At 40.6% G+C, this 144,179-nt stretch overlaps 1 protein-coding gene across 7 annotated transcripts; it reads left to right on the top strand.

Annotated features, from left to right (window-relative positions):
• The first annotated feature begins 52,031 nt into the window (after window positions 1-52,031).
• On the top strand, window positions 52,032-114,761 carry MDM1 (Mdm1 nuclear protein). 7 transcript variants are annotated; one of them, XM_050748592.1, is made up of 17 exons: window positions 52,032-52,687; window positions 75,172-75,325; window positions 75,656-76,330; window positions 77,572-77,686; window positions 82,112-82,479; window positions 83,555-83,689; window positions 85,889-86,056; window positions 87,493-87,596; window positions 87,675-87,774; window positions 92,540-92,569; window positions 92,900-93,075; window positions 93,897-94,223; window positions 95,109-95,221; window positions 95,316-95,425; window positions 106,158-106,410; window positions 112,127-112,186; window positions 113,962-114,761. In XM_050748592.1, exons 3-17 carry the CDS (start codon window positions 76,325-76,327, stop codon window positions 114,072-114,074), a joined length of 2,178 nt encoding a protein of 725 aa, XP_050604549.1. In that variant the 5' UTR covers window positions 52,032-52,687; window positions 75,172-75,325; window positions 75,656-76,324; the 3' UTR covers window positions 114,075-114,761. The 7 variants fall into 7 exon arrangements, with proteins under 7 accessions (XP_050604549.1, XP_050604555.1, XP_050604548.1 ...); XM_050748591.1 differs by lacking the exons at window positions 52,032-52,687; window positions 75,172-75,325; window positions 75,656-76,330 and adding an exon at window positions 76,417-76,567; XM_050748596.1 differs by lacking the exons at window positions 52,032-52,687; window positions 75,172-75,325; window positions 75,656-76,330; window positions 83,555-83,689 and adding an exon at window positions 76,417-76,567.
• Window positions 114,762-144,179: the final 29,418 nt, after the last annotated feature.

Genomic DNA, 144,179 nt, shown 5'->3' with positions numbered 1-144,179 from the left:
TTCGCTCAGATGCTGACCAGCTGAGGCTGAAGGTTGGGGGGGCTTTCAGTAACTGCCGTGGATCAGGCTGAAAAATGCAGAAGAAACCAGCATCTTCTCCAAAGCTGCCTTAGCGAATTTTCTTGGTTGATTTTAGAGAATTGCTGCCTACCTGTCTTCTTAGACCTTCAAAAAGGAGTATCATTCCTCCCTCCTTTTGTCACAGTCCCTGGGGTCTTGAGATACACTGCCAAGACTGATGTTTGGCCTTCTGAAATACCCTCCCTCCTTCCTTGTGTGAAGAAATTTGTTTGCCTACTTGTGGCAGAAGCAATTTCATTCCTGTTGTGAAATGCCCCTTACTTGCAGTGTGATTTCTCCTCTTATTCATTTACTCTTTTTCTTTATTTTCTCTTCCCATCCAGTTAGTAACCCACCCACAGGTATATTCTTCTTCAGCCCATTGCCATTCATTGAATGACTACCTAGGAAGGACTTTTATAATTGAATTGTATGGAGGAAGTAGGTGCAGGAAGAATGAAAGCTGATGTGTCAACAACATTCTCTGGGGATTTTCAGAACATTATTTTCCTTTCTGACTTAGCTGGGAAGCCAAAGGGCAGGAAACTGGGCTTCCTTTGCACTCTGTTACTGCTGGAAGTCATGGTTAGTGATTTTAATGTATTCAGTGGGCTGAGTTCTGTGACAATATCATTACCAAGGAGTAATTAAGGGTGGGATCAAACAGGAGAGGAAACCTTCAAAAGTAAAGTTTTCCCCAGTTCACGCTGCCTCTTGCCATCTAGGAAAGTTTGGCTTATTTTCTGAGCATCTCCCAATTTAGTGAGATGCTTCACAGAGTGAATAAAAGGAATGCTTTTCTGCAATGCAAAACCCATCATAAAAAGTCACTAGACAATTATAAAAAAGGAAAATATTTGGAACTCATTTAATAGACAAGGGCTAATTTTCTTTATAAGTAAAGAACTCCTAAAAATCCATAAGAAAAAGACCAATAGCCCAATAAAAAATGTGCAAAAAGTCCATAGAAAATGGAGCACGAATGTTGTTTAAACATATACAGACATCCATTTTTCATGTATTAGATTGGCAATGATAAAAAAATTAACAACACACTGTATTGGCAAGAATGTGAAGAGACAGGTGCTCTCATATACGACTGGTGGGAAAATAAATTGGTACCATCTTATAGAGGGTTATTTGGAAATATCCTTCAAAATTATGAACATCTATATGCTTTGACTTATTAAAGCCAGTGCTAGGAATTTATCCTATAGGTTTAGTCACATACATAGAGAATGAGGTGTTCACAAGATTGCACATTGCAGTTTTGTTTGTAATAGTGGAAGACTGAAAACAATCTAGATACCTCAATAAGTGATTATTTAAATAAAATATGCATATTCATATAATGAAATATGATATAGCCATAAAAAGGAGGGTACTGTTAATAAAGGAGAATACTATCTTTATGTGTATACCTTGAAAGATCTCCAAGATATTTTAAGTGAAAAAAATTAAGGTGTAGAAAATTGCTCAATAAAAGAGTGGAGAAAAAATACTTACACAAGACATGCCTGTATTTGCTTCTTATGCATAAAATATGTCCAGGAGGATATCCAAGAAACTGATAATATTTTGTACCTTGGTGAGAGGAAATGGGTGCCTGGGGCATAGGGTGGTGGAGAGAGTTTTTCCTTTTTAACTTTTGTTCATTTTGGAAATGTACTGCTAATTCAAATTAGTAAATAAAAATTGTTTAAGAGAAATGTTGGACACATTCCATCTGAAATGACCTAAATTCACCCAATCTGCACTATGTCCTTAATTTTCCATTTCAGCCTCTTTTATTATTGATGTTAGTGGCTTTCCATCTTCATCTTTACATTTTCTCTCTTCCTCCAGGTGCCACGCGTTTTCTCTCTGCTTCTGTCCTCAGTTTGCCACTTGATTTCCCCTGCAGTTGTCAAGTAACAGCCTTTTTAGCTGGAAATTACTACATAGACCTCTTTCTGTGTGCCAGACCGGGGTAATCATCTCAATCCTTTCTTCAACACCTCCTCCCCTACAGAGTAGAAAATAAAGTCATGGTTGGGAGTTAAGCCGGAAGCTGGCTATCCTTGCAGGGAAGCAGGCAACTGCCAGAGTAGTTAGTAACTTATGGCATATATGTTGCTAATGGTGGATGAGGTATTTCAAGAGCTGGAATTGGGAAGAAGGATAAATACACACATGGAGGAGCAATAGAAGTCTACCCTATGGAGCGTATGGTAGTGAGTACTGAAGTTGAGTCTCAGATCCTTGCTCTGCCACTTACTGGTTAAGGCAAGTTTTCTGAGGTTAACTTCTCTCCTCTGTAAAATGGGTTCTATAATGTTTAATGTGGCTAAGACTGCCGGGCTGGCAGTTAACCCGAATCCATTCTTGTTTTCTTTTGTGGTAACAGATACAGTAGGCACATGGCTACTAACATATTTCCAAGTCTCCCTTGCTGTTAGACATGGTCAAGGAACTAATTCCCTGCCAGTGGAATATGAGCAAAGTGTGTGTCATATTCAGCTCTGGGACGTAAGACTCCTCCATGTTCTTTCCCCTTCCTACAAGGTGGAACCCGGAACAACTCAACCTTGACTATGGAGACAAGAGCAAGATCATAGGGGTTGCAGAGTAATGATTTGGGAGGAACCTGGTTCTCTAAATGAACATATGAAGCAGAGCTGCCTGTCCACCTGGAACACCTGCCCACTGTTACATGAGAGAGAAATGAACTTAGATTTTTAAACCATTCCATCATTGTTGGGTTTCCTTCTTATGGCAGAATAGCTTTACCCTAATCAATAGAGTTAAGTGTTTTTATGTTGCAAGTAATGGAATACTCAACTCAGACTAGGTAAATTAGTAAGTGGTTTTACTTGGCTCCCATATAAGAGAAAATTTTTAAAGGACGGAAAATTTTAACGTTTTTGATTCGGTATTCAGTGATATCATCAAAATTTGATTTTCTCCTGTCCCTTTGCTCTTTTGTGAAGTCAACTTCACTCTGACGCTGGTTGCCCTTATGAGCAAAAGCTCTCTTGAGAAGGAATTTGGAGAAAAGACTCCATCCCTGTGAACAGTTTCCCAACTGAGATCACAGCCGTTTGTGTGTATTCCAGTGAACAGTGTTCAGGTTTTATAGCAAAATTTCTTGTCTGGGATCCCACTCAGGCCTGTTTATGCAAATAAAGGATTCAAACTTGCGTGGTTCTGATTAGTCAACACTGTTGATTTCTGATTGGTTGATACAGCTGAGCCCTGATTGGCTGAGGCAGGTGAACTCTGATTGGTTGGTTCAGGTCAGAGCTGAAAGTCCCCAGGTTAAAAAGGTGTGGGTTTTCAGGGAACTCAGAGGACTTGTGTGACCTTTAGTCAGTAAATAGCCTCTTGGCTCCATTTTAAATTTGGGACCAGTTAGCCACTCAGGAATCATCCGAAAGGCTGGGTCTTTCAGGTTCACATTTGTTCACATCCTGAAGGTGGCAAAAGGGCTATGGCAATTCCAGGCTTCATGTCAGCTCCTTCCAGAAGGAGAGAGAGGAGAGAGGAAAAGTTTGCACAAGTGAGCGTCTTTCTTACGCCCCCAGAAAACTTCTTATTGGCTCGAATTTGGTGACATCTCTTCCCTGAACTGTGACCAGGCTTATACTCATCAGCTTAAGCCCTAGCCACTTGCCCTGTCCCTAGCAGCAGGGGTAGGCCAGCTTTACTAGAACATGCGGGCTATGTGGAGGAGGCGGCGGTAAAAATTGGAATGCGTGGTAGGGAAGTATCACATATCCACTACAGGAATGTATTTATTGTTTTAAGGATTAAATGGAGTGAGATAGCATATAAAGGGCCGAGCACAGGGCTTGGCACAGAGGGGGTGGGTACTAATTGTTAATTTACTCTTCCTTCCTCCATCTAGTTAGCTGTGCAGCAAAGTGGTATGGGGTTAAGGAAGATTCCCTGTTTAGGTTTCTCAAGGCTGTGTATTTGCAGGACCAGTGAAACAGGACTGTGATGTGCACAGAGAAATCTCCTCTCAGTTTCAAGATTCCTGTCACCCATGGTAGTTATTGGCAGGAATCGCCCAGGGAGAGCACCACCACCTCATACTCAGTTCCCAAGAGAATGAATACAAGACTTGGCTCCACCCTTCCGGAAGCTCCTTTCCACAATCCTAGATGATTACTGGGCCATCAACTTTTTTTTTTTTTAATTGTTTGTTTGTTTTTGAGACTGAGTCTCACTCTGTCACTCAGGCTGGAGTGCAGTGGTGTGATCTTGGCTCACTGCAACCCCTGCCTCCTGGGTTCAAGCAATTCTCATTCCTCAGCCTTCCGAATATCTGGGATTACAGGCGCCCGCCACCATGCCTGGCTAATTTTTGTATTTTTGGTAGAGATGGGATTTCACCATGTTGCCCAGGCTGGTCTCAAACTCCTGACCTCGAGTGATCTGCCTGCCCTGGCCTCCCAAAGTGCTGGGATTATAGGTGTGCGCCTCTGTGCCCGGCCAACTTTGAAAGACGCAGGTTTGAGATTCCAGAAGGGGCTGCCTACCCAGCATCTTGTGTTATCAGTGCTTCTTCAGGTGGGATGGTGATTGAGAGACGTGTCTGGGCCAAGTTAATAGCTTCTCCTCCATTCACTTGGTTAGAGGCTGTATCATGTAATAAAAAGGTTTTGGACATGAGTCTGAAACTTCATTTTACCATCCCTATCTGTGTGATTTTGTGTCATTTAATTCTTTTTGCTTTAGGTTCCTCATCTGTAAAATAGGGCCTTGACTCTTGCTCTACCAGCCATTTAGGGTTGTTGTGAGGCTCAAAGAAATGTATCTGAGAGGACTTTGTAAATAGAAAATGCATTTTAAATAAAAAGAGTTGGCTAACATAATAATGGAAATACCTTTCTAGGATCTAAATTTCTCCATACTAAGGGTCACCTGGGGCTTGTGAACAAAACTAGTTGAGGGAGAACAGGCCAAGTGGGATATTTGTGTTCATACTGACAGCAGATAGGGCTAGGTTTAATGAACAATTATGTATTGGTTACCTAGGTGTGTTTGTTACTGGTGTTTTACATGTTAGCTGCTAATTTAATCTTATTACTAACTCGATAAAGTAAATATTATCATACCAGTTTTATAGATGAGGAAACTGAGCCTGAGAGTGGTTAAGTGCCTGTGCCAGTATCACACATTTAGGAAGTGGCAGGTCTGGATTTTAAAGTTAAGTCTGTTTAGCCACCAAGGCAAATGAGGCCATCAACTGATTCAGGCAGGAAAAACGTGACCACCCACGATGCTGTATCCAGGTGGACTAGCTTATAAGACAAGGAGACATTCATCCAGGGGCTTGTAATCACTCTTTCACTTGCCTATTCATCCATGTAATCCACAAACATTGACTGAGCACCTCTCATGTAAGAGGAACTGTGCTAGATTTGTAATAAAACAATGAAGAAAATAGAGTTCCCAAGGGTTCAAGAAACATCACTGCAGCAGAGTAGCTTGTCAGACATTCTATTTATCCTTAGTTCAATCCTGTCAGGAAAATTGCTCCTATTGCTTGGCCAGTATTAAAGTTTTAAACATTATTGTTCTGTAGAAATGATCTGCTTACACTGTTTCCTGCCAAAGAATGGCTTAAGTCCATAATAACTGAAGGTCGTACACCCGATGATTTCTTTTCAGAGGCTGCTGCACAATGGTTTTGAAATGGTAATAATTGCCTATTGCTCTCTGGATTATCTTATTGTCTGGCAATGGTTATGAAGACAGTGGAGTTTTAAGAGGCCATTCAGTAAGAGTGACAGAAGGAACTATTTTTTTATTTTTCTCTGAATGACTCTCAAAGTGAGCATTGAATTCAGAGCGCATAAAGGTTTGAAAGAACCTCTGTAATAAATTCAAAGTTCTTAAAGCTGAAGGGAGACTGAGTTATAAAATAATATAGAAACCTAAAGGTGTGGCTCATACATAAAGTGTTGTTGAAGGATCGTGAGTGAGATGGAGATGGGCTGGGTGAGTCTCACGATTAAAATAGCTGCCGAAAGGATGCTTTGCATCTTGATTTAAAGGTGCTATGATCCTCTCCTTTGCGAAGTGTTGTGCAAATAAGCATCCCAGTCTGAAAAAATTCTACAATTGTATATGTCCATTCCAATGCTACTTGATGACAGTTTCTTTTGAGGATAAAAAGCATACTTTGTTAAGCACCTACTAAGGACTGGACACATGAAGTATTTTGCTCATGTAACACTCACCACAACCTTGTGAGCTAAGTTGTGTTTTCACCATTTTGCAAAGCTCTTTCCCGTACTCAGATTTGTTGATTCATTCAACAAATATTTTTGAAGGGGCTACTATGTGCCAGGCAAGCTTTACATGCTGGGATATAGAGCAGTGAACACAGCTACACATATCCCTGCCTCCATGAGCTTTTGTTTTAGTGGGTGGAGATTGAACTAAACAAACAAACAAACAAACAAACATAATATTCAAGGCTTTGGAGATCAGTACTATGGAGCAAGTAATGGAGTAAGCGGGAAGAAATACTAGAGTGGCAGAGGTAGGATTTTGTGAATTTATATAGGATAGTCAATGTATTAGTTATCTATTGCTGAGCAGCAAATTACTCCAAAACTTAGCGGCTTAAAACAACAAACATTTATTATCTCACAGCTTCTGTGGATCAGAAACCCAAGTACGGCTTAGCTGGTGTCTCTGCTTCAAGGTCTCTCAAGAGGATGCATTCAGTGTGCCAGCTGGAACAGTTGGCAGGATTCAATTCATTGCAGTTTGTTGGACTGAGAGAACTCAGTTCCTTGTTGGCTACTGGCTGGAAGCCTCCCTCAGTCCCTTGTCATGTGGGCCTCTCTTTATGGCAGTTCACAGTATGGCATTTGGCCTCCCTCAGAGTGAGCAAGCAAGCAAGAGAATGAAAGTGTGTGTCCAAGACGGAAGCCACAGTCTTTTTTGTAACTGAATCTCAGAAGTGACACTCTATCATGGCTGCTTAATTCTGTTTGTTAGAAGCAAGTCACTAAAGCTAGTGCATACTCAAGAGGTGGGAATTACACAGGGTGTTGAGTACCAGGAGGTGGGAGTCATTGGGGGCCGTCTTGGAAGCTGTACTACCACAGTCAGTAAGACTTCTCTGGCTGGGCGCGGTGGCTCACGCCTGTAATCCCAGCACTTTGGGAGGCTAAGGCAGGTGGATCATGATGTCAGGAGTTCAAGACAAGCCTGGCCAAGATGGTGAAACCCCGTCTCTACTAAAAATACAAAAATTAGCCAGGTATGGTGGCAGGTGTCTGTAATCCCAGCTACTTGGGAGGCTGAGGCAGAGAATTGCTTGAACCTGGGAGGTGGAGGTTGTAGTGAGCCAGGATCGCGCCACTGCACTCCAGTCTGGGCAACAGAGTGAGACTCCATCTCAAAAAAAAAAAAAAAAAAAAAAAAAAAGATTTCTCTAAGGAGAGAACATTTGAACAGAATTCTAAAGTAAGTGAGAGAGCAGGTGCTACCTCTGTGACCTCATCTTACACTGGTCTTTCCTCAGCCTTTGCACTGGTTGTTTCCTCTGCCTTTCAGCTAGTGGAAAGGCTGAGGAAGGGCTAGTACAAAATGAGGTCAAGGAGGTAGCCCTAGATTTATGTGGGTTATATTGTGGAATTCGGATTTTACTTTTAGTAAGATGGGAAGGCTTTGGAAGGTTTTCAGCAGAGGAATGACATGAGTTGACTTGTGTTTTAAGAAAATCACTGTGGTTGCTGTGTGAATAGTTTCGGGGAGTGGGCATTAGCAGAAACAATGAAAGAAGTTAGGAGGCTATTGTAGTAATACACTTGAATGATAATTATGGCTTAGACCATAGATAGTAGTGGAGGTGTGGGAGAGGTGGTTGGATTTTGCATATATTTTCTAGTAGAGCTGACAGGATTTGCTGATGGTTTAGATATGGAGTGTAAAGAAAGTGAGAAGTTAATGAGGACTCCAAGGTTTTTGGACTTAGCAACTGGAAGAATAGAATTGCCCTTGATGAAGCTGGAAAATACTGATGGAGGAGCAGATTTTGAGAGAGGAAGTATAAATAAGAGATTTTGTGCATGTTAATGTATGCTTATTAGACTTCCAACTAAAGATGTTGAGTTGGCAATTGGCTATTTTAGTTTGGAGCTTGAGAGAGTGCAGCGGACTATAAATATTAATTTGGGAATTCCCAACATTCACAGGATATTTAAAACCAATGGACTAGATGAAGCTACGGCAGAAGTGAGGATAGATTGAGAAGTGGAAAAGCCTGTGGATTGAAAACCAGGGGAACTTCAAGGTGTGGAAATGAGGAAAATAAAGTCAACAAAGAAAACTGACAAGTCACTAGAAAGAGAGAGGGAGAACCAAGAGAAATTAGTGCCTTGGAAGCCCAGCAGTGAAAGTGCTTCATGAGGGAGAGAGTGATCAACTTCGTCAAATACTGCCAATAAGTCAGACAAGATGAGGACTGATGATTAACAATAGATCTGGGAACATGGAGGTCATTGGTGGCTTTGATGAGTGCTGTTTCAGTGGAGTGGGAGCATGAAAGGGGAGCAAGTGGAGAAGATGAGAACTGAGGTTTTATTAGAAATTGATGTCTTTTCAAAAACTGGTTTACTGAACACATGCATTGCAACAAGCTCCCCTGTAGTGTTTATTAGAAATATTGATTTTGGGGGCTCCACTTCAGAATCTCTGGAAATGGCAGCTGTAATCCTCATTTTTAGCAAGTCTCACAGGTGATTTTCAGGCACATCAAAATTGGAGAACCAATATCCTGCCCCATGCACTTAATCTTGCATCTATTAAAGCCACTGTTTGACTTAAGATACTGTAAGGATGTTCCATTTGTGTAACCCAAATGAGCATTTGGTGGATAATAGTTTGTCCTGGATGCATTTCTACATTTTCCTTCAGTCTTTTTTTGTTGTTCTTGTTTTTTTTTGAGATGCAGTCTCACTCTGTCACTCAGGCTGGAGTGCAGTGGCACAATCTTGGCTCACTGCAACCTCCCCCTCTGGGTTCAAGCGATTCTCCTGCCTCAGCCTCCCTAGTAGCTGGTTCAAGCGATTCTCTTGCCCAGTCTCCCATTAAGTTACAGGCGTGCACCACCACGCCAGGCTACCTTTAGTCTTTTTATTCCCTGAAGTTTTAAAGAAAACCAGACAAAGATATTCTACAACCCCAAAGAGTAGCAGTAAGTAAACAAATCTCTCTTCTGTAATGGCTCCTAGGAACCTCTCACATTTTGGAAATTTCAGAATCAGCATGTTAGCTTCCTGAGAATGCTGGAAATAGACAAAATTCATGCAGATTCAGGAGGAATTCAATATTTTCTTGGTCACTGAAGTGCTTAATTTACTTAGCTTGTCCACCTGGAAAGACAGAGGCATTATTCCAGTTGGGTCTACTGGGAAGGATGGGGGTCACCTGGGCTTTCTTTTTCTTTAGAGCAAGGGTTGCACCATTCAGCAGTATCTGTGGATTGTTTTTTATCTGGCCTGAGATTTTTGCCCTAGGAACAGATATGTTTCAAAGAGAACAATGCGGTGTGGGAGGAATAGAGGTGGTAAAAATTTAAACTTAAGTTTTCCATTGTGTACTACGCAGAAGAAGGGCCTCATAGGTTTTAGGAAAGGTTGTTCCTTCTCTCCTCAATCCTCTTTTCTTTTTTATGGCCCCTTTCCAAGGCCTAGAGACTTGTATTTTAATCCCCTTAGTCCTTTCTCATAGCTTGCAAACTTCAGGACCTGGATGCCAGTGGAGGTTCTCTGCTCAGGCATTCTGGTCCCAGAAGAGAGTGGGAGGATCTAATCCCATTAATGGAAGCTCTATTTTCAATCCTCCCTTTAGTGAGAGCTGCTACTGATTTCCTCCCTAGTTTACTCAAGAAGCAAGAGACCACTGACAATGTCTTTCTTAGAGGTAGACCAACGTGGCTAACAAAGGTGTATAGAAATTGTATTCCAGTTACTCTTATATGTATTTATGTTATCCATTGTGGCCAAAGCAATTTAAAATATAACAGAGACTAATGAAAAACATGACAATGATGCATGTACATTTAACTGTGGGGCCCGGCATGGTGGCTTACGCCTGTAATCCCAGAACTCTGAGAGGCTGAGAACAGGTGGATCACTTGAGGTCAGGAGTTCGAGACCAGCCTGGGTAGCATGGTAAAGCCCTGTCTCTACAAAAATATGAAAATTAGTCAGGTGTGGTGGTGTGTGCCTGTAGTCTCAGCTACTCAGGCGACTGAGGTGGGGTTTGAGGCTGCAGTGAGCCATGATTGCTCCACTGCACAGAATGACATCTTGTCTCAAGAAAGCAAGGAAGGAAGGAAGGAAGGAAGGAAGGAAGGAAGGAAGGAAGGAAGGAAAGAAGGAAGGGAAGAAACTAGATTTACCCAAGAATGGCTCCATGAGAAAAGAAAGTTATCTGCTGTTCAGAACCCCTACCTTCATCACCTTCTGTATGAGACCTGGTAGCCCTGGCACGCAGGCAATTAATGGTAACATCTGGAGTGGGAGTCACATGTGAACACATGGGCATCCTTCATTCTTCCCTTTGGGAAGATCTCCATGAAGACCTGTGATCTCTGAGATTGATCTTTTTAGTTTATGACATCCCAACTGATGGTGTTAGTAGATAGTTTGCAATGTTAACTGCATTTTTTTCTTTACATATTTGAACCAAATGCCTCTTTAACTCACAGTGAAAATCTGTGCAAAACAATGCACAAGTTAGCATCTTTGGGGTGCTTAAAAATAACAGACAAACAAGACTGGAACTTTAGTTCTAGCTAATGAAAAAACTTTAAAGTCTGGAGTAATTTCTTTTCCTAATAATCACTCAGTATGTTTATAGCAAATGGCGCCAAGTTTCTTTCAAGAATATATGTGGTTTAAAAATTACAAAGTCTAACATTTTCTTTCTTTTAGTGAATAGATTTGTCAAACATTTCCCAAATGTACTTTTTTTCTCTTAAGAGATGCAGCAGTGACACTGAACAAACAATAATTCTTGCATAATTAATACGTAGCAGGTGGACCTAGCAATTTCAGTTTGGAATCCCCACTCCTTAATCCTTAACTGCATTGCCCTGTCATACTCCTACCACATCTCCTATGATGCCCGAGAACCTCTCCTGACTCTTGTAAAAAGCACAATGGACACAATTTAATTTGCCTTTGAGGGCAGCTCTTAAATTTACTGCAAAAGTAAAGACAGGCACTCTCAGATAAATATATGTGTGTGCATATGTGCAAACACACATATTCATTTTCCTCAAACCTCATTCTCAAAGCTCTTTATTACCCCTTTAGTTCAATACACCTTCCCTAACATTCTGCATCCCCATCTAACACCTGCTTGTTAATTTCATTCAATTTTCAGCTAGTCTTTTAGCAAGCGAAGGCAACCCACTCAAATGATATAAAAGGACTTTTCCTTTTTCTTTAATTCTCGGATCCTTTTACTAACACTAATCACATGCCTACCATATGCTTTCCAAGATACTGGTTTCCATCCTTTTGTTAACTTGTCTTGTGTATCACCCAAGGTCGAGTTTCCTTTGTTGAGTACAGACAATACCACAGGGTAGGGGTGGGATGATATGAAATGAGTATCTGAAAGCACAGCTTCCTGCTTCCTGGGAAGTGTTGCTTCACTTGTGCACAGGGGATGGTGTGAGAGAGGCCGGAGTGTCAGAAAGGTCCCCCTGCTCTTTTCAGGTGTGGCATGACTGCCTTTCCCACTAAGTTACATCCCTGATGGAAGAGCTACCTAGAGTTGTCTTAATTTAACTTCTTTTATTGTTCTTTTTCTTTTTCTTTTTCTTTCTTTCTTTTTTTTTTTTTTTTTTTTTTTAGACAGGGTCTCACTCTGTCACCCAGGCTGAAGTGCAGGGGCGTAATCTTGACTCAGTGCAGCCTTGTCCTCCCGGGCTCAATTGATCCTCCCACCTCAGCCTCTCAGCTAGCTGGCACTACAGGTATAAGCCACCATGTCTGGCTAATTTTTTATATTTTTTGTAGTAACAGGGTTTCACCATGTTGCCCAGGCTGGTCTTGAGCTCCTGGGCTCAAGTGATCCACCCACCTCGGCCTCCCAAAGTGTTGGGATTACAGGCATGAGCCACTGAACCCTGCCCAATTGTCCTTCTTAAGCATTTTTCTATCTCATTCCAATAGCTGTTTAATTTTTAAGTTACAGATAAAAGATCTGGTTTTGCTTGCCAGTAACTACTGTAAAGCTTTGGGCAACTTACATAACTGCTCTAACCCTCAATTTTCTCATCTGTTAAAAAAGAGAATTAGATTAAATAAATTCTAATGTTCCTTTCAGCATGATGTTCTCTTAGTCAAGAGGTAAAACGGCTCAAGAGAAAGATCTGTGCTGCCGCAGATCTCGTCTGTGTTCAGCAGTACAATAAGAGGAATGCCCCCTTAACACGTTACCACTTATTGAGCACCTACTATATGCTGGGTACTCTGTCAGATGTTTATACACATGGTGTTTCATTGAATTTCCATGGCAACCCCAGGAGTTAGACTTTATTATTATTATTATTACTAATCTGTTCTACAGATGAAGGTGCTAAGACTCAGAAAGATAAGTAGGTCTTTCCAGATCATAAAGTAATTGACATAGCTGGACTTTGACCACCAAGCATATGTTCTTAACCATGCTGCTACCCTACTTCCCACTTTACTTGCTTTTTTTCATTGCCTGACAATTTACAAATGCCTGTTCATGGCTGCCATCTCGGAATCAGATGGTCTGGGATCCGGTCTTGGCTCTATTGCTTACTGACACTTTGGCCAACTTGTGTAACCTCTTCAAACCTCAATTTTCTCCTCCGAAAAGAAGACAATACCTACCTGCTATGGTCTGAATATTTATGTCTTCCCCAAATTCATATGTTGAAATCCTCACTTCCAAGGTGACCGTATTGGGGATGAGGCTTTAGGAGCTGATTAGGTCATGAATGTGGAGCTCTCATGAATGGGAATAGTGACTTTGTAAAAAAGGCCTGAGAGAGACCCTTCACTCTTTCTGCCATGTGAGGTTAGAGTGAGAAGATAGCTGTGTATGAGGAAGTGGGCCTTCACCAGACACTGCCTCTGCCAGCACCTTGATCTCAGACTCCCAACCTGCAGCACTGTCAGAAATAAGTTTCTGTTATTTATAAGTCACCTAGTCTATGGTGTTTTGTTATCATAGCCTTAACAGACTGAGATACTACCTCATAGCGCTGTGGTAAAATGAAAATATGTAAGATGTGTGGCAGTAGTTGCCTGGTTCCATATTGTTGCTATGTGGCCATCATTTAAGCACCACCTGCAGGCTCAGCCCCAGCTCAGGCTCCAGGATCCGTCCTTCCTCCATGGGAGAAGCTTTAAATACCTCTTGTTTATGCTGAGAGGGATTCAGCATCAACCACGGTTCCTCCCGGTCCTGATGCCTCAGATATAGTAAGTGAGCCTCTAGCCTGAATGCAGCATGGTAGAGTTAAGATGGACCCTGGGACCATACTGCCTGTGTTTTAATCTTAGCTCTGTATTACTGATGACTTGGGCAAGCTACTTTACCTTTCTGTGACTTGAATTTCTCATCTGTAAAATGGAGAAGAATAAAAGTAGCTATTTCAGAGGGTTGTTGTGTAGATACATTAAAAATAGAAATACATATAACAGCATATGGGAAATATTTGTTATTTTTATTTTTACAGAACTTACCTGATATATACACGTATATGTAAGTGACATCATACATGGTTATATCATTAATGCTTTTTAGGTCCCTGCATGGTTGCCTCAGGTTCTTGAATCACTTGCCCAGTCTCTGAGGTTGCAGGCCTCATTGCAATCATGCACTTGGGCAGGGCTCCTGCCACTGAACTCCTCTTCTGAGGTGGAGCCTTGCAGTCTGCCGAGAACTTCCTTGATGCTGACTCCCTTCCCGCATCTCTGAATATTGCTTCTCCAAAACCGTGTTCTGGAGTTGTATGTGGTTCCTTGGTGCAGACCACTTGTTACCCATCAGCCATATTCCCTGGAGCCTGCATCTGCTCCCTCCTGCATCCTTCCCCATTGCTTGTGCTTTGGACCTGCTTGCCCGGTCCTGAGCTGGTACAGTGTGTGTGTTTAGAAGTTACCACCTCAGCTTGACACAACCTTATCAAACAACTTTGTGAAACAGTTTACACATAAAATGGTTATGAATCTCAGTACACATCAGGTAAACGAGAGACATCACATTTCTCTACTTTTTTGGGGTAGTAGCGATATAATTCACATATCATACAATTTATCTATTTATAAAATTCATTTTTTGGTATATTTGCAGAGTTGTGCAATCGACACGCTTATCAATTTTGGAATGTTTTCACCTGTGCCTGCAAATCCTCTATTCTTTAGTTGTCACCCCTCATTTCCCCTAGCCCTAGGCAACCACTAATCTATTTTCTGTCTATAGATTTGCCTATTCTGGATGTTTCCTATAAATGGAAACATACACTATGTGGTTTTTTGTGACTGACTTCTTTGATTTAGCATAATGTTTTTAAGGTTCATCCATGTTATGGCATGACTTACATACTTCCTTCCTTTTTATTGCTGAAAAGTATTTATTCTTCTCTACTTTTGGCTCAATAATCAATTATTACTTTTGGCCCCTGTTCCATAGGTCGGTGAGAAATTCAACTTCAGTCATTCTTGTGCTTCCCATTTGGGGCTGTGTCAAGATTCCAGGCTTTAAAGCAGAGCCGAGATCTCAGAGGCCCAGGAGGGCATCAGACATATGAGCACGTAGGTTACTGCTGAGATGTCACTGTCTCTCCCTATGTGGTCTTTAAGAGTCTCCCCTCTCCTGCATTTATGCTAGCCTCTGGAATATGAGAACTGTTGTGGTTGGGAAAACCTGGGCTAATGTTCTGCCTCTTGGTGCACCAATGGCCAGTCTCTCTGAGGTCCTGCTGTGTCCTTGGGGCCCTGCTAGGGAGTAAGGCAAAATACAGGGTACCTTAAAATCTGACTCCTCCTCTAAGTCAGAGAGACTTTCATTTTAGATGGGGGTTATTCTTCCCCCAGAACTATTTAAATTTTCTTCCATGCCCTCAGGTTTTTAAAAATAAAAATCAAACATTCCAACCTTGAACTTTCCCCCAGGCAAAAGCAGCACAGATGTCAAAGAGGAAAAACAGAAGGGAAAAACATAAGTAAACTTTAAAAAGTTATCTTGTGTTAGAGTTCTTTTCTGGTTGTTCAAATCTCTGTACCAGCATAGGCTCATAATGTATTTGAGCATTTTATCCCACTACATCTTTTCATATTTCCAGTCAAGTCACTGTAGCTCTTTCCTGTACTACCAGCCCACCTGCCACTGTTCTCTGACAGCTTTTTAACTCCTGCAAGCCACTGGTTGCTGTGATGGCAACACCACAACCTGGACGCTGTTGCTTGAATTTTTACTTTAATTGCATAATGGAACTCTCTCTCTTGTGGTAGAATGAAAATATTAAATATCTCATCTATGCTGTCAGAAATGTAGGATTTGCATTTCTGTTACACATTTCTATCATACATTTTTTATTTCTATTACATATTTCTGTTATAACTATCTATTGTACTAGGTTTTGTTCTCAAGATTCCTTTATGCTCTTAAAAATAATTAAGGATCTCAAAAAACTTTTGTTTATTTGGATTATATCTGTGGATATTAACTATGTTATAAACATTTTTCTTTCTTTTTTTTTTTGAGACGGAGTCTCGCTCTGCTACTCCGGCTGGAGTACAGTGGCATGATCTTGGCTCACTGCAATCCCCGCCTCCCGGGTTCAAGCGATTCTCCTGCCTCAGTCTCCTGAGTAGCTGGGATTGCAGGTGCCCGCCACCACACCTGGCTAATTTTTGTATTTTTAGTAGAGACAGGGTTTCACCATGTTGGTCAGACTGGTCTCAAACTCCTGACCTCGTGGTCTGCCCATGTCAGCCTCCCAAAGTGCTGGGATTACAAGCGTGAGCCACTGCGCCCAGCCAAACGTGCTATAAACATTTTAAAAACAATTATTTATTCATAACAATAATAAACTCATTGCATGTAATATAAATAACATATTTTTAATAAAGAATGTATTTATTTTTCCAAGCAAGAGAAACTTAGTGATTAGCATAGCATTGTTTCACATTTTTATGTTTTTTGCTTTTTAATGTCTGACAATAGAAGATGGCTGGATTCTTATATTGGCTTTTGCATTCGATGTGGTATGTTACGTTGTTTTCATTGAAGAATATTAAGAAAAACCTGGCATCACAGAGTGATGTAGTTGGAAAACAGAGGAGTATTTTAATAGCCTTTTGGATAATTGTATCTTCTATCCTAAACCTCAGCTAGAGGTAGTTTCTTAAAGGTTATTGGGCAATAAATATTGCCACATATTTCCTTTGGAGTGACAGGCTCACTTTGTACAGTTTCAAGGAAAGGTTTGGCAAATACCTAAATCTGAATACGTTGGTCTTTCATGTGAAATGTTGTTTCATGAGGAGAGTGGTTAGTTCAACTTGCAACTCAAGGAATATTTTATGGTAGAGACAACCATGCTACTTCAGCATTCAGCAGAAGTGCTTTCTGTGTACTTGATAGTTTGTCACACAGAATATTACAAAGACATGTACTGAAATGTTGAAATTCAATGAGGTTAACAATTTTTAATGCTTCATCAAGGACGTTCTTAAGTAAACTGGCTTCCTTCTTTGTTTGTCTGTTCCCCACTCCCACCTCTTTTATTGTGAGTGTGTGGTGTGAATAATGTGATGACTGTTAGGTGCTGTTTGGTGCCACTGCTTTGACTTGTACTAAGATGCTGGCAGTTTGACCCAGGATTACTTTTGTACCATCATTGTAAATGTCCACACAGTGAAAAAGGCAAATCATTTTTATAGTATTATTACGAAAATAGTTTTGATTTCACAGATGCCCTGAAAGGGTCTCCAGGACTTTGCAGACCACACTTTGGGAAGGTGAAAAGCAGGGGTGATGAAAGGCTCCAACGGAAGAAAGTCTTCCTTTCTTTCTGACTTGTTGCTGCCTAGGACCTTGTATTCTGTATGTGCCCAGGTCTATCCGAGCACCTGAGATCACAAGGTCCTAGGCTTGTAGTGGGATGGCCACGACGCAACACGACCGTGTCTTTGGGAGCCCTAGGCACTGAGCCTTTTTACTTGCTCTGCTTGCCCAGTGTAGTAGCACTGGGAGGGGTAGTGGCATGAGATGATGTCTTTTCCCCTTTCCTTCCAACTGTAAGAATTTAGTAATGAAAATACTGGCACGACTCCATAAAATCTTCAAACTGCTGAATAAACCATCTAGAAATAGAACTGACCAGAAATGTACACCCTTCTCCTTGTGGTTTGAAAGCATGTGTCCCTTAAAGGGGCTGTATTGATTACCTTCAACATTTTTCCTACACAGTTTAATTTCACTGGATTGTAACTGAAGAGTTTGGGGAAAGTTCCTGGCCTTCTATGTTGTACAGAGGAATAGCCTGAAAGACAGCCTTTCTGAGCATCACCACATATAAACGGATCTGGAAGCTTTGAACTGTGAGTCTGTTGGGCTCCCTTCCAAGCTCACGATGGTTTGTTTTATGTAAAAACATGATACAAGTTACTTGGCAACTTGTATCAAGGGTCTAATCCTTTATTATGCCACCATAACTGGGTTAAAGAGTATATGTGGTAAGCAAAAATACTTACCTGTGATAGAAGATAAGCATAGGATTAAGTACATTTTGTGATTTCTGAATTAAATATGCTAAAAAAAGCTTTTATTTAAATCCAAAATTCTGTTTTGCTCTTGGAGATTTTAGACAAGAAAATTATATGTTTCCAGAATCATACATGTTGGCAGATCTCTAAGCATCCATGGCTGTGTGTTTTGTTTTTTTTTTAAAGAAAAATTCATCTATTTATTAAGAACAATATTTATCAAGGGCCTAATTTGTGCCAATATTCTTCTAGATATGGGGATGGAGCGGTGAATAAGATATACACAGTCCCTGTACTCATGAAGCTTTTAATCTAGAAGGAGGAGAAAAAAAGTAACAAGTAAATAAGCAAGATAATTTTAGACAGATGAGCATATGAAGGAAATAACATAGGGTGTTGAGATCATGAAACACAGGTGAGATGGGGTGGTCAGAGAAGGTCTCTCTAGGGAGGTGACATTGGAGCCGAAACCTGAATGATGAGGAAGAGTCAGGTGGAAAAGCAATTGAAGCAGAGTGAACAGCAAGTACAGAGGCCCTGAGGTGAGACTACATTTGGTGGCTTTGAGGAATGAAATGAAAGTAGTATGGCTTGAGTGCAGTGAGCAAAAGAGAAAATGGTGCAAGATGAGATCAGACCACATATAACTTTGTAAGCCATAGTTAGTGTGTTAGTCTTTTTGGGCTGCTATAACAAAAATAATATAGACCAGGTGGTTTAAACAACAACAATTTATTTTTAAAAAATTTCTATTATTATTTTTTGAGACAGTCTTACTCTGTCACCCAGGCTAGAGTACAGTGCTGTGAACACAGTTCATTGCAGCCTCTACCTTTTAGGCTCAAGCAGTCCTCCTGTCTCAGCCTCCTGTGAGGCTGGGACCACAGGCTCATGTCACCATGCCTGGCTAAGTTTTTGACTTTTGTAGAGACAGACTCTCACTTTGTTGCCCAGGCTTGTCTTGAACTCCTAGGCTCAAGTGATCCTCCTGCCTTGGCCTCCCAAAATTTTGGGATTACAGGCATGAGCCACTTCACCCAGCAAAAAATTTATTTCTCATAGTTCTAGAGCCTGGGAAGTCCAAGAGCAAGGTGGCAGCTGATTTGGTTCCTGGTGAGGACTTTCTTCGTGGTTTGCAGATAGATGACTTCTTTTTCCTGTACCTTAACATGGTGGAGAGAGAGAAAAAGAGAGAGGAAGCAAGCACTCTTATGTCTCTTCTTAGAAGGGCATTAATCCCATCATGAGGGCTAGACTCTCATGATACCCTCATGACCTATTTACCTCCCAAAGTCCCCAATTTCATATGCCATCACAATGGAGTTTTGATATATAATTTTGGGGGGACACATTCAGCCCATTGCAGCTAGGCACTTGGATTTTATTATGAGTAAAATAGGAAGCAATTGGAAGGTTTTAAAATTGAGAGTGACATGACCTAATAGGTATTTTCGAATGACTGCTCTGAATGCTATGTGGAGGATGATTGCAGGGGGTCAAGACTGCAGCAGAGTGGGCAGTTGAGAGGCTATGATGATGGATTGGATGGGTAGGTGGTGGAAGTAAAAAGAAGAAGATAGGTTTGAATATATAGTTTAGAGGTAAAGACAGAAAGGAGGCATCAAGGACATACCCAAATTTATATTTTCTTGAGCTTCTGAATGAATGGTGATGGTAGAAATTGACATGTTTATGATTGGGAAAGAAATAGGTCTGTGAGATGGTTGGGGAGGTGGTCATCAGGTGCTCTCTGAAGATGAAAATCAAAATGTTTATTTTGTATGTTATGTCATGTGTGGTTGTGTTCAGCTGCAGAGGAACCAAAATCCTGACAAACCATATCTCAAACAAACAAGCTCTTTGATTAATCAATTAATCTATTGTCCACACAAAAAGCGTGTCAAAGATTGGCAGACCCAGCTAGTATGGTAGCTCCCAAATGCCACTGAGATCATGGGCACATTCTCTTTTCTCCTTGAGCATCCTTATCATGTCTTTCACTCTCACCTTTACAAGAGAGGGACTGAGCTTTAGGCATAGGGTCTGCATGTAAGACAGGAGAAGAGGAAAGCTGAAAGAAGTTGGGGTGGTGCCTATGTCAGGAAAGCAAAAGCTTTTTCAGAAATCCATCCCCCAGACCTCCATTTTATGTACCAAAACTATATCATGTGTCCAATTCTAGCTGCAAGGGAGGCTGAGCTTTTTAGCTGGTCACAGTGGCTCACTGAACAAAACTGGAGGCATTTTTATAAGAAGTAAAGGGTGAAAGTGTACTGTGAAGGTAGGCAACCAGTAATGCCACCAGGGACACATTAAGTTTAAGGTCTCTGGTAAGCATTCACATGGAAAAGTCAAGTAAGGTTGAAATTATAAGCCTCAAGTTGAAAGTTCAACTTTCAAAGTTGAAAGAAAGAGCAGAGCTGATACCAGTTCAAAGGGAGAGCAGAGCTGATAACAGTCTGGAAATCATTAGCATGTAGATTATATTTAAAGCAAAAAGGGCAGATGAGATCAATTAGTGACCGATTAGAGTTGAAAACTTGTCAATTTTGTATTTATTACTGTGACTTGCTTTAATTAATTTTATTAATTCAACAAAATTTTAATGTATACCTTCCATGTGTTTTAAATTGCTTTGAACCCTCAGGGCAGAAAGATGAAGATGTATCTTTTGCTTTTAAGAAGCTTAGAGATAGAAAAGAAGACAAAAATTAGTTTTGTTAACTGATTCACTACAATATATATTAAAAATTAACCTATTTAAGTATATTTGTGACATTTGGATAATGGTAGTAGCTCTACTGAAGATTTACTTTTTAAGTGAGAATTTAAGTAATTTATCTTGAGTAACGCAAGATTCACCTGTCTACATATGTACATTTGCATATTTTAATTTGGGAATGCATTAAGAAAAGCCTGAGTGTTTTAATGATTAAATAATAATCTTATTATTAGTAAATTTGCTGCTAAAATGAACACAATGCATTATGGAACCTTAATCTAAAACTTTTGACTTCTAAGGAAGAGAAAGGAACTACTTGTCAGATGACCTTGTTTAGATTTGGACTGAAGAATGGTTTAGCGACTCATTGCTACCTATAATTCCACTTGGAAGACTCATGGGTCTCTCAAACTAATCATGTTTCAAACTGAGTTTTTTACCTTACCCATCCCTCATTCTTTTCCCAACATCATGCTTTTCTGTATTACTTTTGAAGTAAGTGACATTACTATTTTGACTCAAGCCAGAACTCTAAGTATTATTCTAGACAGTTCTGTCTCCTTCACTCCACTGTTACCAGTAAAACTTACAGATTTTACCTCCTGAATATTTTTTGAATTTGCTCTGTCTTCTCTGTCCTGGCTCACCATTATTTCACATCTTCTCTCCAAGTGTGCTCCTTTAAACTCCATCTCTGTAGCTAGAGCAATTTTATGAGGCTAAACTGCTCAATTCATTACTCTTGTTAAAATCTGGCAAAATATCTTTCAGCATTCTGTAAAAATGGTGTCCTGAAGTACAATCTATTTAAAAAATATTGAGCTAAATTGAGACAAAGAGGTTCCTTTATTGTAAGACTTCTCAGAGCCTTCAACATGCTAACGCATGCACTGTGAATTACTAAAGGGGTGAAATTTAGGATGTTTCCAAACAGAAGTCACAGTGAAGCTATTATGTTGAGGAATACCAAGGAAGGTTTCATGAAATGCCTCTGCGAACACTAGAAATTTCTATAAACTGTCTTAGGAAATTTGGTCTATAAGGAGGAAATTCAGTCACCTCAACATGACCTATGAAACTTCTTGTGACCTAGTCCTTATCTTCCTCATGAGCCTCAATCTTTTATTCCTCCCCATCTTGAAACCACAACCAGTTCCTGTACACAACATGCTCCTAATGATTTTGTTTAAGCTCTTTCCCCTGAAATACCTTTTTTTTTTTTTTTTTGAGATGGAGTCTCACTCTGTCACCCAGGCTGGAGTGCAATGGCACTCGGCTCACTACAACCTTCCCCTCCCAGGTTCAAGCAATTCTGCCTCAGCCTCCTGAGTAGCTGGGATTACAGGTGTGGGCCATCACGCCTAGCTAATTTTTGTATTTTTAGTAGAGATGGGGTTTCACCATGTTGGCCAGGCTGGTCCTGAACTCCTGACCTCAAGTGATCCATCCTCCTCAGCCTCCCAAATTGCTGAGATTACAGGTGTGAGCCACCACGCCTAGCCAAAATAACTCTCTTTATCTGGTTAACTCTACTCACCTTTTGACTTTCAGCTCGAAGACCTTCCTTGGATTCCACATTGAGCTAAGTGCCTCTTTTCTGAAGTCCACTTACCATCTCACAAAAAATGGGCATAATCTGTGTGTGTGTGTCTTTTCACCCTAGATTACCGGGGGATAAAGACTGTGAGAGTATGCTGCAATGATGATGGTGGTGATTATAGCTAGTTATTGCACATACTAGATGCCAGGCAACCATATATGAATTATCTTATTTGAAAGTCACAAACTCCCACGAAGTAGGTATTATTAGTATCCTTATTTTGCAGATAAAGCAGCCAGAGCTTAGAAAGGCTGAAGAACTTGCCCAAGGCTATCCAGCTACTGAGAGATAAACTGTGGTGTGAATTTACAGAGCTTGACTCCTGAGGCTCCACCTGTGCCAAAATTCCAGCATGACACTTGGGAATGCGCACTTAGTAGATGCTTGTTGATCTAAACTCAGTGTGTGTGTGTGTGTGTGTGTGTGTGTGTGTTTCCTGTCACATCCAAAACTACTAGCACCAAGGAAGTTGGGCATGGTGTAGGAAAGAGAAACCTTTGCTGTTAAATCTCATTTCCAGCAAAACTGTCAATGGAAAGGTGGCATGGAAGGGACAACTAGCTCATGTACCAAATTACTCTCAGCTTCCTTGTTGTCTTAGACATATGTTCTGGGAGTGGCCAACCCTTGTTTTACATCTGTGTTAGTCTTTGCAGAATAAAAAGCAAATTAGTGTTTAATGGGGACTATTAATCTTGTCACCTAATTGAGTAGATCTAATAAATCTTGTCATTCAAAACCCAGTGGAAATTTCCAGTTGGAAATGAGTATGGGGAATATCCAATCTCAAAAATATTTTCATACACAAAGATTATATATAAGTTTGTGAAAGATGTTGAATGCTCAATGAAATTTAATGAGTATGAATTGAACACTTATCCTGGGCCTAGAACTGTTGGCAGTTGCTTTTGAGAGTTACAGAATACATTTATGATAATTACTGCACTTACAAATTTTGCTATGTGGTTTGGGAGTATCTGAAGTGTCTTATAGTAGGTCTCCAAACAGGTAATAATAAAAAGTTCAAATACATTATTTTGTTACACTCCACGAGGATCAAACTTCATCATGACATGATTATAATTTGAAATATGAGTAAGAAATATGTAGGGTCATGATCTCTATAAGCCCATTCTTTGCTTCTTAATTAAATTTTGCAGCTGATAGAAACATTGAAAGCAGAGCACTAGCTTATAAATAATTCAGAAAAGGATTGGTAACTCCCATAGTATATGTTTTATGAGTTTTGTTTAAGAAGAGTCTATTTCGTGTTAGGTAAAGTTAGCCATTGTTTAGAATAAAGACCTGCATTACTTTCTATTCTAAATTAAACTGATAAAGGGAGTGCTTGCAAATAAATGCCTTGGTGCTTTTTTTTTTCTGTTTAATAGGAGCAGCATCACTTTGGATCAATTATTTAATTTCCTTATGTCAGAGTTCTTTCAATTTAAAGAAAAATATTTGCTTTCCTCATTTCTTTTTGTCTGAGGATGAACCAGACATTGGAAGTTGTAGCCTGGGATTGTACTGGAGTTCTCACTGTGGTTGCATTCTTTCTTCACATTCAGCATCCTCCCTTAAGCACACATTTTTCATGCACATCTATTAAATTACCTGGGAGAGAGTTCTAGACATTATCAGTCAGTAAATCCGGTTGTCTCATTTTTCATTTTAGCTATTGTTGGGGTCATATGCCAAGGCTTGTATGAAGGGTCTAGAAAAATATCTGCTGCAATGTGATTTCTTTTATCCTTGTATGAGACCATAGCATGAGACAGTAGACTGGCGAATTGGCAGGGCGGGGAGTGTGTTCTTACAGCGAGCAAAGAAAAGAGTTTTGATTCTTCTTTAGCTAAATGTTGTAAAACTTTAAAGCTTACATTTGAATAATCGTTGCAGATGGGTTAGATAAAATCCATCAACTCACAATGTTTTTCCTGTTTCCATTCACTAGTGAGTAACAGAAGCTTAAAAGAAGGAATGTTCTCTAAAATAAGATATAGAATGTGGGTTAGGTTTACAAGTTAAGAGTTCCTCTTTGCCCTGCCCCCAAATTATTTTTAGGCCCCAGGCCTCTGAAGCCAAGGTAATCTGCAGGCAGCTTTCTCATTTTATCACAAGTCAGTGGTCTCTCCCCTTCCTTGTCCCTCCTATCTTGTCGGCAAATGGCTCTGTGGGAAACCAATTCTGCTTCCTGTTTAAACTGTAGAAACAATTCACTTAATTCAGTATCTAGCTTTTGATTCTATTTGCAAAAAAAGAGTTGTAAATAGTTCCATTCATTAGTCAATACTTTTTTTTTGGTGTGTTAAGCATATTTGGGTCATTTTATAGTTAACCTTGGCTGAGGGAGAAAAGTTCTTTGAAGCTCTTACTTACTTGTGACTTTTTGGGTGTGATATGGAGGATTTGCAGGGCAGAAGCATGGCTTGACTGACCCAATGCCCATTTCTGGCTCTCTTCATCCTCTCCGACCTCTATAATAGAGAAAGGGGAAACTGAATATTCACTGCTGTAACCTCCCCTGAAGCAAGGGTGGCCTTGTAACAGTTCTGGCCAATGTGGCATAAGCAGAATTCTGGTGAGGTGGGTTTTGGGAACGGCTTTTGATTTCCTAATAAAAGAGGCCAGAACCGCAGGCACTATTCCTTCCACCCCTCTTATCTTGAACATGGCTACAATGTCTGGATCTATAGCAGTCAGCTTGCAACTTTGAGACAATATGCCAATTTAAAAATGGCAGAGCAGAATTATAGATGAACAGATGAAGCCTTGGTTTTTATTAGATCATGGAGCCCCATATTATACAGGACTGCTTCCCTTTAAACATCATACATGAAAAATAAATCCCTTTGTGGTACGTTAATACAAGGCCACAAATTCTTTGACACTCCTCCCAGCAAAGTCTAATTCACCCTCCCTTGAATATAGGCCAGCCTTACCGACTTGATTCCAACCAATAGAATCAGTAGATGTGACACTGCATGACTCTCCATGCTAGGTTCACAAGGTAATGCGGTTGCTGCCTTTTTCTTCTTCTCTCTGACATGTGCCTTGGGAGCATTGAGCTGACATGTTAGAAGTCAGTCTACACTGAAGCTGCCATGCTGAAGAACTCATGTGTGAGAACACATAGAAATCGAGATGCCTGAGGAGCCCCAGCTGTACCAGACTCCAGCTCTCTGAGTCTTCTCAGCAAGAACTGTCAAACATGAGAGTGAAGCAGCCTTCAGATGACTCTGGCCCCAGTCTTCAGGTGCCCTAGTTGGTGCCAAGTGGAGCAGACAAGCTGCCACCCACCAAGCCCTTCCCAAATTGCAGACTAGGAGCAGAATAAATGTTATTTTAAGCCACTAAATTTTGGTTTGTTATATATTGTAGCAATAGAAAACCAGAACCCCTTTTGCCACTGTTAGTTGGATATTCTGTTACTTGCGGCCAAAAGCATCCCTATCTGAAATACTTAGTAGTAGAGAAGATTAAAATAAATCACTAAAACGATTCTTTTGAGTTGCTATATGCATTGATTATCCAATCTACTCCTCTCTTATTCTGTTTGTGGCAATCCATTTCACTGTAGTACTAATATCATAACTTCCCATTGAAGTCAGTACTGCTTTAGTTATATAAAGGTTTTATTTACAAAAGGGCTGGACTAGTAGAAACATGGAAAAAGAGAGACTTCAATTCAGGGCACCATACTGCTGTTTTCCTGCTCTTTTGGCATTTTGATTATAATAAAGACAATATTAGTAACTTTTTCACTAGCAGGTACAACTTGAGAGTTCCTAACTTTATAAAACTCTCATCAGTGTTTGAAGCTGCTTTCTTAATAAAATGCTCCTAGCATTTGACAGCTTTATTTTTTTATTGACATTTGAAGCTTTTAAAATAGATGAGTATTGAATATCATGTTTAATAGGTCAGATTCTTTGAAGAAAATTTCCATTAGTTAGTTCCCATTTTCTAAAGAATTGATGGTCACTCAATATTGTTGGAATTCTTAAAAAAGGTTTTAATCATAAATTTATTTTTAAGTCTGGCATATGGAAACTAGCAAGGTTGTTCTAGATTAATATTCATATCCTTACATGGGAGCTACACTATAAATTAAAAATCTTTTATTCCCAAGTAAAATAATACTATTTTTAGTGATGGAGATTCCTAAGCAGCTTTGCAATATTGTTTGGGCAGTCTTCTTATCCTATTGCACTGAAACTTTAAACCTGAAAGAACAGAACTGCAACTCCTGAAAGCTAGTTGCACAAAAGCCAACTTCAATTTTGTGTCTTTGTTTACTCAATGTCCACATCCTTAAACTTTTGGCAAATTTGCAGCTGGGTGGAGCAGCAAAAATGTCGTTGTGCTGATGATATGGGGAGGGATGGGTGTGGAGGCTAGATTGGGGCACCAGAGGGGTCTTTGCAAAGGAAAGTTACGTAAGTGATATCATATGCAGAAGCAGCCTCTGGGTTGAAAAATAACTGCACAGGGAGTGTCAGCCTTTCTTGGATTTCACTCCCTGATTTACTATCCTTAAGGGTCAGACCTATATTCCTGGGTGGGCTGGAGAGTCTAAGTGCAGTGAGTTCCTAATAGCAACCCTGCGCAATAGCTTAAAAAGTCTGGCAATGTTTTTTTGTTTTTTAAATTTTGTCTCAAGGCAGCAAGGTGCTGTATGCAAAAGCTGAACGAACATCTCAATGAGAAGCCAAAACAGGACAGATGTTTCATGCTGCGCCTCAAATCTGGTTGCTTCCAGCATGATTTCCTTAAACAAACAGGAAACACAGAAAAACGGAGAAGACAACTGGTTTTCCATGGCAGCTCCAAAGCAGATTAAAACAAGCACTAATTTCTCATCCTGTCCTTCTTCCGCCTAGCCATTTTTTTAGGAAACTAAATTATTAATTCATTAGATAATGCCTTGTATTCATGCCACCTGGTATTTTTATTTTTGTAACCTGTGAAAAGTAAATTCTCATTGTGTGTCTATCCTGTGTCAGAGATTCCTTGGGGGCCCATGTCATAATTTACTTGGTACCGAATCCCATCTAGCACCTGAGGGAAATTATATATACGCAGTCCTATAGACCGAGGGAATGGTGGGAGTAGGGATGAAATGTAACAAAACTGAGACAACTGCAAGTACATATGAGATCTGCCACCTGCCTAGGGTGACCCTGAACTCTGAGCACCCTAATATGTTAAGTATCACTTGAGATCTTCACATCATTAGGGAGAAGCAGGTATTTCTGTTCTTTGGCCATCGTGTGCTCCACATCTTACTTGATGGCATTCTTTGGATTAGGACCCTTGGTGTCAGTCCTAAGCTCCTCGGACACCCTCTCTTAGCTAATGCCTTTCTGTGGGTTTCTCAGATGCCTGCAGCATCCTGCTTGCCCCCAAGCTCATTAGCAGATACAGCCTATTAATTCCTTTCTAATGCCACTGCCTGTTCCTGAAGTCCTACACAGCTCCAGAAAACAGAAAACCTTCACCCATATAAACGATTGCCTTTAGAAGCATCACCTTCTCAAGCTGCAGCTAACTCCTTCCAGAAGCTTGAGTTTTCTCATTCACAGAGGCAGTATTTCCCAAAGGATCAGAATTATGTAGCATGCCTGTTAAAATACAAATTCCCACTGAATCAGACTGTCTCAGGGTGGGATTGGGAGTTGGCATATGTAACAAGCTCCTTATGCAGGCAGTTACAGCTTCCATTTCAGGATAGAGAGCTAGTTAATTTCATCCTTGTACACATCAAGTTTAGCGTTTCCTCTTAAGAATGAGAATACTTTTCCCCCCTCACAGCTTGGAGACCTTAGGAAAAGGCTGTCAATTTCAACTACCACCCAACCCTTCAACCTGCAGCAGCCTTAAGAAAATTGAGGCTTTGTGGGTAAAAACTGAGTCTAAAACCTGCACCAATCTTTCACCTTTGGCCTTGGCCAGACTTCCATGCTTACCTTTGAGGAGCTGCCTGCAAAGTTATCCATACTCTCCTGTACTCTCATGTTTTCATTGTTTTGCCTCCTCACCCCTGCCTTACCACACTTCATGTTCACCCCCATTTCTTCTACCCTCTGGACTTTTACTCCATGGTAGACTCCCTCAGCCCCCAGACCTCAGCTGAAATCTGGGTCTCACTGGGATGATCTTTGCCTTTCAGTCTTCCCACATGCCGGTTGCCCTTTTCTCCACTTGCATTCGGAACCATAGAGCTGTGGGTGACAGACGAGGGATAGAGTTAGAAAGGGGTTGGCCAACTTTTCCCGTAAAGAACCAGAGAGTAAATATCTTTGTGGGCCACACAGTCCATCATAACTACTCAAGTCTTCTGTTGCAGCACAAAAGAAACCATAGACAGTATGTGAATAAATGAATTTGTTTCAATAAAATTTCATTTATGGACGTTGAAATGTGAATTTCACATAATTTCCACACGTTACAAAATAGTATTCCTTTTCTGAAAAATTATCAACCATCGAAATGGTAAAAACCACTCTTAGCTTCAGGGCAATACAAAAACGGAGTGGGGGGGCGGGGCGGAGGGAGTGCGACTGGAGTGGCCCGTGCGCTGTGGTCTGCTGATTCCTGATAGAAACCAGTGCTTCTCAGACTTCAATGTGCTTACATGTCACTAAGGATCTTGCTAAAATGCAGACTCAGATTAAGTACATCTGGGATGGAACCTGAGATCCTGCATTTCTAACAAGCTCCCAAGTGGTGTTAGTGCGCCTGGTGAGCGCACAGCACTTTGAGTAATAAGGCACTACAGTCAGTCAGGTGTAGAAGCTTCTCTTTTATATAATAAAGGCATTAAAAATAGCTTAATGACATAGGAAAATGTCCTGACTGTAATGTGTGTTAGATGGAAAGTGAGACAGTCGAGAGCACAGGCTTTCAAGCCAAACATACTCCCACTTACCAACTATATGCATCTGGACACATTTCTTAACCTTTCTCAGTTTCTGTTCATTCAACCGTAAAACAAAGAAAAATTGTCTCTGCCTCGGGTGGTTGTTTGGATTCTAACAAGACAATGCTTGTAAAACACTCAGCACCTAGCAAGGCCTCAATCTCGCCCTTCTTATTTTTAAATTTAAAAAGCAAGACATGAATCTGTACATAACAAACTAATAGGAATGTTAATTTTGAGTGTCTCAGGGGATTTCCTTGCCATCTTTTTTAGAAAACATTTGCAAGAGTCATGCCCATTCATTCATTCATTCATTCAAGAAACATTTGTTGAGTTCCTACTTCTGCCAGGCAATGTGTTTTGCTGGATCTGCCAAGACGAGCGAAACGTAAGCTCACATAAGTTGGGGGGCTGGGAACAAAAAACAATCTCAGCATAGAGGAAGAGCTGTATGGGAGTGCGCAGTGTGCTAGGGAACATAGAGGAAAGAGTGTTCACTCTGCTGGGAGGAGAGGCCAGAGGGATTCCACACAGGAGGCCACTGTTAAGTTGCACTTCAAAGGATACATATGGACTGCCTAATGGGGGAGGAAGGAAGAGAGTACGCAAAGGCAGTGGGGAGTCCAGAGAACCTAGACCATAGGAGTGTGTGGGAGTGACCAAGAAGGCCCTGGCTAATTGGAACAGGTGTAGGCCTTTATGCAGCAGAGATTTGAACTGGCTGGGTATCAGTTCTGGAAAGGCCATTATCCCTTTTGGAAAACATCCTGACAATTACAATAATATGTGCTAGCAGGGACTTCAGAAAGGACAGTGCCAGAAAATCCCTCACCACTTTTGTGGGAGCTGTCTTCATAAGTAGTTCTCTGGGACCGTACTTGACTTGGTAATTGCCTACCAAGTGTCTGTTACAGGAGGGAGGCTTTGCATAGGGCTGCAGGGATGCTGCAATGAGGTCTGCCATCTGCCACAGGAGAGGTTAATCACTACACCACAGGGTGAAGGGAGCCAAAAACGTCTCCTGGAGCTTTATAAGAAGGAGAAAAAGATGAAGGGGTATGTGTCTGAAAGTGAGAGCTCCAGATGGGCTTCATGGAGCAGGCAGCATTTGAGTTGGCCTTAGAGATGGCCCATTCTGTCTCTGGGCATTCTCTCCAGGATCTCCAGCTTGATGGCGGATTCAAGTCTATTTGTGTAAATCGCTAACTTCAATCAAGGGCATGGGAACTAACAGTAGGTTCCTGAACTGACCTTCTAGTGCTGAGAAAGGGACAGAAGGTGTCATCTGAGAGGGTCCTTAACCTGTCTCTCCAGGGGAAACCTTGCTATCAACGAAAACTTGGATTATAACTTACAGAATTAAAATTTAGAAATGGTTCCTGGCAATCTCTCTTCTGTCTTCCATTCCTGGTTCTCTGAGGCCTTCTGTCCTCTATAGTAGTTCTAAGACAGAGGGTTATGTGTGAGACAGAGTAGACCCAGCAGCATGGGGAGGAGGTACCTATTTGGGTTGGTCCATTTGCATTCTGATTCACCGTGTCCTGAGTGGCTTAATACTGTTTCCAGCCTGCTCTCTTCTCTGTAAATTCCTCCTTTCTCAGTGGTACGAGATGGATTTTTCTGCCCTCATAGTCTCCTAAACCTTGCCTGATCTTTTTAAAACAGATTTTTCTCCATCTTGTTTGCCCTTAATTGAGATTTAGCCATGCCCAGACCTGTCTGGTGACCCCAGAGGGCCCAAGCTGAGTGGCTCTGCCCCAGGGGAGATTTGTGCCTGGGTCTTGGAGCTGAGAATGTGGGGAAGGCACCATGAGGCTGCTCCCCAGACCAGCCTGTGGACTAGGTTTGTGCTCAGTAGAGAGGGGTCTGCAGGCGGAAGCAGAGGTGCTGATTTTTACGAGGAACTCCCTGAGACAAAGATTCATAAGCAACATTGCTCAGGGTAAACCCAGACATTGTTAGTTGCTTCTAGAGCTAGTGCTTACAGAGTCCTAACACTTGACCTGAACTGGCTCAGCTCGGTCTTTCCACAGTGTTAGGGGAAAGGGATACTTTCTCCACGGAAGACAGTTTTTCTGTCCCCAGAGTTGTAGTTTGGGGGATTTCTTAAACTGCTTCCTAGGCAAGAAAACAGAATGCCTATGAAGGGCTGGGCTGAGAAGCTGCTCCAAATCGCTATTTCTGTAGCCGGGTTGCCAGAACATAAATAAGAAGCTTGTTTGTGAACACACGAGATGCCTTTGGATGCTCCCAAATATAAGCATGTGAGAAAAGATTGCAAAGGTCTCCATTTATATGGTTGGCAGAACACATTACTAAAATGTGTGTCGTTTAGTGTAAGCTCATTTGTACTCACTGGCTGGCCAGATCAGGCGAAGTTTGAGTTACATTTGTAACTGTACTTAGGTACATACGAAATCGATACTGAAAGCCCTATTCTAGTAACAGTGTTACCCAACCCAGTCAATCCAGTCACAAACACCATGGCACGCATAGGTCTCTGTTTACAGGTGCCACATTTAGTGTGGCTATGAGTCATCAAACCTCTAATTACTTCTTAAAGTTTCCTAAACCACTCTTGTCAGTAAATAGCAGTATGGCATGCGGCTCTACCTCTGCAAATGAGGGCGGGAGTATAGTTAGCTGAATTTTTATTCATAGATGGTCTATCTTATTTCCTAGAATGTGTAACTGGGACTTTGTCATTTTGTTTACTTCTGTATCTGCAGTGCCTAGAACAGTGCCTGGTACACAGTGGGTGCTTAATATTTGTGAATAGATAAATGAATGAATGAACGCTTGGATTTTATGTATGAGTTGGAGGCCATCTCTCTTCTCTCTTCCCGCTCAGTTGCTGTTACATCTGCCAACTTCTGCTTTTACTTGAGTCCCTGGCGTATGGAAAATTACACCCTCTCAGTGTAGACTGTGGGCAGAACTCGGGACATTATGGGTCAGCATGTGGGTGTGAGTTCTTGTACAAACACAGAGGCCCCTGGCTTAGCAAGTCCCAAAGGCTCTGAGCGACTTTCAGGCAGAACACTATCACGCTCATCTTCCTTAAACCATGCTATTTTTTTCCCATTATGAAAATAACACATGCTCATTAAACAAAGTTTGGAAACGCTAGAAAATATGAACGTAGAAAAATTACCCACAGTCCCTTTACCCAAACACAAATCCACCCTTCTCTTTCTCCCGGTTTATCAGATAGCTTTTAAACCTGCACCATTCTCTTCAGTCTTGCATCCAAGCCAGTCACAGCGCCAGCAAGAGATCTTTCTAAAACACAGATCTGAAAACACTTCAAAGGCTTCCTGTTGCCTTTAGTGTCCAAACTGCTCCACAGGATTGGCTCTGCTTGTGTCTTCAGCTTCCGAGCCCTCTGAGCCTCTATCATATTACACTTGTGCCAAATGGAATTTCCTTCAATTCTTCAAACAAGCTGCACCTTCTCAGGTTCACTCTGCTTGGAACCCTCTCCACCTTTCTTGGCTCTATTCTTTTAGTCTGTTTGCTTGTCCGTGTTTATCTGTTTTTTCTCGTACATTTTCTCTTTGATTCAGCATTTAGATAGCATTTCCCCTAAAAAATTTTCCTGACTGTCCTTCCCCTTTTCTCTACCAAATCTGAGTATGGAGGTCCTCTTGTGTGTTTTAAAAACCCATACATTTCTCTCGTCATGTAGCTATCTCATCATGCAGTATTTTAGTGCTGCTTTGTAAGGGCAGTTTTCTAACCTCAGTGCTTAGCCCAGCCCCTGGCTCGTGGCACACAGCTCAATAAACAGTAGTCAAAGAGAATTTAGATTGACCATTAGTTACATTTTTAAAATATTTTATTAAAATTTGTTTTTAATTGACAAAAATGACATATTTTTATGGTGTGCTAGAAACATTTCCTCTTAATCTTTGCTTTAATCACATTGTGGTTTTTGTTTTTGTTTTGAGACAGAGTCTCACTCTGTCGCCCAGGCTGGAGTGCAGTAGTGTGATCCCAGCTCACTGCAACCTCTGCCTCCGGGGATAAACGATTCTCCTGCCTCACCCTCCTGAGCAGCTGCGATTACAGGCGCATGCCACCACGCCTGGCTAATTTTTGTACTTTTAGTACAGACCGGGTTTCGCCGTGTTGGCCTGGCTGGTCTCAGAATCCCTGACCTCAGGCGATCCACCCGCCTCAGCCTCCCAAAGTGCCGGAATTACAGGCATGAGCCACCGCGCCCAGTCTACAATGTGTGTGTTTTCTATTTTACATAGATATAATTGTGCAAATTTAATGTTATAGATCATATTGTATCCAGAATTCGTGGGTTCTTGGTCTCGCTGACTTACAAGAATGAAGCCGCGGACCCTCGCGATGAGTGTTACAGTTCTTAAAGATGGAGTGTCAGAGTGCGTTCCTTCAGACCTTCAGATGTGTCTGAAGCTTCTTCCTTCTGGTGGGTTTGTGGTCTTGCTGTCAGGAGTGAAGCTGCAGACCTTAGCGGTGAGCGTTACAGTTCTAAAACGCAGCACACCTGGAGTTGCTCATTCTTCCCAGTGGGTTCGTGGTCTAGATGGCTTCAGCAGTGAAGGGGCAGACTTTCCAGATGAGTGTCACACCTTTTAAAGACAGCATGGACCCAAAGAGCGAGCAGCAGCAAGATTTATTATCTTAATGAGCGAAAGATTAAGGCCGCCACAGCAGCTAAGCGAACCCCACCAAGACTATCTATGGCTAGTTTAGGTAGGCTGCATTTATTCCCTTATCTGGCCCCACCCACATCATGCTGATTGGTTCATTTTACAGAGAGCTGATTGGTCCACTTTACAGACACCATTTTGACAGGGTGCTGATTGGTGCATTTACAATCCTCTAGCTAGACAGAAAAGTTCTCCAAGTCCCCACTAGGTTAGCTAGATACAGAGTACCAATTGGTGTATTTACAAACCTTGAGCTAGACACAGAGTACTGATTGGTGTATTTACAAACCCTGAGCTAGACACAGAGTGCTGATTGGTGTGTTTATGATCCCTTAGCTAGACATAAAAGTTCCCCAAGTCCCTACCAGATTCAGGAGCCCAGCTGGTCTCACCCAGTGGATCCTGCACCAGCGCTGCAGGTGGAGCTGCCCACCAGTCTGGAGCTGTGCCTGCACCCCTCAGCCCTTGGGCGGTCCATAGGACTGGGCCTCACGGAGCAAGGGGCAGCACCCCTCAGGGAGGCTTGGGCCCACGGAAGCCCACGGCAGAGGGGAGGGCTTGGGCATGGCGGGCTGCAGGTCCTGAGCCCTGCCCCACCAAGGGGCAGCTGAGGCCCCACGAGAATTTGAGCACAGCGCGGGCAGTCATAGGGGACCCGGCGCAACCTCGCAGTTGCTGGCCCGAGTGTTAAGCCCCTCACTGCCCTGGGCCGGTGACCCCGACTGGCCGCTCCCAGTGTGGGGCACAGGAAGCCTGCGCCCAATCCTGTTGGAACTCGCTCGCTGACCGGGTTCCTGCCCAGGCCTCTCCCTCCATACCTCCCAGCAAGCAGAGGGAGGTGGCTCCGGCCTTGGCCATCCCAGAGAGGGGCTCCCACAGTGCCCTGGTGGGTTGAAGGGCTCCTCAAGCGCTGCCAGAATGGACTCTGAGGCCGAGGAAGCGCGGGCAGTGAGGGCTGCTAGCACGTTGCCACCTCTCAATATCATGTAAAAATACTAATCTTAATTCTTTTTACTTAACATTGTGTGAAGTATTTTCACTTTTAGCCAATCTTCATATACTTTTTAATAACTGCATACTATTCCATCAAGTAGATATACTCTCGCTTACTAATCTTCTATTGTTGGACGTTTAGATGTTTTAGGTGGTTTAGCTTCTTGCAAATTATGAATAATTTTGCTATAAGTATCTGGATATCTTTGGGCATAAAGGTTTTTCATGTTTTGAAGGTTCCCCTTAGAATACCTAAAGTAAAATTTCAGAGTCACTCAGCAGTTGGAGTTCCTAATGCTTGGTGCCTAACTGCCTTCTCAAAGTGTTATCAATTTCTATTGGCACCAGCAATTTATGAAATACTCATTTCACTTACCCTCACCAAGGCTACTTCCTTCTCATCCACTAAAATCTGAAGAACTTGGACCTTCCAGAGGCAGCAGCACTGAGTACCCAGGCCAACACTTGCCCCTGTTCTCACTCCCTTCTAAGGACAGTATTTCAGCTCCAGTTTGTGGAGGGCAAACTTTCCTGGTTCTCACCCACTCAGGCTGTGCAACCTTGGATAGCATACTTAATCAGAGCATGTTTTCTCCTTTTAGAAGAATGAGACAACTCTTCGGTTGCTGTTTATTCTATTTCAAACTCTTTAAATGGACCTAGGGCATCCTCCGCTTGCATTTCCTACCCTTTCATCAACACACATGCACACGTGCACACATACGTATACACACGTGCGTGCTTCTGCACACACCACCCTCTGAAGACCATCTTCCCTCTCACCTCGTCTTTTTCTTGGCTCTCTGATTTCTTTGCTTTTCCCTGTAGTTCTCAGCCTCTCCCTCCCCACCCCATCTCCCTTTTTCCCTCCCTCCCTCAATTCCTTCCTACCTGCCTTCCTCCATTCATCCAACAAATTTATCAAGGACCTACTAGTCCAGCCATAAGTGCTGGGAAACATGGAAAAGAAGGCAGCAGCAGTTTCCACCTGCGTGGACTTTACATACTAGTGGGGATGACAGGTCAAAAACAACAACAAACAAACCCATACAATAGAAAGTTACACATTGTGATGGACATTAGGAAGGAAATAGATGAAGGCTAAGAGAGAAAACCTCAGGAAAGATCTTTTGATAAGGGAGTAGTACCCCCCTCCCTCACCCTTGCTTACCCCCTTCACTCCTTGCTGGGCTTTCATCTCCACAACACTTACCACCAGCTGACAATAAACTTTCCTGGTGTATTTGTTTATTGCCAGTCTCTTCCAGCTTGAATGTAAGCTCCACGAGGGCAGGGCTTTGCTGTTCACTGCTGTGCCTGGCCACTGCGAGCCTCCATAACATGTATGTGGAACTGGGGCTGTTCATGAGGATAGGTGGTGTCGGAGGTACAGGCGGAGGGAACGTAGTGTTCAGAGGCTCTGAGAAAGGGAAAAGAGGTGGAAAGGAGCCCAGAGGGGCTGAGTCGGGTGAACAAGGGGGCAGCAGCACCAGGAGAGGTTTGCCAGTCCTTGCAGGCCATGGTCATGGGTTTGGATTTCACTCTTAGGGCAGTGGGAAGCCCATGATAGTTTTGCTGCGATGGGACACTGAGATACGCCTCCCTGCCCTGGCAGAGTATGACTAAAATATTTGTGAGTGGGAGTGGAGCTGGGAGTGGGGAACCCACATGGTGAGTTCTTGTGCATGGTTTTGTCTTAACCCTATGACCAAATACTCCCTGCTGGGCGTGGGGGACTGGACTCCTTCCAAGCCTGTTGTTTTGGGACCCTGTGATTATCAGGCAGCAAACATATGACTACACTCCCCGAGTTATCATGTTTCCTTGTGTTTTGACATCCAGCCTAGTGGCTGACCAGATGGGAAACCTTGCTCCTGAAACAGGCAGGCTCCGGAGCTGCCATTTTTAGGATGACAGTAGATCTGAATGACATCTGGTGGTTTACAGGAATATCTTGTCACTGACCATTTCAAGTGCAAACAACTTCTTTCTCACCCACCTGCTTGCTGCCTGCTTCCCTTTCTTTGCCTTCCTTTCCCACTGGGGAATGCCAGCCATTTGATCTGCATTTGTCAGCTCAGTTAAGCCACATCATTGTCTGCCCAGAGGGACCTATTTCCCTTTGCTCAGTCCGGGCCCTTGAGCAAACCTGGGAATTCATGGGATCAGTGGAGCCAGGAGGTTTGTGAGTAGCACAGAGTAACACAGAAAAGTGCAAATGGGAAGCTGGACAACTCAGGAGACTGTAACATGAGGTATGTGAGAGATACCATTTCTCTTCTTCCTGGAAGGGGGATGAAGGTGTCTTTTTTTGGTTTTGTTTTGTTTTGATTGTGAGCAAATGGCCCAGCAGAGATCCAATTGTTATAACTGAATTAAATTTACAACAAACTTAGTGTGGCACATTTTGAATAGAGCACCTAATTATTATTGGGTTGCATGGCAATAAGTAACACCCTATAAACCATTTATTGATACAGTATAGCTTTCATTCAACCAAACCACACTTTGTTTCTCTCATCTCCATTTGCCTCTCCAGCATCTATAATTGGCATTCCTGGTATTCCCTGACGGTGCTGGATTAATATCATATGGGCAACTAGTACTTGGTAGCAATTACTATCCTGAAGAAGAAATTAGAATCCACTCACGTCATTAACAAGTGGGAAGACCAGCACGATGTTCCAGTCCTGGGATTCAGACTTCAGCCCATCATTCATTCAGCAGTGGTATGCGCTATGGTGTAATCACTGTCACCCCGCACATCCAAAGGTCTTAGGCTGTCCTTTGCCAAGAGTGGAGTGGCTGGGGGCGGGGTAAAGACATTCTTGCAGCAAAGTTCACTGGATCCTGGGGGCTGTGGTCTTAAGGCAGATGGGGGCGGGATAAGGTTAAAGGAGTGGGGCTGGCAGCAGGATCCAGGGACTCTACATTTCCTTTACCCCCACTCCACCCCTGCATCAAAAATATGTAGAAAGAGCAGGGAGGGCATGGTGGCTCACACCTGCAATGCCAGCACTTTGGGAGGCGGAGGTGGGCAGATCACCTGAGGTTGGGAGTTTGAGACCAGCCTGACCAACATGGAGAAACCCCGTCTCTACTAAAAATACAAAATTAGCTGGGCATGGTGGCACATGCCTGTAATCCCAGCTACTTGGGAGACTGAGGGAGGAGAATCACTTGAACCTGGGAGGCAGGAGTTGCGGTGAGCCGAGATCGTGCCATTGCACTCCAGCCTGGGCAACAACAGGGAAACTCTGTCTCAAAAATAAATAAATAAATAAAATAGAAAATATGTAGAATGAGTTTGGATCAGGATTAGTCTTACTGTAATATCAGAAAAATTCACTGGTCAAACGATGGCTCTCTCACTTGCATATTCACCAAAGAGACAGAGTGTTTTATTACAAAAAAGGCATAAAGGTGAGAAAATAAGATAAACGATCCAACCTTTGGGGATATCTGAAGAGGGGAGGCAGAGAATGCCTTAGGAGGGTGGGGAGCAGGTGGAGCAATCAATGAGAGGGTGAGGTGTATGTGTGAGGAGAAGGAAGTCAAAGCGGGGACTGAAGAGAAGACAGACTTCTCCAATTGCTGATGTTGCCACATGGTCCTGTATGTTACAGAAAGAGGAATCTTCATGACAGTCTTTTCTGTTTGAGAGCACCACACCCTATTCCTTTGGGAATATGAGTTTTCTCCACTTATTTCCTGCCCTAGGAGTTTCATGAATTGGCTTGCCAAGGACAGGGTCAAACTATCTCTGACAGCAATTAGAATTGCTTAGTGGCCTACAGAGTAAGCGGCTTACTTCAGACAGATGGGACAGCAGTGGAAATTTGAATTCTGCTTCGTGGTGATCACGTGGATACTTCATTTTTCTTGGTCATTGAACCTATGTACAACCGCAGAGAAGGGAACAGCAAAGTGTGAAAAGATGCTAAAGCCAATTGAGCAATCTGTTCTTTGCAGGCTTGGGAGTCCTTAAAAAAAAAAAAAAAGCTACTTCAGAATAGGTCAAATGGACGGGTGGCAGGCAGTTCATGGTTGCTATGGTGACCAACAAACATGTTTGGCTTCTAGAGGCCCTGCCCCTGAAGAGGATGATGGCTTTTGTTATGAAATTTGTGAATGTCCCTTCATCTGTTTCTTCACTATTTATTTTCAAAGTTGTCAATAGTAACGAACTCTGCATCACTTGTGGCCCATCTCTGTCCAGGTTTGGTGCAATCCTTGGCCCCAACATTTATCTCTGCTGCGATGTGAGGTTCTGACCTCTCTCAGAGCCTGCAGAGGTTTATGGGAACCACAGAAAAGCACTGGGGAGTGTGGCCATGAGGAAACCAGGCCTCTGCTGTGTGACTTTAACTGTTGTGGCCCTCAATTGTATTAAAAGGGGGGTAAAAATATCTGCTCTTATTAGGAAAAATGACTAACGCATGCTGGGCTTAATACCTAGGTGATAGGTTGATAGATGCAGTAAACCACCATTGTACACGTTTACCTATGCAACACACCTGCACATCCTGCACATGTACCCCAGATCTTAAGTAAAAATAAAAATTAAAAAATACCTGCTCTTCCTACCTTCTGAGGTTTTGTGAAGGTATATGAGATTTTAGATGTAAAAGTAATTTGAAAATATTGAGTGCATTATATTCATTTGTAAAGGAGCATAATAATTTAAGTCCACAATCCTGGGATACAATGCTTATTACAGATGGTAAATATGTAAGTGTCAACCCTAATTGAATGATAGTGGCTGCCTCTGTGTTGAGAAGGATGTGAGGCTGCATCCAGGCTCAGCTGGCAATGGTGCCAGTCATTTAGTGATGTCTGCTATGTGTATACGAGGCAGAAGTGGCATCACAAGTGCCATGTATTTGCTGCCTTGGTTTAGGACATTCTTCCCTGCTTCTTGCTGCTGCCTTTGGAGGTTGGGAACTCATTACTACTCTGTAACTTGCCTGGTGTTGGTTTGTCAGGGCTGATTCATGGGAGTAAACTCCTACCCTTTCAGCCTGAAACCTGTAATTTTGTTTTTTCAAATCAACATTTTGATTTCTTACTGGTAAAAGTGAAATGTGTTTATTGTTAGAAATTTGACAAATAGTAGAGAAGCAGACAGAATAAAATAAGAACAGCCCATAATCTCATCATTCCTGGATAACTTTTAACATTTTGTTTATAGGTTTCATGCCTTCTGATGTAATTTATTTTATAAAAGGATCATTAGTTGCTTTATGGAGAACAGATTGTAGGCGGGCAGTGTGAATTCAGGGAGACTAACGGGGTGGCTCTCATAGAAGTCTAGGGGAGAGATGCTGGTGGCAGAGGAGTGGGCAGTGCTGATGAGGAGAGGGGCTGGATTTGGTGCATATTTTGAACATAGAGACAAAAGGACTTGCTACTAATGGGTTGGAACGTAAGGTATGAGAGAAGAAGGAAGGCATCAAGCATATGATGCCCTGGTTTCTAGTCCCATCTCTGGTGAAAGGATGATCCATTTACTGAGATGGGAAACAATGAGATGGAAGCAGGTGTGTGTGTGTGTGAGGGGAAGGAGACAGTAATGGAAATCAAGAGTTCCATTTTGGATATAAGAAGGCCAAGTAAGAATTTCACACCTAAGCAAGGATTTCTAGTCGGGAGCTTAGGGGAAGAGGATGGGCAGGGAGATTTTATCTGGCAGATTATCGGCATAGAGAGAATGTAGAGGAGATGGTCTCAGGAGTGGCATGTAGATGGCCAGGAGGTCTGAGGACGGAGACTGAGCCCTCCAATATGGATTGGTTGGGAAGAGGAGAAGGATGCAACATGGGAGAACAAAGGAGCAGCCAGTAGACTAGAAGAAAACTAGGAAAGAATGCAGTGATTGGAAGCCAAGGGCAGAGGTTAGTTCAAGAGAAAGGAAGTGCTCCTTCTCTCTTTGTACACAGAAACACTCACATGCATATATACATATGCACACACATATTTTTACATGAGACTATGTCCATTTTTGTATAAGTGTAGGGCTTTTCATTTATTATGGTGACTTTTTTATGCCCTTAAAAGCCTTCCAAAAGATTATTTTGAATGGCTTTAGTCTATACTTGTAGATGTAACCTTAGAAGGAACAACCTTGTATATACATTTTACGTTTCTTTAGATTAAATTCTTGAAGTGGAATTACTGTGAATATGAAAACCTTTAAGGCTTTTGGTATCTGTTGTCAAAGTGCCTTTCAGAGAGGTTGTACCAATGTTGTACACTCTGCCAGCAGTCAACTGAAACCAAGCATTTGGCAAGCACTATTAGCATTAAAACTATATATATGTGTGTGTGTATATATATATACGTAATTTTTAAATATATATAAAGAGAAAACTAGATAACATCGCACACACACACACACACATATGTATGGATATATATGTGTCTATATATGCCTGTGTATGTATATGTGTATGTGCAATGCTATCTAGTTTTCTCCACTTGCATGACTTGATTACTGGAGGTTGAACAAGTTTCAACATAAGGCTGCTTGTGTGCGGTCTGAGTGGTGAACAAGTTGATCTGGCACCTACACCCCCTTAAGTATGAAAAAAATGAGTGTAAACATCCCCCAAGTCAGTCATTCAGGGCATGAGGGCTGCGGAGGAGGAGGAAAGCTGGTTCTGAGCTAGTTTCTCAGTGGGGGTGGAGTAGATCTTTGTCAGCAGTGAAGGAGCCGGTGTGGTTCCCACAGCTTGCAGTGCCTCCTCCCTTCCCGGCCCGACTTCCTGTGGGCCCAGCCTGGGAGAGAGCGTGGTCACCAAGAGGCAAGAAGCAGCCCTTCTCAGCTGCACCAGCCCCGATGTGATAGGTGGTGAAGTCTGTGTTGCCCTGTGAACCGCAGCCCACATTGCCCAACTCGGCAACAAACACGAGCCATGGGGCCCAGGCCGACTGCCCCACATACAGTGTCCTTTGCTGCCTGGGTGGAGCCTTTTCGGTCTGAGAGGCCGGGCCTCTGCAGAGAGACCTTCGGAATCCTCCCTACGGCCTGGCGGGGCCTCTGTCCAGCTGAAGCGGAAAGACCCTGTGTGCTGTGAAACTGCAGCAGGGCAGCATCCTTCTGTTGCTCTGGGGCGTGGCAAAGGGCGATTGCACCACCTTGTTAGGCTGTGGGTGTGGAAATCGACAACACTGAGGCGATAGAAATCTTAAAAGAATGTGTGGGACATAAAGATAGGCCAAAAATGAGGATTGTGGCAATCTTGTGTGTAATATTTCTCATTTCATCACTGTACCAACTGCAATGGAACTCAAAAGAAAAAAGAAAGCACCACAACCCTTTGCTTTCTGGGTAGCACAGACACCTGTAATATTTTCTATGGTCGCCACGGAGGAATTCCTGAGAGACTGCAATTAGCACAGGCCCAGAGTCGTCAAGTCCAAAGGAAAGGATTCTGTGAGAAGTTAAAACTGCAAGATGAAAAATGTTCAATAGAGATGGCGCTGATATTGTTTCTTCAGATGTTTTTCTTTTTGTATTTATAAAATATTTCCATTGTAAAGCATTCAATTAATGAAGAATGGTGTAAAGTAAAAGCTAGTCTTCTCTCACTCCCTCAAACCTCACTCCCACTTGCTAACAGTTTGGTGTGTGTTTTCCAGTGCTTTTATTATGCAATTATGAACATTTATATAAGAGTATAGTACATAACCCATGTATAGTCTGTTTATCATGCTGCTAGCATACAGTTAGTGTTCAATAATATATGCCCACACATATAATTTAAAAACTGAAAATGAGATTATGCTATGCAAATTCTGCAACTTGTTTTAAGTTTTATTTAAATGCAATTTCTCTTTGTCTTGTTGGCAGGTAGTTTAGTTTCATAAAGACAAAAAAATCAAAAACTTTTTCCAGCCAAGGACTACCAGGTAGATGAATTCATTCGACTATTATTTGTTGCATGCCAATGATGCATCAGGTTTTGCTCAAGGAGCTGGGAATGAATGAAATAACAATCCTCACCCTCATGGAACTGACATTTTGGTGGAGGGAGGCAGGCAATAAACATGTTTAATAAGTGGATTGTCAGATGTTGATAGCAGAGCAGATAGCAGAGCATGTTGGGGATGGTTAGGGAAGGTCTCCCTGAAAAAGTGACACTTGAGCCAACGTCTGGAGACGGAAGGGGTAATGTCACATGGCTATCTGAGGAAGGGTGTGTCAGGGAAAATGAACAGAATGTACAAGAGCCCTGAGGACGGAGGTGCCTTCCTCAGAAACAGTAAACAGGCAATGTGGCTGGGTAATGGTGAGAGAAGGGAGGACAGATGGAGTGATTGGAAGGGACCGGTGGGGCCTTGTAGGCCATTTGGAGGTCCTGGGCTTTTAGTCTGAGGGGGATAGCCTGTTCCTGGGGGCATGGAGCAGAGCAGCCTCATGATGTGATGCATGTTTTCACATGAGCACCCCAGCTGCTGTGGAGAGTAGACTCTCTCAGGCAAGGGCAGAGGTAGGGATGCCAACTGGGCGGCCATGGTGGTGATGAAGCAGAGGAGTGATGGTGAACGTTGGGCTGGGGCGTTGGCAGTACAGGTGGGGACGCTGTTGGATTCTGGGTACACTCACAAGGTAGAGACAATAGGATTTGCTGATGGAACAGATGTGGGATATGAGACAAAGTGCAAAGTCAAAGATGACTATCAGGACCTAGCAATGCATGGAATGTTCCTAATGAGAGCTTTATTCATTAGTCAATGCAAGAAATAAACAACATGAGAGTATGGATGACAAGAGACATCAGAACATGGAGATCTGGAGGGCCATTCTAGACCCTCTTTTCCTCTATTTTTGCCTCCACAGTATCATGTGCTATGCCACATGTGTGTCTCCTCCATACCGGCACCTCTCAGTCCTCACCCTGGGAAACCCCCAATGGCAGAGGAGAACAAACTATGAATCTCAGCTGTCTGGGCCAGAGCTCATGGGGCCCATTACAAGCATGGCATTACATTAATACCTTGTACTAACAAAATCCATGTTAATGCTGGATTCTGCTCCAGAATATCTACATGTTCATTTTGATATATTCATTACCGATAATTAAGTAAAATTGTTGGTCTTGTATGATGGGCCCTTGACATACAGCAAGAATCCCTGGGGAGATACAAGGCTTGGAGATGTTTGGCCCATGCTTTTCCTATTGTATGTGCAGGAATACTGCCTCCCAAGAAGAGCCCACTTATTCGTGGGTTGCCTGGTCCCTGACGCACCTCTGCACTTCCAGGACCATGCTGTATACCTGCACTGAGATGAGCAGGCAACCGGATCAGTCACAATACCGAATGAATTTCTCAGCAGCTTGGGCTCTTCCATCTCTACACTGTAGTACAGGCGCTTTCTTACACATTGAAATAGATTTTTCTTCCTTCCTTTTACCTTAGAACATTCTACTCATCCTTGGGTTTTTAAACCCGTTAAAGCTTTTCTCAAATTTCATATCCTGTTCATGATGCCTTATGTTAACACTCAAAGTGATAACTTGTTTCAATTAATCCTTAGAGCACTTACTTTCTTTGAGGACCATCATATATATTGGGAAGACAAAGCTTGAGTCAGAAGAGCAGCGCCTTGGAATCAGACTACTTTGGTTTAAATGCAGGCTCTGCCATGACCATCTGTGTGATTTTAGGCAACTTTCTTCACCTCGAAGCCTATAAAATGGAGTTCAAAGTGGAACTGGAAGGATGATTAAGTGAAATGGACACGTGAAGCACCTAGCACAGTGCACAGCCATTTGATAAATATTGTCTCTTCCCCCTTAACCTCATAATTTGGTACTTTTAAGTATTCTACTTGTATGGTTCCATCTTTTGAATTTTTATGTGTTTTAGTTCTCTAACTAGACAATAAACTCTTAGAGTTTGGAAACCACATTTTATATTTCTTGACATCCCTGAAACATCCATCACAGTTCCTTGAATGTGGGAGATGATTAATAAATGTTTGCTGATTGATTTATGGATTTTTTTTGACAAGTTTAAAGCTGAAGGACATACTACTGTCTGGAGTTGAGAACATAGCAATGAGCCTCAAAGAAGAAAATGAGCCTCAGTGTTCATGGAGGAAGGTCATTGCTTAGCACCTTGGGGAGACATGCAGGTGATGGATGAGGAGGATGCCGGATGGCTATGCTGAGTTGGCTGTAGACTCTGCTCACCAGCTTTGGAAGTGTTACCCAGACAGATGACAATATCCTGATAACCCCTCCATGACCAAATTCTTTAGCAAAGCATTTCAACAGGCCATCACCGTGGCATGTGGACTGACGGGTTGCACAGCTGTTATTATGTGCTTACAAGGGAAATTAGGAGTAATTAATGGACTGGGATCAATTAACAGTATTATATTGAAGCGAATGATTTAATTTTCTTTCTAAGTGAAGAGGTAAGCACAAAGATTTCACATCATTAAAACAGATGTGAATCAGCATAGCAGGTTTGAAGAAACTACATTTTTTTGCTGTATATAAAAGTTTAATTTTTAAACTTCTGTTTATTTTTGAAAAGGTAATGCACGCATAAGGTGACTTGAACAGTTCAAAGTAGTATTAAATGATTACTCCCCAGAGACAATCACTATTGCTAGTGTCTTGAGTGTTCTTCCAGAGGTGCCATATGTATTTGTGTGCGTGTGTATGTGTGTGTGTTCCTTAGCTGGAAGTAGTTTCGAGAATCCAGGAACTTCCTGTTGGTCTGCTATATCTGTTTGGTTCATTCATATATCTCTGATTGTTACCCCACAAGCCAGCCTATACAGCCCAAAATTTATGGTCAATAATTATATATTGATTGAGTAGATCTATTTTAGTCAGTGACTGATTTAATCTGTTTTAGCAGTTTTAAAAAAATGATTGGCATTTGCTTGATACATCTTTATTGTGAATTAACAAGACATGTAATTTGACATGTCTAGATAATAGAGCATCTTAATGAATTCTAATGTATTGGTACAATAATTTAAAACTACTGGTGCAGAAGCTGCCTCTCTGAATATTCTTCACTAACTGGAGGGAGCTCTTTGGAAAATATGTGCCATCTGAGTTTAAATAAGAATGAGTTAAGAAGCAAAAAAAGAAGTTTAAAAAACATGTCAGAACACACATGCAAATTGGTGCAGTTATTGAATGTTGCTAGTTGGGAGGTTATATATTTTAAAAATTGCCTCCTTGAGTTTACAAGCCACGTATTACTGTGGCTGCTGCCACTTCTACTGTTATTGCTGTTGCCACTACTAACATTATTATTTATTTGGCATCTGCCCCAGTACCATGTAAGTATTTTATATGCATTATGTCCTTTAATCTCGTAGCAACATTATCAGGTAGGTATTATTATCATCTTCATTTTATAGATGAGAGAACTGAGGCAAATAATGATTTCATAACTTGCTTATGTTCACAGAGCTAATAAAATGGTGGAAGAGGGATTGTGGCCCAGTGTGATACTGGAGCACATACTTCTGAGTCATGCTTCATTTTTGACCAAAAATGGAATATTCTTATTGATCATCCTTTCTATTTGCCAAATTTAGCTCCAAATGACTTTTCAAAAATTTTATATTTTTTATTAAGATGGGGTCCCACGACATTGCCTAGGCTGGTGTTGAACTTCTGACTTCAAGCAATCCTTCCACTTCAGCCTCCCAAAGTGCTGGGATTACAGGTGTGAGCCACTGTGCCAGGCCATCAAATGACCTTTTTTTTTTTTTTTTTTTTTTTTTTGTGGAGATAGGGTCTTACTACGTCGCCAAGGCTGATCTTGAACTCCTGGTTTCAAGCAATCTCCTGCCTCTACCTCCCATAGTGTTGGGATTATAGGTGTGAGCCACTACCCAGCCAACTTTTGACTCTTTCGACAAATGAAATCCACTTTCAAAAAGAATGCTGTTTTGTTAGCAATGGCTTTTCAAAAGATATGTGTCAGTTGCTAAAATCAATTTTAAAAGAGGAGTTCCCAAAATGGTTTACATTATTAAAATGGGTGAATACTTTGAAAGGGATAATAACTCATTTGTGTGTCTATACATGTGTGTTTGCTTAAAAAAATCTGCCCTTCTATTTATTGTCACATCTCATATATTTAATTTATTTAAATATAGGAGAATACAGGAATTTCCTGTTAGAGTTACATAGTTGGAAAATACCAAATTGTCTGTATTTCTTCACATTTCATTACTAGGCATCCAGATAGTCCTAGGCAAATCTATGACTTATGCAAAATGTGTCTTGCCACATCCCTTTCTTTCAGCACTTCCCTTTAATTATTTCTCCATCTACACTCTCCTCATTCAGAAATACCAAGAGCTTGGTGACCCTCTGCAGCCATATGCAGAGTCCTCAAGTTTAAGGTCCTACCCCATCCTATCCTTTCTGGGTACTCCTTTCATGTTCTCTAAAATCATTCCTCTCTTTAGCCATTCAACTAAAATTTTGTTCTTGTAGAATAACGAATAACATGTAACGTTCAGGGGAAAAGACAGCAGAGAAAACTAATCCACATTAAGGTGTAAATGACTAACAGCTCTAGCATGATATAGAGATCCTGACAGTAGCACTGATATTTAGAAAGAGAAGATTATCAGGTCAAAAGGAGTATATTCTTTCTGGCCTGGGTCCCATTCTTGTCCTTTCTCGACCATAATAGATCCTGTGTGGGGAATATTTTGTCCTACTTCAGCTCATGCAAATCTTGTATCTATGGTTGGACATTATTCTTTGATGACATCAGAGACCTACTTCTGCTTTTGGAATATGATAGGGGGCACTTGTTTATTTTGGTTGGGAAAGGAGGAGATTGTTATAGGCACTGATGGGGGAATGGGGGCCATGTTTCCCAAGGGGATTCCAGGATGTGTCCATGAGAAACACATTTAATATATTATTTGGGAAAGAAGTGTTTATTATTGTTACAGTGGTTTTGCTTGATGATTTTTGTTTTTAACAGTGAGAAACTGAAAAATATTCTATGATCATCTCGTTGCCTCTAACAGTGCTTTTGACTTACAGGGTGTGTGTGATTCCCTGAGATAGCAACTTTTCTGCCAGTTTCAAAGTTTAATAGTATTTGGGGCATGCCACCTAGTGGCGATAGCTTTTGGTTTATTGCTCATTGGAAGAGAATAAATCAAAACCCTAGTAAATCAGTCTCCTAGACTTGAAAGCCACATGGGAGGCCATCTAGGTCATCCGTTAGCTTTTGCGTAAGCAGGCAAGTAAATCACCCTTTCTGTGGATCTGAGACAGAAAAAGCAGGGCATCTAAAGCCTCCTGGGCTCAGAATTCCTCCGGCTCCCAGTTCCCCAGTGAACTTTGAATGTTTGTGGCCTGCATGGCTGAGACGAGGCCCTGTATCTCTGTAGGCATTTTGGCAATCTCAGCAACAAATGCTTGAAAGACAAGGCTCCTCTGACTCTGAGCCCTGACTTACCGCGTCCTCGCTCTGACCTCTTTTCTCCCTCTCCCCTCCTCCACTCTTAGCTTCTCCTTACTCTCTCCACACTCCCCGCTGCTTTTATTGCCTTCCTTCCATTGTCATGCTTGATGGACCCACCATACATACTTTTTTTTTTTTTTGCCATAGCGTCTTTTAAAATTTCTATTTTAATTTTCTGTCCCTAAATAGAAAAGGATTCATGCTTAGTACAGAAAAGTTTGGTAAAAACCCTTTTTGTGTCTATGTGTGTGTGTGTATGTGTTGAATGTTGTTTAAAAAACAAAAATACTTATGGCTAGCCAATTTTCCCAGCACCATTTATTAAATAGGGAATCCTTTCCCCATTTCTTGTTTCTCTCAGGTTTGTCAAAGATCAGATGGCTGTAGATGTGTGGTATTATTTCTGAGGACTCTGTTCTGTTCCATTGGTCTATATCTCTGTTTTGGTACCAGTACCATGCTGTTTTGGTTACTGTAGCCTTGTAGTATAGTTTGAAGTCAGGTAGCGTGATGCCTCCAGCTTTGTTCTTTTGACTTAGGATTGCCTTGGAGATGCGGGCTCTTTTTTGGTTCCATATGAACTTTAAAGCAGTTTTTTCCAATTCTGTGAAGAAACTCATTGGTAGCTTGATGGGGATGGCATTGAATCTATAAATTACCTTGGGCAGTATGGCCATTTTCACGATATTGATTCTTCCTATCCATGAGCATGGTATGTTCTTCCATTTGTTTGTGTCCTCTTTGATTTCACTGAGCAGTGGTTTGTAGTTCTCGTTGAAGAGGTCCTTTACATCCCTTGTAAGTTGGATTCCTAGGTATTTTATTCTCTTTGAAGCAATTGTGAATGGAAGTTCATTCCTGATTTGGCTCTCTGTTTGTCTGTTACTGGTGTATAAGAATGCTTGTGATTTTTGCACATTAATTTTGTATCCTGAGACTTTGCTGAAGTTGCTTATCAGCTTAAGGAGATTTTGGGCTGAGACAATGGGGTTTTCTAAATATAAAATCATGTCATCTGCAAACAGGGACAATTTGACTTCTTCTTTTCCTAACTGAATACCCTTGATTTCTTTCTCTTGCCTAATTGCCCTAGCCAGAACTTCCAACACTATGTTGAATAGGAGTGGTGAGAGAGGACATCCCTGTCTTGTGCCAGTTTTCAAAGGGAATTTTTCCAGTTTTTGCCCATTCAGTATGATATTGGCTGTGGGTTTGTCATAAATAGCTCTTATTATTTTGAGGTACGTTCCATCAATACCGAATTTATTGAGCGTTTCCTTACTCCTTATATGAAAATTAATTCAAGATGGATTAGAGACTTAAATGTTAGACCTAATACCATAAAAATCCTAGAGGAAAACCTAGGTAGTACCATTCAGGACATAGGCATGGGCAAAGACTTCATGTCTAAAACACCAAAAGCAACGGCAGCAAAAGCCAAAATTGACAAATGGGATCTAATTAAACTAAAGAGCTTCTGCACAGCGAAAGAAACTACCATCAGAGTGAACAGGCAACCTACAGAATGGGAGAAAATTTTTGCAATCTACTCATCTGACAAAGGACTAATATCCAGAAACTACAAAGAACTCAAACAAATTTACAAGAAAAAAACAAACAACCCCATCAAAAAGTGGGCAAAGGATATGAACAGACATTTCTCAAAAGAAGACATTCATACAGCCAACAGACACATGAAAAAATGCTCATCATCACTGGCCATCAGAGAAATGCAAATCAAAACCACAATGAGATACCATCTCACACCAGTTAGAATGGCGATCATTAAAAAGTCAGGAAACAACAGGTGCTGGAGAGGATGTGGAGAAATAGGAACACTTTTACACTGTTGGTGGGATTGTAAACTAGTTCAACCATTATGGAAAACAGTATGGCGATTCCTCAAGGATCTAGAACTAGATGTACCATATGACCCAGCCATCCTATTACTGGGTATATACCCAAAGGATTATAAATTATGCTGCTATAAAGACACATGCACACATATGTTTATTGCAGCACTGTTCACAATAGCAAAGACTTGGAATCAACCCAAATGTCCATCAGTGACAGATTGGATTAAGAAAATGTGGCACATATACACCATGGAATACTATGCAGCCATCAAAAAGGATGAGTTTGTGTCCTTTGTAGGGACATGGATGCAGCTGGAAACCATCATTCTTAGCAAACTATCACAAGAACAGAAAACCAAACACCGCATGTTCTCACTCATAGGTGGGAACTGAACAATGAGATCACTTGGACTCAGGAAGGGGAACATCACACACCGGGGCCTATCATGGGGAGGGGGGAAGGGGGAGGGATTGCATTGGGAGTTATACCTGATGTAAATGACGAGTTGATGGGTGCAGCACACCAACATGGCACAAGTATACATATGTAACAAACCTGCACGTTATGCACATGTACCCTACAACTTAAAGTATAATAATAATAAATAAATTAAAAAAAATAAAATAAAATACTATTCACTTAGAAATAGATCATGAGCATTTTCCCCATGTTAATAATGTTGTACTCTAGGATTTTAGTAACTGCATCACAGGATATACCAGAATTTACTTAATTACTATTAAATTCTAGGAAAGAGAGAATGATAGGAAATATTTTTAATTCACGGTCACGTTCAGTTCACACTTTATTGAACATCGATTGTGTGTTATGCTACTGTATAAGCCATTTTTATATTCATAAGTACTTTTAACTTTCATAAGATCTCTATAAAGGCCGGGAGCAGTGGCTCACACCTGTAATCCCAGCACTTTGGGAGGCTGAGGCGGGCAGATCACCTGAGGTTGGGAGTTCAAGACCAGCCTAACCAACATGGAAAAACCCCCGTCTCTACTAAAAATACAAAATTAACTGGGTGTGTTGGCACATGCCTGTAATCCCAGCTACTCGAGAGGCTGAGGCAGGAGAATCGCTTGAACCTGGGAGGCAGAGGTTGTGGTGAGCTGAGACTGCGCCATTGCACTCCAGCCTGGGCAACGAGTGAAACTTGTCTCAAAAAAAAAAAAAAAAAAAAAAAAAATTTCTATGAGGTAGGCATTTTGATGTCATTTTACAGAGGAAACTTGAGGATCCGAGAAGCAGTTTACCCATTTGAAAGGAGGAAACACAATAAAATTTTGATTTCTGGATTTACAGTCCCTCAGCCACTTCCCGAGGTCCCAATAGATACTGAATATGAACATAGCTTTTCTGAGCATTGTTGCTCTTTGTCTTCAAGATGGGAACAGAGAGAGACCCCTGAAAGGAGATTAGTATTAAAAGGCTTTAGAGTCAAGGTGGGGATTGCAAAATAGGGTATGAGAAAGAGGAAGGAGAGCTACCTAGATAGGAACTGCGTTTTCATAGCCTCAGGAATAACTCTTGCTAAATGCTCTATATACATTATCCAATTTTATGCTCACAACACTGGGAAATATATACAAATATATTTTTACTTTATAGATGGAGAAAATTAAGATCAGAGAAGTAGTTGGTCTAAGGCCACTTTGCTGGCAGGTGGCAGAGGCAGGATTAGAACCCACCTTGTCTGATTCTAAAACTTCTTCAACTGTAATATGAATTTCCTCTCCAGGTTAAATGAGTGTCCTAATCATTCTAAGAATGAGTAGTAATAAGAATTTTATAGTGATATAGTCATCGGTCCCACCCCTGGTTTTCAGGGTGTGTTTGAAGGGGGGTTATGGAGCAGATGAATGAAGTAGGGGGAAGGGAGGGGGAAGAAGAGTAAAGTGAAACAAAGCCCCCCCAAAAATTTAAAAAGCCTGAAAGAATGCCAGTTGCAATGAAAGCAAGCCATGAGGAAGACAGACAGGCAGTCTTTGATGCAAAACATTTGGATAACAATGCTCAGCTGTTGAAAAGGTTGAAATTTCTGCTTTCTCATATTTTATAAGTAAAGAAGAAATCTAAGAACACTTGTTAGAAAGTTTTTTCTCCAGTGGTCGGTCCAATGTACATTTCCCAAAAATGGTTACCTCCAAAAACTCATCATATTACTTAGCCTAAGCGCCAGTGAAATAGTCTTTATATCAATTATCCCACAAGTTTATAGTGCAGGGTGAGAGATTAGCAGAAAATATACTTTTTCAGACCTTGTGGCCATTTCAATTGCTTCTGATTTTTTGATGTCTAAAATAGGTAATACTCCCTACCTAATTCATAGGTGTTGTGAAAATTAATGAATAAATACTAAGAGCTTTGGGAGGGATTTAAAAGGGAGATGTTATTGTATGCTATTATTATATCCTTGTTTCTATTCTGAAGTCATAATGCTCTGATAGTGACACTGTCATCATCACCATGGAAACCCATGATATATGTCACCTTTTTCTCTGGGGCCTTTCTCCATCCTCCAGGCAGTTCCTGATGCCGCCACAAAAATGCTTAGCCCCCATTTCTGATCATCTTTAAGTTCCCTCACTGGTTTGTAAATGCTTTTACTGCTAAGTATATGCCTTTACTACTAAGCTTTTCCTTGAATATGTCCCCGTCCCTTCACCTACATCTTTCTTCTCTTTTATTATCCTGTACTCATTCCTGTGATTCTGGACACATAGCTTTCCATTCATTTGTTCTCTTCTACCTTGCTCTTCCTTTCCTCCTGTGTGTGGGAATAATCTTTGTTGATTCAACAAGTTGTTCTTTATCCCTATTGATGTCTACATGGAGAAGCCAAGGCAACTCAATGTTATCAACTTTATTACTGAAGTTTCAACGTCTGTGTAGTGTTTTGCTTCAATTATTAAGAAGTTGGCTTGGCACAGTGGCTCCCACCTATAATCCCAATACTTTGGGAGGCCTCGGCAGGAGGACCACTTGAGCCCGGGAGCTCAAGACCAGCCTGGGCAACATAGCAACACCCTGTCTCACCAAAAAAAAAAAAAAAAAAATCAGCTGGGCAGGGTAGTACATGCCTGTAGTCCTAGCTACTTGAGAGGCTCAAGCGGGAAGGTCACTTGAGCACAGGATTTTGAGGATACAGTGAGCTATGATTGTCACTGTGCTCCAGCCTGGGTGACAGAGGAAGACTGTCAAAGAAGGAAAGAAAGAAAGACATTGAGAGAGAAAGAAAAGAAAGAAAGAAAGGAAGGAAGGAAGGAAGAAAGAGAGAGAGAGAAAAAGAAAGAGAAAAAGAAAAGCAAGCAAGCAAGAAGGCACCATAAGTAGATTGCTCTAATCCCTGAGCATGAGTGAAATCAAATCAGTAACACTAGTTACCCATCTATGGGGCATCAGGTGGATATTATACCAGGTTGTTTCTAGTAGTTAGCAGTTTGTAAATGAATTCGATCAGATTTTTAAAACTCTGAGGGTCTTCATTCTTTTGAGAGATATTTGGCACATAAAGACAATACATCTTTATTACAACACTTAATCTGAAGAAATGAAGCATATTAATTCTCTAATGAATATTTTTAATATATTCTCCATGTTACCAAGTAGTGTTCAGTTATCAAAAGAACATAATGAGATCTGATGCTGTGTAAAAGAAAGCAGTACTATCTTGCCTAGAAGGGAACATTCAGGCATTTGCTTACAGCTGTCAGTGGTCATTTCTGCAGTGTTGAATTGTCTCTTCCTTTTCCTCCTCTACTTTTGAGTCACTTAAAATGAAAAATGGGAAAAATAGCATGCTCTGATTTAATGGTTTCCCCATCCTTCAAATACTCTCCTTTTAAACATTTTCTCTGACATTAGTTTCTCTTTCCTAGCAGGAGTCTAAGTGTTTAAGCTCCTGACATATTCCCGCCAAGTGGCTGTGAGTGTGAGAAGCACCGCAGTACTGTGGGAGTGACTGGCTAAGCCTCTTGGATAGGGAGAAAGAACTAGGAGCGTGGCTGTGAAGTGGGTACCCTGGGGACAAGTATCCCTGTCTTTAGAATCTGTGTACCTAGCGTGGCTCTAACTCCAGTTCAGGGCCCAGTTAAAGTGGGGCTGGATATCTCACGAAGTCCTGGATGGCCGCCAGTTCAGAGGGCCCAGTATTCAAGGTGCCACCTTTACTTAGCTCCTGATCTGGGCTGGATGTGAAGGCCCCTGAGCTGACTTCTGACTCTGGCTCACCTCCCGATGCTTATATGCCCCTCCCTGCCCTTGCCAAATGATCTCCCTCTCACTGTGGGTTCTCACACCAAATACAAACCTGAAGGTGAAATAAGTCATTGCTGTGCTCTGCTGAACCCCAGCCTATGCAGGAGGCAGATGACTGATGCCAGGCCGGCTAAAGCCTCGCTTCATTCTTGTGATTTTTCGGGCCCAAAGGAACTTGAATGAGTTGAATCTAAAGTTAAAACTAAACCAGAGGACAGTAAGCCATTTGCTCGGTGGCCTCTATAGCAATCACCCTTATAGTCTAAGGGACAGGGGAATGACAGTGGCCCCCATGGCTCCCAGTGGCTTGTGGTCCTTCGGCATTTCCTACATTTCCCTTCCACCTTCCTCACTGGAATGACACTTGCAACCCTCCAAGCCAGGCACTATATAAAGTGCTGTACATACAGTACTTCACTGCATACATAATAATAGTAATACTATTATTATTGTGTTATTATTACTATTGCATTTTTGCAGATGATGAAACAAAGGTCCTATAAGCATTTCGTAGCTCTGGTGCTGAGCTCAGGACTTAATGTATATGAAGGGCTCAATAGTATTTATTAAACTGGAATTTGACCAGTTCTAAGCAGTTAGTCTTATCATGATAACAACTCTGGACCTGGAGACAAGGCAAGTGCCTTTTTTTTTTTTTTTTTTTTGAGACGAAGTCTCGCTCTATTTCCCAGACTGGAGTGCAGTGGTGTGATCTCAGCTCACTGCAACTTCCACCTCCCAGGTTCAAGCAATTCTCCTGTCTCAGCCTCCTAAGTAGCTAGGACTACTCTGCAGGTGCACACCACCACACCTGGCTAATTTTTGTAATTTTTTTTTTTTTTTTGAGATGAAGTCTTGCTCTGTCACCCAGGCTAGAGTGCAGTGGCATGATCTTGGCTCACTGCAACTTTCACCTCCTGGATTCAAGCGGTTCTTCTGCCTCAGCCTCCCAAGCAGCTGGGACTACAGGTGTGCACCACCATGCCCAGCTAATTTTTGTATTTTTAGTAGAGATGGGGTTTCACCATACTGGCCAGGCTGGTCTCAAACTCTTGACCTCAGGTGATCCACCTGCCTCAGCCTCCCAAAGTGCTGGGATTACAGTCATGAGCCACCGTGCCCGGTCGGCAAGTGTCTTCTTTAAGACTATGGAGATATTGACTTATCATCATTAGTCTCTAGGATTTCTGTGGGGGCTACTGTTTTGTCTTTGATTCCACAATTGGGCCAGTCTTCCTGGTTGACTATACAGCTGCTTGACTATAACACGGTTAAAAAAATTCCTTGTGATTACTTGATTATGCTCAGATTCATTAGATTCTGTTTCAGGAGAATATGTTGACATAAATTTGCCAACATGTTGATAGGTATAACTTGTAAAGAGGGCTGTCTGGTCCAATATTGGCTTAAAGCAGGGAAGAGGGTTTCGTTACTGCAGAGCTTCCTTGCACCTTTAATATGTTAATATGCATTGGTGATCTCTTAAAGGGGGAATAAATACTTCATCAATTCTAAGTAGCGCTTCCCTCTGTATTTTATTATCTCTGAAGTAGGATGCTTCTGACAATCAGTGGTATCTTATAGCAGTTGTTGGTGAGGCAGCAGTTGTGCTGTGGTGGTCGTTGCCTGGGTACATGCGATGTTGGCCATAGCTATTTCCGTTGTCACATCAACTGAGTTAGGTATATTCCTAGCACAGCATAGAATGATGTTTCCTTGCTTTTGAAAGTATGTTCATAAAGATCACACCATGAATTGGTATTGAAATGAAAAGTTACTGTATATGTCAAAAGATACGGAAACAGAGCAGTCGGGTGTATACAAGATGTTAAAGCAGCAGAAGCTCATCATTGCAGGTTAACTACATGTCTTAGTCTACTTGAGCTGCCATAACAAAATGCCACAGACCAAGTAGCTTACAAGCAACAGAAATTTATTTCTCAAAGTTCTGGAGGCTAGAACATCCAGGGTGAAGGCACTGGCAGATTCAGAGTCTGGTAAGGGCACACACTTTCTGGTTCATGAATGGTGCTTTCTCACCATGTCCTCTCATAGTGGAAGCGGCAATGAGATTCTCTCAGGCCTTTTTGTTGTTGTTATTAAAGTGACAGCAAGTTTATTAGGAAAGTAAAGAAGCAAAAGAATGGCTACTCTAAAGGCAGAGTAGCCACATGGGCTGCTTGTAGTTATTTCTTGATTATATGCTAAACAAAGGGTGGGTTATCATGAGTTTTCTAGGAAGAGGGTGGGCAATTCCTTGAACTGAGGTTTTCTGTTCCTCCCCTTTTTAGGCCATACAGGGTAACTTCCTGACATTGCCATGGCATTTGTAAACTCTCATGGCACTGGAGGAATGTCTCTCGGCTTGCTAATGCATTATAATTAGCATATAATGAGCAGTGAGGATGACTAGAGGTCACTTCCATCCCTATCTTGGTTTCAGTGGGTTTTGGCCAGCTTCTTTTCCTCATCCTGTTTTATCAGCAGGGTCTTTGTGACCTGTATCTTGTGCCAACCTCCTGTCTCATCCTGTGACTAAGAATGTCTAACCTCCTGGGAATGGTGCCCAGTAGGTCTCATCCTTGTTTTAGCCAGCTCCTGTTCAAGATGGAGTTGCTCTGGTTCAAATGCCTCTGACGTATTTTCCCTCCCTTTTTACAAGGGGACCCTTAACCCTAACAGTCACAGAGGGATGAAGAGTCATCTTCTGTAACTTCTTCAGGTTGAATAGGGGCTGAATAGGGGCTGAATATTACTGTCTCAGGCATGTTTTTAAGGGCACTAATCCCATTCATAAGGGCCCTGTCCTCAGGACCTAATCACCTCCCAAAGGCCCCACCTCCTATTACCTTCACCTTAAGGGTTAGGATTTCAATGTACGAATTTTAGGAGGACACAAGCATTCAGCCCACAGCACTACAGTTCCTTATATTCTTGCAAAGCAATAACCAAGTGCTTGATAGAACTTAAGAAAGGAACATACCCAGTAGCTGGGGCTGTATTTTGTTACCGCGGTCAGTGCACAAGGAGTGGCTACCACTCACCAAGGCCACAATGCAACTGAAACCAGGAAAATCGCCAAATTCCTGGGGAAAGCATTATGTCCTAGTTTAACTGGCATTGCTTTTTCTTTCCTAGCAGTATGTAATCAATAACTTTGTAGATTTGATGACATATGTTAGTGTGAAGCATTTTCAATCTTACTTGACCACAGGCTCTTGTTTCCCTAGAAATATCTCTTGGAACTACTGTTCTGTAGAATAGAAATATGATAATATTTAATACTTACAGTTAGCCAGTCACTATTTACATTTTTTTTCACCTGTATTAACTAAATTAATTCTCACTACCATCTCGAAATAGGCACGATTGGCTGGGCGCAGTGGCTCACGCCTGTAATCCCAGCACTTTGGGAGGCTGAGGCAGGTGGATCACCTGAGGTCGGGAGTTCGAAACCAGCCTGACCAACATGGAGAAACCCCATCTCTACTAAAAATACAAAAAAAAAAAAAAAAAATTATCCAGGCATGGTGGCACATGCCTGTGATCTCAGCTACTCAGGAGACTGAGGCAGGAGAATTGCTTGAACCCGGGAGGCAGGGGTTGTGGTGAGCCGATATCGTGCCATTGCACTCCAGCCTGGGCAACAAGACGGAGCGAAACTCCATCTCAAAAAGACAAAAACAAAAACAAAAAACAACCAAACAAAAAGAAATAGGCACTATTATTTTCCCCATGTTGCAGATGAGGAAACTGAAGCACATGGAGATTAAGTAACTTGCCTAAACTCACACAGCTAGTGTAGTAGAGCGAGGATTCAAACCCAGGCAGATTGTGCGTTCTTTAGCACTAAGGCCCATAGTTCGGAAAACGCTATTCTGGCCACAGACTAGGGAGGAGAATGCTGCAAATCCGACTCGTAGTTAAAAAAATGAATAAGTGGCACAACCACCACTGCTTCTTAAAATAGCAGGAATCTACAGGGAAATATAAAGATTTCCTTGCTCTTTGTTTATATTGCGAATGCATTATTACCTTTTGTATATGCCTTGTTCACTCCCTCCAGGTTGTGAACACTCTCAGTGCGACACTGAAGTAGTACAAGTTTAACCTGAAGAAAATACCAGAATAAGTCCGATAAATATCAGCGCCAATGTAGGCCAGATCTGAATGCCCTGAAACGATCCGTTACCTTACAGGTTGCTGCTGCAGTGAAAGGGAAGCTGTTGCTTTTTTTTCCCCCCACAAAGTTGGTGGGGGGTGGGGGGGGGACTTACAGAAACTAGACTACTTTGTGCCACTCTTCCCATCTTTCGACTTGCTACTCTTTGTGAGATAAATTTCAATGAACCAGATGGACTTGCTGAAAGAAGTACCAATCTTCTATTATCTCAGTCCCTAGGGAAGAGGCAGGTGACAGAAGGAGTTAGGCAGAAAAATAAACCAGAGAACAAAAGATGGTGTCATTGCTTGGAGCTGTGGTGATGTTCAGGTGCCAGGGGCTCAAGTTTCTCAGGCAGCTGAGATGGGAGGATGATTTTGCTTACTCCATCTTAAGAGGTTTCAAACTCTGCAACATGGTTTCTCCACATGCGGGTTGCTTCTGATTTGTTTGGTCTCCCTGAGATATGTCTGGCCGTGTACAAGCTGCTCGTGAACACAACACTAGTACCTAACGGTAATTTAAGGAAATTATACTCTTCCGGAGACAAAATGCTGTTCAGTTGCTATGTATCTGTGCCAACTGGGTAAGAAAGGAAGATGATTCCCAGCCCTGTCAACTGGGACTGGTGAAAGGCTTCATTACACGTTGGTTCCAGGCTGTTTTTTGGGGGCAAATGCTTTGGCATTTGTGGATTCCAGAAGGATTGTAATGATTAGACATGGACCAAGGCTTAACTTGGATGTTAACTTTCTTTTTTTATTTAAATTTTAAAACCTGCACCAAGCTGAATTGGGTATTAACTTTTAGGAGAGAGAACACACAGGTGTTAGATCAGTTGTATAGGGTCTTTCATGTTCTTCAACCAAGGTGGATAAAAGATATGGATTTAACCTTAATACATGAATTGTAACCCCAAATGAATCGATGGCGATGGCTATCTTCATGGCAGCTGGCTAAATGGCAGCTATTGAAATAAAAACAAAAGCAAAATGACAATTCCAGGGCCGAGAGACAGTTAACAAATGGAAAATTCCAGTGTGTTAAAATAAGTCATCCTTGTATACAATAGCCACTCCACACATATATTATGGTACAAGCCAAGTGGTAATACAATTCTGACAAGGTTCATTACACTCAGTTTATAAATTAAGCTTCTAGGCTTAAGCCTCAGAGACACTCTTTGTTCTGGGAAGCTGCAAACTATGAGGCACTTGATAAGAAACTGCTAGAAAGAATCCAGCTGTTAGCCATTATCATGTTTCTTTTGAGCCTACTGTACATGGTATGCATAGGTACAGAGAGAGTATTTGAGGAGATTAAAAACCATGGTTACATTAACGCACACCTATCTCAGGGGAACTGCACTGACTTTTCTCTCACAATGTAGGGATGCTTCCTGCAGTTTCTCTGCTTAATCTGGCAGGCTGCCTTTGGAATCTGTAGTGCCTTGAGTCACTTTCAGCGGGGTTGGAGGATAGAAGCCACTAAAGCATAATAGATGCTAGGGCAAGACAGCTAATAATCCATTTAAATGTCAGTCAAGAATGTGTGTGACAGCTGAAACATCCTCTCCCACAAATATTTTGCTGGAGGTAGAATGACATGTAGGTAACTACCATTTCAGAGTCCTGTTAATTATCTTTGATACAGTTAAATCTGAAGTCTTTCACCCATATGGAAATCATCTGAGCTTAGGAAAAATATATGTTTGAATACCAATGAGGTGGCATAAAACATTCGTTATATAACAAGGTTTCTTAATTCCTTTTCATTTTAAAAGTGCCTACTATTGTAGGCAAACATAACCATTTTAATAACTTTTTAGTCAGATTTGCAAAATCTCCATGTGGCAATCAGAGCAGAAGAGCTGGCCTCTCGCCGGGCAGAGTTTTCTGAGGTAACAGGCCACTGGTTTTCTCTTCTCAAACCAAAAGCCAAGAGGTACAATTTCCTAATTAGGTCACAGGAAAATGACTGATTAGTCCAACTCTGCGACTTGCCACCTCAGTCTGGAGATGGGCTGTAGTCTTTCCTTCACACATGGGAGGTGACGAGTGTTGGGGCAAGAACCCAGCGTTTGGGGCTGTCGCCTTTAGTGTTAGGGTGTTGGCTGCTCAGCCAGACATCAAGGGATCACCCAGCCCCTTCGCACTCCCTTCTGAGGAGGGACAGCACCTGAAGCTCAGGTAGGTAAAGACTAGCTGCTGTTTGGGGGGATATTTGACTGATCTTCAAACAGACGCAAGCTAATATAGCACTACATTGTTTGTGAACAGCCAGAACTGTTCCTTTGTAACAAGGCAAAGAAAGTGTGGCTTTCAGAGCACACCACATAACACTTGACCCCTTTCGGGATAGGGCAGTTGGGTAGTTGCCAGTTTACGGGGATACTTATTTCATAACGGACTGATGGTTGGGCCTGAGTGAGCTCTCAAAGCAATCCTATTGACCCCACCTAAAAATGGGGGACAGGGGAAACAGTATTTTTTAGATTTCTTCTGTGATTCATTTAGAATCAGGTAAATAAAAACTGACAAACTGCATCATAAAAAATGTAACTCCTGGCTGGGCATGGTGGCTTACCCCTGTAATCCCAGCACTTTGGGAGGCTGAGGTGGGCAGATGGCTTGAGGCCAGGAGTTCAAGACCAGCCTGGCCAACATAGCGAAAACCCATCTCTACTAAACACACAAAATTAGCTAGGCATGGTGGTGGGCACCTATAATCCCAGCTGCTTGGGCATCTGAGGCATGAGAATCATGGACCTGGGAGGTGGAGGTTGCAGTGAACTGAGATCACGCCACTGCACTCCAGCCTGGGCAGCAGAGTGAGACTATCTCAAAAAGATTAAAAAAAAAAACAGTGACTCCTACTTATTCGTTCCCTTCACAACTCAGAAGTACAGAAATTTTGTATTACTGAAGTGAGGGTGAGGTTTTGGATTTCACTTCCTTGGGTCTTCAGTGTATTTTTTACAGTATAATCTTCTTAGATTGTATTTTTGCATTCTTCATGTATTTCCACATGTGAAGATTACTCTGAGTCAGTGATCAATCATGATCAATCATGGGCAAGTTACTTAGCCTCTCTGTGCCTCAGTTTTCTCAGTTGTAAAATGAGGATAATAATATTTCTACTATTTCTAATATAGAATTATTGCAAGGATTAAACAAATTAATATATGTAAAGCTCCTTGGCATATAGTATAGTGTGTATTATAGTAGTATTTTTATATTTTATCAATTTATGAGTCTTTTCTATGGATTCATGGCTTTTCCAGGTGTGGAGTAGGGAAGGGTGGGGCAGGGACACTGAACTTTAGAAAATGGATTTTATAATCTAATACACACAAAAAATGACTTACATTTTGAAACCACATGGAATAATATGCCACAATGTGTCATCAGGGTCAAATGTTGGTTTCAGGTGCTGTAGTAATAGTAAGAATGAGGTCAAGTGGGTTTGTGCACCTCAGGGAGGAAGCTGAGATTGAGCCGGACTGAAGAACAAGTAGATTGAGATTGGTAGAGAAGAGCGAGGAGGGAAATTTAGGCGAGAACAAAATGCAAGAAGCAGAGACCAGAAAGAATGTGACGTGGTCTTGGTGCAGTAGGGAGACAGGGCAGGCAAAGTGGAAGGAAATAAGGTTGTACGGAGTGGAGCCATATTGTGGAAGTTCTAGAAAGTGCTCTCTAGCTAAAGGATTCTGCACTTGATGGGAATGGAAACTGGGAATACTGAACATTTCTGAGTGAAGAAAAGAACAATATTTGGGATCTAAAGAAGATTTCCATTATTGGGGCTGCAGAGCTGAGTCCATGGAGACTTACGAAGAGGCTGTAGCCCTGGCTGCCTTGGCATGAGGAGCTGAGGCTGGACTGAGGCATAGTAGAGGGCAGAAGAGGAAAGCAAAAGGTTTAAGTGACATATCAAAGGAAAAATTTCTAAGAAAATTAGCAAGACCTGGCCGGGTACGGTGGCTCACGCCTGTAATCCCAGCGCTTTGAGTGGCTGCGGCGGGTGGATCATGAAATCAGGAGTTCGAAACCAGCCTGGCCAATGTGGTGAAACCCTGTCTCTACTAAAGATACAAAAAATTAGCCGGGTGTGGTGGTGTGCACCTGTAATCCCAGCTACTTGGGAGGCTGAAGCAGGAGAATTGTGCCATTGCAGCAGCCTGGGTGACAGGGTGAGACTCCATCTCAAAAAAAAAAAAAAAAAAAGGAAAGAAAATTAGCAAGATCTGTCTGTCAACTGACTGAATAAAGAAATTGAAGTAAAAGGCAAGTCAGAGATTATTACAAATGTTCTATTATGTGGATCTGAGAAATAGAGACGCCATGGAAAAACAGGAGGACAGTTGATTAAAGGGGGAGAGAAACAAATGAGGAGGGTGGTGTTGTATAAATTGAGTTGGTTGGTGAAAGTGTGATGTCCAATATGATAACTAACCTTTATTATTTACTATGTGCCAGGCACTAGGTGTTTTACACATGTAAACTTATTTTATCCTTTATTTTATCCTCAAGGAAACTGTTTGAGACAGACATTCTTATTATCCCCATTTTATGAAGGATGAGAAGTTAAAGATGACCCCAAGTTTATACAGTTAAATTGGGATTTAAACCCAAGCCATCTGAATCCAGTGCTTATTCTAGACCACCACTTTGCTTAACTACCTCTCAGGAAGTCCAAGCTCTGACAGGAAGTCAAGACTGAACATTATGGTTGAGAGTCATCAGTGCAGAGGTGCTCACTGCAGTTATGGGGATGGATGAGTTTTCTGAGGGAGGAAGCATGCAGATAGGACAGCAGGTGACCAAGGATGAATCCCAGGGGAGGCCTACAATGAGAAGTCAACACAGGGAAGGGTGCAGAGCCGCACCGAGGGTGAAGGAGACTGGAGAACAGCCCAAAGGCTTGGCCTTTAAAGGACTGGTTTGGTGATGGGTTTGAAGATGGAAGTCAGGGTTAAGAAGTGAAAGCTCAGGCTGGGTGCAGTGGCTCATGCCTATAATCCCAGCACTTTGGGAGGCTGAGGGGGGCAGATCACTTGAGGTCAGGAGTTCAAGACCAGCCTGGCCACATAGAGAAACTCTATCTTCACTAAAAATAAAAAAAATTAGCCGGGTGTGGTGGCACGTGCCTGTAATCCCAGCTACCTGGGAGGCTGAGGTGGAAGAATTGCTTGACCCTAGGAGGCAGAGGTTGCCATGAGCTGAGATAGCACCACTGCACTCCAGCCTGTGCAACAGAGTGAGACTCTGTCTCAATATTTAAAAAAAAAAAAAGTGAAAACTCTATCCATGATTGGAGGGGAAAGTGACAAAGTTTAGTTAGGGAAATGAAGAAGAAAGAACAGAATGGCCAAATGAAGGGTTTGCTTGTTTTCCCTCTACCTCCCCTGCAACACACACAAAATAAGAGGAACCTATGCCCCAAGAATATAGAGGAAAGAGGGAGGATGTAATGTGGAAAAGGAAGGGTGCACATGTGAAAGAAAAAATCCTGCAGGCACCGTAAAAGGAGAGAATCAACAGCTTTTACTCTAGCTGTGAGAAAAGGAATTCTGCATTGTCAAGATTGGAAATGAGCCTTAAAATCAGGTCACTCATGTGGCCCTTGAGATAGATACACTATATTGAGGAGGATAAACTTGAATATGTAATTTCTCTGCCAATTTATTTATTTAGCAAAGAAATCCATGTGGCATCTCCACTTGTCATTTTGGCATCTTAAAATTAATAAATCCAAAATAACCCTTAAGTTCTCACCTTGCAACTGGTTCCTCTGTTTCCCTCTCCATCCTCCTAGTTGTTTAGGTTAAAAACTTTGGCTTCATCCTTAACTTTTCTCTTTCTCTCACACATAACGTTTAATTAATCAGCAAGCCATGTCTATTCTGCTTTAAGATCTATCAATAATAGGATCCCTTCTTCATTGATACTACCTTACTCTTAGCCACTGGTAATATTTGCCTGGACTGGGAGGGTCTTCCTGCTCCCATCCTTGTCTTGTTGCCATCTATTTTCTTCACAGATGCAAGGGTAAGTTTTATAACAATGTAAATTGTATCATGACACTATGATGTTCAGAACTCTGCAATGAATTTCCATGTCTCGGAATAAAATCGAAAGTTCTAGCCACTGCCTCCAAGGTCATCACCTACCATTACCCCCAGAGCTTCCTCTGCTACAGCCATATTAGCTTTCTTGTTTTTGTCTCAGGGTTTTTGCATATGCTTTTCCTTATGCAAGAGCATATGGAACAGATTCATTCATTCAACAAATGTTTGTTGAGTACCAACTAAGCTCCAGGTAGTTGGGATACATCAGTAAACAAAGTGGACAAAGAACCTTGCCCTTGCTGTGCTTACATTCCTAGCATATCTGCATCTCTCACCCCCTCTGCTCAAATGTCACTTATCAGAGAGATCTTTAACCATACGATCTCAAACAGTGATCCCTCCCCCACACCCCCTCATCACATACTCCTTTATGCAGGTTTATTTTACTTAATAATTCCTATCATCTGACACATGATATAATTCTTTCTTTCTTTCTTACTTGTCTCCCTCCAGTAGAATGCAAGCTCCATAGCAGAGACTTTCCTGTTTCAGTGTCTGCCGTAGTTCCAGAACTGCACCTAGCACTTAAAAGGTGCATTCACATATTTACAGAATGAATTAATGCATGTGCAGGGTGAGCACTTTTAATTTGGAAACTTATGTCTTCAATTCTGGGAAGATTTCTTGCATTGTTTCTTTGGTAATTTCCTTCTCTACTTTTTTTTTTTTTTTTTTTTTCTGGTTTTCTCTTTCTTCAAACAGAGGTGTTATGATATCATTTTCTGGGTCTTCCTGATAACTGTTGACTTTTATTGTCTTTTATGTGATTGTTTTCTTTTTGTTCTAGTTTCCAAGAGATTTCCTCAGCTTTATTTTCTAACTCTTATACACCATTTAAAAATTCTCCTATAATGTTTTTAGTTTCTAAGAATCCTTTTATGTTCTCTCATTGTTTCTATTACATTGGTATGATCATTTTATTTACAAGTTGGACTGAATAGGGGAAATACTTTATTATTTCCCATTGCTCCCTGCTAAATCCCGTTCCCGGATGCAATCTCGTCTAGGTTCCAAACTTCTTCAGTTACTCCTAGTTAGGAAATAAAAAATCTTTTGGTTACTTTTAGTCAGAAGAACAGCCTCCTTTTCGTGATTTTTAAAGTTCTCATACAGCATAAAACTCTGATCTGGTTCCCCTTTCCCTTCTTCCTGTCTTTCTACCTTCCCAACTATGTGTCTGGTTAGGACTTGGATATCTGTGTTCAAAGAGATGCGTACTTGACATTTCTACTTCTCGGCTTCTCCTTCTACTACTCTCTGCTTTCTAGATGCTATTTCTGACATTTTCAGAGCTGGGCTCACAAGGAGAGAGGATTAATGAAAAAAGGCCTTTTGTGGCTTGTGCAGTTTGTAATCCAATGATTTCCTCTGAGGTGGCAGGTGCACAATTGCTGACTCTTTCCCTTGAGGGATGTTTTTGGAGGCCTACCCAGTGAGGACCTCTGACTGCAGCTCCCTTTTTGTGGGCAGGGCTGCACTTCAGGGACCACACTGATCTCACTCTCAGCACCTGGACTTCTGGCAATCCACAGTTGGGTCACATTTCCCCTCCAGGGAATACTGTTAGGCGGGATTGAACATGACTCCAGGTTGGTCCTCTCTATCTGTCCAGCTTGGCCCATGAGAGCTCATACATTCTTGCCCCTTATGCATATTGTTCCTAATGCACCCTCCTTTCTTCATTCTGCTGTTAAACCAACTCCAGCTGCAAACTTTCCCCATTGCATTTCCCACAATTCGATAATAGCCACTCTATCTCACAAAGTGAGAGGAGCACATGGGAAGTTCTCCAAATGTTCCCCTTAAAGCTGTTTACATTCAATTTGAAGTTAAAGAACACATGCCCTTTCCTCCCTCCAAACATACGTTCAAGGAAGCATTGTGTAGGGCACAGTACTTGGAAAAGACTGGAGAATTGAGGACTGTAGATATTAATTTTTCTTCAACCAGAGGAGGAAAAAGGACTTTCTAGTAAGGCAGCTCTGAAAGCTGCCTAACAGTTCACCTGCTACTGAGGGCAGCAGAAATGTCCCAGCTTGGGCCCCAAAGTAGGAATGCATCCCTGACACGTTGCTGTAATCCCAAGATCTATATCTTTTATTCACAATGTTTTAGAATAGTCAAAATATATGCCTCTGGTAGTCACAGAGACAGGACATAATATTAGAAGAAATATTGTGACAATTAATAGTACTCATGTAGATTTTGAAGGACTGTTAGAGAAGAGTTGTTAAGGTAGGATCATGAGCATCAGACCAACCTGGGTTTGACTTTTAGCTCTGTCACTGATTAGCATGTGACCTCAGGCAAGTTATTAAATATCTCATAATTTTATCTGCCAAAAAATATTAACCGTAACACCTACATCCTACATAGTAGACTTGTCTGTATGCTGGACAGCCTGTTGGTCACTCCACACCATCAGCGCCATGCTTGTCTAAGGCTGGGAACTACCTTTCCCAGAATCTCCTTTCTTATGTAATTCCAGGTTGGAGTTAGTGAATGAGACTTTGAGTTTGCGACTTGTGCAAGACTCGGTAGGCAGAAGTGAGGGGAGACCACTGTTCTCAGGGTAAATCTTGCTGAGGTTTATCAGACAGGGTCACAAGATGTGGGAGTCCACAGCCCTTTCTATGAGCTCTCACTCTGTAGTGATGGCAGGATTCTCAATCTTCACCCATGAGCTCTCTACCCATACTCCAGGCTTTAGGCTGAAGTCATCAGCAACTTTTTTTTCCAGTCTTTGGGCCGTCACTGTCTAGACTTTAACTACTTTACCTTCTCTCACATCTGGGCAAGCTTGCATTTCTATATGAAGCCGCTTATTTCTGTACAACCTGTAGTGGCTCTGATTTCCTGACTGAAATGTTATGGTACAGCATGGACAATCTAAAGACATGTAGCAAGGACTTAACCAATTGTAGTCAATACTAATAATAATCAGAACAAGTATTGTTTAGAATAATTTGAGACTAAGAGATGATTGCAGTTAAACTATGTGAGTCCCATTGTTTAGGAACAGCAAAGATGAGGAAGGATACAAAAGGAAATATTCTTCATAGCCTAATGACAAGAACTGCTCCCATGTCTGTAACACTTTTCAATTCACAAAATGTTTGCACATTGTCTGTCCCTATAGTTGCAGCGTTTAGCTTTCCAATCAATGAATTGATCACCTACTTTATGACATGTATGGTTGTTACTGTGCTGCATGGTAATTAGGCATAAGTGGTAGTAGCCGGTTTATAAATGACTGCAATTGGAATTAATTTTAGGGAGCCAATTTTTTTTCTTTTGGTTCACAAATGTGGACAATTTTCCTTCATATCATGTTTTGTAGTTTCATAGATAAAAATACAAGTCTGCACAGCTCCTCAGATCCAGTTCCTTTTTTCTAGCTCTCTTCTAGGGCTGGGGTTTCTCTGCTCCTCTCTGTACCCAATTCCCATCCTTCCTTTGGCTATGGACATCATAAGCAGAATGTCCTGTTTGCTCCTGGATCTGGCTTTCCTCGTTGTTTGAATGGCACCAATGCTACCAGAATGTCTAGAAACACAAGGCTGTGGATGATCTGCCCCCGGAGCAAAACATAACCACTTTGCCACAAAGCAAGGAAGGGGCGACCAGCCTAGGGAAGGGAAAGGAGGAGATGCAGATCCAGTGTTTTGTCTCGGAGAGTTTTGAACCAGAAGTTGGCTGGAAAGCTTATGAAAAAGATAAAGGATTCTTTTTAGGATCCTGGCAATAGGAGGAGTCAGTTCTTTGCTAAGGCAGGAATTGGACAGGATGAGGCAATGTTCCATCTGGGACTCTACACTGTGGCAAAAGGAACTCATGCTGACAGGTACTCTCCTTCACTCCTGAAGGTCTGAAGACTAAGGGTCTAACAGCTGCATTGAAACTAGCTCCCAATAGGACCAGAGTTTTTTTGTGTGTGTAAGCCTTCAAGTATGTACTGCTTGTTAGGAATACTGACTGATTAAACAGGAACATGCTTTCAGTGATGCACTGTCCATATTCCACTTCAAAGAAGGATGTGTTGCTGCTCTTACTCAGAGTGCTTTCTGCTGTCAGCTCCTTTAGAGGTTACCTCCACGGCAGATAGCCACTTTTTCCAAGGTTACAGCTTCCTAAGGAGGCTCATTTTGGCCCAAGGCAGGACACCTCTGACAAACCAGTTTAGTTCATGATTTCTCATGGGGCTGGCTGAGGCTGTCAGGCCTGCCTTGCAGCTTGACTTCTCCTTCTACCCAGTTCTACTCCGTTGACCTCCCTTCCACAGGTGTTGATCTCAGGAACCCTCATTAACAGACATTCAGCACGTTAAACTTCATCTCCGAGTCTGCTTTCCAGAGAACCCCGTCTGCAACAGACTGCTCTCCATAACTTCAATATTTGTTAATATTTCTATTTTACAGTTGTCCCCTCTGCCATTCTCTTTGACATCACTGGTTTATACCTGTTTTATTCATTTGCTGTCATTTCATGAAGTTTTAAGAGGAAATTGAGATGAATGCATGTCTGCCTTGGCATTCAGTTACTGTCATTTTATGGAGTTTTAAGAGGGAATTAAGATGTACATATGTGTCTGACCTGGCATTGTATTGGTCAGAGTTAAATTGCAGATAATACAATTTATTCTAGCTATTCAAAACAGAAAGGGTATTTTCAGGGTATTCAGTAGTGAGGAAGACCTATTGCAATACTAGTCTACCAATTCTTCATTCTTCCTTTACAACGTGACTTTGCCACTCCTTCCATGTAGGGGTTGAGTCTATTTCCCTGGCCCTTGAATCTGGGATGGCCTTTTAACCTGCTTTGGCTAACAGAATGTGGTAGAGGTGACGGTATGCTATTTCTAAGCGAAGTCCTCAAGAGGCCTCACATACTTTGAAATCCTTTGGAATCCTGTGTACTTTGGATCCCTTTTGGAATCTTTCCTTTGCCATGAGAACAATCCAGGCTAGCCTGCTAGAAGATGAGAGCCCATGTGGAACCTTGAAGAGTTGTCCTAGCTGAAGCCAACTGAGACCAGCCAGTTTCTAGCTAACCCATCAGCTGGCCACAAATCCACAAGCAGGCTTAGTGGGATTAGCCAAGCTCAACCTACATGAGCGGAACTGGCCAACTGACCCAGAGATTCATAAGCAATAATAAATGGTTATTATTTTAAGTTGCTGCATTTGAGAGTATTTGTTATACAGCATTATTGTGGCAGCCGATGATTGATACAAGTGGCTTAAAGAATCATTACGAGAGCTGAAGAAGCAGACTCTAGGGCCACTCCACAGAACAGACTCACTAAAGGAACCTACAGTCAGGAAGTCGTGAAACCAAGAATCTGCCTGCTAAGTTGAGACGCCTTTGCTACAAGCTCCGACTTCACCTCTGCTATGACCAGGAAGCTGCTGGTAGAGCTGCCAACTCCAGAACCATGCTGCTGTTGCTGCTACTGTCAAAAGCAGAGCAAACCTGTGCTCTGCTTTTTTCCCATCTAACTCTGTTTATGCAAGTGCTTCTGATCAGCAGAATGTAAATTATACCCACACTTCAGTTGCAAAGAGGTCTAAGGTCAAAGGGATTTTTAGTTTTCCAGCTTCTGCAGTAGGAGAAGGAGTTTGGCATGAATTTGGAATGACTCAGTCTCAGCGTCACCACAGCATGATTAACTAAAATATGTATGATTCCTGAAACTTATTCCATAGATGGTGCTCAATGATACTAAAACAATATATTTATTTGTGCAGTATTTTACATTTGGACATATCATGCTACACTGTAAACCATCATTAATTCAATTAATAGAAGTTGAGAGGTTGAAGGATGAATTGAATAACGTGGTACTAAGATTTTATGAACTAATTGCTCCAGCAAAATACATCTTTTTTTGAGATGGAGTCTTACTCTGTTGCCCAGGCTGGAGTGCAGTGGTGCAATTTCAGCTCACTGCAATCTCCACCTTCCGGGTTTAAGGAATTCTCCTGCCTCAGCCTCCTGAATAGCTGGGATTACAGGTGTGCACCACCATGCCTGGATAATTTTTGTATTTTTAATAGAGACAGGATTTCACCATGTTGGCCAGGCTGGTCTCAAACTCCTGACCTCGTGATCTGCCTGCTTTGGCCTCCCAAAGTGCTGGGATTACAGGCGTGAGCCACCGTGCCAGGCCATAAAAATCTTTTAAGGGAATCAACAATTAAAAGCCACAAAGGAGAGGAAACTGACTTTATGTTCTGAAAAATTTGTGGTCTCTTATTGATACTTCAGATACCATTATCAGTAGAAAGACCAGTGATTTCAGAAAGAATAATAAGCAATCTGGGCTTAATCTGCAGTTATTTTATTTATTTATTTATTTGAGATGGAGTCTCGCTCTGTTGCCCAGGCTGGAGTACAGTGGCACAATCTCGGCTCATTGCAACCTCTGCATCCCGGGTTCAAGCAATTCTTTTGCCTCAGCCTCCCTGAAACTCATAGGCATGTGCCACCATGCCCGGCTAATTTTTGTATTTTTAGTACAGACGGGGTTTCACCATATTAGCCAGGCTGGTCTTGAACTCCTGACCTCGTGATCTGCCCACCTTGGCCTCCCAAAGTGCTGGGATTATAGGTGCATATACATTATCTGTGATAAAAGAAATATTTCAAAATTTATTTTTGCATAAAGGTAGAGGTTTACAAGATTCTTAGAAAGGCTGATCTGACCTTAAGACACAGAATCCGATTTGATGAGATGAGAGAATTCATGCTTTCAAATCAGCAGTTAGCAGTTCTAGAAAATATCTGCATCCCTGTGAGGACTTTTCAAAGAGATGGTGATTTAGGACAATGAATAATCAGTGAAGAAAAGGAAAGGGATTTCCCAGAACAGAATCATACAGTGAAGATATTAAAATGAAAGAAGTTTGGTGCCCCAAATGTATTCCCTAGGCCTTGTTCAACTGCAGCACAACATTATTATTATGGTATGTGAGGCTTGCCAGTGGTTTATGCCTTACTGAGAATTACTTTACTCAGCTGCGGCCTTGTATGGTGAGGAGTCCTTTCGACTCACCAAAAAGAGAGAGAAAAAAAAGTCCTGTTGTCAAGAGAACCTGGAGTCCCTCCAAAAGGTGCCCCACTGATTCAAAAGCCAGACACTCCCTTGTCAACAAAGGCATCTCACGGCTAAAAGTCTGGAGGGCAAATTGCACTTGGCTCATTGCTAAGTCTTAATCATAGACCCTATTTATTCGATTCTTACTGACATTAATGTGAAGTATCAGCAATTTTGCTTCTCAGACAGAATCCATGGATTTAATTTTGTCATTTTTTTTAGTTGTGCAATCAGAAATTCATTAATAGGAGGAAAAATCAGTTAATACCTATGGAAAAATGCAAAAGAAAGCCGTTGTCAGCCTGATTGCTTTTTGGCAAAGGCTGAGTTCAAGATTTACCAATGAAAGCCCAATTAAGTGTCACCTGAGAGAATGTTAGCAGAGCTAAAGAGCATTACCAAGCCCAAAGACTGGCATTTCAGTTACCTTGTAAGGTATTTCAGAGAAAATTACATCTATGTAAACACAAGGCTGTGTATCACTACATTGGTAAAACAGTAGTTTCTAAAACAACTTTACTCTGATTTCTGAAGCCACAAGGAAAAAGAAAAGACAACAGAAAGCAAGTAATTTACCTTTTTAGGAAGTGATCTTGAGCAAATGTTAGTTGAATCTTCTCAAGGAACATCTGGCTTGGATTCAGCTACCCAGGGCAGAACAAAATAAGTGAAAGGCCTTTAGATCAGGTGTTTCCCAGGATGGAATTTAAATTCAGCTTCTTTATCCTGCCTGCTCTTTAATCACCTATCTTAGATCAAACTTTCTGGCTCCAGGTTTAAAAGCATCTTTAGAATACCAAGGTGCTCACGTTTAGCCCTTTTCTCACTTTCTCCTTTCTTTTTACTTCCTGTGTTCTTTGTGTATGTATCGGTCCCCCATTAGAAGATTATAATTACATTTGAAGACAGGGGCTATGTCTTATTCATCTTTGTACGTCCCTTCTTCAACCCTCGTCTGATGTGTTTGCTCATATACACTTTTCTTTTGTTAAAGAAAAATAAATATAGTTAGAGGCAAATACAAATTCTCCACTGTTTTAACTGCTACTGAGAAAATGATAGGAGATTATTAATTTGTGAAGCAGTCAACTTCCTTTTTTAATAGAATGAGTAGTAGATGAGGATATTTATATTTCAAGTGCAAATAAAATTTGCCTCAAAGGATTTTGATATGTTTTTGTCTCTAAAAGGAGCAACAGCCTTTTTGTGATGTACATGTCAAGATAAATCTAGAAAGGGCCAATGGAGTTATTTTATTTAAGGAGAATAGCCTCAGTGGTAACTATCAATACCTTAAAGTTTCTATATCTTACCAGTAAACTGAATAAAATGCTCTTTTCTTTATAGCTGCCGCTAATGGAGTTGGACTCATGAGTAAGGGAGAAAGTGCCTGTGAATGACATCATTATACATCATACGACAGTTTTTTTCTTTCTTTTATTCACTTGTCTTTCTTTTATCTCAACTGATGGTATACCATACACAGTCTTCTAAGCCTTGCTTTTTTTCTTTGAGAGTCTTCTATGTTAGTTCATAAAGAGGTGCCTCTTGCTTGTTAGGGGTTGTATGGAAATGTGCAACTTAATAAGCTGTTGCATGTCAGTTCCAGTCTCACCCTTCAGACACTGCAAATCACATGGCCAGCTCCCTGTTCTGTTTGCCAAGAAAGGAGGTTAGGGAAAGACTGGGATGCTCTGTTTTGCTTGCTGTTCCTCCCCGCAGCACCTGAACAGTGATCTTCTATCCCACAGTGGCAGTCTCCAGCTTTTCTCTTTTCCAGATGTTCCCAGAGGCAGTCTCATTTTGTCCCCTCAGAGGCACTCCATCCGTGGGACAGTGGCCCTGTCTCAGTGGTCTGACCAACTCAAGGAGGACTCTCCTACAAACCTCCTCATTCTAGTAACCTCAACATTTTCCTTTTGTTCTCTCAGTCTTACAGTATGAGCTGCTTCCTGGAGTTCCTCTTCTTTCGCCTTTTGGCTTTAAGTTCTCCAATAACTAATGAACCAATAGCTTATATTAAGTTCTCTTTGTTGAAATGCCTAGTGTACGGTCTATTTTCCTAGCTGGACCTAACATATCCATGCAGAATCAGAAGGCCCAAAGGAGCAGAACAGTCTGCGCTACTCTTTGGATTTGGATGAACCGTAATCTGTTTGACTAGTTCTCTCTAAATTGTAACTTTTGTAACCAGAAACAGTACATTAAACAACCTTAAATGAATACTTTTTTCACATATATGTGAGTCTATCTGTAAGATAAATTTAAAGAACAGGGACTCCTGGATCAAATTGCCAAAATGCCCTTCATAGAGGTTGTGCAAATTCAGTCTCTCACAAGCAATAGACAGAAATCTATTCATATGAGAAACAGAGAAATCAACGAAGGGAAGAGTGAGCCAGGTGTCATACCATTGTCCCAGTAAGAGGGCCTTAGCTAGTGGAAAGGAGAAGCACAGCATGAGATCTGTCACTTGAGGAATTACCCTTTGGCTTAGACTCCATGGACTTCATTTTGAGCCCTTTGGCGATGAGAAAGGCTAAAATACAAATGAAAAGAAGGTTCTCTAAGATATAGTGTTACTCACTTCAAAGAGGGTAACGTAAAAAGGAGAGATGCTTTGCCAGAGATTACCACCAATGCCAGGCAATTTGAGGAGTGGCTGTGCCCAGTTGCTATGCCCAGACTCAGTACCAAGCTAAAGTGACTGTGATAGCCAGCAGCAAGAGTGACACCTACAGATGCATGGTTATTGGAACAAGCAGCAGTGCTGCCCAGCATATGCTATGTGGTTGCTGCCAGCACATGTGTAACACCTCCTAGGGACTCCCCAAAAAATGGATGGAACTTTGTAGGGTACTGGGTACTGTTTCCTGTAGTAGCAGACAAGATAAGAGCTGGTAAAACAGGCTACAAAACTCATTTACTAAGGTTGTCACTTTTTTTTTCTTCCATTTCTATATCTTTGCCTCTTAAACTTGGGGAGGCTTTTGTTTAACAACAGTAAAGTAAAATCTTCTTCCTTAAGTCTTTATGATACTTCTCCAGCAAGCCTGGGATGTGACTGAGTTATTTTTACCATCTGCTGTTTGGTTTTCTGTCATTTACTCCCTGTTCAGCAGAGCTCTTCTGCAGTGATCACTGCCCTTGTTTTGCAGACAGGCTACATTCTACACACTTGCTCTTGCTGATTTCACCTTAGCATTTTGTGGTAACAAAGCTGTGTGCACAACCAGAGTTGTGCCTTTCTTACTCTATAAGATGGGCTGCCTTCCTGCAGATGACTTTTGTTTTATGATCCACTGTGTCTTGTTTGTGCCATTCTTAATTTACACGACAGAGATGCTGTCATCACCAATTAACATTAATCAAGGGCCCCCTGGATGCATGGCTGCATTGGGACTAATTTAATATGCTCTTTGTTCCAGATATCAGGTGGCTTCTTCAAATGCATTTTTAAGTATCTCAGTGATGATGAAGAAGAACGGATACATCAATCAGGATTCAGGAAGACAGCTTTTGCAGAAAATGCTTAAAGGGAAGCATCAAGCATTGGTGTTGATATTTGAAAGTTTAAGAGAGGTATACTTTTATTCAGTCAACACATGACAAATGTAAAAGGCACTCATTTGTTGTTCCTGGAACAAGCTTGGCAGCATTCCATTTAGACATCTGCCCTTTCATCGTCCCACTTTTTACTTATTTCAGTCCTTTCAGTCTGAATATTTCCTCCTGAGGCATTTTTCTGCCCTCAGAAATGACTCCCTGCTCCCAGTTCCTGTAGCCTTTATCATACACACCTTTCACTTCGAAATTTAGCACGTCACATTACACCATTATTGAATAAATATATATCCTTCCCAAGTGTATCAGAGAACTATCTGGACAATTTGTTTCTTTCCCAATTCTCAGAATCAGCAGTGTTCTGTCAAGAAATATTTATCGACGATGATGGCAATAGTCGATTAAAATAAGATGAAGTTTCATTTTTAAAAAAAAGTTGAGAGGAGAGACAAGGCTGAAGGTTTGGAAGTTGAGACTCACAAGCATCTTTAATAAACGTTTTCTCATCTAAGCGCTGTATGTACATCATTTAGGGGAGGGTAGAGATTGAGGGAGGAAGAACATCACTGGAGGAAGAGACAGCAGTTTTCGAGTTTCAATAAAGCTTCAAAAATCCTGCCTAAGCTATATTTATTTTTTGGCCTTTCCCCTTTGATGTGACAATAAACTGTAATGCGGCTGTCAGTTGTACGAACCGGTATTCCGCAGAATAGATCTGAACACTTTCCTTTCAGAAAAAGATGCGTTCGGTTCTGTCATAGATTTTAGAATGAAGAACACACTGGGCCAGCGAGGCTGGCGGCCGGCGAATTCCACCAGCAAGTAGACGCATTGCTGCGCTGGAGCCCGCGAACCAGGGACCGGTCCACCCAACCCAGGAAGGCATCCCCGGGGTCCCGCCCAGCCCGGTTCCGGGAGCCTTATTGGCCGGCCTTCCGCCCGCCATCTCTATCAGCCCCCGGGATTTGGCACAAACGGTAGGCGGCTCCCTTTCGGTCACTCATTGGTCAAATCCTAATGGAGGTAAGGCACTCTACGAGTTTCTATTGGTCCCTAGGCTCCAAAATGGGCGGGGAAAAACAGAGCGACAGGGCTCTAGGAGGGAAGCGCGGAGTGCGCCGGCGCGTAGTCGGGGACGCCGTGCCGAGGGTTTGCTAGGGAACAGACTGTTACCGCCCCGCCCCCTCGGAGCTTTTTGTCCCGTTAACTGTCGGAGTGGCGGGGGCTCCGGCGCCGGGCGACATGCCGGTGCGCTTCAAGGTGAGGCTGGGGTCCCCGGGCCGGAAGGTGGCTGGGGGGAGCCACGGCTGGGGAGGTGCGGAGCGTCGAGGTCACGCTGCTTTTCAGCTCTGCAGCCCTCGGCCCGGCAGAAGCTGCCAGCCCCAGGGCCTGCCTGAGGGGCCCCAGAATCTGTCCGCCACTTCTTACCTAGTTCTCTCTCCGCTCACTCACATTTGCAAGTTGCCGTGTGCCGAAGAGTCAGATGATGCGAGACAGATTTACTTAAGGGGACTCGAGAGGAGTGTAGATGGGAGGAGGCCACTTTGCGAAGAGAACTAAAGGCGACTTACGTTTGGGACATCTGTGGGCCATTTAGCTTAGCATTTAACCCCCATTACCTTTAAAACTTTAGTGTATGTGGCTTTTAAAGGCTTGAGAAATGGGTTCTTAGTAAAGATAGGGTATAAAGAAATACACATTTTTCATCGTTGTGCATTCTTAGGGTATGTTAAAAGTTCCAGGTAGCTGGTAGCTGTCAGGGACTAGCACCCTGCAACTTAACAGGTGGCCACAGCGTCCCACACCTCCTGACTCATTTATCTTAAAGGCGTGTATTCAGAATGGAAGGGGAGTTTGCCTTTTGTTGACTTTACCAAATAGCAAAAGGTCCTAGGCATAATACATAATATTGTGTACTCGGTGAAAACCTGGGATAAATCTAGTGGAGTGATCAGAATTTAGATTGTCACTAGTTATCCGACAAGAACTCATGCTTTGGAATCAGATAATCAGTGAAAGGGTAACCTCTGAGCCTGGTATTGCTGGTAGCATCTGCCCCAAGTGGTGTTGAGGCTTAAAGGATGTAACTCGTGTGAACTGCTTAGCACAGGGCTGGGTGAATATTAGCTCTTATTAAGGAGCTCGTCTGTGTTTAATTTTCAGTCTTAAGTCTCTTTGGAGGTTCAGAAATTATTTTTCACTGATGTCTGCTTTAAAACATCATTCATTAATTGCCCTGTACTCAAAGTGTACTTTCTTTACAGGGGCTGAGTGAATACCAGAGGAACTTCCTGTGGAAAAAGTCTTATTTGTCAGAGTCTTGTAATTCCTCCGTGGTGCGAAAGTACCCATGGGCTGGACTTAGATCAGATCAATTAGGTAAGTTGAGCAAGCTAATAGCCATTCTAACCTGGGCTAAGTTTATAACTTGGGCTAAGCCATTATAACTTGGGCTAAGTAAACCTTGGGCTAAGTTTGCCAAATGATATAGTAAAAGTTCAGTTGGCCTGGTTGATTTATTCATTTATTAATCAAATATTTATTGAAGGTTTACTATGAGCCAGGACTATTCCCAGCAGCTAGTGTGGCCAGCCAGGTTTCACTAATGGAGGCCTCCATCACAACTGTTTCAGTACTGACTGAGTGGTAAAGTTAAATATTAAAAGCTAAGAAAAGCCAGTGCCCTTACACAGAGGCTGGGGAGTAACAAAAGCCCATCAAGAGTTTTGCCTAGGCCTTTCCTGGGCCGTAAAGCATGACAAAATAAGGAATTCTTAACAGGATCCATTTAGGATTAAACAAGTTTTAATGGGGGTCTGCAGAAACTCCCCAGGCCTCCACAAACAAATTTATTGGCGGTCTGAAGGAACTCCTCAAACCTCCGTGATTCAGCAGGAGACAAGATAAGGGTAATCAGCCCAGCACCTAGACGCATTTAGATAAAGTAAGTTTACTGATGCTCCAGAAGAAGGTCTTCAGGACTCAGACCTTACTTATAGATTGAAAGAAGTTAATCACTTACATCCTTAGATGAATGCACACTTACACGTAGACGTATAGCTTAGAAGGTATATCAGCTCTGAAAAACTTTGTAATTTGGGGTTGGTCTGGTGATAATTTCCAGGCCTTCTCCCCGTAACTGGTTATAGAAATAAAAACTTTCTTTCTCCCTAGTTCATCTGCATCTCGTTATTGGCAGAGAGAAATATCAGCCCGACCCTCAGTTTGGTCTGGGAACACTAGGGATATAGCCCTGAACCAAAGTACCTTAACTGTGGAGAGAAACAGTAAGCAAGTCACTCAATAAATAAGGGAATTTCAGGTTTTTATGTAAAATTGTAGGGAAGTGTGATAGATAACATGCAGGAGGGGTAGACTGGAGGGAAAACGCTTTAGATTAGATGGTTGGGAAAGGCTCATTTTGAGGAGGTGATATTTGAGCTGAGACCTGAAAGCTGAGGGGAAAGTGCTGGGGAAGAGTGCTCCCAAGGTCTTGAGAAATGGAAGCTTAGGGAGATTAGGTCGCTGCCCCAGCTTTACAGCTAGTAAGTGGCAGAACCATGATTTGAAATCAAGTCTGTTTTGTGCAAAGCACGCGATTTCAGAGGTCATGTTCTTGTTATCACACATGCCTCCTCCCTGTGTCCCGGGGAAGTCAGGTTCCTGGGCCAGGGTTTCCCAGAGGGTGACAGAACAGAAAGGAGACAGACTGACTTCATTATACCTGCTTGTTTAATTCTTCCTTACTAGTATATTACATCTCTGAGAGTAGGGCTCTGTCTTATCCACCACCTTGTTCCTACGCAGTACCTAATACAGGCCTTGGAACAATCTATTGCTTCTTGAAACTAATTTTTGAATGAATGAATAAGCCGAAATTTGAATCCACAATAGCTGTTGGGCAAATTGAGCTAGTTTCACCAAGTGAGATTTTAGGAAGCCTGTTACATAGGATTGCTGGGAGGGTTTAAATGAGATGTTGCCTATTAAGGGCCTGGTTCATGTACACAGATCAGTGCTTGGTGCCCCACATGTGATGTGTGCGAGCATGGCAGATAAGTCACATAAATGTTAGATGTTTGAAGCCAGGAAAAGACTTATGGGTAGGGTACCAAGCCTGGGAAGTTAGTAAGATGAGGAGGTATTTTCAGAATTAGGTTTGGAGTACAAAGGGAAGAGTGGGCAAGAGTGGGTGTCTCTTTTAGGGTTCCTCTGAAGCATCATGATCTGACCCAGTGCCAAACTTCAGACTGGGTGTCCCTGCTTCTCTGGCAGGGTGCTAGGAAAATCCCTCTGCTCATAATCCTCTTTTTACAAATGACTAGAAATTCCACATATTTGAGCCTCCATTAGATTAAGAATCCAAATAAATCTCTGTTTAAGCATAGATACCCCACCCTGCTGAGCGCCTACAAGGCTATTATGACACTGGAAAATTCATTAAACTGGGTAGTTGTCCAATAACATTTCAGCTTAGATCAGCTGCATTTGAGGGGAAGGTGATGAAATGAGACCATGAGAGCAAAGCCACCTTAGAGCATAGTATATAATGAAGGAAGGAGTGGACTAGGGGAGGAACGTTAGTGGGGAATTTTAGGTCATGGGGAGGGACTGAGCAAGAACTCCAGAATGCTCAGAACGGGAGGTGGGAGGTTAGCAAAAAACAACAGCAGTGTTACCCAGGATGGCTGTCCCTTCTTTTAGAGTAGTGTATTTTTATCCTGGGGATTTGCTGGTGCTGAGAGGCAACAGCAGACCACTTGAGAATTTTCTTTCATTTTGCTCTTCTACCAAAAACCTGCCTCTGTGTTAAAGCAGAGAGGAGTCTAATTGGTGATCTTCAAGCTTTTTAGCTTTTATACTTCTAGAAAAATTTAGAAAAACATTGTGCCTCATCACAATGTTGTGCCTCATCACAATGTTTTTCTAAATTGCTATTTTTTATCATAAGTTTTTATGAATAGTTTTGAATAATAGAATTTCTGGTATATTGCATAGTGCTTATATGTTTTACATATATTTTGTAAAAACTCTGGAACTGCCAGTTTAGCCCATTCAATTTATGGAAAATGTTTATCATGCAACTGGCAAAGTCAGTATTCATTGGCAAACTAACCGGCCAAATTAGAATTATTTTCTGTGAGAAAAAAGTCTGTTTATCTTTAATTAAGGTAAATGTGTTAATATGCATATGTACATTTCACATGATATCCCTCTCATACCTGAATTTTAATACTAAGAAGGAGATGGAAAATCCATGGAGCTATATGAAATAAGATACTGTTCCTTTGTTATTTCTAATCTCTGTCTGCTTTGCTTTGCTGTCAAATATTCTCCCTCAGGGATATGCTTTCTTGAATTGTCCCTTTGTTTGGCTTCCTACCCCTGAGGTTTTGTTCTACCTTGAGGGGATGCGCTGGAGTAAGTTTCAGGCTGGTTAAGAGGTGTGTCTGTCTTCTGTAAAGTGGGAAAAGGGAGATTATGAAAGGGGCGGTGGGAGATGGAACTGCAGATGGCAGATGCAGCTCTCAGGCAGACAGATCAGCGTCAGGCAAGAGAGCACACACATATGGAGTTGAGGATCTGGAAAATGATTCCCTTAAGCCGCCCACTTCTGTTTACCCTCCACATCTTTGTGTGCCTCCAGACAGATACCCAGCCAGTGTGAAGACCTGTGGTCTAGGGAAGCCTTTTAAAAGGGTAGGGACCCGGGGTGACATGGCCAGCACATCTACAACAGAGGCTAAGGAGTCCTGGGTTCTACCTCATGCCCAATTTTCTTTCCACCTTCCTTTTCCGTTCTGGTCTTAATCTTCCTTCTCCACCCTGCAGCCGTCTTAAAGATGGCCCTAAACTAGGGCAGTCTCTCAGTGGCTGTCATTCTGCAGAGCTGCTCTTACCTCCATAGGTGGTTAAGTTTTTGGACCTTTGCTTTCCATACAGAAATATAGAGAAATTGTATCTTAGCTGTTGTTAAAAAGGCTTATTCTTTTTTTTTTTTTTTGAGACAGTGTCTTGCTCTGTCGCCCAGGCTGGAGTGCAGTGGCACAGTCTCGGCTCACTGCAAGCTCTGCCTCCTCGGTTCACGCCACTCTCCTGCCTCAGCCACCCGAGTAGCTGGGACTACACGCCCGCCACCATGCCTGGCTTTTTTTTTTTTTTTTTTTTTTTTATTTTTTAGAAGAGACGGGGTTTCACTGTGTTAGCCAGGATGGTCTCGATCTCTTGACCTCGTGATCTGCCTGCCTCGGCCTCTCAAAGTGCTGGAATTACAGGCATGAGCCACTGCGCCCGGCCTATTCTTTTTTAATTCTCAGGAAATCAAGGCAGATGTAGAACCAAGATCCAGCACAATGACATCTCATCCCTTCTCATCTTGGTCTGCTCCACTTAAGAGAAGCTTTGTGAAAAGTTCCAAATTTTGACAGTACCAGGGCCCATTGTTCTGTTAAGTAGCACAGGAAAGTAATTAGAAACGAGGCAGCATGTACTGCCTGGCTTGCCAGGTCTATCATGTTGCAATTCTAGTGACTTTTGTTAGGATAACTGGAACATTGTGACCCACTGATTTTTAATTTTTTGTTATGGTTAAATTTTTAATGCTTTTAAAAGCAAAATTAAATATTTTATGTTGAAAAGTTGTACTTTTAAAATCCTATATTCTGAAGGATATTGTGTGTATATATAGGTACATATATCTGAACTAAATTTTAAATTTCATTTCTCCTTCACAAGTGTTCTTAAAAGTTGTCTTTGTAACTTTTTGCTTTGGTAGCTACTAGTTTTGTATACCGTGTTTTGTAGGGATCACGAAGGAGCCAAGTTTTATTTCAAAAAGAAGAGTCCCTTACCATGACCCACAGATTTCAAAATCTCTGGAGTGGAATGGAGCTATCTCAGAGAACAATGTGGTCGCATTGCCAGAACCAGAAGCCCCGGAAACACCAAAATCACAAGAAGCAGAGCAAAAGGATGTTACTCAAGAAAGAGTTGACTCACTAGAAGCTTCCAGGGTTCCCAAAAGAACCAGATCTCACTCTGCAGACTCCAGAGCTGAAAGGGCTTCAGATGTTGTGGAAAATAATGAGGGTGTAACAAACCATATACCAGTTAATGAAAATGTGGAACTGGAACATTCTACCAAGGTTCTTTCAGAAAATGTAGATACTGGGGTAGGCATATTCACTGCATTTCTTTTCAAAAACATAGAATTCTTTGTTGGTTTCATCGTCATTTCTGTAATGTTACATTTTGTGTTTCAGAATTTTCCATTGTTGTTTTCTTGTCTAATGTCTATAAGAATAGTTGATAACAGGCTGTTGACTTTAGTTGTTGTGAATTAGTTCTATTCTTACTACTCGCTATTTTGTAGTAGTTATGCTATGATATCCCTTTATTGGATGGACCTCCTATGTCTGGATTTTATTCATCATGTATTAGCACCTGAGTCCCAAGGGAGAGATCAAGTTGAGACAGAGAAGGGAAGTAGGCCCTTACTTCTGGCAGGGTGCTGAGCTGACTTCTATCTAGCCCCTTTTCAGTTTCTTATCTGTATAAGAAGACAGACAGAAACTCAATTGATGAAATGCAAAAGGAAGGAGAGCTCTGGCTGTCTCTCAGAGATCTTGCATTTTTGCTCTCTTATGTCACAGCTGGCCTGCAGCAGGTCCTTGTGAGCACATAAGCAGAGGCTACCGGAACTTGCATGGGGATCTCAATGCCTTCCACATTTCTTTCTCCATTCTGTTCCACTGCTCTTCTCTGGTTCATGTCCACCACTGACTGGGACTCTGAAGAGGCATTTCAGAGTGTTGGAGAAGAATCCATAGCTTGTTGAAAAAGCTGGGGGTAAAAGGGAACAAGGAAGGTGATGTGTGTCTGGCAGGCAGGAGAAGGGGTGTTCACAGAAGCAGTGTGCAGATGAGGCAAAGTGCTGGGACTTTTTGGTAATAGATTTAATTATGAATGATTAGTAGGAAAGGACTGAGAGTATTATATTTTTCCTGGGATGCCTAATAGTCCTTTGATAGAAAGGAATTTTAAATGGTTTGACACTTGAAAAAAGATACTATTTATAAGTTAAAGTTTGCTGTACCACAATGCGCATGTAGTTTACAATTTTGTACTGTAGACTGAACATTTTGTTAAGAGGATAGATTTTTGTGTTATGCATTTTTTTTACCACAATTTTAAAAAAGTTTGAATAGAAATTTTTAATGTCTTTGAGTGGATTTTTGTTTTGAACAGTTGGATAGACTTCTGCGTAAGAAAGCTGGATTGACTGTTGTTCCTTCATGTAATGCCTTGAGAAATTCTGAATATCAAAGGCAGTTTGTTTGGAAGACTTCTAAAGAAACTGCTCCAGCTTTTGCAGCCAATCAGGTAGTTTAATGGATGTAATACATTTCTGAGTACCATTATCTTATCTAGTAATGTAGATTTACATAGAATTAAGAGTTGCAAGAACTTAGGTACTTAGGTAGCCTGGAGGTAGGTTCTAGAAAACCAAAGTGAGAATTTTGCTAAAATCGTCCTGTTACTTATGATTTATGGTAGTAATATTATACTGTCCTAGGCTACTGATGATCATTGTTGCCAGATGCAGCACATATACTAAATATGAGACAGGGTAATGAAAACTTGGGGAACTGGTAAGTTTTTGCATGCTATAAGATTTTTTTACTTAATAAAAAATTATTAAATTGATTTTATTCTAAAATGTGTTTTGTTGACTAATATATTGCATGTTTTGTGTATTCTAAGAAAAGCATAACTGCTTTGAATATTTATTTTAATAAATACAAAATATGTTGACAATAACACAAGATACGTAATTTTGTCCTTATATCAGACAAATAGTAATAGGCATTGTCGGTATAACTATATTTGTAAAATTCAGAAGCTGTAATGATGTGGTTTTAGATTTCATTATAGTCCTGCACAGTTTTAGTGTTGAGATACCATTACTAATAAATAGTCTGTTGTTTTACTACCTTCATCCCTTAGGCAGTTCTTAGGCTTTAAACTCTCATTTATGTTCTTAACAGTACTTCTAGGCAGAGACAGGAAATACCTCCACTTGTAATATCCCCAGAGACCTGTAATGGCTTAGTCTGTTTTTTCTTCTGGTCTTTGTGTTTTTCTTTATAAATATACACACTCTCACACACCCTTACATTCATTTTCTCCTGTACGTCAGCATTCACTTATGTATTGTGTATAGCCCTAAGAACTGACGGGATAATTAGATTCAGCAAGACAATAACATCTAGTCATCTTACATTAAGATGAAAAAAACACCAGTGATCCTATAAATCGTGGCAGCTTTGGGCTTATTCAATTTTTAAAATACCTTTGAAATTTATATAACATTTTAAGAAGCTATGAAGTAACAAAATGATAAGTACCCGTTATTAACCTAGTGAATAGGATCAGTACTTCTTTTGCTTACCTACAGGGTGTTTTGGAGATTAAGTGTATCTAAAACATTATTTACAACATAAAAATTGTAATTATTCAGTTTTTTATAGAGTGTTTGACCTTGAAGATAGAGCTGATTCAAATGAGATCATATCGTCAACAAATAGGGCTTTTACATGTCAGTGAAAGCGTTGTGTAGAAATGTTACTTTTATGAGAGAAATCACTAGCGATATATTCATTGGTAGTTTTATTGCTTTCTTGAATGTGTTTCACAAGCTTTTTTTTTTTTAGAAGGAATTGCTCATTGTTCAAAGCATGTTGAATTTAGAGTCTATGGATTGAAGAGCTTTGAGACAGCTTTCAATGCTTGTTGATAGGAAACCTCTAAAAAGGTTGTTCATTTCTATTTTGTCAGACACCTGCTTTCTGAAAGGATGTCTTATATTAATATGTAAAGGAGTCAGAACAGTTTTTGGCAGGAGAGTCCTTGAGGTTATACTGTACTAAAATAGATAAACTGTTTAGATCTGATCTGTATGAAGATACCCTATTCAGCATTACAAAGCAGTAATATAACTTGTTTGAGTTCCCTGTCTTTTCCATTTGCTTTCCTTGTAATCAGTGGTAATATGCTGTGAAATAGAAACCATACTGTGAAATAGGATAAAAGGAAACATTTAACAATACAAGTGTAGTAATTGCTCAGAACATCTTCTTTGCCTTAATAAAATGTGCTGAAAATAAGCCAAGGGAAGAAAAGCTAAACAAATTCAACATATTGGGTGTTCGAAAATGCCAAGAACTTTCTATTAAGGCAGGAATAAAAAAAATCATGTCAGGGAGGAAGAAAAAAACCTGTAGAACTGACAACAGAGTTGCCTTAAAGCTACTGTCTGTGTCATATGAAAATATGCCAATATTTATTTTGGTTATAAGCTATATTTTGATTATAAAACTATTATTCAAAACATGGTAATGAGTATGTAAAGTTGACCTTTGGATGTTAATAATATATGTGAAATGAAATTAAAATCATATATAACTTTGCTATTTTTTTTGTCCTGTAATTCAACTTTATGTATGTTTTGTTAAGTAATTGAAGACCGAAGTTCTGCATATTTAATGAACAAAACTAAACTAAGATAATTTTTGTTTTAAGGTTTTCCACAATAAAAGCCAGTTTACTCCACCATTCAAAGGTAACTCAGTCATCCATGAAACTGAATACAAAAGAAATTTCAAGGGTTTATCTCCAGTGAAAGAACCAAAATTAAGAAATGATTTGAGAGAAAACAGAAATCTTGAAACAGTATCTCCTGAAAAGAAGGTATTCATCAACTTTTAACCTTACCAAACAAAATCTCCATTATTTTAGATTCTCCACATTTTCTTTTGCTTACTACCACCTGGGAGTTTTTAGTTTTCACTAGTTCATTAATTCATTTGTTCATCAAATGTTCATTGAGCCAGCTACTAGGAGCAGACGTGGGTTGGTACTGAGAATACAAGGCTGGCAAATAGCCCCAAGCAGCTCTTGGGCTAGTGGGGAGACAGACATAAATAAAAATGATACAGCATGTTGAGTACTTAACAGTGTAGGAGGTAAGTCTAATACGGTTAATATCAAAGTCTAGTAAGTTTAATATCAAATGACTGGATTTATAGTAACTTCCTGGGGTAACAGTAGTGCTAGAAATACTTGTTTTAAGTTATGGGAATTAAACACATACATACTCACATGTATTTTATTTTTATTTATTTTTTCAAGACGGAGTCTTGCTCTGTCACCCAGGCTGGAATGCAGTGGCATGATCTTGGCCCACTGCAACCTCTGCCTCTCAGGTTCAAGCAATTCTCCTGCCTCAGCCTCCTGAGTACCTGGGACTACAGGTGCATGCCACCATGCCTGGCTAATTTTTGTATTTTTAGTAGAATCGGGGTTTCACTATGTTGGCCAGGCTGGTCTCGAACTGCTAGCCTCAGGTGATCCGCCCACCTTGGCCTCCCAAAGTGCTGGGATTACAGGCGTAAGCTGCCACACCTGGCCATCACAAGTAGTTTAAACCAAAGTGTTAGCATGCCAGATTATGGCCAGTATAATTCATATGATCTACCTCAGAATATACAAACAACAGCTTCTGTGTGATATTACAGCCATTTAAGCTGCAGAATCAGGCTAACATGATTATAAATTACAGGTAATTGGGGTATAAATACTATTTTTTAATCTCCTGGAATGTTGATACCTGATATTTTATGGGTCCTAAAAATAGTATAAAGTTATAAGTAAATATGACTAAAAGTAAAATGATTTATATACACACATATATTAGACCTATGATATTATCGGAGAAAAAAACAGAATTGTTATTCAGTAAAGCGATTTGGTAACTAATTCATCAGGATCCTATGTTTAATTACTGTAATGCAATTGTAAATTTAGAATATCAAGTTCAGTGTATGGTAACATTATTTAGATATGTATTTGTTAACTTAAAAATTTTCTTCCTTAGCCAAAGATCTAAAATCTTTATTGTTAGAAAATGAAGCTATATCCTCAGCTAAACTTCAAAAATAACTAACCAAATATAATAAAAATTTCAAAACTTGTTTGTTGATTTCTTATTTTTGTTTTCTTCAGTATCTAAAGCTTCTAAAAATAGAAATGTCATTAAATATTCAAGTCTAACTTTATAACATCCATGTTTTCACTTTAATGTGTAACATTTTAAGCATAAAAAGCTTAAATTATTTCCATTTCAGAGTAATGAAATAGACGATCCTTTAAAATTGGAAGCAGAGATGGAATTAAAAGACTTACACCAGCCTAAAAAGAAGCTTACTCCTTGGAAACATCAAAGACTTGGGTATGTATTTTAATAGGAAAATATAGTATTTCAGTGATCAACATAGTGAAATATTTACTTTCATTTCATTCCTATTAGGAAGGTGAATTCCGAATATAGAGCAAAATTTCTGAGCCCAGCTCAGTATTTATATAAAGCTGGGGCTTGGACACGTGTGAAGGGAAACATGCCAAATCAGGTGAGTGTACGTGAGCTCAATAAGCCCACATGTTCTTTCAGCCTCTATTAACACTTTAATTTCACAATGAGTTCCATTTGGTAATAGAGACCACAATTTAAAGAAGTATGATATAATAATAGCACTAATAGTATCAGGAACTTATGTATTAGGATGTAAATTATCAGTGTGTTTTTTTTTAATGCCACTGGCTCTTCAGCAATTACTATTCATTGAGGTCTTTTAAGTTAACACTTTTTACCATCAAACATTTGATTGTGTTAATAGATTGAATTTATAGAATTGTATCATTATAGATTCGATTATTTCATAACTTTCAGACCTCCACTCTCTCAACTGAAGATTAAATAATTTGTCTGATAGTGATGCCCATTGTCAGTGTGTACTCTTACAGTTTGTAGGCAAAAGAAAGATACAGCTTATGTGGTTAGAGGTGTGAGCTACAGGTTGGGGTACTCTAATGTGGGAGAAACTGGGGATCTGAAGATAGGTTTGAGGGGAAGGGTAATTCTAGAGTTGAGAAGTGCTACTTTAGTACTAGCTTCTTATACTCAAAGGATAGAGAATGGAACATTTTTATTATTGTATTAGCATCTTTCAAATTGTATCTTGACTTTTTTTAAACTTTTCTGAGAGAACAAGCTACATTAAAATGTTTCTGTTTAGATTAGACATTAGTAAACATCCCACTTCCCCCTGTCATTGTAAACAGAAGGATAATTTGGATGGGGAATGGGTCTTTTATTTAGCTCATTACTTAAAACCATGGCCCACAATTATGTGTAATCAGCCTCTGGGGGAAAGGGCTGGTGCTCGGTGCTCGGTGCTCGGTGCTCGGTGCTCGGTGCTCGGTGCTCTGAGCTGCTGGTTCTTTGAACTGCAACTCCCAGACACATGTCCTAGTGACTGTCATGCTGTCTGCATATTGTTTCAGGAGGTCACTTGATTCCTTCCACCGTGGCCACTCTTTTGCTTTCTACTTCTCTATTTGAGCATATCTTGAAGACAGCACAGGCAAGTAAAAGACAAAGCTCAAAGCTGTCCCAGATATTATCTGGGGCAATGTTCATATAGTCCCCTTAGTGAAATCAAGTTAAAACTAGGAGCGTCGAAAGCACCCATGATGGAAGAAAGGCAGTGAGTCAGCTAAACTCTTGAGCAGTTTGTGACCATCCCAAGTCTTGGCAAAGATCTCCCTGACTGAGGAATCTGATAGTGGGAGTGAGGAAAAGCAGGACAGAGGCAGAACAGTGTGTGGCCAGTAAATCGGTGTCAGCTGCTGGCCTGTTGTGTTTAGGCATGACACTAGGTTGAGGTTATGAGAAACTCTTTGTTTTGGAAGACTGTGTTTTCTCTGAGATTTCTACACTCGATCTTGGCCAAAAGACCAAGAAGCAATTTCTTTAAGATGAGTTTAGGCGTCAGAACTAAACATCTAATTGAGAAGATTTGTTAAAACTGAAGTAATAGTAAGATGAGATTCCTTATCCTGCCTTGATGGACAAGAACATTGTTGTTGTCAATAGACTTTTCAAGGTTTCCTATTATGATATCTTGGTAATGTTGCTTTTTTTGCTTATTAAAGACTATATTGGTGGTTGTAAATATTTAAATTAGTGGTATAGTTTGCCTTAATTTCTTTGAGAAAAATAATTCAGAAAGTAAATTGAAGTTAGAAAAGAATAAGAATTTTTAGCTAAGAAGTCAGTGATCATTGATGATAACAGTTTTAGTTGACCAGGTTATAGGCATTTAATATGGGCCATGTTTTACTTAGATCTCTTGGAAGTCATTTACTATAGGCAGCTGATTATGAGGTTCCTAAATATAAGGTACAGTATTCCTTCATTTTCCCACTCCTAACATTCCAACACTTACGACTAACAAAGTCATAAGTGACTTCGTTGTTGGAATATTAACTCACTTTTTGAGTCACATTAGTTTTTGAGTCCATATATCATCTTCATTTCTTTCTATGTTTGAGATGTACTTTTTGAATATGTTAATAGTCTATAGTCACTGGAAATTCTATGCTAAGTCCCAGTTACCTCTCATAGAGCATTAGGGTGGTTGGTTTTATTTGCCCAGTGGTTGTGTATTGGTCATCTCCATTACAATAACCACTTGACTATTGCTTTTTAAAATGCTCACTTAAGGGATTGTTTCTTTATAGTCAGCAATTACAATTTTTTAGGTTCTATCCTCAGAATAACTACTTAATCTATGTTAAATTTCTTTTTTTCTTAATTGTTAGGTAATCTTTTCATCATCGATTGGTTGAGGTGGTTTTATTCTAATGTGTCTTCCACAAATAGGACTGTGTTTCAAGATAAAGTCCTGCATTTGAGAGCTGTCCTATAAGTTGATAGACATTGTAAAGACTAGGTATAAAGTGACCCCTCATTTTGGGGGGATGATTTTTGAGTAAAAAGAGTTTTTATCCCCAGTTTCTTGAGTTTGAATTTTCTGCATATGTTTTAAATAATTTAATTGAACTCTTAATTTGCACAAAGAAATTCAGAAAAGAAAACATTTTTATTTATAATTATATCATATCATATAATATGATGACATTACTTGACCCAGAAAGGTGCGTGTATGTTGTTTTGAGATGGGAATGGTTTATTTCTATCCTTTTTAGTGGCTCTGGTTGTTGGCTGTAGGGATTGTTCTATTTAACATTGAGTTCATGCCATTCATTTTTTTCCTCTTCTTTTTAGTAGAACATACTACCTTGGAAAATGTCAGCCTTCTAATTTTTCATCTTAGTTTAGGGTTATAGATATTTAAAATCATATATTTGTAAAATATAATAGCACTAAGATTATTAATAAAGATTATTGATATAGTAAATTTAAAGCATTTAGTTTTAAATGTCAGTAACAAATAGAACTGAATAAATCAAAGTTCTACAGAATTTTTATGAAGTATCCTCTCCCCCTCCTTTCTAAATAAAGTTGATGTCAAATAAAACTGGATGACTGTGTACATGGAGAGTATTCATCCATTCTTTCATTCATCATGCATGGATAGGAGCAGCTTCCTCTGCTGCCCCCTCCACCTACACAGTCCCGCCACTCTACCCAACACAGTGCAGGACCAATTGGTCCCCCTTTTGAAGCACTCCTTCAATTTACATTTCATTTGTTTATTATGGCATAGACCCCCATCAATATTATGATAATTTATGTACAGGTTGACCTCCTGTCTCAGACTGTGAGCTCACTGAGGGCAGGGAGTTTCTTGCTTATCTTTGGCTGCCATGGTTAGCTCAGGCATACCACTTAGTCTGCACTCAGGACAGGTTGTGGACTCAGTGCTTAAGTGCTACATTTTACCTCACCTCAAGAAGTTCATAGGTTGATGGACGAGGAGGACATGTGCAATTAATTCCAGTAAAATTGAATATGTATTAATGGGAATGTGCACAAAGAATTCTGAGAACACAGAGGAGGAAGTGATGCTAAAGCATGTAGGTGATGGAGTGGCTATGAAACATTTGAAACATGGGGGCACTTATTGGCAATAAAATCTGGAGTATATAGAGGCACTTTATAACAAGGTTCCTGTGCATTCAGAATACCCTGGTTAGAAGTTCAGTAGAGTTAATTCATGTACCTCACTTCTACCTGTTAAATGCAAAAACCACTGTTAGAAATTTTCTTTAACGTTATAGGAGTTGATAGAAATGATAGATGAACAAAGGTTTTTTTTGTTGTTGTTGTTGGCAGTGAAGAAAATATTTCAAATTATCCTTTAGGATTTTTTTTTTTTCAGGTATGGTTCACTAGAGTAGGACTCTGTTGGCATTATATGGTTTCTTATGCCATGTAGGTGCTGTCTTTTGCTTTTGCCAATTCCCTAGAGTTGTAACACTTTCATCTCTGCATTCAAAATCGTACCTTGTTAAGGAGCTGAGAATATGTTTCTACAATTACTTTTACGTTGCTGTTTCATTGTTTGCTTTTTTTTGCCCTGAAAGAAAAGCAGTTCTAGAATAAAGATTTTCTGTCTTGATGATAAAAAAAAATTAGTGTCTTTCGAGAATAAATAAAGCTATTGAACAGAATTTTAAGGGTAAAACTTCAACTTAATTTTTTTTACATTGTGGAATTGTACTTGCAGAAGCCAGCAGGTGGCAGTATGATGTATAAAGTGAAAGGTTTCAAATGGGTATAAAGGCTCCTTTTCATCAGAAAATGTTACTTGCATATTAAAGAATTCATATCACTTTATTATTCATCAGAACTTTTTTTATACTGTCACTTTGTTGAACATATTTCTATTATGATTTTATGGGCTACTATTTTAAATTATATATTTAGTACTTTTTTTTTTTAAGTAGAGATTTTGCTGATTCCAAGGGAACATTGAGGAGTTTGGAGAGGGAAGCCTCATAACCTCATAACTCTCCCAGTGAGGGCTTCTGTAGCAGTAGTAGCTGTATGCAAAGCCATGAAATAAAGCTGGGTTAGGGATTTCTGGCGTGTAAGCACCTTTCCAGAGGTGGGGAAATAGGAATAATAATTAGATTGCCTAATTTATCTGTCATCAGCAGCATCCTAGCCATGCAAGAATGTGGCTCGTTTTCAAGATAATAATAAGCTATCTTGGTTACTGAACTAATTACTTAATATACTAAGAAATATTGATTGACAAGTTTGGTAGATATCTAGAAGGGAGAATAATGTGTTTCATTGGTTCCATTAATACTCAGTTATGGCATTAACCTATCATTAAGTGTGTTTCTGTATTCCTTCTCTAGGGTTCTCTAAATGCCATGTGGTATGCCGAGGTTGGTTGCTTTTGAGTTTTTAAAAACTATAATGCATAGATTACTTGTGTAATTTCAGTTGGAATAAAAAGTAGATGTCAATATTTTTCTTAGCTGCTGTAAATTTCTCCCTGCCTGCTGGTCTGAAATAAAACAGCTGCATCGTGCTTTAGCTTGATTGTTTTCGTTTTTGCTTAAATGCACAAAGTCTGATGACTGTATGTGGCTAATTTTGCCTTCCTTTGTCCTTGGTCCCTGGCTGTATTTGTTCAATGTCTTTGATATGCTACTTGGTGCTATTTGTAAAGAAGCATTTACAATAGTATATGATGTCTGAACTCTCCTGTATAGGTTAAAGAACTCCGAGAAAAGGCTGAGTTTTATAGGAAGCGAGTTCAGGGGACACATTTTTCTCGGGACCACCTGAATCAGATTCTGTCTGATAGCAACTGCTGTTGGGATGTCTCCTCAACTACAAGCTCAGAAGGAACCATTAGTAGCAACATCAGAGCATTAGATCTTGCTGGGTAAGATATTCTTTGTGGATGGCAAAAAAAGTTTGTTGACACTTATATAGATCATAGAATGTCATAGGAAAATGACCTGACTACTCAAAATTTGTCTCCAGTCAAATGGAAATGTGGCAGCCATTTATTTCATTTTTATTCTCTGTGAAAAATAAAGCAATATAGATTGCTTTATTTGTGTATAAATACCACATAATGTAAATCTGGAAGGCTAGATTTTTATAATATATTTTTTTGACAATTAATAGCAGAGTAGGGATGATTATATGGTAGATGTAAAAAGACCTTTAGAAGGTGAAAAGAAAGTCAACAACAATAAAAACGTAGAGACTGTAAGCTATTAATGCATACCTATTATCATTCATTGATGGATTTTTGTGGCTGATTCAGAACTTGACTGCTGATTTTATGGAAGAGCGCTTTGCTGTTTTGGGTTTAAATGAACATGATGTAACTATTTGTAAGCGAAAGTAATTGAAGAACTTAGACCATGGGATCCTAGTTTATGTGTGTAAATGCCAGTTTAGGGCTAGGTATGACTTGTGTCAGCAGATTAGATGTACACAAGCATATGTGAAGGTAGGAGTAAAAGAAGATAAATGCATTTTGGAATATTTTAATAGAAACTCCAGATTATAACTTTGATTTATTTTACTATAAAACAAATTAGATTTCCTTCTTCAATACCTGAGCAAGGCAATATCTATGGAAAACGTGTAGTTGTGAACAGAAGAAGGAAACGATGGACTCATTAAAATTGGTGTAGATTAGGAAAGTGCAGACTATTCACATTTAAAATAAAACTGATTTTGTTAACACAGAGATACTACAAGCCATAAGACTTTGCAGAAATGTCCTTCTACAGAACCAGAAGAAAAAAGAAAGATCGTGGAAGAACAGCCCCAGAAAAATACCACGGAGAAATTGGGCGTGTCACCTCCCACTCTACCTGTTAGAAGGCGGCTGGCTTGGGATACAGAGAACACTAGTGAAGACATACAGAAACAGCCCAGGGAGAAAGAGGAGGAGGAGGAGGAGGATGACAATGAGGAGAAAGGGGACAGGAAAACGGGCAAGCAGGCTTTTATGGGAGAGCAAGAGAAGTTGGATGTACATGAGAAATCTAAGGCAGACAAGATGAAAGAAGGGTGAGAGTTTTAAATTACTCAGTATGGAGAAGCATTATTTACATAGTCGATATGTACTTTGTTTTGTCACTAAATATAGTGGTTTACACTTTTGATTTTATGACTAATAAAGTGCAGATTTTATTTCAACGTCACAAAGGCACTGCTATGTGGTGAATAATTTGATTCAGGTATTTAAGTCACTACTGATTGGTAATTGAATACTTGAATTCTGGGCTACTTTGGGAGGAAGTAGTTAGGATTATTTTCATTTATGTCCTATAATTTATGGTGTGCCAGATTTGCAAATGTGTCTGGAAGAATGACTTTAAAGAAAAAAGCTGGTGCTCTTTAATATCAGATGATTCTACCAAAAAAGATAATGTTTTATGATATTTTTTAAAAAGTGATTTCTGAAAATAGCTAATTCCTGTTGTTTTATGTGTAAATTGCTGTGGGGAGTTGCTCTTCTCCACCTATGATAATAGTGCCTTTTGTCTATAATCTAAATCCCTTATTCATTCATGGATGTTATGGAACTTGAGCCTTGATGTAAGGAAGGATTCTCTGCTGTGCTGGTGCTGACTTGCAGTGATTTTCCCCCTTATCCAGTATTCAGTCACTTTTTTCTTTGTGGGTTGTTTTTATTCCATTGATATAGTCCATATAGCTTATAGTATTTTTTCAGTGTTCAGTTTTATTTTTGATCTTGTGCTTAGTTCTATTCATTATTGAAAATTTTAGTGTCTTTTAACTGCATGTGGATTTGGTGGTGATTTTTTCAGAAACATAATGGCATTCTCTTACAAGTTTTATATTTTATTGCACAATGATGACAAAGTATTTTTTTAATCATATTTTCTGGAGGAAATGCTGTATAGATTCATAGATTGTTTCAATTTATAGGTCGGATTCTTCTTCTGTATCCTCAGAAAAAGGAGGCCGGCTTCCTACTCCCAAGCTGAGAGAACTTGGTGGAATCCAGAGGACTCATCATGATCTCACTACTCCAGCTGTTGGTAATCAGCAAACACCGTGCAGTTCTTATTTAACCTGCTTTTTCTACATGATAATTTAGTGTAATTGAAACTATCATCTTCTTTATTTTTCCAGGTGGTGCTGTTTTAGTGTCTCCATCTAAGATGAAGCCTCCAGCCCCAGAACAGAGGAAAAGAATGACCTCTCAGGATTGTTTAGAAACTTCAAAGAATGATTTTACTAAGGTAAATATATTTTGGGGAAAAAAATTCATCTCATCTGTGACTAATTATTGTAGACATGTAATAAATGAATGATAGGTTAAGAATTTAGAGAATCGTGGCTATCATACGAGGGGATGATACTGTTAACCTGCTTTTAGTAAGGCAAAAGTCTTGACTTTTTTCTGTTAGAAGCATTGCGTTTCTGTTGATACATTTTCAACTTTGTCAGTAGTGACTCAACAGGAGGAGAAAGAAAACAATACTTTTATTGAGCATCTCCTGTGTGGCAGTTGTATTCCAGCTATGTTACAGGCATTGTTTTAGTGCTGGGGATATAGCAGAGAACAAACAGACAAAAATCATGGTCGTCATTGAACTTACGTTCTAGTGGAGGAGAGAGACAAACAAAATAACCAGGTAAAATACACAGTATTTTAGATATTGATTAGTACTAAGGAGAAAAATAAAGCCGCTGAAGTGAACAGGAAGTGGCCAGGGAAGTCCTCAGTGCGAGAGTGGCATGTAAGCAGGATCTGATAAAGGCAAGGGATTGACCTGTATGCAGATCTGGGAAGGTCTAGGTGACAAGAACAGCAAGTGCAGATCCCTCAGGTGAAGGGGGTATCTGCCTGTCTGAGGAACAGCTAGGAGATCACTGTAGCTGGAAGAGAGAGAATGAGAGGGATAGCAGTGTTGATAATGGGTTCAGAGACATAATGGGGTGATAAATTGTGTAGGGCTTTGTAAATCATAGCAAAGATACTGAATTTTTTTCTGTATGCAGTGGGAAGCTATTGGAAAGGCAGAGGAGTGACATAATTTTACTTAGTTTTTTCCCAAGGTCTTTCTGGCAGCTGTGTTGAGAATAGATAGTAGTAGAGCAAGAGCTGGTGCATAAAAACAGTTGGGAGTCACTTACTCTATCCAGGCAAGAGGTGATGGTTGGTTGGACCTTGGTGGTGGCAGTCAAGGTCATATGATAAAGTTCAATTCTGGATATACATGGAAGGTACAGCCAACAAGATTTGCTGATGGGTAAGATCTGGGGTGGGAGAAAGAGAAAAATCAAGGGTGACTCAAGATTTTTGGCCTTAGCAATAAGAATGGAGTTACCATTTAACTGAGTTGGGGAAGATCAAGAATTCCATTCTGGACACACTAAATTTGAGAAGCTTATTTAGACGTACAAGTAGACATGTTGAATAGGGAACTGACTATATAGGTTTGGAGTGTAGAGGAGAAGTTGGGCTATCGGTACAGATTTGAGGCTCTTTACAGCTTAGGTGAGTCAGGTATTTAAAGTATTGAGACTGGAGGAAATCATCAAGGGGGTGGGTGTAGACAGAGAAGAATAGTTGCAGACAGGTCTAAGCCCCAGTTTTTTGATATTGGGAAGTTGAGGACTAGTCAGCAAAGGAGACTGAAGGAGAGCAGCCAGTGAGGTGGTGACAAACAGGAGACTGGTATCCTGGAGGTGTCAAGGGGAGGGAGAGTCAATGCTACAGATAGGTCAGTAAGATAGGACAGTTGCTTATTTGATTTAGCAACACGGAGGTCATTGGTGACCTTGATAAAGGGCAGTTTTGGTGGAAGGGAGGAACAAAAGCCTAAGTGCAAGTGAATTCAAGAGGAAAAAGAGGAGAAGAATTGGAGAAAGCTGCCACAGATAATTCTTTGAAGTGTTTCTTTTCCAAGAGGGGAAGCAGAGTAATGCAGGAGTAGTTGGGAGAAGTGAGATCAAGATGGAAGACATAACAGCATGTTTGTATGTGGACAAGAATAATTTTGGAGAGAGAAAAGTTGATGATGCAGGAGTGAGGGGAAAGTTGTTGGAAAGATGCTCTTGAGTAGGAGACAGGGCTTAGGATCTGGCGGAGATATGGAAGGGTTGGCTTTAGACATTGACTGTTTATTTTTACAAGAGGGAAAGCTGAACTCATGGGCACTGCTGATGAATGTAGGAAGATGCGATGGCAGCTTTTGTAAAACCTCTTCTTATTGCTTCTTGGTGACGTGTGAAGAAAAATCCTTGCTGAGAATAAGGCTGGGGAAGATGTTGGAGATTTGAGGAAAGTGAAGGCATGGAGTAGTCTTCTCAGAGAGTGGGAGAGTGAGTGGGCCAGGGGAATATGGGATATTTTAGGCCAGTGTTAAGGGGCCATTTTAGGTTGGTGGTCACAAAGTTGGCGGAAGACCAGTCAGGAAGGGTTGTGTGCCTTTCTCCAGCAATGTTTGGCTGCAGAGGTGCAGCATAGTTTTATCAAATAGAGAGTTGGATTTACCTAGGGTTTTGAACTTGATAGAGTCAGAGTGTTGCATTTACCTAGGGTTTTCAACTTGTCATGAGATTAAGACAAAGTGAGAAAAAGGGGAATGGAGTTAAGGTATATATGAAGAAGGGATTATAATGAGTTGGTGAGAGAAGGACACTGGGACTTGAGAATAGTGCAGAGGTGATAGGATCGGTGGATGGATGGTCTAGGTAAAATAAAAGACTTGTTGGAATTGGGGCACCCTTGGGGATTAGTCTTAAAGTTAGGAAATGGTGGTCAGAAATTTAGATTTGTGGAGAGGTTGCATTTACCAGTAATGACAAGGCTTAACATATAATCATAGGTGTAAGTGGTTGGAGTAGAATAGAGAACATTCAGAGAAAAGGTTGAAAATCTATAGGGAATGTTGCTGATGGCTGTTTGTGAATTTGAGTACAAAGTAGGAGTTTTCAGGGTTTGGGAACAGGTGGGAGATGGGATCAGAGTACCCTCTACCTCTTAATCCCCAGTGCTTAGAACAAAGCCCAGCTCATAACATGTAACAGATGGAATGAATGTTATTGGAGTGACAGAATATCTAAACTATTTTCTGTTGCTTATGTATACATTGGTTTATTAAAGGAAATGTGACATTAGGAATACAGTCAGAGGACTCATGAGAATCAGATCTTAGTGGACTGTTATACTCCTCCTGAGAAATCCAGGCTGCCATCTGGAAGGTGTGAGCTTTTAGGCAACTGTATACACACAGCTGATTCAGCCAAAATGAGTGACTAATCCATATTTGCAATTGGATTTATATGTATTATTTTCACTTACTGTGGAATTAATTTATTGAGTAATCTAAGTAGAATAATATCATTCCTCAGAATGTTAATGCCAATCTCTCTCGCACTGTGCGTACTATACACTTTTAACATTTTAATTACCAACTCCTCTAAAATAAGCAAGTTTCTGGCCTGGCATGGTAGCTCATGCTTGTAATCCCAGCACTTTGGGAGGCCGAGGTGGGTGGATCACATGAAGCCAGGAGTTCAAGACCAGCCTGGCCAACATGGGGAAACCTTGTCCTTACTAAAAATACAAAAATTAGCTGGGTGTGGTGGCAGACGCCTGTAATCCCAGCCACTTGGGAGACTGAGGCACAAGAATCACTTCAACCCAGGAGGTGGAGGTTGGAGTGAGCTGAGATCACACCACTGCACTCCAGCCTGAGACAGAGTGAGACTGTCTCCAAACCAATAAATACATACATATGTACATACGTACACAAGTTTATTATTGACAACTTGATTGGATATCCTTCCATGTGAATTTTCCGTGACCAGCACTACCAGGGACTATACCTGGAGCTAGCTAGATTTGGTTATTTCCCAGTGTCTACCCCTTAGTTACTGGTAGGCAGAGGAGTCACTAAACTTTGATATACACCATCAGTTTTTCCCCTTATATTCTCTTATAGAAGCATTGATAATAAATTACATTATTATGTATAAAATTAAACCTGTAGGTCATTCAATTTCCAATAAATTATCAGTATGTACCAAAACTTTAGGGTAGAATTCTCATATTGGTTTGATCATCAGGAAGCATTTTCAAATCTTAAAATTATATTAAAAACCCAAGTGTGGATTTGCTCACTTCATTCATTTAGCAGATTTACCCATATGCTGTGGCAATGATAATGGATAGAAACAGATGTGGTACATAATCTTAGGAAGCCTACAGTCTGGTAAGGGAGATACATGTTAATCACACACAAAAAAAGTGAAATTAAAACTAATAAGAGTTTCAGAATAAAAGTATTTAGCGCTATTCTGGAAGGAATTGGCCTAATCATGGAGATGAGAAACCTTCTTGGAAGTCAATGATGCTCCTTTGAAAAAGTCATAACTGAGGTAAGATAAAGGAGAAGAGGAAGCATTAACCAGGAAAAGAGGATGGGGAGCATAGCATATGCCAAGATCTTGTGGAGAGAAAGAAGGCAGAGTTTGAGGAAACAAAGACCAATACGGTGTGTGGCAGGGAGTCTGGTGCAACATGAAGCTGGAAAACATAGCACCATAGGGATTTCTGTCATTATCTAAAGAGCAATGGGAAGCCATTGAAATATTTTAAGTATGGGAATTGTGATGGATATATGTTTTCAAAATCTGTCTGGCTGCCATAGGAGGCAAGAGTAGACTGAATGCCCTTAAAAGGCCATTGTAGTAGTCCACGTAGGAGGTGTTGGTAGCTTGGATGAAGGAGGGGAGAAATAGAAGTGGATGAAACTGCACAATTGTGTAAGGGGAACAATATTAAGGCTTGATGCTGGGTTGGATAATGGGGGATGAGAGACAGGGATGCCTGCTAAGTTTCTGGCTTGCCCAACAAGATTGATGGAGGTACCATGCACTGAGCAAGAGAACTGTGGACAAGGAACCTCTTTGGAGGGGAGTTTTATTTTCATTCATTCAATTCAATATTTAATAGGCTCTTCACAAGTGCCAGGCACTGTTCTGGGATCTGAGGATTCATTAATAAGTCAAAATCCCTGCCTTCATGAAGCTTACATTTTCATTGGGAGGAATAGACAATTTTTAAAGAAAATAATTTCACATAGTAGTAAGCACTGTGAATTAAATAAAACTACAGATCTCTAAGGGATGGGTAAGACTGCTTTAGTTTGGGCCATCAGGACAGGCACCTCTAAGGAGATGACATTTTAACTGAGACCTGACTGATGAGGAAGGTGCCCATGCAGATACCTGGGGCAGAGAATGTTTTCCAGTTAGAAAGAACAGGGGCCGGGTGCAGTGGCTCACGCCTGTAATCCCAGCACTTTGGGAGGCCAAGGCAGGCGGATCACTTGAGGTCAGGAGTTCGACATCAGCCTGGCCAACACAGTGAAACCCTGTCTCTACTAAAATTACAAATATTAGCTGGACATGGTGGCGTGTGCCTGTAGTCCCAGCTACTTGGGAAGCTGAGGCATGAGAATTACCTGAACCCGGGAGGCCGAGGTTGTAGTGAGCCGAGATCGCACCACTGCAGTCCAGCCTGGGCGACAGAGTGAGACTCTGTCTCAAAAAAAAAGAAAGAAAGAAAGAACAGGAAGTGCAAGTGTTCTTCCCTAGGGCAAGAACCTAGAGAGATTAAGAATGTGGCTGGAGCCTGGAGAGGGAAGGGGAGAGGGCAAGAAATGAGATTAGAAAGTGAGGCCTAGTAAGGATCTTAGTAGTTCTTCTTCTTATTATTTTTTTAAGTTTAATTTTATATTCACTTTTTTTCTTTTTTTTTTTTGGAAACAGGGTCTCGCTCTGTTGACCAAGCTGGAGTATAGTGGCGTGATCTTGGCTCATTGCAACCTCTGCTTTCCAGGCTCAAGCAGTTCTCATGCCTCAGCCTCCCAAGTAGCTGGGACTGCAGGCACCTGCCGCCACATCTGACTAATTTTTGTGTTTTTAGTAGAGATGTGGTTTTGCCATGTTGGCCAGGCTGGTCTTGAACTCCTGGCCTCAAGTGATCCACCTGCCTTGGCCTCCCAGAATGCTGGGATTACAGGTTACAGCCACCACATCTGGCCCATTTTTTGCTTTTAGAGACAAGGTCTTGCTGTGTTGCCCAGGCCAGAGTGCAGTGGTGCGATCATTGCTCATTGTAGCCTCAACTTCCTGGGCTTAGGCAATCCTCGCACCTCAGCCTCCTGAGTAGCTGGGACCACAGATATGTGCCACTATGCCTGGCTAATTTTTGAAAAAAAGTTTTTGTAGACTTGGGGTCTCACTGTGTTGTCACACTGTTCTCAAACTCCCGGGCTCAAGCAGTCCTCCCTTCTTGGCCTCCCAAAGTGGTAGGATTACAGGCTTGAGCCACTGTGCCCAGCCTGAATTTTAGTTTAGATTCAGAGGGTTCATGTGCAGGTTTGTTACATTGATATATTGTATAATGCTGGGGTTTGGGCTGTATTGAACCCATCACCCAAATAGTGAACCTTGTACCCAATAGGTAGGTTTTCAGCCCTTGCACCCTTCCCTCTCTTCCCCCTTTTGTAGTTCCTAGTGTCTGTTTCCATCTTTATGTTGTGTGTACCTATTGTTTAGCTCCCACTTACAAATTAGAATGTTTAGTATTTGACTTTATGTTTCTGTGTTAATTCACTTAGAATAATGGCCTCCAGCTGCACCCAGGTTGTTGCAATGGACATGATTTCATTCTTTTTTATGGCTGCACAGTATTCTATGGTGTGTATATGTACCACATTTTCTTTACCCAATCCACTGTTGATGGGCACCTAGGCTGATTCCATGAGTTTGCTGATGTGAATAGTGCTGGAATAAACCTATAAGTGCAGATCTTTTTCACAGAATGATTTCCTTTGGGTAGATACCCAGTAGTGAGATTGCTGGGTTGAATGGTAGTCCTAGTTTTAGTTGTTTGAGAAATTTTCATATTGCTTTCCACAGGGGTTGCATTTCCTTTTCTCTGCAGCCTTGCCAACATCTGTTGTTTTTTGACTTTTTGATAATAACCATTCTGACTGGTGTGAGGTGATATCTCATTATGGTTTTGATTTACAACTCTCTGGTGATTAGTGATGTTGAGCATTTTTTCATGTTTGTTGGCTGCTTTGTCTTAAGAAGTGTCTGTTCATGTCCTTTGCCCACTTTTTAATGGAGTTGTTTTTTTCTTGTTAAATTCCATATAGATTCTGGATATTAGTCCTTTGTCAGATATGTAGTTTGCACTTATTTTCTCCCATTCTGTAAGATGTCTGTTTACTCTGTTGATAGTTTCTTTTGCTGTGCAAATGCTCTGTGGTTTAATTAAGTCCCAATTGCCAATTTGTTTTTGTTACATTTGTTTTTGAGTACTTAGTCATAAATTCCTTGCCTTAGCCAATGTCCAGAAGAGATTTTTCTAGGGTTTCTTCTAGGATTTTTGTACTTTGAGGTCTTACATTTAAGTCTTTAATCCATCTTGAGTTAATTTTTATATATGGTGAGAGGTAGGGGTCCAATTTCATTCTTCTACATACAGCCAGCCAGTTTTCCCAGCACCATTTATTGAATAGGGTGTCCTTTTTCCATTGTTCATTTTTTTGGTCATCTTTGTTAAAGATCAGATAGCTGTAGGTGTATAGCTTTATTTCTGAGTTCTCTTTTCTGTTCCATTAGTCTATGTGTCTGTTTGTTTACCAGTACTGTGATGTTTTGGTTACTGTAACCTTATAGTATAGTTTGAAGTCAAGTAATGTAATGCCTCCAGCTTTGGTTTTTTTTTTTTTTTTTCTCTTAGGATTGCTTTGGGCCCTTTTTTTTGCTTCCATATGAATTTTAGAACTGCTTTCTCTAATTCTGTGAAAAATGACATTGGTAATTTGATAGGAATTGCATTGAATCTGTAAGTTACTTTGGGATAGTGTGGCAATTTTAACAATATCGATTCTTCCAATCCATGAGCATGGAACGCTTATCCATTTGTTTATGTCATCTATAATTTCATTCTGCAATGTTTTGTAGTTCATGTGGAGATGAACTCAAGGAGATAACCTCCTTGGTTAGCTGTGTTCCTAGGTACTTTATTTTTGGGGGGCCATTGTAGCAGGACTGTATCCTTGATTTTGTTCTCAGCTTGAATTATTGGTGTGTAGAAATGCTACTGATTTTTGCACGTTAATTTTTGTATCCTGCAACTTTACTGAAGTCATTTATCAGGTCTTTTGGAGGGATTGTTAGGGTTTTTTAGGTTTAGAATCATATCGTGAGTGAACAGAGATAATTTGACTTCCTCTTTTTCTATTTAGATGCCTTTTGTTTCTTTTTATTGCCCGATTGCTCTGGGTAGGACTTTCAGTACTATGTTGAGTAGAGGTGGTGAGAGTGGGCATCCTTGTCTTCTTCTTAGGGGGGATGCTTCCAGCTTTTGCCTATTTAGTATGATACTGGCTGTGGGTTTGTCATAGATGGCTCTTATTATTTTGAGAGGTATGTTCCTTCATTGCCTAGTTTGTTGAGGATTTTTATCATGAAGGGATATTGGACTTTGTCAAATGCTTTTTCCACATGTATTGAGATGATCATATGGTTTTTGTTTTTAATTCTGTTTATGTGCTAAAACTATTCCCCAAAATCAAGGAGAAAGGATTTCTCCTTAACACATTCTATGAAACCAGTATCATCTTGATAACAAAATCTGGCAAGGCCACAACAACAACAAAAAAAGAAAACTAGACCAATATTCCTGATGAACGTAGACACAAAAATCCTCAACAAAATCCAATCAAACTGAATCCAGCAGCACATCAAAAAGATAATTCATCACTATCAAGTGGGGTTTATTCTCTTGGATGTTACTCTAATGTCACTGGGAAACCTCTGGAATATCAGAAGCAACAAAGCAAATAGGATATGTTTCACAGGGTAAATCCAATCACTGTGGCTCCTCAGTGGAGAACTGCCGTACACAGGGCTGAGTACAGCCGTGAGACCTATTGGCCTTTTGAGGCTTTAGGCTCAAAAACAGATCACAGAATCAGTTATGTTAAACCTGGGAACCCCATGTCTTTTATTTTACAGGTTTCTTTCAGGTATTTTCAGCAATCGTAAAACCAATTTGACAAAGATCACAAATTTTGTTCATATATATAGAAAAAGGAAAAAAAAAAAGAATAATTTCTCTTTGGAATTATTTGTATTGTCCTAAGTGATACTTGTTTGAAAAAGAAAGCAAGTGGAAGATTTGTGGTTTTATCCTAGATATTGATTTGAAATGTTTATTAGTTGAGACCAGCAGCCCCTAGGCCACTTTGAAGCAATAAGCTCTACAATCACAGACAACGATATCTAAGTTTAGAAAGCAATGTTTTGAATGTTACATTGATAGAATCAAAGATAATAAGTGAAGGCAACAATTACAAGAAATAATCAGGAAAGTTTGGAACTGTATTTGATTTTACTGGTTTGCCTTCTTTTGCTTTTAATTTAATTTAATTTTTTTTTTTTTTTTTAAATAAATAGAGATGGGGTCTTGCTATGTTAACCAGGCTTGTCTTAAACTCCTGGCCTAAAGTGATCCTCCCATCTCGGCCTCCCAAAGTGCTAGGATTACAGGCATGAGCCACTGCATCTGGACTATTTTTATTTTATTTTTTGAGACAGTCTCTCTCTGTTTAATACAGTGATGCGATCATGGCTCACTGCAATCTCTGCCTCACCAGCTCAAGCAATTCTTGTGCCTCAGCCACCCAAGTATCTGGGATTACAGGTGTGCACCACCACACCTGGCTAATTTTTGTATTCTTAGTAGAGATGGGTTTCACCCTGTTGGCCAGGCTGATCTTGAACTCCTGGCCTGAAATGATCCTCCCACCTTGGCCTCCCAAATTGCTAGGATTACAGGTGTGAGCCATTGTGTCCAGCTAGCTGCCTTTTTTTAAAAAGTAAAATTGTTAGTGACTTTTAGGACAGTGATACATAGTCATTGTGGAAAACAGCAAATACTGACCAAACTAAAAAAGTAGGTAAGTATCTCAATGTACTGTTCAGGGACATCCACTGTTAAATTTTTGAGGTATTTAGGTATATATGTGTTAGAATATTTGGTTATTTATTTATCATACTGTAGAAAGGTTTTATAATCTATTTTTAGTGCTGTTGTGAACATATTTTCACATCATGAAATATTCATAATCTTATTTTTATGGAGATGTGCAATCTATAGTTACACCATAGTTTTTAAAAACCGGATGCTTATTGTCAAAATCTAATTTTTATTCAGATTTCTATTGTTATTTCTTAATCTGTTTGAAGAAATACTGTAAAGAAATCCATCCATAGCTACATTTTTCTTTATATTAGTTTGTGTTTGTGACTACTCCCCAAGTATTATTGTGTAGTCAAAGAACACAAAATTGTAAGGCTTCTGCTATGTTTTGCCAGTCCCCCCAGAAAGATTGTACTCCCAATAGCAGTCTATGAGATTGCCAATTTCTCTACGTCCTTGTCAGCTGTGGTATCATTGTTCTTTTAAAAATTAATTTTTGAAATTTGGTACGTGAAAAATTAATATCTGAATGCTTTCATTTCATAGTTGATATTTAGTAAGGTAGAATACGTTTTGTTGTTTGTGATTTGTGTGTACAGTATATGAATTGCTTATTCATACCCTTTTTCTACTTTTAATTGGGTTTATATTTTTCTTGCTGCTTTTAAAGAAATACTTATGTAGCAATGATAATTCATTGTCAATCATAAAAGTTGTATATTTTTCCAAGTTCTGCGTTTTTCTTTTAATTTATAAAACGTCTACGTATTTTGTTTATATAGCCAAGTCTGTTCGTCTGTATCATATTTTCCCCATATAGAGGTTGCATAAATTCTCTCATATTTTTCCTTCTGCTTTTTGGTTATATTTTTTTGCATTTAAATGTTTGGCTTATTTATTTACATATCTACACATAGGCATCTTTTTTTTTTTTTTTCTTTTTTGTCGTTTAGAAAGAAAGTCGTGCTGTATCCCTACTGACTTCTCCAGCTGCTGGTATAAAAACAGTTGATCCTCTGCCTTTGCGGGAAGATTCCGAAGACAATATCCCCAGATTTACCGAGGCAACTCTTCCAGTTTCAAAAATTCCAGAATACCCAACAAATCCCCCTGGACAGTCGCCTTCTCCACCGCATGTTCCATCCTACTGGCATCCCTCTCGTCGAATTCAGGGCTCTCTTAGAGATCCAGAGTTTCAGCACAATGGTAATTATTTTGGTTTCAATTTTTTGTCTTTTAAAATAAAATGTTATACTGATAGGTACAAAGGCTAAGAATGCACTTTATATTAATAAATCAGTTATTTAGTATTTTTGGTTAATGTATTAATAAGATTTCTTTAAATAGGAAAAATCCCTCTTTGGGACCAATTGTGCTGCACCTAAGTTCACTTTTTGCTGTTGTATATGTGTGAGATATCTCTCAAGTTCTTATTCATACACAGAGGGAATCCACTAGATAGATGCCCGTAGCACCTCTTCTCTGGATGTGACAACCAAAAATGTCTCCAGACATTGCCAAATGTTGCCTGGGTGTAGAATTCACGGTCAGAAATGACTTTCCTTCAGTTTTAGTAGGCATTGCTCAGCTCTTTTCTAGCTGTCATCGTTAATGTTAAGAAGTCAGATGCTGCTTTTATTCCAGATTTTCTATATGTGGTGTTTTCTTTCTGGCAGCTTTTGAGATCTTCTCTTCATATCTAATGTTCTGAAATTTTGTGATGTGCCTCTGAGAGAGTATTTTTTTTTAAATCATTTTTCTGGTACTCCATAGACCTTTCAATCTGGAAAATTCTTACTTCTGGAACATTTTCTTGAATTATTCAGTCAAAAATTTCCTCTCCTGGCCAGACACAGTGGCTAACGTTTGTAATCCCGGCGCTTTGGGAAGCCGAGGCAGGCGGATCACTTGAGGCCAGGAATTTAAGACCAGCCTGGGCCACATGATGAAACCCTGTCTCTACTACAAAAAAATTAGCTGGGTGTCATGGTGCATGCCTGTAATTCCAGCTCCTTGGGAGGCTGAGGCATGAGAATTGCTTAAGTCTGGGAAGCAAAAAAAAAAAAAAAAAAAAAAAAATTCTCTCTTTTCTCTGTTTCCTCTTTCTAGGGCTTCTATTCAGATATTGGACATGATTTTATTTTTTATCTTACCTCTCCTATTTTCCATCTCTGTCTTTAAATTTGAAAGGTTACTAATTTTTATCTTCTATCTTTTCTGCTTTAAAAAATTTTTATTTCAATTGCTTTTGGGGTACAGGTAGTTTTGGTTACATGGATGTATTCTGTAGTGGTGAATTCTGGATTTTAATGCAACTGTTACCCAAGCAGTGTACACTGTACCCAATATGTAGACTTTTATCCCTCCCCCCACCCCAAGTCCCCACAGTCTGTTATATCACTTTCTATGTCTTTGTGTCCTTATAGCTTAGCTCCCACTTATAAGTGAGAACATGCAGTATTTAGTTTTTCATTCCTGAGTTACTTCATTTAGAATAATGACCTCCACCTCCATCTTAATTGCTGCAAAAGACATTATTCCATTCCTTTTAATGGTGGATTAGTATTTCATGGTGTTTGTTCCTGTTTCTCTAGTTCCTTGAGGTGTGATACTAGGTTGTCAGTTTATGCTCTTTTAGACTTTTTAAGGTAGGCATTTAATGCTATAAACTTTCCACTTAGCATTGCTTTTGCTGTATCCCAGAGGTTTTGATAACTTGTGTCACTGTTATTCATTTCAAAGAATTTTTGAATTTCCATCTTGATTTCATTGTTAACCCCCAAATCATTCAAGAGCAGATTATTTAATTTCCATGTATTTGTATAGTTTTGAGGGTTCCTTTTGGAGTTGATTTCTAGTTTCATTCCACTCTGGTCTGAGAAGATAGTTGGTATGATTTTCTTAAATTTATTGAGGCTTGTTTTGTGGCCTGTCATGTGGTCTATTTTGGAAAATGTTCCATGTGAAATGATGAGAAGAATGTATATTCTACAATTGTTGGGTAGAATGTTTTGTAAATATCTGTTAAGTCCATTTGTTCTACACTATTTAAGTCCATTGTTTCTTTGTTGACTTTCTATCTTAATGATCTGTCTAGTGCTGTCAGTGGAGTATTGAAGTCCCTCTCTATTATTATGTTGCTGTCTACTTCATTTCTTAGGTCTAGTAGTAATTGTTTTATGAATGTGGGAACTTCAGTGTTAGGTGCATATAAATTTAGGACTGACTGTAATATCTTCTTATAGGATTGACCTTTTTATCGTTATATGATGACCTTTGTCTTTTTTTAGATAGTTGTTGCTTTAAAGTCTGTTTTGCCTGATATAAGACTCCTGCTTGCTTTTGGTTTCCATTTGCATGGAATATCTTTTCCTACCCCTTTACCTTGAGTTTATATGAATCTTTGTGCGTTAGATATTTGGTTTGTGCTTTTTAATCCATTCTGCCATTCCATATCTTTTAAGTGGAGCATTTAGGCCATTTACGTTCATGTTAATACTGAGATGTGAGGTACTGTTCTATTCACTATGTTAGTTGTTACTTAGATACTTTGTTTTTTCCGTTGTATTGTTTTATAGGCCCTGTGAGTTTTAAGCTTTCAGGAGGTTCTGTTTTGTTGCATGTCAAGCTTTTGTTACAAAATTTAGAACTCCTGCTTAGCATTTCTTGTAGTGCTGGTCCGGTAGTGACAATTTCCTCAGCATTTGTTTGTCTGAAAAATACTTTATTTCTCCTTCATTTATGAAACTTAGTTTTGCTAAACTAACAAAATTCTTGACTGATAGGTATTCTGTTTAAGGAGGCTAAAGATAGGACCCCAATGCCTTCTGCCTTGTAAGGTTTCTGCTGAGAAGTCTGTTGTTAGTCTGATAGTTTTTCTTTTGTAAGTTGCCTGATGCTTTTTGCCTCACAACTGTTAGAATGATTTCCTTCATGTTGACTTTAGATAACCTGATAAATATGTGCGTTGGTGGTGATCTTTTTGCAGTGAAGTTCCTAAGAGTTCATTGAGCTTCTTGTATTTGGATATTTAAATCTCTAGCAAGGCCAGGGAAATTGTCCTCAATTATTCTCTCAAATGAATTTTCCAAACTTTTAGCCTTTTCTTCTCCCTCAGTATCACCATTTATTCTTAAGTTTGGTTGTTTACATAATCCCATATTTCCTGGAGACTTTGTTCATTTCATTTGATTCTTTTTTCTTTATTTTTGTTTGATTGGGTTAATTTGAAAGCCCTGTCTTTGAGCTCTGAAATAATTTTTTCTGCTTTTTTTCCCCCTTGGACCTGGCATGTAGCTATCTTCTACTTGTTCTAGTCTATTTTTGAAACTTTCCACTGCATTTTGTATTTCTCTAAGTGTGTTTTTTATTTTCAAATGTTCTGATTGGGTTTTCTTTATGATATCTCTCTGGAAAATTTTTCATTCATATCCTGACTTTTAAAAAATTTATTTATGTTGGTTTTCACCCTTCTCTGGTAGCTCCTTGGGTAGCTTAATAATCAGCCTTCTGAATTTGTTATCTGGTATTTCAAAGATTTCATCTTGGTTTGAATCAATTACTGGAGAGCCAGTGTGATCTTTTGAGGGTACTACAGAACCCTGTTTTGTCATATTACTAGAATTACTTTCTGGTTCCTTTTTTGGGTGCACTATTGTAATTGTCCTCAAATTTATTTTTTATTTGACTATGTGTGTTTTTAAAAAAATTTTTTCCCCTCTTAAGAATGTGACTTTAATGATTATAATTTGTTATAGTTTAATTTGGTTCTTGGTGCTTTTACGGGTGAAGAGTCTTTATAAGTTCTTTGGTTATAGAGAGTCTTTGTATGATGGCTTCCTCAGATGCTGGTTGTAGTAGCTGTGTACTCAGTGTGTCGGCGAGTTCACTGTCTTCTGTGGGGCTGGAATGGCGGAGATCTCTTGAAGCTTATCTCATTCCCCTGTGGTTTGTACTTCTTTATTTATTTAATTTTTCTCCAGTATTTTCTTTACTGAGTTGATAGTTCAGGCTTCAGGCCATTAGGGGAGGTGTCCCTGGGTAGGAACTTATTGTAGCTAAGGCAGGTGGGTGAATGCAATACCCACTGGTGGGCACAGGTCCTAGCCTTGACGAAGGTGGCTGGTGGAGCACTCAGATGCAAGGAGGTCTTATCAGGCTGAAGGGTGAGAGCCACCTCAGCTTCCCTGCCAGGCCAGCAGGAAAGCTATCCACCTCGTAGCCTCATTCATGTCCCAGTGTCCCAGCTATTCAGATCAGACAGGCACCTCTTTTTGTCTGTAGGAATGTTGATGTTCCAAGTGGATAGGAATTGTGACTCTGCCTCTCATGCAAACCTGCATCTGGGGAGTGCTTCTCCTGTAGGCAAGCAGTCACCCTAAAGTGTTCCAGGAAGGCTGTCTATAGGCATACCCAATACCGAGTCCTGTGGGAGAAGCCCCAGCTGTGTCTGCAGTGGTGGACAAGGGGAAAGAAGACCCCTTCTCCAAGACCCTTCATGAGCACTAAGGCTGTCTGACTGTTGGGGTGATGGGGTAGACTCCCTACTGAGCCTAGCAGTGTAGTTGTGTCTCTGCTGAAAGAAACTTCCCACAGTGGAAAGATCTGGAACTCCTGAGATTCCTTGGTTGTAGGTAGGCTTAGGGTGCTGGCTTTTTTGCATGTTGGTTATAATAGTAGTGAACTTGTCATGTAGACGGATTCAGGACCACTGGTTAGCTAGGGTGTTACAGGCAGTGGTGATAGCTGAGGTCAGGCCCTGGTTTTCTCCATTCTGGGCACAGCATTATTCTACCTAGAGATGGTATAATGGACTGTGTCAGTTGGCCTCTAAACAGGAGGTGCTGCTTGCGAAAGAGCACCAGCTGCAGTAGTAGCAGTGGTATTTGAGCTTGCCCTATGTTGCCCAGGGGAGGTATTCTGGCTTCTCACACCTGGGCAGGGTTATAAAACTCCCCAAAGTTTATGTCCTTTGTGTTAAGCTGTGGAGGGGTACAGCCAGGCAGGGGATGGGTTAACTGGGTCTGCTCTTTGACTCTCCACGTGCCATCTGTTAGTTTTTTAAAAAGATTTTTACTTTTTTTAATTTCTAAGAATTTTTTAAACATTGCATATTCCTTTTATACAGCATCCCATTCTTATTTCATGAATGTTTTATCTCTTTGAAGAGGTAAATGATACATATAATGCCTGTTTTGACTATAGTACCCCTGCCCACAGTTGAACCTGGTATTCTTCAGTCAAAGTAGCTCTGGTAAACTTTTAGAGACGAATCTTCCATGTCTCTTTTGAGAAAGAGGGAACTACCCAGCTGTGCAAGTTTAAAGGAGGACCTAGCATATTAACTATTTTTGTAAAAGGATTTTTAGTCAGTTTCCTAGTTCAGTCTTCCCTTCACTCCAACTTTCAGTGGTACTCAATACTCCCAAACCCAGAGCCATCGGGGAACAAGTTGGTTGTTCTTGGTTTCACTCTTCTGCTGGCTTAAAATTCCACTTACTTGGGTATAGTTATACATACACTCACTGCCCTTCCATTTGCTTTCCGTGTTCCAAAAAGTTTCTTTGTGTCTTATTTGCTCCCATTCTCTTTGTCCTATGAGTTTGTTGTTCTTGTAAATGTGTGTATTTAATTTACCATCTCTAATCAGAAGCCTACTACATTTCTTTAAAGTTAGAATAGATCAATATTATCATTGGAAAGAATATTAGGAAGTTATCCATAGTTTGTTTACATGCTTGCTAAGTGCATTATGAATTATGAATGGCCCTTTTATGGTAATTTCTTCAACCTTTACTCACATGTAGGTTTGAAAATTAATAAAATTTCTGACAGCCTACTTTTGCTAACAGTGTAGAATATAATTGAGATAAGCTGTTCAGTGGCTTTTGAAGGATAATTTCTTCTGCCTTTTTTTTTTAAGTGGGAAAAGCAAGGATGAACAATTCGCAGTTACCTCAGCATGAAGCCTTTAATGATGAAGGTATTTCAATAGTCACATAACATAAAAGTTTGAGTTCTAGTCTATGATACAGCTTATGAAGTACTTCCACAGATTTTTCCTTAGATCCTTGAAACCCTGTGCGGGAGAGGGGGTGAAATTACCCCCATTTACAAATGAATAAGCTGAGAGTAAACTGGTAAAATATTGTTCTAGGGCAAACATAATAAGAGATTGTGCCCAGCGTCACAGCTGAGGTCAGTGTTCTTTCTCTTTTTCCACCTTGTCTAGCTGGGGGCTCAGGAATTTGGCGTAGCGTTACATCCATCTTTTAAAAAAATGCCTTGGGAGGCTGAGGCGGGTAGATCACGAGGTCAGGAGATCAAGACCATCCTGGCTAACATGGTGAAACCCTGTCTCTACTAAAAAATACAAAAAAATTAGCCGGGCGTGGTGGCGGGCGCCTGTAGTCCCAGCTACTTGGGAGGCTGAGGCAGGAGAATGGTGTGAACCCAGGAGGTGGAGCTTGCGATGAGCGAGATCGCGCCGCTGCACTCCAGCCTGGGCGACAGAGCGAGACTCCATCTCAAAAAAAAAAAAAAAGCTTATATATTTTTGTCAATTTTCAATGGTCAAACAAATACATGATTAGAGAAAATTGACATTTTTCTTCTTTGTAGTTTTGTTTTGTTTTGTTTTTGAGACAGAGTCTCGCTCTGTCGCCAGGCTGGAGTGCATGGCGCAATCTCGGCTCACTCTGCCTCCCAGGTTCAAGCAATTCTCCTGCCTCAGCCCTCCCAAGTAGCTGGGATTACAGGCACCTGTCACCACACGCGGCTAATTTTTGTATTTTTACTAGAGATGGGGTTTCACCATGTTGGCCAGGATGGTCTCAAACTCCTGACCTCGTGATCGCCTGCCTTGGCCTCCCAAAGTGCTGGGATTACAGACATGAGCCACCACGCTTGGCCTTTTGTAGTTTTTATTCTGACATTTATTTGCTTATAATAGTGGCAGGAGGAACTTGAATTCAATATGAATAATTGAATCACTATTTTAATTCATCCTAAGTAGTATGGAATTATTGAACTTATAAATTTTGAATTGGAAGTAAATTTAAATTTCATACTCTGTGTCATATATTAAAGACTGCGTTTAGCAGGTTTAGGACTTTTTGTTATAATTCATTGTGCTAGAAATCAAGTTGTATGTTTTGAAATGCAAATGTCTGGCAACTTTGAATCCAGTCCTGTTTTCTTTCTAATGGAAGAATAGTGTCTATATATAACCTTATAAAACACTTGCTTACTCAGAATGAGGAATTTCAGTACTAATGAAGGGTAGCATATTAAAGTCAAACATTATTTCTACATTTAGTGAGATTATTTTAGAAATGTGATGTAAATACCATGTTAAGGTATGGCATTTTGTTTTTAAAAAGTTTAGAAAAGCTTTTTGATCTGAATAGCTGTGCTTTTTAAAGTAGGATAAAACGGTATTATAATGAATTATTTTCAAGTAATACTGAAATCATAGGCCATGTGCTTTGTTAATGACAGGATTTCAGGAAGGAAAAAAATTTAATGTTAAATTTTAACATTAAAAGGTTTGATTTCTATTCATGATAAACCTGTAAAACTACTGTCAGGTATCAGGAGAATATTAATATCTTACATTTCAGTAGATTGCTTTTTTTTTCCTGACTGACTTGACATTGATACACAGTTTGATGCTTTTAATTTTCTGTTATATAAAACATATTTATTTAATAGATATTTTTGACACTGAATATAATCTTGGGATTTTTTTCATTGCAGATGAGGACAGATTGTCTGAGATTTCTGCTCGCTCTGCAGCTTCTAGTCTCCGGGCTTTTCAGACTCTGGCACGAGCTAAGAAAAGGAAGGAGGATTTCTGGGGTAAAACATAAACCTAGTTGAGTTGCCTTTATCTAAGGAAACATTGGCATAATTTTTCTTCATTGCTTACTGTGTTAAAATTTTGAGTGTTTGAAATTTTTCCTAACATTTTCTAGTTTGAAATATTTAATTTCCAATAGAACGGTTTACTTGGAAATTTTTAACATAGGCTTATACAAATTTAACTTTTAACGAATTCTTTTTACATCTATCCCAGAGTACAAAGACATAGATTATTGAATTCTTTACATGTTGTAACTTTTGTAATAGGTGTCATGGATAGATTTTCACCTATCCAGAGAATATTCCAAAAAGATAAACAAAGTGAAGTAAAAGTTAAGATCCCAGTGTGAAGTATGTATTTCCCTAAGATTTGATATATGTATCTTTATAATTGATGATGTTGTAAAATGAATTTGTTGTTCCTTTAACCTTTGCTGTAGTGTTTCTTTTTATTTTAGTTCCTTCTATTCGTGTTTGCAGTGTTAAGATAATTGTACTTTGAAAACACCAGCTGTATATATTTTTCTTATGTAACAAAGTTGGCTGAAAGATATGTATATTTTTGATCTTTGAGTGTATTCTATTTGTGTAAGGACTTTGGCTTACTTTTGAATAATGTCTAGATTTTGAAAAATTACCTGTATAATGGAGAATTAAAACTCGGAAGACATTTTGAAATAAAAATTGATCAAGTGTGTTTGGCTTCTCCAGAAAGTTATTACATGGAACAAATAATTATCTTTTAGAAGAATTCTACTCATAACAGGTTAATGAAAAGATATACTTGTTTTGCAGCTGTCAGAATGGAATGGAGCCAAGTCTATGATATTTTCACACAAATGTAGGACAAAGAATTTCCAAGGCAGACTCATTTACAGAAATTTAACACAAAACTTTTTTACTGTATTTCTTCACTCACAGGACATGTTCTGTTGTCTTACTGTTTATCTTGCAAATCATGATAAATTTAAGTTTCTAAAAATACGGATTTTACAACTACGTTACGTAAAATTTTTACATAATACATAGAAAGTACTGAAGCTAAAATATACAGAATATTCATGCTTATTGATTAGAAAACAAGTGAACAATCTCTTCTAAAGTGATAATTTGGTCAAAAGTGCATTTGCAAATCATTGGTTCACAATAAGTTTGTTAAAGATCCTACATTATCATGAGGTTTTAAAGAACTGTAGGCATACAAATATTTGCCTATCTTCCACTGACCTTTAAACTAGTTTGTTCATTAAAGGCTACTAAGGCATTAAATATGAAAATAAAAGTTTGAAATTAGAGTATAACTGGACTTTAGATCACAAATTGGCTTCTATACATATGTGCACTGAGGCATGTTAATTGTAAAATAGGTTTGGAACTTATCTCTCTAGACAATAGATATATCATTGTCCTCTTCCTCAAAGGTTGATTAGTCTAGTTGGTTAGGACAGAGTTTTCAATGGCTGACCACTGATATATGGTAAATAAGTTCGAAATTAGAGCTAGCTTGCAGGGGATTTTGTGTAACTCAGTCTATTTTATCTAAGCTATAGATGTAAAATCTGGGTACACCCATTAGAGTGATCAAACCACATGAACTTGATCTATCAGGTGTTAGATGGATTAGGATATAGTTCTCATGGGGACAAGGTCATGACCCCAGTCTCCATGCAACAATTTAGCTCTGCAGTTATTGATTGCTTCTGTTAAAAACCCTATTCAGTGGCCCAGGGGAGAGAACAGTGTTGAGGGCCCAGTAGAGTTTTATTGCTTACACTAAGGGCAACTCAGAAGACATGCATTTGAGTTGGTGAGTAGTCTTTGTTACATGATAACTGCCTCTTGAGATTTGCTAGTATTCAGGAGCTGGGATTGCTAATTCAAATTTTTATTAGTTTTATTAAGGCATACTTTATAATAACTGCAATTGTTAAAAATTAGAGCTTAATGAGTTTGAATAGATGTACACATCTGTGAAACTAACACAATCATGATACATTATATTTCCATCACCCCAAAAGTTTCTTCATGTTCTTTTGCAGTCAGTCTGTCCTTCCACCCCTGGTCCCCAAGGCAACCAATAATCTGCTTTCCGTTGGTATAAATTAGTTTACAGGAATTTTATATAAATGGAGCCATCCTTTATGCCTGACTTTTATTCAGCATAATATTTTTGAGAGTCATCCATGTTTTGGTGTGCATGTTGCCTCTTAATTTATTCACTTGCTGGTGGACTTTGGGGTTGTTTTCCGTTTGGGATTGTAATGAATAAAACTGCTATCAGTATTGGTGTGCAAATCTTTGTGTAGATATGTGCTTTTATTTCTCTGCAGAATATCCAGGTAATTCAATTTTTATTCACCTTGAATATAACTGCTGCTTTGAGTATACAGTATATACCCAAATAAATATAAACTGGTAGCTTGATCTTTTTGTCTAAATTAATATCTCACAAGCCACACTGGGGAGCCAACCGCAGAACTGCAATGGGAAGTTTTTCTAAAGTGCATACACCTACCTGCTCTTTTCCCTGCGCCTCCCGGTCTTCACCCCAGGTGTTGAGATTCTCAGTGTATCCATGTTTGAGAGCCCTTGTAAAAATGCACCAAAACACATACATGGGAGGTTTCGCACGTTAACTTCTGGTCTCATCTCTAGATCCCCATGGAATTCTGAACTTCAAGTTAACCCTTGAAGGATGGTTTTGACGATTAAGGATAAATAACATGATAAATATGCTTGGTACATAGGAGGAAATGTTGCCAAGAGATTTAGTATAAATATCCTCATTTTACAGATGGGAAAACAGACTTAGCTGAAATAACTGGCCCAAGATCTCAAGGCTGGTGAATTAAATCTAGGTCTCCTTACTCGAAATCCACCCACACTAACTCCTTTGAAGTGTGTATGCTAAAATTGCAAGTCCCTCTGTGATTCAATTCTCTCTCTGGTTGATTCTTTTGTGAATTATATCATTAATTTTCCACTTTGCCTTCTTGGAAGATAAATGTCTACCTTTTCTAGTCGGGAAAGAGAGTATGTGAGCATTGAATTTTTGTACAAATGGATTCAACCAGAATGAAAGCAAATTAATATTCAAAACAAGCTTGTTCTTATGTAGAGCAGCGGTGAGGTTGGCTACTTAGGGAGCTCAAGGATGGAGTATATATTTTTGTTATAATTGTGCATGCACATATCAGACATCCAGAAAATATCCTGACTTCTAGAAGTTTACCAAAGGAACAAATAATGTAAAGTGGTAGATGATCCCAGAATGGTTTTGGAATATGTTTTTGTTACTTTTACATCTGATGGTGGTAGTCATGTTAGGGTGCTCAGAGCCCAGTCTGTCAAACCACCATCACTCAGTTTCCCAAGGTGATTCTGCTGACAGAGACTACTCCAGGCCAAACAACAGTCTGTGTCATTGGACTAGCTAGGGTTGTGCACCAATGGGTCTGGTCACATGGGGTCTCTGAGAAGCCAACTTGCCCCATGAGCTTAACTCACGGACTAAAAGCAGGCTACTGATCTCTTCAGCTCCGTGCTGATGAACTTTCTTGCTAATGTTGACTCTGCAATCTAACCATATGTGTCTTTCTACCATGGCAAGTGGAGGCACAGAAAGACCCAGCCCTTTGCTCTCAGGCTTAGAGCCAAGCTTCTTTAAATCCTATGTCATGTTTCATTCCCACCCTACAGCTCTCATACAGGAGGCAGCTCCCCATCCTGCGACTCCTGCCACGTGGCAGGTAAGAGCAAAGGAACAGTCATCTTAAAGATGGCATCCATTTCTCTTCTACGAAGTGCTCTACCCGCTAGTCTCCATCCGTGGTTTCATTCTGCCCTATATCCATATAAAGCATATCTGGAAATTGAGAAATGAGGACTTGGGGGACACTAAGCCACCTTTGGAAATCAGAGCATGAGGCCAACAGGTAGGGTAATGTTTGGGGAGTTTACACCAATTCAAACCAAGTAATGGACAATTTAGATAATGCTGGGAAATTGTTCAGTTTCTCCCCTTTACAGTCTACATGCCAGTATTATGCTGGAGCTGACTCATGGCCAATCATTAAATTTTCAAGAATGTTGTGAGCAAGTTGTTAAAGTTATCACTAGTTTGAAATTGGCCATGGTGGGAGCATTTACACCACTGAAATCAACCGATGCCGTGAATTAGGGCTTCTCCCATTTACTGCGAGGTGGTTTACAAGCCCACCACTAGTTACTACCTTAGTCTCTTCTATTCTTTCCATATCACTTGCCTGACAAAACAATCTACTTCAGAAAAACAGCTCAAGATAAACGGCTTTAATATTTATTATACCACTTACACATTCCTTGGCTTATAAAAATGGTTTGGTTTAGTTTCTTTCCTTGGCTGAAGTCCATCTAGAAAATAAAAACGAGCCACAAATAACAATAGACTTACAGAGGGAGACTATGCAGAGATGGCCTAGGAATCTATATGTGTCATCTTCCAGACGATTCTCACAGGTAGTTTGGGAACAACTGGCTTTGGGGTTGTAGTAGCCTATGTTCTAATCCTAACTCCACCTTGAGCAAGCCAATTGAAGTTTGAGCTTGTATTCCTCATCTGGCAGATGGGGATAACTCACCAATTTAGTTTTCAGATTAAATGGCATAAGGTCTGTAAAGTTTTCATATATGCTATTTAAATGTTACTTCAAAATGTTTAGTTTTATTATGTTGGCAAATTTTCATTAAAACAACAAGAAAAAAAGCCTTGTTTTAGAGAGGCTAAGGTTAAATCTAACAAGCAGGTGACAGGGTACCCTGAATCGTGGCCTCTCATCACAGACCTATCAGTTGTGACCTACATTCAGCTTACGCAGAGGCAGTTTCAGGTAGGGGTGCTGAAATGATTTGTCTATTTCCGTTATGTGGTAAAGCGAAAAAAGTCTGACTACAGTATTGTGACTCAGCGACTCTAGAAGGTGGAACTAATTACCTGATATTTGCAGACGATATTAGCGTAACCATGAATTGGAGATGTTATCAGGTTTGAGTCAGGAAATGCAGAGATAAAGTACCCACGATGATTACTGATGAAAGGAAAGATAGTCAAGGTTGGTCGCTGAATGAATGCGTGCCCAATATCAAAGATTTCCTACGTTTGCTGCCAGTTTTTTTTGAATAAGATGAATTAAATAAAACTCAGTTTTGTAATTTTAAGAAGAAAATATAAACTAACCCAAATGCCACACATTATGGGAAGATGTAGGCGCTTTACACTCATAACTTCAACAATAGTCAGTTTGGGCATCTCAGGAAAATTTTGCCCACAGTGAGTACCTTAGTATTCAGGTTCCTGTCAAAAAATTATTCAGGTCAAAACAGTTAAGGTTCTGGGGAAACCGAAAGAAAATTGAAAATAGGTTGTATGGCAATACTAAATTTTGGTTCCACAAGGAACGAGTAATATTATAAAGTTTAACTTGTAATTTTGCAAAGATGAAACATCCAAAGTGCTTTACTAATTTGAAAACATATACCTGGCACTAACAAATACCCTAGCATGATCATTTAAATCAATTACTGGCCAGATGCGGTGGCTCACACCTGTAATCCCAGCACTTTGGGAGGCCTAGGTGGGTGGATCACGAGATCAGGAGTTCGAGACCAGCCTGGCCAACATGATGAAACCCCATCTCTACTAAACATACAAAAATTAGCTGGGTGTGGTGGTGGGGACCTGTAATCCCAGCTACTCGAGAGGCTGAGGCAGGAGAATTGTTTGAACCTGGGAGGCGGAGGTTGCAGTGAGCCGAGATAGCACCACTGTACTCCAGCCTGGGCGACAGGGCAAGACTCCATCTCAAAAATAAATAAGTAAGTAAGTAAATAATAAATAAAATAGATAAATTACCATGAATCGTTGTTGCCAAGACTTTAAAAACATTATGGCTCAATACACTAAACATGTCAGTTTCTTTTGTCAGAATCAAAATGTGGGGACCCAAAAAATTATATTCAATTTATTTTAATAATTGAAGACATATAAAAATACAGAATAGTAGAGACATAGATCAATATATATAGTTCTTCAGTCACTACTTAATAAAAATAAAACTTGGAAATGGTGAATATTTTTTATTAGAGAGTCTTCTAGAAAAATAACTGATGACCCTCCTTATTATTCAGATTTAGTGGTTATTTTCATTCACTAATTAAAACTGCCCGCAAAAATTCCAGACCTTTTCTGCTATGTACAACACATTAATCTTAGTATCTAAGTAGAAATCTGTTTAATCTTAGAAAGTCACAGTCACAAATTACAAAATAATTTACTAGACAACCAGTTTTTTCTTTTTTATTTAATTCCATATAAGGAGAAGGATTAGCTTCTATTGATACTTCAGGAAATTTTAGATTTTCTGTGACAAGTAATTTCCATTTCCTCTTCTCTCTGAACAACAGCATAGCCAGCGAGTCTTACTTTTTCCCATGCTAGGTTCCCTTCGGTAAACTCTATTTCCTAGTTGCTAATAAAAAAAAAAAGCCCAGCTAAGCCACAGTAAAATATATGAGTTGTGTGGCTTCCGTGTGTGCATGAGTACATGTTCCCATGTGTGTTAATGACAACACCAACACACTACCATTGTGTCATTTACCGCTGTTCCTTTGTGTGCACTAAAAGATAAAAATGTAACGAATTTTTCCTTCTGCCAAACCAACCTGCTTTAAAGAATATTTGCCTTGTCTTTGCCCTTCCGGTTTTCCATAACAAGCATGGCGCACATTCCCTTTTGTGTCTAAGGCACTGGTTACTTTAGGACTCCAGAATTCACCTTTTCCTTGGCCTTTGTAGGGCATCTCAAATCTAGACATGGCATGACACCAACTCAGATGTGTTTAGAATATATTCACTCACCATATTTTTCTGAGTAAATGATTCAATCTCCACAAGTCTCTGTACAATAGATTTTCGTTAATAATCTTAACAAGACCACCAAGGAGCTAGAAAAAAGAATCAGCCACAAATGTTAATTTTTTTTTTTTTTTGGACGGAGTCTTGCTCTGTCACCCAGGCTGGAGTGCAGTGGTGCTATCTTGGCTCACTGAAACCTCTGCCTCCCGAGTTCAAGTGACTCTTTTGCCTCACAGTCACCCAAGTAGCTGGGACCAAGCCAGGCTAGTTTTTGTATTTTTTTAGTAGAGATGGGGTTTCGTCATGTTGGCCAGGCTGAACTGTCTCAGGTGATCCGCCCACCTCAGCCTCCCAAAGTGATGGGATTACAGGTGTGAACCACCACACCTGGCCCACAAATGTTAATTTTAAATGAAACTTATACTATTGGGTCAGACAAGAGCATGTTCTGCCACCCGTTAGCTCTGTGATCCTGGGCAAGTTTCCAAACTCTGAGCTCCAGTTGCTGAGTAAATAGGAATAATAATTATACATTTTCTGGAATGATTTTTGTGAGAATAAATCATCTTATGCATTGAAGTACATAACACTGGCATGTAGTTAGAGCTCAATAATTGCTAACTATGATTGCTCTTTCCTATCTTATTTCCTACACATAGCTCTATTTTGTGGGAGGTGAGAGATCTGGAAGGGATAGAAATTATTTCAACTTGGTGTTTAAAAAAACGTAACTAGCAAGTGAAACACAGGTAGTTAGGGCAGTGGCCTAAGGGCCAGGAGGGTCAACCCGAACAGGCACTACAGTACGTTCGTATCTTTTGGTCTGAGCCCTCCACCCACTCTTGAGGCATTCACTGAAGCACATGGGGAGTCTTCACCTCCTAAGGAATTGGGCAAGGACTGGAAACAAGTGGTCTAATCCTTGGCCAACAGTGCTGGCAGGGGCTTTGAGATGGGAGAGGGAGTGAATTCTCTGTAACGTAGTGAGATACTATTTTGATGTAGTGAATATAGATTCTTCCCACCTCTTTTTCCCAAATCTGATATTTTCTGTTAAACTATTTTTTCTCTCTCAGTTCAGCACTAGGCAAGAAGCCATGATTGTCTATTATAGTATATAAGTCATTACAACCAGACGGTTGTCACTGCATAAAGGGAGAAGTAGAGCCTGGCTTTTGGTTTTGTTTTTGAAAGATAAAAATTGAATGACAATGTGGGCAGGCAAAGCCAATGTTTCCAGCTTCCAGCTGGGAATGAAAATGGGAAAGAGAAGGGGTAAATATTGGTGTGTTCCTAAGAAAGGCCTATTCCCTGAGACTCTCCTAAATGGAGCCCTGGGTTGGCTGAGTGAGGACTGTAGACATTTTGGTTCGTTTGGGGCAATGGTGTGTTGGAGACAGCTTCACCCTCAGGACTCACTGGGGCATTTCTTTCCAGCTCCTCATGTTGCTTGCCTGAAATTGGCCACGGTGGGAATATTTACACTGCAGAAATTGACAACTGCTACAAATCAGAACTTTTCTCTTTGGAGAGCTGATTGTTAAGCATTTGCTCCTCACACCACTGGGTTGGGATCTCTGTCTTACTTCCCTGGTGCAGTCCAGAAAGATGGCAAACTTTTGGAAATCTGCCTCCTCCTTGCCCTATGTCTGGCAAAAAGTAGAAATGGCCGTATGGCCTGTGACCTATCTTGGCAGAAAGGTTGTACGACACATCCAGAATTTCCCATGGCCGCAGAGGGTTATGGGAGACCACTCCAATTTGTTCTGTACTTTGGAGAGAGGCTCAAAAGTGATGAAAATGGAGCCATGCCTGTGTGCATGGACAGTCAAAGATCATTCAGAAAGGCACACATCTCAGTGGATGAGAGAATGAACAGGTGGGGCTAGGGGCTGTGGCTCATGCCTGTAATCCCAGCACTTTGAGAGGTCGATGTGGATGGATCTCTTGAGCCCAGGAGTTCACAACCAGCCTGGGCAACATGGTGAAACACCGTCTCTACAAAAAAAATTTAAATTTAAATTTTAAAGAACTATAATGTTGGCATAGAATAAGATATAAAGACTGAAAAACACCCCATGCTGTTGCCTTCTCCTTTCATTGTAACATGTAAATCACATCCTCAGGTAAGGATTTGTCCAAGCCTTGCAGAACTATGCTTTCCTAGGGACGTTTATTGAGCTGCTCTTTTTCCCGCTGAAGGAAGGTTTATTACATGACAGATGGACAGGAGCCTCTACTTGCAGAATGGCTCAGGAATAGGAGCTCTACCTGCTCAGACACGGGAATGAGATCACAGGCAGACTTCATATTTGAAGGGAAGGCAGGACATGAGAGCACTGGCATGTGGTTGGAGATAAACAGTCATTATAATCCCTTACCCAAGACAGAGAATCTAGAATATACTGTGCCCACTCCGGTGGGCAGAAAAGTAGTGGCAGCCATAGAGATAATGCAAAAGTTAGAAAGATTCTTGATTACAAGTGCCTGAAGTTGGCCCCATTCTACCACCCACCTAAATGAGACTTTGAAGAGAAGTTAAGTATTATAGTGAAAAATAAATAAAACTGTGTTTCTGGTACACCCGAGCTTGTAGTCTGCACTTTGTGGGCACTGCTTTAGCTCTTCAGAAAGTTGTAATACCATCTGGGGTGTCTCTGCAAGAACCAGTTCTCCAAGCCCCTTGGTTGTACAAGTTCTATGTATTTGATAAGTGAAAATACAAAGTGTTCATCATCTTGTGATTTTTTTCAGAAAAGCATCTCTATCGGAAGTGCAGTGATTAAACACACGGGCTGTGGGCTTTGACTGGGTTCAGATCTCTGCTTTGACAGGTACTATGTCGTCTTAGGCAGGTTACTGGGCTTTTCTAAGCCTGTGTTGAGTTCCTCACATAAGAATTAAACAAGCAGGTCCACATAGGATTCTTACATAGGCACCTGTACACAGCAAACACTCACTACACATTAGCTATTACTAGAAGGGAGGTAATAGTCATCGGTGATAAGCAGATGAGGGGCACTTCCAGCTTCCTCTCAAATCAGTGACCAACTGAGAGTGAGTTAGATGCCAAAGTTCGACTGAAAACAAGAGATTCTGACTCTCGATCCATGAAGAGTCTACATTATTTAATTCAAGCTTTTGAATGATCTTGTGAGTACTGTCTTTCTTCTGCCAGTAAGAAAGTTGAGGCTAAGCTGAAATCCAAACTCAGGTCTTTTGCCTTCAAAGCCACATTACGTTCACCTCTACTGCTTTGGAGAGGTGAATAAGGGGACACCTCCAGCTTCCTCTGAAATAGTAGCCAGCTGAGAGTCACATGCCAAAGTTCAACTGACAGCCAGAGATTCTGACTCTAGATCTATGAGGAGCCTCATACAATTTTTTTGACATTTGAGGTATAAGTGAAAAATGAAAAGGTTTTCATTAGAGAAGAATAAAGAATGTCAAATTTATTCTAAACATGCAAAGACAGCCATTCAACTATGTCAGTATAAGAATGGTGTCACAGTGGACCCTCGTATTTATTTTTATTTACAAAAAATACCTTAGTCTAAATTGCATATTACTTTGCTTTTACTAAGCAATTAGAGTTTGGTAAAAATAGTTGCACTAGATAGTTAATGAAGCTGTATTTTGGGCTTGCCTGGGAGAGCTCAGCTGGCCGTCCCACGGAACCTGAGGCTGGGGCACCACCATGCACCTGGTGGCAGCTACGTAATGTCAAAAGTGGTGACCTAAGACCAAATGCGGTGGCTCACACCTGTGATTCTGGGACTTTGGGAGGCCAAGGTGGAAGAACTGCTTGAAGCCCAGGAGTTCAAGACCAGCCTGGGCAATATCTGGAGACCCCATCTCTACAAATAATGAAAAAAATTAGCTGTCCATGGTGGCATGTACTTGTAGTTCCAACTACTCTATCTACTAGGGAGGCTGAGGTAGGAGGATCACTTGAACCCAAGAGGTCAAGGCTACAGTGAGCTGTGATGGCACTCCACTGCACTCTAGTCTGGGCAACAGAGTGAAATCCTGACTTGAAAAAGAAAAAAAAAAAGTGGTGACCTAGATGAAAATACCTAGTCTAAGGGGCTAGTCCTTAAAAGTACGACCTTAAGACGTCACATATGAAATTAAGTTGTACTGAGAAAAGTTGCACTTGCTTCTTTGAGACAGCAGGTTTAAATTAAATGAACATTAAATGCAATTATTAAATTGAACCATAATAAATTGCCATTTTTGGCTGGGTGTAGTGGCTCACACCTGTAATCCCAGTACTTTGGGAGGCCAAGGTGGGCGGACACTTGAGGTCAGGAGTTCGAGAACAGCCTGGCCAACATGGTGAAACCCAATCTCTACTAAAAATACAAAAGTTAGCTGGAAGTGATGGCTCACGCCTGTAATCCCAGCTACTCAGGAGGCTGAGGCACAAGATTCGTTTGAAACCGGGAGGTGGAGGTTGCAGTGAGCCGAAATCAAGCCAGAAATTGCTAGGTTTTTGCAAGTAAAAAGTGGTAAAATATCAGCAATTGAGGTGGCTCAAGCTATTGATTAAATTAAAACTTCAATTCCAGGCTAATTTTTCTTCTTCCCTAAAGAAGTACTGGATAATAATTATAGTAATAGGAGGAGGAGGATTCTTTTTTATCATACTCCTTACACTTACTTAGCTCTTATGAATATCTCACTTCTAGTCTGTTTATATATATTAACTCAGTACCACAATAACCACAGGAAATAAAACAATTATTATTTCTATTTAACATATTTATCAGGCTACATGTGGCAGCTTTATAAATAATATCTGTGGTTTTGGGTGCTCATAATATATTAAGTGTTGTACTAAATGCCCTTCATAAATGATCTCTTTACCTCTGAGATGCACAAATGACCTCATTACTTCTCATTACTACGATTTTCCTTATTCTTCAGAGCAGGACCCTGAGGTGAGAAGTTCAGAAATTTTCTGAGGTTCACAAAATTAGTAGGGGGCAGAGGAGAAATTTAAAATGAGATTCATCTACTTCTGGGCCTCAGTGTGTAACTGTGAAGCTACTCTATTTCAGTCTATGCTTTTTCCATCTGGCCTTTCCAAGTCTTAGCAGCCTCCCCCATCTTCTCTCATAATTTAGCGAGTTTCACTAAGTACTTAATAAATATCCTTGCATGCACACTGATTTCACATGTGGCTGATTTTTGAGAATGTAACATTGCCAAGGTGCTTGTGAAACTAGGCCAATCAAATGTATTGATTCCAATAAAGTTCTTACTAAATTTGATTCCTCCTTGTAAAATTGTGAAATGGTCATAGAAATACCACTAGAGTTAAGTATGCGCAATTTCCTTAAATTGGATTCTCAGATAAGCATCAGCCTCTTAGAGCTTACGATATCTGAGAAAATAACAGCTAAACACCCCGGCACTGATGTGGCAGTGAAATGATTTCTCTGGTAGTGGCTCATTTCTTAGTCACCAAGTAAAGTATTTACAGAATCTTCCCTCAGGTATAGATATTACTGTTATCACGAACAATGAGATGAGAAAATTGAGGAACCAAGGTGATTACAAAACAGCTAAAGGCAAACTGGCTATTTGGCACCCACATTGAAAAGATTTTCTGAAGTCTGATGAATTAACTGGTTGTAAAGGACGTGCTGAGTTCAATCAAAGATGTCCAACCTTAGTTTACATTTTCTCCCACACAGGATTAAATTGCTGTAAGTGGCCTGTTTCCTGCTGTGCAGGGTCCCCCTCCAGGTTTGCATAGGAAGAGTAGGTTCCCTTGGGAGACTAGCCTCACTCACATGCACACCTTCACTTACATGGCTCCATCAGGAGCTGTGAAAATGTGGGTTTTACTCTTTAACTTAAAATATGAGTTGAAATGGAAAATAAAATAAGAGGTAGATAGTGCAAGTATCTGAGATCCCTCCTTCAAAATGCAACAGGACGCCAAGGCAAGAGGATTGCTTGAGCCCAGGAGTTTGAGACCAGCCTGGGCAACATGGTGAGGCCCCATCTCAAACAAACAAACAAACAATAACAAAACCTTGCAATGATGTGCAGCCTTGATGAGATAAAGAACAGGTTCCCCTTTAGTACAGGACAAATCACATGAATGGTTTCTATTTACTAGGCACTTACTATGTGTCAGACATTGTACCAAATGCCTGAATGTGGATGATCTTATGTAATTTTGCCTATTATTATCTGTATTTTACAGTTGAGGAAACTGAGGTTTACAGAAACTGAGTAACTTCGCCAAGTCCGCATCCTTCATAAATGGTGTAGTTGGGGCTACAAGCCATGCCTAACTGACCTTGGAGACCAGGTGTATTGCTGGTCTTGAGCACCGTGGTATATTGCTTCTCATAGAAAACGTAGCCCATACGCAGGCAGACTGAATCTGCAAGCTTCAGTCCCTTGACTATAGAGTCCTGCTTTCTTCAGCTCTCCTGCACAGTATATTCTAGATTCTCTGTCTTGGGTAAGGGATTATAATGACTGTTTATCTCCAACCACATGCCAGTGCTCTCATGTCCTGCCTTCCCTTCAAATATGAAGTCTGCCTGTGATCTCATTCCCATGTCTGAGCAGGTAGAGCTCCTATTCCTGAGCCATTCTGCAAGTAGAGGCTCCTGTCCATCTGCCATGTAATAAACCTTCCTTCAATGGGAAAAAGAGCAGCTCAATAAACGTCCCTAGGAAAGCATAGTTCTGCAAGGCTTGGACAAATCCTTACCTGAGGATGTGATTTACATGTTACAATGAAAGGAGAAGGCAAGAGCATGGGGTGTTTTTCAGTCTTTATATCTTATTTTAATGCCAACATTACAGTTCTTTAAAATTTAAATTCATTCAATAAATAATATATACATATATAGTTCAAAATCAAAACAATATAAAGCAATTACATATAAAAACATATTTTATTTCTACTCTTGTCCCCATTCACCCTGATTCTCCCTCTAAATTAGTAAGCATTTTTATTAGTTTCTTGCTTAGTCATCTCATCCTTTTTAAATGTAAATATAAATACATGCTTATTCTTTTTCTTTTACATAAAAGCTCACCTTTTTCACTCTAAGTATTTTAACAATACATAGAGAACATGCACTTTTTACTCTTTACATCTGCATAGTATTCCTTATGTACCTGTCCGAAAGTGTATCTAACCAGCCTCCATGAATGGGCATTTTGGTTTTTTGCAGTCTTGTAATTACCAAAAACATTGCAATGAATTTGTTTATGCAGTGGTATCTGTAGAATCAACTCCCAGAAGTTTATCCAGCTTCTGGGTAGGATAAGCTGGGTCGAAGAGTAAGTGTGCTTTAGATGGTTATTGCCAAATTGTCCTTCACAGGACTCTGCCACTAGCATTAGATAAGAGAGTCTCCTTCACTGCCCTGACAATAGAGTGTGTTGTCACACTGGATTTTTGCCAATCTGATAGGCAAGAAATGGTTTCCTAGAGCAGTTCTGACTTAATGGTTGGTTTTTTTTTTTTATGACTGAGGTTGAGAATATTTTCATTTGCTTAAGGGTATATTTCCTTTCTGTAAAAAATATGTGCAGATGAGTCTATGCCTGAGATGAGTTACAAATATTTTTGCGGGTTTGCCACTTATCTTTTGACTTTGCCTTGCCGTGTTATTATTATTACTACTCTTTTGCCTTCAGAGGGCTTTTGTTTGTTTATGTAGTTAAGCACCATTACTCTCTCACGATCTCTGGATTTTCAGCCATAGTTAGAAAGGCCTTCCCTACACTGATGTTACAAAGGGATTTGTCTGCGTTTTATCATATTTTGACAATTCCTTTCCCCCTCATGTTTAAATCTTTGAATTATTTGGAGTTTATTCTGATGAGTATTATGTTAGTTATGGATCTAACTTTGTCCTTTTGCCCCTGACTACCCAATTGCCCCCCCACTGTTTTATTTAAAAATCATCTTGACTGATTTGAGATGCTGCCTTTATCATATACCAAATCCCCAGAGGCATTTGCTTATCATTCTGACTCTGCATCTTTTCCATTGGTCTATTTGTGAATTCATTTAGCAGTAACACTCTGCTTTAATTATTAAGTCTTTATAGCCTCAATACTATTTGGGGCCTTGTGATATTTCTTTTAGGGAAGAGAGAAAATCCTTTAGTGCTTTCAATGAGACAGAAAGTGGCCCCTGTCAATGATCTTGAATAGAACAGTTTCACATTTTTACAAATCAATATATAGTAGGACTAGGTATCTCTACCATGAATCACTTTGCAAGGGAAGCAGCAGTGGGCCCTTACGAGCTTGGAGCTGGATGATACACGATGCTCCTTTTCACCCCCGAATTTGCCAGGAGGCATGAAGAGAGTGTGAGTTTGGGAGTGAGAGGGGTGGAGGCCTTCTCTTCTACTTGGATGCTTGAAATGATCCCAGGGAAGGAGCCTCGTTGGAGGAGCACTGAGAAATCAATGCTGGGAATGTCTAATTGCTACCAAATGGTATCTAAATTGAAAGCGTTATGCTCGATGCCTATCTTGGAGTTCTAAACTTTTTGCTCACTGACTTTAAAAAAGATACTATGAATTTAGAGCTCTGACTTTGGCTAACAAGCCCCTAAACCATCTTTTATCCCCCTAAACTGTGTTCTCAAAAAACATAACCACCGTGTGAGAAGCTCTCTGGATTGTCTTCAAGCGGGACAATTGTACACTCAATGATTTGCACTTCCAATAACGCTATAGAACAATGTTTAATTAAAAGAAAATGTATACGTAGCATAAAATAATTCTGTGACTTTCCCCAAGGTGTATACAAACTGAGGTTGCCTTTTCACTCGACTATCGTGATAGTAACTTATTATGAGCCTGCTGCTGGCTTAACTGTTTCCGTGAATCCTCAAACAGCCCTGACGGAGTCGGCTCTGAGGCTTTAATACCTTGCAAACTGCACATAGGAGTGTGGCAGAGCTGTGCGTGCGTGCTTGGGTGACTGTGAGCTGGGCAAGGAGGTGGGAGTAGGAGTGGGCAGGAAACCCTCTATTCTTGATACTACAAATCTCTGAGTCATTTTCTTTCTCCGTAGGAGCCTTTGTTATCAATCCCTCGATTCTCTGCGGTTTGTTTTTAGCACACCTCAGCCTCTCACAGTGGGAATGTCTCGTTCTTTCTTCCCATCACCTTCTCTTTCTCCTACTTTACAGCAGCAATTGCACCTTCTCCTGTTCTCCTTCTAGATTGCTCTGATGTTTGAAGGAAGCTTCAATGGCTGTTCCGGGGTGTGGCAGGCGACCTCACAAAACTTGTTCTGCATGTTGGCCAAGGATCCGCTAATTTCCTATGTAGCCAACATTGTACAATCCAGTTCTAACAGTAAAGGAATTTTCTCATTTTAAAATTTATTTTTCTCAACAAAAGTAATACATACATTAAATAAAATTTAAACACTGAGGAAATATGTATTGTAAAAAGTGAAGGTGCCTTGTATTTCTACCTGCAGAGAAAACCACTTTAATAGTCTAGTGATCCTCAATTTTTTTCAATAGGTATGCCAGCTAGATTCCTCTTCCTCTTCCTCCTCCTCCTCCTCCTCCTTCTCCCTCCTCCTCCTCCTCCTCCTCCTCCTCCTCCTCCTGCTGCTGCTGCTGCTGCTTCTTCTTCTTCTTCTTCTTCTTCTTCTTCTTCTTCTTCTTCTTCTTCTTCTTCTTCTTCTTCTTCTTCTTCTTCTCTTCTTCCTCTTCTTCTTCCTTTTTGACAGTCCGGCTCTGTCGCAACCAGCCTGGCCAACCTAGTGAAACCCCGTCACTACGGGTGGAGCGCAATGGTACAATCTTGGGTCACTGCAGCCTCTACCTCCTGGGTTCAAGGGATTCTCCTGCCTCAGCCTCCTGAGTAGCTGGGATTACAGGCACCTGCCACCATGCCTGGCTAATTTTTGTATTTTTAGTAGTGACGGGGTTTCACTAGGTTGGCCAAGCTGGTCTCGACCTCCTGACCTCAGGTGATCCACCTGTCTCGGCCTCCCAAAGTGCTGGGACTATAGGCATGAGCCACAGCACCAGGTCAGATTATTCTTATTTTACAAAAATGGTGTCACAGTACACACATGGCTTTTCATTTTGCTTTCTTCACTTCGGAAGCCTATCCAGCCTGTCCATATGTGGCAATCGCTGTTGTAATGGTGCGGCAACATATTTTTGCTCCATTTCCATTTATCTCATCTTTGGTCCCATCGTAAATGAAAAAAGTACCCTGAAGTAAAAGTGAGGAGCCTTGGGTTTCTAGCATTGTTTTGCCACTAGCCAGCTGTGTGGCTATAGACAAATTGCTCAACCTCATTCGTTTCAGTTTTCGTTGTTAAGGGCGGGGAATATGATTTTAAAAGCCCCTCCTAGCTCTGTCAGATCAGACCCATTGGTAATAGTACGTGTTGGGCACCTGCTGTGTTCCAGGAATTGTTCTAGGTACTAAGAAAGCTGCAATGAATGTAGAAGAAAACCCCTATCCTCATAGAGCTTTCATTTCAATGTTGAATGTATTCCCCTCTGAATAGCACCACAAAGCATCCGAAAACAAGTGCCTCTTCTCCCTCCATTTCTTTACCCCCCAGTTATTCTCCAATTCAGCAACTGAACTCTTGCTTCAAACCCTCCCACGGCAGTCCTCTAACAAATGCCAGCAATTAACCTCCTATTCACAACATCCAATGGGTTCTTCTAGTCTACATTTTACTTAAGCTCTTGCTTCAAACCCTCCCACGGCAGTCCTCTAACAAATGTCAGCAATTAACCTTCTATTCGCAACATCCAATGGAGTCTTCTAGTTTACATTTTACTTAAGCTCTAGGTGGAAGGTGACACTATTATTTGTTTTCTTCTTAGACTGATCGTCTCTTTCAGCACTGATTTCTCTCAAGAATGACCCTTCCTTTCCCTGAATATACATGTAGTCAACATTTATGACTTATGGAATCTGTCTTTGCAAATTTGCCTATGCTAAAATTTATTTGTAACTCCAAAAGTGATCCTGATAGGGTTTTTGAGGCCGCTCACAAATGTGTGCAGAGGAGCACAAAATTTGAGCTTCCCAATGGGTATGCTCTCAGCTGAGGCTGACCAAGGTGATGCTTTGCTTTCCTGTTTCAGTTCCCATACTATGAAGAAGTTTCCTTATCGTGGCCTATTTAGTGCGCATTTTTCACACATTTGTGCTTTTTGTTGATGACTTTACTGTTTAAAATAGCCCCAGGCCTAGTATTGAAGTGCTGTTTAGTGTTTCCAAGCACAAGAAAGCTGTACTATGCCTTATGAAGAAAATAAGTGTTAGATAAACTTTGGGCATGAGTTCAACATTAATAAATGACAATGTTGATGAAATACATTAATTTTTAAACAGAAACACACATAAAACAAGGTTACCACTGAAAAGTTGGTGAAAATGTCATGACCAGAGGCTTGCAGGAACCTAACCGTGTATTTCCCCTATAAGAAATGGTTCAGCGTTTTCTGATTCAGGGTTCACAGTGGCTTCAGAGAACTTAACTGCCATGAATAATGAAAATCAATGTATTTTTAAATCCAACTTCTCTTTCCTTACCATTCCTTAAATGTTGGCATTCCTTGGGTCTGTCTTGGTCCCATTGCTCTTCTCATCTGGTGAGTTCTCCAAGACTACCCCCTTCTCTCCTAGAAAGGACTCCAGACATGCATATCCAACTGCTGTATATGTGTCTTCCATATTCCTGGTCCCAAATAAAAATCCCAAACTAGGAGTTCGAGACCATCTTGGCCAACATGATGAAAACCCCATCTCTACTAAAAATACAAAAAATTATCTGGGTGTGGTGGTGCACGCCTGGAATCCCAGCTACTCAGGAGGCTGAGGCAAGAGAATCACTTGAACCCAGGAGGTGGAGATTGCAGTGAGCCGAGATCACACCACTGCACTCCAACCTGGACAACAAGAGCAAAACTCCGTCTCAAAAAAACAAGAAAAAAAAAAAATCCCAAACTATGCTTACTACCTCATTGATGTGTTCTTCCTTGAATAGTCCCAGTTTAATAAATGGTACCACCCAAGTAGGTAGGCCAGATCATGGAGAATCCTTCTTGACTTCTCTGATTCCTTCCCCACTCCCCCTCACTCCCAGGTGGTTGACTCCAGCCCCTTAATGTCTCTCAGTTCACTCTCTTCCTTTCTGCTCCCATGGCTACTCCTTAGATCGGGCCCCATGGTTGTGGCCTAGAGTGATGAACTGGTTTCTCAAGTCCTCTACCTACAGTCAGTATTGTACCCCCATTTCTACACCTTCAATCCATCTTCCACATTGGGGCCCAAATGAGAGTTCTATTTAATAGCAATGTAATAGCTGACATTGACTTCATGGGCCTGTGTCCCAGGCATCATGCTAGAGACTTGACACATACTATCTGTAATCATCAGGCTGCAGATAAACACAGTTATACCCATTTTCCATCAAAGGAACTGAGATTCACAGGTGATAAAACCCTAACTCCTAAGCACTAGAACACAGGAGCCTTTATGATTTAGTCTCTGGCCACTTCATTAATTTCATGTGTTGACACATTTTTTCTTACCTCTCTGTGTATCCTACCCTCTAGCAGTTTAAAACTACATGCGGGTTTCCCAAACATTTTGTGCTGCTTCACATTTCCATGCCATTCTTTAGCTATGCCCTCTGCTCATCATGATCTTTCTTTCCTTGTCTATGAGAGCCTACTGAACTTACTATACTCAGCTTAACAAAAACTGGCTTTAATAAAACTTCTAGAGCTTCCCAAGTAGAGCAGGCCACACAGTCTTTTCTGTTCCCACTATACTCTGTAGAAACTTCTATTGCAGTGTCACCTTACCACATTTACTGCTTAAATGTCTTTCTCTATGTAGACTCTTCTTTTTAGATGTGACACCTTTTCTCTGGGTGAACTAATTTTTGCTTATTACTTATATAAAGGTCAATAAGATCATGAGTTTCTAATCAATATTATGGCTCAATTGCTTCTACTCAGCTGCCTATCCTAATATCTGGTTAGACCTTTGTACCAGAATGGTCCAAGCCAAATTAATTATGTTTCTCTAATTTGCACTACTTCTGGATGCACAATGAATGAAACTCCATCTGTCTGCTGTTCAAGCAAGAAAATTGGGAATTCTCCATTTCCCCACACTTCTATCTTCACATAGTGTCTATCTTTAAATTCTATTTACCCTAGAGCTATCCTATTAATACATTTTGTACCCATCACTTTTCTCCCCACTCCAACTGGCCATATCAGATCACTATCTTCCCATCAGTGCACCCAGCTCCTAACTTGTTTCTCTACCTCCAATCTTGCCAAAATGATTCTCCTTATTCTCATCCGAGTGCTGCTTATAAGGAACAAATGGGATCTCCCCAGTTCATTCCATCATAATCCTTCAGTGTCTTGCCATGGCCAGTAGGATAGTGTAAACTCACAAGCATTACAGAACCCTTCATGCTTTTCTCTCTAGCTTTGTCTCTCTCTCTACTTCTCCCTTTCATATAAGTCTTTCAGCGTCATCTAACTATTCACAGATCTTCAAAGGGAGATTTGTGTATGTTCTTTCTTTTTGGGCTGGGTGAATTGTATATATATTTTTTTCTTTCTTTTCTTTTTTTTTTTTTGACAGAGTGAGACTCCGTCACCCAGGCTGGAGTGCAGTGGCGTGATGTTGGAGCACTGCAACCTCTGCCTTCTGGGTTCAAGTGATTCTCGTGTCTCAGCCTCCCAAGTAGCTGGGACTACAGGTACAAGCCACCATGCCTGGCTAATATTTCATATTTTTGGTAGAGATGAGATTTCGCTGTGTTGACCAGGCTGGTCTCAAACTCCTGACCTCAGGTGATCTGCCTGCCTCGGCCTCCTAAAGCGCTGGGATTACAGGCATGAGCCACTGCACCTGGCCGAATTGTGTATTTTCTTTATGACTTGGCTCAGAGAATTTCTAGCTTGGATTGTGTCCTCTACTTTCAGAGAAGTCTGCCTCTAACTTTGCACAATGTGCACTTTAAACACCTTAAAGGCAGGAACTGTGTATAATACTCAGAGCATGGCCTAGGGGCCAGCATGGAGGGGGTGAGGTACAGATGTTTGTTGAATGACTGTACGAACTCACAATTTTGAAGGTGTTGACCATGGACATTGCTGACCTGGTAATATTTGATTGACCAATGGACAGGATCACAAGTGATGGCATCTTCTGATGCCATCAAGGGCTGCATTCCCAGGAAGAAACAAATTACTGGAATCTTAGAGATGTTCTCCCTTTCCTATGCCTTCAGAGACATTTCTAAGCTTAGCCATGCTTTCTTTCATCCTCTGAGTTTCAGCAACAGCCATCCATAGCAGTTAAGACAATTGCACATTGCTTAAAGTTAGGTAACAAATTACCTTTTGCATAATGTTTGCATAATGCATGATGCAAAATGTTCCTAGATCACTGATTTTTTTTGGGGGGGGGAACTGTGCTATATCTTTTTGACTTATGTTTTAATTTCTAGGTATTCTTCTTTCCTCCAGGCAAAGTTAACCATAGGGTCAGAGGACTTGAATGCCAGTGACATTTGGTGACAATCCGAAGCCACCAAGGAAAGAAAATATTTCTTCTTTGTGGTACAATTGTTTAAAACATGGTTGAAAGCAGGTTTAAGTAGGACTTTTTTTTTTTTTTAAAGCATATGTTGGTTTAAGTAGAAACTTGAAAAATAAAACACAAAAAGACAACTACAAAATAATATGCATAGCATGACCTCATTTTTGTAAAAGAAGAATAATCCAGTTAGCATAGCTGAGAAAAAATGGAAAGAATATGCACCTGGCTGTTTAATAGTGTTTTTTTTTTTTCTGGAAATTATGATTATAGTGGAGCTTCACTTTTAACATTACTTATTTCTGGTTTTGCTATGCAAAAAAAGTACAGAAAACTCCAGGAAAAATTTTATTTATAGCTTTATCCTGGGGGCTGTTTTGCTTTTCTGCATCTTCAGAGTGGAAATGCTGTCTTAACCAATAAATTAACAATTTGCTTAACTATTGTTACTGCCATCATTTTGCTTTCCTGTGACACTGGGAGAAGGTTTTCTAGCTTGGTCCCTTGTCCAAGCAAATGTTACCAATTTTTTAAAAAGAGACTCTGCACCATCCTCAGAAGTAGTCAAGTTTAGCGTGTATCTTTTGTTTAAATGTGTGGGGATTAAGTTATTCTATAATAATATGATTACACTGTAAAATCTTAGACCTTTATAATTCAGTGAGTAATGATTTCCCAAAAGCTAAAATTTGTCAATTACTTGCAGCTAGTAATTTCCAGTGAGGCTACTTCGACAAAGGGTGAGACTCTGGGAGTTGCTATGGGGAACGCCTCCAGCAGTGAAGCTGATGTAGGCTTATGCCACTGCCATAGGGGCCACACTCTGAGTCAGAAAGGACCTCAGAGGAAAGGAGTTCAAATGCCCAACTGATGCAAGAATCCCTCTACAACATCCACGACATGCCAGACTCCTGCCTAAAACTTTCTGACAGCTTCCCACGCTCACAGGGCAAAGTTCAAACTCCTTGACGTGCTTCAGGAGGCCTTGCGCAGTCTGGCCTCTACTTACATCTTCAATTTTGTTTTTAAGTATTCATCAATTTGCTTACTAATTCCTTTATCAACCCATGCATCAAATATTTACTGAGTGCTTCCAGTGTACCAGGCACTGTTTTAGGAATTGAAAATACACAACAATAAATGAAACAGACAAAATCCTCTTGGAGCTTATGTTCCGGTGGTCTAAGAAACACAGTAAACAGGCCAGGCACAGTGGCTCATGCCTGTAATCCCAGCACTTTGGGAGGCCGAGGCGGGTGGATTGCCTGAAGTCAGGAGTTTGTGACTAGCCTGGTTAACATGGTGAAACCCCATCTCTACTAAATATACAAAAAAATTAGCCGGGCATGGTGGCACATGCCTGTAGTCTCAGCTACTTGGGAGGCTGAGGCAGGAGAATTGCTTCAACCCAGGAGGCAGAGGTTGCAGTGAGCTCAGATTGTGCCACTGCATTCCAGCCTGAGCAACGAGGGAGATTCCGTCTCAAAAAAACAAACACACAACAAACAAACAAACAAACAAAAACACAGTTAACAAATAAATAAAAGATGTTGTGTCAGGTAGTAATGAATGCCACGGGGAAAAATAAAGCATGGAAAATGTAGTGATTTTAAATACAGGCACACACTCTTTGATACTCCTCCCTCCAAGAGGTTGAGCCTAATTCCTTTTCCCTCTAGTTTGGACTGGACTTAGTGGCTCACTTCAAATAAATGAAATAAATCAGAAGCAACGATGTGTGACTCTGGAGCCTAGGCCTCAGAAGGCACTATGCCTTCCCCTTCTCTCTCTTAGATTACACTCTGAGAGATGTTGGCTGCCACGTTGTGAACAGCCTTTAGAGACAGCCCTATGTGACGAGGAATTGAGGCCGCAGACAGCAGCCATCTAAGTGAACCTTCTCGGAAGTGGATTCCCCAGCCCCTGTCAAGCCTGCAGATGACTGCATCCTTGGCCAACTCTTGACTACAGTGTCATGGGTGACCCTGAGCCAGAATTCTTAGAAATGATATGAGATGACAAATATTCATTGTTTTAATCTGCTGAGTTTGGGGACAATTTGTTATACAGTGACAGATAACTAATAAGAAAAGAAAATAGGGAAGGTGTATGTGGGTGGTGCTGGCTGTTTCCAGGGTAATTAGAGGAGGCCTCACTGAGAAGGAGCCTTGCAGCTAACTCTTGAAGTAGGTGAGGGAGTGAGCCATGAGTACGTCTGGAGAAGATTTCTCGCCAGTCTTCCTGTTGCACTGTGGTCATACAGAACTCGCCTCAGTCGTTGGAACACACCATTTTCCTTCTTAACTCCAGGCCTTCCCATATGTTATCTCTTCTACTCACAACTCACACCCCTCACCCTTCCCTGTCACCCCACCTCACTTCCAATGCTGGCCACCTCATTAACTCCTCATTTATCCATCAGGTCTCAGCTTAGATGCCACTTTTTCCAGAAAGCCATTCATATCTGCCTACCCTTGGGTAAGTACCCCTTCTGCGTGGTTCCTTGTGTTCCCAGTCATAGCATTTGACACAGTGTAGGACGATGGCCTTTTGGGATTTTTATTTTTTATTTTTTTGGCCGTTACATGGATTATATTCTCTGTGAGGACAGGGCCAAATCTTTTGCAGTTGTAACTGCCATAGCCAGCAGAGTAATCGACACTTGGCAGGAACTCAGTCAATAGCTCCTAAGTGCATGAAGACATTCTGTTCCATTATCGCATGGCAGTCACACACACCCTCACCGTCTCAGTTTCCTATCTCTAAAATACCCCCCTTCCAGGATTATGGTGAGGATAACAAATGCTCACCATATGGTGAGGATAACTATGTAAGTCACCTAGCAGAGTAAGTTCTGTAGAAGCAATAGTCAAATTCTAGTGCAGGAAGTCTGTTCCCTTATAAGACCGTCCCTTTCATTCCATTGCTCAGCAGTTCTATTTAGGAGGAAACTGTTATCTTGAAACTGGAAAAATTGAGGATAAATACCTTCTCTGATAGGGCCTATTTTGATTTTTCATTCACAATTAGATGGATATTTTAGGACACAAAAGAACAATTCTAGTCAAATCTTTCCTTCCTCCTATTCATCAGGTTTATTGAGGTTTAATTTGCTATAGTAAAATTCACCCTTTTTAGGAGTGTAGTTCTATGAGTTTTGACAAATGCATGCAGTTTTACTACCGTCACCAGTCAACAGGTTTTCACTTTTTATTAATTCTCTGTTGACAGCTCCAAGTAGTGTACAGTTCTTACTTAGTACTGCTTCCACTCTCTGCCAAAACGAATTCTCCAATTTTAAACGATCTTGGCTTGTTCATTCAGTGTTTGGTGCTTGGACCTCTGGGGGTGCCTGTGTTTTTGTCTGAATCTCTGCCAGCCAGAAGGGTTGTTATTCCAAAGTGTAACCAACCATTAACCAAAATATTATTACATTTATTCTTATTCCTTTTATTACCATCTCTCAGAGCAGAAATTGTGAATGGGCAATGATAACTCTTTAGCTTCATTTGGGACCCTGAAGAGCAAAATTATTTCTCTTGTGTAATAAAAATAGAAAAAGGAAGATTTTGAAACAAAGAAGGGTTTCTAACAAGAAATTTGCACACGTGCATGTTTCTCCCCTGCTCTGAATCTCTATTATAATTGTTGTCAACACTGTTTGTCACTTTAATGTTCCCTAATTGCCACTCCTTTGTGTTTGTTACCATTAATTTGATTACAAGATGAGGAGCTTTTCCCTGTTTCTTTCCTCCTACATACCGAGGATGAGCACAGGACTGGGTACACAGTTAAAACACAATAAATGTTCTTTTGAGAGACTAACTTGTAGGGAGAGGTGACTTTTGGTAAATTCATGGGAAGGTTCTTTGCAGATAGATCAGGATTTTTGAACAGAACTTCCATTTAGAAAGTCAGATCTTTTAATTTATGATGATGAATAAAGTTTTCGCCAGATTAAGTGTGGTTTCCCTCATAAATTATGAAATAAGTTGCCTAGCAATACAGTGTAATAAATGTAGATATCTAGGAAGGTGGGTTATCTCAAAAGATCAAGGTAAAGTTTAGGTTCCATCTGTGGGTACAAAGAAATGAAAGAAGGAAGCCTTTGTGGCTCTTGAGGTAAAGTGATGCTAGCGTCCACTTCTTTCCCCCAATCCTCCTCAGTTTATAAGTCATTGTCGAGAATACTAAACCACCAGGGCGATACAGGGGAATCCCATAGGTGAACACGACATTAGAACATGCTTTCGGAGAGGGTCTCTGAAAGAGGTTTTTTGGACATCTCGGGGGAGCTCATGGATACCTGGCAGTAAGTACGTAGTAACGTCCCAGAAATCAACCTGCTGCAATTTTACTGCAATTTACTATTCTTGGGTCATATACGAAAATATCAAAAGCACTTTCTGCTGTTTCTCAATAGCAATGAATACAATTAACCACAAATATTTCCAAAGAGGTTACAGAAATTTTAATGTTATGAGAAAGTCAGAGGGTCAGGATAGGGTTGAGCCTAATGCACATGTGTTAGAGGCACAGGAAGTTGCTAAGAGACACTTATCCAAAATCTTTTTTTTTTGAGACAGAGTCTTACTCTGTTGCCCAGGCTGGAGTGCAATGGCACGATCTTGGCTCACTGCAACTTCCACCTCCCGGGTTCAAGAGATTCTCCTTCCTCAGGAGAATAGCTGGGACTACGGGTGCGCACCACCACTCCCAGCTAATTTTTTGTATTTTTAGTAGAGACGGGATTTCACCATGTTGGCCAGGATGGTCTCGATCTCTTGACCTCGTGATCTGCCTGCCTCAGCCTCCCAAAGTGCTGGGATTACAGACGTGAGCCACTGCGCCCAGCCTTATCCAAAATCTTTACAGTCATTTTGTCTACATTTTTATTAGTTATTTTTTTGGGCTAAGATGTTAAAGGATCTTGCAGAAATACCTGTCTGCATTTAAGCTTTTCTAGTGATTAATGCCTACACATGCATTAGTTGGCCATTATAGTCTCAGTGAGCTGGTGCCACCTTGGGTAGTTGCAACACAGGCCAGGTAAATATTTTATAAGTTTGGGCAGGATGTATGATTCAGAGCATGGTGTGCTTCTATGGAGGTTGTGCCTCCACGGAAGAAACATTGGAGACCCTGGATAGCCTGGGGGTCAAATAAGGGCAACCAGGGCTGGTGAAACAACAAGAGGAGAACAGGTCTAATAAAGAAGATGGGCGTGGTTTTGCATCTAAAGTGCCCTCAAGATGGACCTGCAACTGAGCTGGATGGAGCTGCTCGGTGGTGAAGTTGGTAGTCATTGTCATTGGGTCACCCTGAGGCATCTATGCCAGCTGTGGTAGGGAGAACTGGACAACTCTCTTGAGACACAGAGCATCCGCCTTCATGACCCAGCCTTCCTTGAGTGTGTCTCCCAGGCCTGACTTTAGCCTAAAGAATAAGGCACAAAGAGGCTACCGAGGTCATGAGGGCAGGCTTTATCCTTCACAACATGAGGAAGTGGGCGGTTTGCCCCTCCTTTTCCCTTGGTCCCACATGTACTCTCTTTCTTCTTTCTTGACACCCTTTCAATAATTCTCCCAACCTCGGTTTCTAAAGTGAGGGGGATATTTTCTATATGCCTCCTTCCCACGTTCTGCTTGAATAATCATGTAATTTATGTGAAGTTTTGTAGGGTAGCCCTATTCTTACTTCCTATTCTTTTTATTTTACCCCAGGCCATCCCCAGGTCAAATATAAATTGGTGTTGTGTGTGTGTGTGTGTGTGCGCGTTAGAGAGAGAGGAAGTAAGAGAGAGAGAGAGAGAGAGAGAGAGAGAGAGAGAAAACAGTGGTATTTACTGGAATTACAGAAAGAAGCCAGGAAAATCTGACCTGTTCTTGTCTTCTGCCCTAATGGAACTGGCCATCTAGTCCGGGAGATAGAAAAGTACCCTGGGCATTTTAATTCAGATTTACATGACCATGATAGGAGCAAGCACAAGGTCCTATGTGCTTTAGTTAGGAAGTGGTATAGTTTTACGGATTCCAGCAAAGTGTTTTGTTTTTTTTGAGATGGAGTCTCTCTCCATTGCCTAGGCTGGAGTGTAGTAGCGTGATCTTGGTTCACTGCAACCTCCATCTCCTGGGTTCAAGCGATTCTCCTTCCTCAGCCTCCCAAGTAGCTGGGATTACAGGCACCTGCCACCATGCCCAGCTAATTTTTGTATTTTTAGTAGAGATGGAGTTTCACCATGTTGCCCAGGCTGGTCTCCAACTCCTGACCTCAAGTGATCTGCCTGCCTCGGCCTCCCATAGTGCTCGGAATACAGGAGTGAGCCACTGCGCCCGGCCCAGAAGTCTCCTTTAATGACCAAGTATATCCCTTGCCTGGATCCCTAATAGCCAAAATCCAGCAAGTAGAGATGCATTTAGCTTGACACTTTACTCTGAGATAGCATGGTGAATGGAAAAAGCCCTGTATTCGTCCTGGGTTTGTCATTTTATGGCCATGTGACTTGGAGAAAGTTATTTCATCTTTCTGAGTCTCATATTTCTTATCGGTAGAATTGGAATAACAGAGTTTGATGGGTTACTATGAAGATGAAATGAGAGAAAATCTAGGGGAACAGCTTGAAAATTATGGATGTATTAGTTTTATGGTTTCTAACAGTGTGAATATAAAACAGACTGGGGTAGAAGGTGGAGGCTGAGAGAAGAAGGAGAGAGACAAGGGTGAGTGAAAGAAGGTAGAAAGGAAGAGATGAAGGTCCCCAAGGCATGCTTGCTCCAAGGTAGTTTTGTTGTTGTTTTTCTGTCTTATTATTATTTTTTTTTCCGAGACAGGGTCTCACTCTGTCGCCCAGGCTGGAGTGCAGTGGTATGATCTTGGCTCACTGCCACCTCTGCATCCTGGGCTCAAGCAATCCTCCCACCCCAGCCTCCTGAGTAACTGGGACTACAGGAGTGAGCCATCACACCCAGTTAATTTTTTTGTATTTTTTGTAGAGACAGGATCTCACCATGTTGCCCAGGCTGGTCTCGATCTCCTGAGCTCAAGCAATCTGCCCGCCTTGGCCTTCCAAAGTGCTGGGATTACAGACGTGAGCCACTGCGGCTGGCTTCAAGGCAGTCCTAATTGCGGGTAATAGTTATTTAGAATGCAGACAATCGACCTTGGTTATAGCGGAGAAAAAGTAGGGAAGACTAGAAAGTGTGCGATGCAGCTGGTCATAGCTGTGACCATAGGTAAACCATCTCATTTTCTTCCAACAGAAAGTATAATGACATCACCTAACTTCTGTCTTTTTTTTCCAGTCCTGAAGAACTGAGGCAGTTCCAGAAAGCTCAGCAGGAGCATGTTTTCATAACTGGCTGAGAAGGGCCTGAAAATTTTTGAGTGGTGATAAGAACAAACCAGATTCAGAGAACAAGATGATGCCAAGCATGAAGAATTTTTACTCAACTCACAGAGAACCTGAAAAGAGACATTCTAGTGAGGCTGGAGGATTGGGAATTGGGAGAAGAGACCAATGGTGGGCTATTAGAGAGAGAGAGAGAGATCTTCCCCAAGCAAGAACATCTCTGGTCATTTCCTTGAGCTTTTTGGATAAAGTCTTACCTTGTAAAATTCAGCATAAATCACCTTTCCATGTTCCTCTCTCTGTGGGCAGTGTGTGGAGATGCGAGAAGCAGGCACTGAAGCCAAAGAAATCAGTTCTCATTACTCACTGGCCTCCCTTGTTGTCTGAGTTTCTGATGAGGAATAGAAAATTTTTGGTCTTACTCAATGCGTGATTTTGCTCAGGCTGTGTCGAGAAGTCATCAAAATAACTAGCTGAAAGCAAAAATCTTGGCCAACCCACTTATTGTTTTATTTTCACTAGCAGTTTTCTCAATTAGGTGCCTTAGCTGTCTCTATGAAAGCAAAGATCGATGAGCCACCCACTCCCTTTGTCTCTCCACAGACACCTTACGCTCTACCCCACAGTCACCCGCCCCACACTCCCATTCTCATCCCTATTCTACTCCTTTCCATAGGGGAAGTAGTATTTGACCTCTGCTTCAGTTGGTTCCCGTGCCTATTATTTCAACTGGAATAGGGCAGGAGCAGTCACACCTGGGGACAGGATAGGACCTTTGGGCCACTGCTTCATTTCTCTTGGGCCCACGAATCAATGAAGAGGAGAAAGTCATTGAGAAGCATTTGGGCAACTGCAGTGGCAACAGCAGTTAGGTGATTCTGCCTGAGGTCTTTGAATATGGCTTAAATTTCCCTCCAAGTAGGCAGTTCTTATTCCATTTGTCTTTTTCTCCTAAGTGGCTGCACCTTTCTCAGGGACCTCCATGTGCCAGCTTTCCATTCTGGATATGCCAATTATTTGCCAGATCTTTCTGACTGATCACCAGTACTGTATGGGACTACTCTTTAAGAATCACTAGTCCTTAAAACATTTAAAAATAGTTGACTTTGTTTTCCTACTGAATTGCCTGAATGAAAGTTTTGAGAAAATATTTTGTCATAGTCTTAAACTAGCTTTCAGTCTACATCTTACCCACTGGTGGCTCAAGTGTTTTTGGATTACTGATCATTGTTATCATTGCTTCTTATCTCACTAA

The sequence above is a fragment of the Macaca thibetana genome, chromosome 11, assembly GCF_024542745.1.
Source record: "Macaca thibetana thibetana isolate TM-01 chromosome 11, ASM2454274v1, whole genome shotgun sequence".
Classification (NCBI taxonomy): Eukaryota; Metazoa; Chordata; class Mammalia; order Primates; family Cercopithecidae; genus Macaca; species Macaca thibetana.
This window is presented reverse-complemented; position numbering and strand designations above follow the sequence as displayed.

Coding starts and splice junctions, on each gene's coding strand:
- MDM1 (XM_050748591.1), top strand. Junction 77,687..82,111: donor ACTTAGATCAGATCAATTAG/GTAAGTTGAGCA, acceptor CGTGTTTTGTAG/GGATCACGAAGGAGCCAAGT. Junction 86,057..87,492: donor CAGTATCTCCTGAAAAGAAG/GTATTCATCAAC, acceptor TTTCCATTTCAG/AGTAATGAAATAGACGATCC.